Source organism: Mytilus edulis, chromosome 13 (assembly GCF_963676685.1).
Source record: "Mytilus edulis chromosome 13, xbMytEdul2.2, whole genome shotgun sequence".
Taxonomy (NCBI): domain Eukaryota; kingdom Metazoa; phylum Mollusca; class Bivalvia; order Mytilida; family Mytilidae; genus Mytilus; species Mytilus edulis.
In genome coordinates this window covers 53,398,952-53,515,636 of record NC_092356.1, presented here as the reverse complement: position 1 = coordinate 53,515,636, position 116,685 = coordinate 53,398,952, and the positions used below count along the sequence as shown (strand labels likewise).

Here is a 116,685-nt window from a genome sequence, read left to right as displayed (position 1 = left end):
GATATCACAAATAATCATTGATCATATTTTGGTATCTATCTTAAACTGAGAGCAGAATAAAAAAGGAAAAAACCAATTTTCCTCTTTTTTCACTCTTATTTCTGACAAGTGCAATTAGAGGCTAAATTTGGACCAGAACGTAATAAATTTATTCTATAACCCATGTATTTGAGGAAAAATCATGTAAAACAAAGACAATTCTGTTATATTAGTATTTATTTGTTACATTTCAAAATAAATTTATACTGAATTCTACACTGAGCATTCAATTTTCAGTCAACTCTCTGTAAAGGATGCAACATAGAATAAATGTATTCTAAGCGCATGGAGGTTTCTGTATGTGATCATTTATAAAATACATTTATTATATAGAGCCTTAATATCTATAATTCAAGAAAATCATAGAATAAATTTATTCTACATTCAATGTCATTTATGCTTATAATAATATTTAAAATAAATTTATTTTGAAAGTCCAGTAATCTGTATGGTGAGGCTGAGACACAGAATAAATTTATTTTACATTCAATGTCATTTATGATTATAATAATATTTAAAATAAATTTATTTTGAAAGTCCAGTAATCTGTATGGTGAGGCTGAGACACAGAATAAATTTATTTTACATTCAATGTCATTTATGATTATAATAATATTTAAAATAGATTTATTTTGAAAGTCCAGTAATCTGTATGGTGAGGCTAAGACACAGAATAAATTTATTTCACATTCAATGTGATTTATGATTATAATAATATATAGTCAGAATAAATTTATTTTGAAGTAAAGTTATGTGTATGGTGAGGCTGTGACACAGAATAAATTTATTCTAGATTCAATGCGATTTCGGATTATAATAATATATAAAATAAATTTATTTTGAAGTAAATTTATCTGAGTGTATGATGAGGCTGAGTCACAGAATAAATTTATTCTACATTCAATATGAATTTTGTTTTATATAAAAATATATAAAATAAATTTATTACGAAAGTACAGTAATTATGTTAAGGTTGATACACAGCATGTATGTTTTCTACATGGAAATTGCTTAATGATTATTAAATGATATACAATGTATATGAAAAAAACTTTATTTTGAAAATCCTTTGAAAATGTATATCTTTTTTTGCAACACTGGTTGTTTTGATAATTGTGAATTTTTATAATCTTAAAAATATTTCATGATAAAATTAAAACGATTTAAAAGAAAATTCCAACGGTATTATTTATTATAGAAAAAAAAATGATACAATAAATTGCTTCGCCAAGTGCAGCTGGATACGATGGCAGAGGTCAAACCCTAAACAGTTGGAGCAAAATTGGACACAATGTTCGTGCATGATACAGGTCTGAATTTGGATTGTAATTAGATGTTTGATGCAACATAGGTTTCTGACATAGAATAACGGTTGCCAAAGAACTTAGAATTGGTTATATCATTTGAATTTACATTCAATTTTTGACTTTTGTGCAATACACTATGCTGTTGCGAATTGCAACCCCCCCTTTCCCCCCCAAAAAAAAATGAAAAATAATTTACCTCTTTTTTATGCTTTTGTCGTTGCTATTTGATCCCTCAACCTAAAAAAATATATACCCCTCCCCCTTTTTTGGGCAAAATGATATTTGAAATTTTCTTTTCAAATTTCTGAAATCTGTAATGAAACAATATAAAAGTTTTAAAATAGAAAATGACATACCACATAATCATTGCTAACATTAATATTACTTAATCGGCATGTTTAAAATAGTAACTTCGAAATTCTAAAAATTAATTGTTACATACGATTATTAAAATAATTTCATTTTAAGAATATAAAATGGTATTTCTTCTATTTAGAATATCAAAGCAGGTTTCGGCAACCATATCATAACAGTTAATGTTTTTAAATAAATAAACAAATTTATCATCATCAGACAAATCATTAACCAGGAAACCTTTGTTTTTCCCCTTTTTTGCCCCTAATTTCTAAACGGTTTGAGCGATAAACCCCAAAAGCCAATCCAAACCATCCCATTGTGGTATGGAAATTTGTGGTATAATTTCATAATTTTTGGCCCCTTATTCATAGTCTGTTTTTGTGATTATAAACTTTGTGTGTTTAAATTTGATAGATTTCTGTTTACTTATACTAAAGTTATTGTCCGGAAACCAAATGTCTTCGGACGACGTTGAAATGTGTTTTGCAGTCATATGAAAAATACATGAATTATACCCTTTTTTCTCTGTCAGTTTCAATATTATTTAATATTCCATAAATATTGCAGTTATGATTACATTTTGTTTGTCCAGTTTTTCTTATCACATATATTCTAGTGGAACAGTTCAGAATGCATGTAAAACAATTGCTATATTGCCAAAAATCAATTTCCTTATCGTTTCGATTTATCATGTGATGGCATACAAACAGTTCAAAAATACATCCAAGTCTTTTTTGTTTGCTTATATAATCCTGAACATTTTGTTCAATGTTTTGTCACTGGTCATCTGTTAGAATGATTTTAGGGTTTTTTTTCACACAAGAGACAAGCTTCGTTATAATGCATCTGGTACTTATCGTTTAGTAATCTGGTCTTTTAGTGAAATACAGATCTGTTACAGTAGTTGGAATTTTTCATCTTCAAACTCTTATCTTTGTAAATGTCAACATTTTATCTTCTAATATTCCCAAATACATGTTTCCATTATTCCGTTCAACCAAAGCCATCTGAAAGATCAAATAAAAAAATCCAGTTCGTATTAAAAAAAAAAGGAAATATGTCTATGGCCTACAAATGCCCCCGCTCGGAAATATGCATGTGTCAACTTCCACATTCAGATACATGTACAAGATTCAAGTAATTAAGACTGTTTTGTGATTTTAACATTCGGCTGAGGCAAACTAAAGTTAGTGCCCGGAAACGAAAAAATCAGCATTTTTTATGTTTATAAATGGCCTTAACTCAAGAACGGTAGAAGTGAGGCCACTCAATTTAAACCTTGATCTGTGAATTATGGTAATATGCATTGTGTATACGATTTATTACATTTGCTTGAGGCAACTAAAGTTAGAGAACAGAAGCCAAAAATCCAGCAGTTTTTAAGTTTATAAATAGGCATAACTCAAGATGGTAAAAGTGGTGCCACCCATGCAACATCTTACACTAACCTTATCAAAAACTTTAACTTGTAAAGTAAGCAAATTTTTCAGAGAGAATATACAAGGACTGAAGGAGCATCCGGATCTTATCGCCGTATAAATAAGATATGCCAATGATTGTACAACTGCACATCACATATCAGGCCCTCGCTCTAAAATTCATAATATATTCCTATTTATAGATTAACCGATACATTGCACGCATTCTTAAAATAATGACTTTTAATTCACTAATAACAATTCCGGCCGAACTACAATTGTCAAAATATGAATTATATTAGCACTTTCAAAACCTTTTGCAATGCGATAAGAAAGTGCACTTTTTATAAAACAACAATTATGATTCTTAATTTCAGCATTCTAAGATACTTCTTTTAAGCCAGTTAAAATTTTAATCTTTTAAATTACCTCAGTAGATCTCCAAATGTATCCTTCACTAAAGTTCTCTGTGGTTGTAGTAATTTCTGCCATTTTGTCTGCCTTCTAAACTTTGGTGTTTCTTTTAAAATTCCTTTAGATAGAAGTGTCTGGTGACCTATAAAGAATAGTGTATTATATTTTGACTGAAATGGTCATATTATCCATGAAGATAAAGAAGTTTCGTCAGTTATTCTGTGTGCCAAATAGATTGCATAAGATTGTAAGTACAGTTCTTTAGGTACTTATGAAAATGTTCAAAACTAGTTTTTACATAAAATAGTCTCTTGGTCGTTTATTTGTTTTGGTGTGTTATTTTTTCATAGACATTATGAGTATAAATATCCTTTTGTATTCAGCGGCGGATCCAGTTATGGTTCTGTGGTTTGAACTCTTTTTTAACGATCAATGGTTTTGAATTGGAACAAATGACTTTGTTTAGAACCCTCATTTAGAAATGGCTGGTCCCGCCCCTGTGTATCTTTCACTTTTTGCTTAAATAATAGGTACATGTTCCATCTTTCTATGCAACAATTTCACAGCAAGTGTGCCATAACAACTGTCCTAAGACTAAGCGTAAAGAAAGTGAACTTTTTATTTTTTTTAAATGTTTAAAGATTACTTCAACTTTCACTCGTAGTAAATAATTATGAGATTACAAATTAGAAACATTAGAAGGGGGGGTAGTTAACGATAAAACTGAGTCTATAATGGCGATGATTTTTTAAAAATTTTTAAGCTAAATTTTATATATTCTCCAATCAAGAGGTGGGGGTCACTGCTCTATCATGGACTTCGTGTTTTATCAAAACGTCTTTGTAGTATAATATTCACAAATAATTAATATAAAATAACACAGAAGTTTACTCTCTAGCTCATCTAGTCCCAAGCACCATGTCAGGCATTGTCATTACTAATGTCTTCTAATCTGATTAAATTAATTACTAAAAACAAATAAATGTCTTCTAATCTGAGAAACAATTTCATCATTTAAACGAAATCTTTTACTTATGATAACGTTGATTCTCCACAAAGTAATATCAATAGAACCATACAAATAGTAAGCAAATACATGTTTTCAGATACCATCTTCAATATAAAAAAAAATCACTTCATGAAAAAAATAACTTGTTATGTGTTCCTCTCCTAGCTTCGAAGTGTATCCAAAATCAAAGATGTGGAACATATTTTATCTGACATAATCATTTGGTAATTGATGCAATTAGTGTCTCCAGCTCTTTTATGCCCGTCTTGAACATAAAATACTAAATATAAAATAAACAACTCTCCCAATGCTCAGGTTAGTTGTCATATTATGCAACATAGTTTATAATAGAGAACCCAATGGGTAAAACATAGAACTTCTTTTGTCACACAAAACACTGTCAAAAATCCAAACATACTATCCACACTGATCTGTGTCCACACTTGTAGTATATTAATTTATCTTAGTGATATAACAAATTGTCGGAGTAGTATAGTCAAATTTCGTTATAGTTCGTTATAGTATAACCTATAAACATTTCCTTCATGATATTTATAATACCTCTTTCCTTAATGATATGATTATCGTTATCATAGACAGTTGTGGCGTTCCATAAGTGTTATATTCCAAATTGTTCTCGTTTGTTATGCATTGATCGATATTATTCTTATGAGGTGCTATCGTAAAAAATTATGCAAATTGATATTCGCAGATTCGGATCGATCGAGGATTTGAGAAGGGGCATAAACAAAGGCTTGTTAAACGTCTAGTATGTATTGAGCATAAATGTCGGGGATCCCAGTATCCATGCCCCCCACCCTAAACCAACCTCTAATATACCGAGCAAAACTAACCTCCAATTTCTTGAACTGTGAGGAATGTTTCATAAACGAAACTGGAAGAGTAGACTATCTCGTCTATGTTCAACTTCCCTCCTTTTAATGTCCACGTGTCTGTCATCTTCGGTGCATGTACATGTACATAGAGAGAAATACCAAGTGATCATAATAATATACAAAATTACAGATCAGTGTCCTACGTCTTGTCATTAGTTATCTTGTGTTTCCATTTGAAGTCTTCTCGACATGTGGTAACACTAGGGGGCCTACAATCGACGTACGCGTACATTACATATAAAATTGATAAGGCTTTTAAGCCGCGTTTGTTGTAATTAGTACTAATTATTTTAACAGCTTCTGATAGATATGCGGCACTTGTTTGCTAACATGAATGAAACAAATCGAAGGTTGTAAATTATGTGAATATGTGTCATTTCATAGAGGTTATTAATGTGTGGTCATTTTATATCATTTAAATAAAATAATATGTTAAACAAAAAATGGACAACTACAAAAGTATATTGGTCTGGATGGATGGTCCATCGATTTTGTATTCTTTTAATTTAAAAAAAAAATTCTATGCTTTATAATTTTGCTCATTATTCTCTATCTGTCAACTCAAACAAGACCTCAAGTATTGTTACCGATAAACAGGCGTTTGGGAATGTGTACCATTTTGTCTTAACCTTTCTTTTATTTGTTTTCAAAGATTTATTTTTTTAATTTGCGACGTATTGACATTCAAATCTTTGATCCAACCGTGTTATCTGAATAGAACTCCGACTAGGTCACACTCACGACTTGAAAGTAGGTATGTGCTGCTGACTGGGGAATAGAATTGTCTTCATCTACCAAAATACATGTAGTAAATTGTAAAACCCGTATAAAAAGCTTACCACACTTCATCCCGGTCTACCCTTATTACAGGTATTCCCCATGGTATGTATTGTTTAAAAATAGCTTCTCGTTCCGTGCATGCATGCATGAACTATTTAACACTGCAATCTGTCGATCAATCGATTTTAAAGAAAAGATGTATGATCTTATATCAAAACAATGCATAACGCCACCCGTTCATCTTTTTCTACAAAATGATATATGTGCAGATCACACTGCTGACATTACTAGACTACATATATGACACTTCGTCTATAACTGAGGGTGTGGATGGGGGTTTACAGAATAGAGAATAATGAACAAAAAAATAGAAAGAACAGTAAGAGAAAAATGGTCTAAAATTTGACCCCATCCTGACCCTCGTACTTGTGAGAACGTATATATAGGTTGAGGCCTTGCCCTCCATGTATTCAAAGTAAAGTATTATATTATTTTGATTATGAAATATTGTGATAAGAAACGGTTGCTTTTTTCAATCGATCTTCAAACCCTTTGCCTTGAGTCTTGGTGCTAAAACCGAAATATTGATTTATTAGTGTTCAACGTAACTTTCAGCACTATTCAGGACTTGAACATAATAACAATAAATCCAGTAGATAGGTTCGTAATGAAATATCTTCATTGACTTTGTCTTGTGTAAAAAAAGTTCTCTTTAAATCCCCGCAGGTTTAATCAACTTTGTAGTAAGCGCTTCGGTACTTTCATAGTTTATAGAATTTTTTCGTTAATTCGCCATTTATCATTTTATAAGTTACATATGAAACAATTACCCGGATAAATCATTTCAGAAACATGATAGTGTTTGTATATTTTATAAGAGGATAACGAAATTTGAGAATTATATTTATTAAGATTGATAACCATGATGGAGCAAACCACTTTTTTATGTCCCTTTTTTCCCTTAAGGTGCTCGCGTCATTATTTATATAAAGAATGATAAGGATGACGATAATATCGATGTCTAATGTCCAGTGGTAACTATTACATACATACACCCAGAACGACAATTAACATGCTTATGTTATCAACACGTTTTGTACTAGACAAACTGAGTCAGATTTTTTGACGCGTTTTTCTGAAGATACAAATAACTCTGCAGGAAGACATGCCACTCTGCCAAGACACATTATTCTAACTTCAATCGTACTAAGTCTGAGTCTGATGTCAGATGATGTAACCAAAGAAAATAAACAAAATAACAATAATACCTAAATGACAACAGACTTTCTTGATCTTTATTATGTGTTTGGTAGGAGCAATGTAGCATATTATATCATGGAAAAGCCATTGTTTTTTTTACTGATATCAGGAACAATAAGCTAAGTCTACAGTGTAGTATTCTGGACGTCAACACAAAAACAGCATGCAGATATATATATGGGGGATAAGTATACCATTATTTACACATCAGAATGTTATACCATAACTTTGGATACACCAAACTAGGTACTTCATATCTGAGTAACAGGCAATGTAAGCCCTCAATTTTATAGAATTAATTTATAGCTATATTTGTATCATTTGTATTAATCTGTCAAATGTGTGTGTTCTACAAGGATCAGCAGTCTTTACCCTTCCATTTGATACATGTATCTATATAACTTACCAAAAATTATTCTGCATATAATATAGTTTGATTTTAACACGTAAGAACTACTTTGTTTTAAATAAGTACTTCTTTCTTTTTTGAACGTGCCCGAAATGGTGGTGTAACATCTTACGAAGTCTATTCAAAATTTTTTGCAAACTTATTTCGCTCTGGCTGGTGGTAGGGGCCGTCTTACACTTGCAGTGTGATGAGATCCTTTTTGTTCCATGTTGAAGGTTTAATGTGACTTTGAGTTTAAATACAGCAATTAAAGCGCTGTTCCTTTGCTTAATTTTTTATGTGTTTTTTTAATGTGCTTATATTCATTTTGTGTCACGGATCGATACCCCATATTCTTTTGTTTTTCTATGGAAAAAATGTTCCTATACAAAAAAAGAAATATTGGTATATTCTTTTTTCTTCGATTTTTTTAATAACGTAAATGATTTTTAATTTTAGAAATTAAACGAAAAAGAGAAGTGTAATATATTAAAATCTCTCGATTCTTTCTTAAAACACGATTTGTTATCATCTGCTAATTACCCATATCATATTTTAATGACCACATGCTGTGGCCATCATATAAACCTAATAAACATCCGAATGTAAAATTTCGCACGATAGATAATGACAAACAAACGACGGAAATTACATAATAAATCCACAGCGTGTGCATTTGACTCTATCTTAATATATTTGTCAGTACATGGAGGAAATGTCCGTGTCAAATGTATTTTTAAAGATTAGGAACGACGATTCAATTTCCATTTGTTTATTGTTTTAGTCGTGGTTGAAACGTCACCAGGAACATATCAGGATAGACAACAGAAGTCTGTAAGTTTCTATTTTATGTATTTATATATTAACATAGATATTAGGGAGCTACCATTTGATTTTTATGGGGGGGCTAGGATGAAATTTGAAAAAAATAGGCAGGACAGGAGTTTTGAGTAAAAAAAAAAGGCAGGATGAGACACTTTGCAAAAAAAAAGGCAGGATGTTAATTTAGGTAAAAAAAGTCAGGATAAACTAATAAAAAAAAAGGCAGGACCGAATAGAGTGAAAAATAAAAAGGCAGGACAGAGATTACAACTAAAAAAAAATGCAGGACAAAATTTTTCATCCTAGCCCCCCCATAAAAATCAAATGGTAGCTCCCTTATAAGCCTTTCATGTCTTCTGTTGACACATGTTCATAACTATATGCACCGTTTTAGTAGACCACAGACGTCCTTTTCAAACATAAAGAACCTCCCCGAAAAGACACACCTCAGCCGAATCTTTCTTCTCAAATGAATGCCTGAATGGTCAATTTTAATCAAATTAATACTTGTTATTGGCAGGCATTTTCGAATAATTCTAAAAACAGAATGTATCAATTCTGACTGCAATGAATTGAAATGGAAAATAATATACATTGTATCTCGAGGGAAATGTACACACTTTAACAACAGTGAATTTTTCATAAATATTATATAAAATAGTAAAAGTGTAGCATACATACTTATCATGTGTATTTTACGATTAAACTCTGGAAGAAATATAGTCCAGCATAAATACAAATATACAGGCTTCAGCACATTATTAGCACCTGTCATTGGCAAAATCCCTTTTTTCTTATAGTGCTATAATCTGGATAACACACAGCTAATGTGTGCATTAACTATACCTAAGATATACTGCATCATGTGCATGAAAGGGGGGAGGGTTAATGGAAAAATATAAATTTTCTCAGAAAGGTAACTGGTTTCTCTTTCTTCAGATGTTTATATGGAAAGTTGATGTCTAGATCTGTTGTGCAGTGTCATGTGGTTTTTTTTCGCCTGTATGCGAGACATAGGCATGATATAGGTATTGCAACCCAAAACTTGACGTCCATAACCCAGCGGCGGTGGCGACGATGGAGTACACTATTTGTTTGAAGCATTATATTTCATAAGTTAGACAACCTAAATGCTTCATACCTTATGTTACTAGATTTCCTTCTGTCATATGTCCATTGTCCCGGTAACCTAATTTTCGTGGTTCAATAACTGCTTGATATGTTTTGTTTTGTTAAATGAAAAACTTACTTATTATGAGTTAGGATAACTATGTTTGGTATATGGGTTCCTAGCAACATTTACATGTTCGTCAGCTAGGTACATGTAGGGTTATCCTGATCTCGACCTTATTCCATGGATCAGTTATCAAAGATAAAGTAACTTAAGCAAGACCGTATCTAGATACTATAACTAGTAACCTGATTGTGAGGTGCACATATCCACCTGACAGGTTCCGTCTGACCTTGGCCTCAATTTCATGGTGCATTGGCCAATGTATATAAACGAGTCTAAATTGAAAACTACGTTCAAACCTATGATTGCGTTGGATAAAAACCGCAATTTATATATATATAGTGTTTGTTGTTTGGTCTGTCTCTCAGATACTTTGAGCAGTAGGACCACTATATAGGGTGTATCATGCATTGAATAATTGTCAGCTGGAAATGTCCGTCTGACAGGTCTCAATTGACTTCGACTTAATTTTTATGGTTCATTGGACATTTTTTAGTTGTGTGGTTGGGTCAATTTTTCGGGCATTATAATCAATAGGTCAATAATATGTAGTGTATGGAACAACCCTGACAACTGTGAGGTGTCATGTTTATTTGTCGGGGTTAACATGACCTTGACTTGTTTGATGTTAAGATCCGATTCTCAGGTACTATTAGCAATATGACAACTATTATACATTGTAGTTGTGCATTGATAATGTTAAGTATACTGATAATTGTAGTAAAACCTCCATACTAAAGACTTTCAACATGATTTGAACGATAAGTAAAAAAAAAAAATGCGAGACATGTGCACTCATATTTTGGTAATTACATGTTTAAAGTGTTGACTAAATTACATACATACCTAAATTTCAATATATTTTTGTATCAGAGTGCTGAAGGAGCATCTTTAAAGTTTTGAGAGGGGAATGAACATTTTGTTGAAGGGGAGAATGTGTTGGGTACATTACTCACATTTTTGTCTAACGGAGCTGCTGTTCCTTTTGGAACATGTCTTACTTGTTTTCTGGTATGTTGAATGGGGTAGGTAAAAGTATTGTCAACACCACTGAGTCCTGTGTTTTGTTTAAGACTTAATGAAACATACATTTAGTTGTTATTTGTGTCTTCAGTTCGCTGTCTCCTAGGCATGAACCATTCATCTGTTTTAACATGTTTAATACTCTATGATTGATTGATTGATCATGACTGGCTGACTGTCCAATGGCAAATATTACATGCATATTCAGGAAGTTGGGAATGATACATGCCAATACTGATAAAAAATAAAGAAATATGCCTGAAGAAAAACAACAACAGAGTAAGTGTTCCTGCATTTTAAACTAAAATATTTCTTGTAGAGTGAGAAAACTGTTATGAAACACCAGCAACAAAGACTATATTGTTATTCAGTCCTGACTTATTCCGTGTCTCTGAAGATGAAGATCAGGTATGTAATAATGAGGTTTTAATTTGACTTTTATATTGTAAAAGTTTAATGAGTTACTGTAAGTTAATCCCTTTATTGTATAAAAATTCAACAATTACTGTCCAGGTGCATAATATAGCCTTCTTTATCTTGCTGTATCCAGAGGCAATATATATAAGAAAATGTGGTATGGGTGCCAACATGGCCAATGAGACAACTCTCCATCTAAGTCACAATTTATAAAAGTAAACCATAAAAGGTCAAAGTACGGACTTCAACACGGAGCAAGACTATTATTAACTGCAATAAAGAGAGTGAATAATATTATATAAGCAAAATAGACAACATAATTAAGATTAAAAGAAAGACAGACAATTTCTTCATCAAAGATTATTAATTTTGGTATGATAACTAAAAATTATATTATCGAAATGACTATTTTGATATAATTATTTCAATCGTATACCCAAACATGTCAAAGGGAAAACTTATTTTTTCATATTTGAAATTGTTTTGAATTTGTCGTTATTTCTTTCAGATCAGGCCTATCCAGAAACAAGAAACGGGACATTTTTTAGCACGTACATCTACAGAGAGAGACATGTTTAAAAACAGATTTATGTTCAATTTAAGAAAAACCTGTCGAACTTTTACTATTTCTTATCTGTTTATTTTATATTTATATGTTGATATTTTCAAATTGCTGCACAGTATTTCTATTCAGACCCACATAACAAAATCAGCTGAAGAAATTGATATTTTCATATTTCAAGGAAGTGTCCTTTTGCATTGTTGATAGCAGATATATGTATTGTCTTAAGTTGGGTTAAAGAACAGTCACATCGCAACTTAAAATAAAATACGTTTTTATGAATGTTACATGTAAATAGACATGAAAGATAGACATATATAAGAACACATTTTTTATGACCTAAATGTATTTTCAAGGTAAATTTTTTATGTAAACTTATTAAAATATTATCAAAAACACCTCTGGTTTAAAATAAACTCATTCTATGAAGACTAAACTAATCATACAGATCAGTGTATTTTTTCCTTAACAAATTTTCTATATTTTTATAACCAGAATAAATTGATTACTGTGCTTTCAAAAAAAATGATTTATATATCATAATACACAATGTACTTTTAACTCACATTGAATGTATAATAAATTTATTCTGTGTCTCCACCATATAATAACTACTTTCAGAATAAATTTATTTTACATATTATTATACAAGACAAAAATCACATTGAACATAGAATAAATTTATTCTGTGTCTCAACCTCACCATACAGATTACTTTACTTTCAAAATAAATTTATTTTATATATTATTATAATCATAAATGACATTAAATGTAGAATAAATTTATTCTGTGTCTCAGCCTCACCATACAGATTATTGGACTTTCAAAATAAATTTATTTTAAATATTATCATAATCATAAATGACATTGAATGTAGAATAAATTTATTCTATCATTTTCTTGAACTAATAATAGATATTAAGGCTCTATATAATAAATTTATTTTATAAATGATCATATACATAAAGCACCATGCATTTAGAATAAATTTATTCTATGTTTCATCATTTACAGAGAGTTGACTGAAAATGGAATGCTAAGTGTAGAATTCAGTATAAATTTATTTTGAAATGTAACAAATAAATACTAATATAACAGAATTGTCTTTGTTTTTCATGATTTTTCCTCAAATACATGGGTTATAGAATAAATTTATTACGTTCTGGTCCAAATTTGGCCTCTAATTGCACTTGTCAGAAATAAGAGTGAAAAAAGAGGAAAATTGGTTTTTTCCTTTTTTATTCTGCTCTCAGTTCTTAGTAAGTATTCTACATCGTTCTTGAAGTACATTTATGTATAGGTCATATAAAAGTTATACGATTTGGTTTATCATTTGACGCTTGAACATTCTTATCTTATGGAATTACAAAGTGTAAACTTTTATTACTGAAACCCTAGTTTCTGGTGTAAAAGGTAAAATAAATGCGAAAAACATTTAAGTCAGATGTAAATACAGATATTAAAAGAAAACAATTAAACTTTTCGGCATCAAGTTTCCCGCTAAGATGATAGCCTATAAGTATGTAAAGTGACATCAACTGCAAATTTAAGAATAAACACTATTTATATCAATTTATACGTAACAACGACTAAACGTGGGATTCTGATGGCCAATCAAACAACATAGATACAAAGGTAGAATAAAGATGTTTAGTCATTTGCCAAGCTTTGAAAACTCATCAAATATGTTGATTTAGTACGCCAGGCGTCCGTTTAGTCCACAACAAACTCACCAGGGGCGACCAAATCAAAACAGTCGGAAGACAAAACCAAAAGTTCCGAAGGGTTGCAAAAAATACAACAAAGGCAATCTAAAAAATATTGATAAACAGACGGTAAATAGTATGGACGTTAACAATCAGAATCGCATGCTTATGCACTTCAGAATAAAACAAATGCATTCATGGCACTATTGGAACTGCATAGAGGGCACGATATAAACTACACACATGGAACTATTAGACATGCCTGGACGTCATAATAAAAACTGCTCACATGGCACCATTAGAACTGCCTGGACGGCACTATCGGATCTGCATACATATCACCATCGAAACAGCAAATACGGCACTAATAGAACCGGCTGGACGGCACTATCGGAACTGCATACATATCATCATCGAAACAGCAAATACGGCACTAATAGAACCGGTTGGACGGTTGTACACATTGCACTGTCGGAACTGTGTACAACACACTGTCAGAATTGTATACATAACACAATCGGAACTGTGTACACCACACTTTCTGAACTGTACACATTGCACTATCGGAACTGTGTACACCACACTGTCTGAACTGCACACATTGCACTATCGGAACTGTGTACGCCACACTTTCTGAACTGTACACATTGCACTATCGGAACTGTGTACACCACACTTTCTGAACTGTACACATTGCACTTTCGGAACTGTGTAGACCACACTGTCGAAATTGTACACATTGCACTATCGGAACTGTGTACACCACACTTTCTGAACTGTACACATTGTACTATCGGAACTGTGTACACCACACTGTCGGAACTGTACACATTGCACTATCGGAACTGAATACACCACACTGTCGGAACTGTACACATTGCACTATCCGAACTGTGTACACCACACTTTCTGAACTGTTCACATTGCACTATCGGAACTGTGTACAGCACACTGTCGAAATTGTACACATTGCACTATCGGAACTGTGTACAACACACATTGTCGGAACTGTACACATAACGCTATTGGAACTGTATAAACCACACTTTCTGAACTGTTCACATTGCACTGTCGGAACTGTGTAAACCACACTTTCTGAACTGTACACATTGCACTATCGGAACTGTGTACACCACACCACTGTCGAAACTGTACACATTGCACTATCGGAACTGTGTACACCACATTGTCCGAACTGTACACATTGCACTATCGAAACTGTGTAAACCACACTTTCTCACAGGACAGTCGGTACTGCATGTAATGAAAGGTAATGTCAGTATCTCATGCACGGAGTCATGTAATTCAAATTGTTTACTAGTACCACTGGGTCGATTCCTCTGCTGGTGGACTACATGTATCAGTCCCCAGGTTATCATCAGCTTCGGTATTGACATGATTTAACAAACTTTACTAAAATTGTCCGTTTATAAATTTTGAAATTATAAAGAAACTTAGGTTACAACTCCCTCAGGCAAAGTTGGCTTTAGAAGAATTTGGCTATTTATTTTAGGTAATTTTGACATATAGCTCTCCAACGGTTTCGGTACTTATACATCTTCTGATTTCAAATGTTTGGCTTTGAGCGTTCCTGATGAAGGTAAATCCAGAAAAGCGATTGGGATGCAAACAAAAATTAAATGTGTTGTTTTCAATAATTCACACCCCTGGGTCGATACCTCTGCTGGTGGACTGTCAGTCCCCGAGGGTATCATCAGCTCAGTAGTCTCAAAAATACAACAAAGGCAATCTAAAAAATATTGATAAACAGACGGTAAATAGTATGGACGTTAACAATCAGAATCGCATGCTTATGCACTTCAGAATAAAACAAATGCATTCATGGCACTATTGGAACTGCATAGAGGGCACGATATAAACTACACACATGGAACTATTAGACATGCCTGGACGTCATAATAAAAACTGTTCACATGGCACCATTAGAACTGCCTGGACGGCACTATCGGATCTGCATACATATCACCATCGAAACAGCAAATACGGCACTAATAGAACCGGCTGGACGGCACTATCGGAACTGCATACATATCATCATCGAAACAGCAAATACGGCACTAATAGAACCGGCTGGACGGTTCTATCGAAACTGTACACATCGCACTATCGTAACTGCACAGTCAGTATTACATGCAAGGTACTATCGGAACAAAACACAACACACTATATAGCTATCAGAACTGTACACATTGCACTATCGGAACTGTGCAAACTACACTTTTTGAACTGTACACATTGCACTATCGGAACTGTGTACACCTCACTGTCGGAACTGTACATATTGCACTATCGGAACTTTGTACACAACACTGTCGGAACTGTACACATTGCACTATCGGAACTGTGTACACCATACTGTTGGAACTGTACACATTTCACTATCGGAACTGTGTACACCACACTGTCGGAACTGTACACATTGCACTATCGGAACTGTGTACACCACTCTTTCTGAACTGTACACATTGCACTATCAGAACTGTGTACACCACACTGTATAAACTGTTCACATTGCACTATCGGAACTGTGTACACCACACTTTTTGAACTGCACACATTGCACCATCGGAACTGTGTACACCAAACTTTCTGAACTGTACACATTGCACTATCAGAACTGTGTACACCACACTTTCTGAACTGTACAAATCGCACTATCGGTACTATGTACACCACACTGTCGGAACTGTACACATTGCCCTATCGGAACTGTGTTCACCACACTTTCTGAACTGTACACATTGCACTATCGGAACTGTGTACGCCACACTCTCTAAACTGTACACATTGCACTATTGGAACTGTGTACACCACACTGTTGGAACTGTACACATTGCACTATCGGAACTGTGTACACCACACTTTCTGAACTGTACACATTGCACTATCTGAACTGTGTATACCAAACTTTCTGAACTGTACACATTGCACTATCGGAACTGTGTAGACCACACTGTCGAAATTGTACACATTGCACTATCGGAACTGTGTACACCACACTTTCTGAACTGTACACATTGTACTATCGGAACTGTGTACACCACACTTTCTGAACTGTACACATTGCACTATCGGAACTGAATACACCGCACTGTCGGAACTGTACACATTGCACTATTCGAACTGTGTACACCACACTTTCTGAACTGTACACATTGCACTATCGGAACTATGTACATGTACACCACACTGTCGAAATTGTACACATTGCACTGTCGGAACTGTGTACAACACACTGTCAGAATTGTATACATAACACTATCGGAACTGTGTACACCACACTTTCTGAACTGTACACATTGCACTATCGGAACTGTGTACACCACACTGTCTGAACTGCACACATTGCACTATCGGAACTGTGTACGCCACACTTTCTAAACTGTACACATTGCACTATCGGAACTGTGTACACCACACTTTCTGAACTGTACACATTGCACTTTCGGAACTGTGTAGACCACACTGTCGAAATTGTACACATTGCACTATCGGAACTGTGTACACCACACTTTCTGAACTGTACACATTGTACTATCGGAACTGTGTACACCACACTGTCGGAACTGTACACATTGCACTATCGGAACTGAATACACCACACTGTCGGAACTGTACACATTGCACTATCGGAACTGAATACACCACACTGTCGGAACTGTACACATTGCACTATCCGAACTGTGTACACCACACTTTCTGAACTGTTCACATTGCACTATCGGAACTGTGTACAGCACACTGTCGAAATTGTACACATTGCACTATCGGAACTGTGTACAACACACATTGTCGGAACTGTACACATAACGCTATTGGAACTGTGTAAACCACACTTTCTGAACTGTTCACATTGCACTGTCGGAACTGTGTAAACCACACTTTCTGAACTTTACACATTGCACTATCGGAACTGTGTACACCACACCACTGTCGAAACTGTACACATTGCACTATCGGAACTGTGTACACCACATTGTCGGAACTGTACACATTGCACTATCGAAACTGTGTAAACCACACTTTCTCACAGGACAGTCGGTACTGCATGTAATGAAAGGTAATGTCAGTATCTCATGCACGGAGTCATGTAATTCAAATTGTTTACTAGTACCACTGGGTCGATTCCTCTGCTGGTGGACTATCAGTCCCCAGGTTATCATCAGCTTCGGTATTGACATGATTTAACAAACTTTACTAAAATTGTCCGTTTATAAATTTTGAAATTATAAAGAAACTTAGGTTACAACTCCCTCAGGCAAAGTTGGCTTTAGATGAATTTGGCTATTTATTTTAGGTAATTTTGACATATAGCTCTCCAACGGTTTCGGTACTTATACATCTTCTGATTTCAAATGTTTGGCTTTGAGCGTTCCTGATGAAGGTAAATCCAGGAAAGCGATAGGGACGCAAACAAAAATTAAATGTGTTGTTTTCAATAATTCACACCCCTGGGTCGATACCTCTGCTGGTGGACTGTCAGTCCCCGAGGGTATCATTAGCTCAGTAGTCTCAAAAATACAACAAAGGCAATCTAAAAAATATTGATAAACAGACGGTAAATAGTATGGACGTTAACAATCAGAATCGCATGCTTATGCACTTCAGAATAAAACAAATGCATTCATGGCACTATTGGAACTGCATAGAGGGCACGATATAAACTACACACATGGAACTATTAGACATGCCTGGACGTCATAATAAAAACTGTTCACATGGCACCATTAGAACTGCCTGGACGGCACTATCGGATCTGCATACATATCACCATCGAAACAGCAAATACGGCACTAATAGAACCGGCTGGACGGCACTATCGGAACTGCATACATATCATCATCGAAACAGCAAATACGGCACTAATAGAACCGGCTGGACGGTTCTATCGAAACTGGACACATCGCACTATCGTAACTGCACAGTCAGTATTACATGCAAGGTACTATCGGAACAAAACACAACACACTATATAGCTATCAGAACTGTACACATTGCACTATCGGAACTGTGTAAACTACACTTTTTGAACTGTACACATTGCACTATCGGAACTGTGTACACCTCACTGTCGGAACTGTACACATTGCACCATCGGAACTTTGTACACAACACTGTCGGAACTGTACACATTGCACTATCGGAACTGTGTACACCATACTGTTGGAACTGTACACATTTCACTATCGGAACTGTGTACACCACACTGTCGGAACTGTACACATTGCACTATCGGAACTGTGTACACCACTCTTTCTGAACTGTACACATTGCACTATCAGAACTGTGTACACCACACTGTATAAACTGTTCACATTGCACTATCGGAACTGTGTACACCACACTTTTTGAACTGCACACATTACACCATCGGAACTGTGTACACCAAACTTTCTGAACTGTACACATTGCACTATCAGAACTGTGTACACCACACTTTCTGAACTGTACAAATCGCACTATCGGTACTATGTACACCACACTGTCGGAATTGTACACATTGCACTATCGGAACTGTGTTCACCACACTTTCTGAACTGTACACATTGCACTATCGGAACTGTGTACGCCACACTCTCTAAACTGTACACATTGCACTATTGGAACTGTGTACACCACACTGTTGGAACTGTACACATTGCACTATCGGAACTGTGTACACCACACTTTCTGAACTGTACACATTGCACTATCTGAACTGTGTATACCACACTTTCTGAACTGTACACATTGCACTATCGGAACTGTGTAGACCACACTGTCGAAATTGTACACATTGCACTATCGGAACTGTGTACACCACACTTTCTGAACTGTACACATTGTACTATCGGAACTGTGTACACCACACTTTCTGAACTGTACACATTGCACTATCGGAACTGAATACACCGCACTGTCGGAACTGTACACATTGCACTATTCGAACTGTGTACACCACACTTTCTGAACTGTACACATTGCACTACCGGAACTATGTACATGTACACCACACTGTCGAAATTGTACACATTGCACTGTCGGAACTGTGTACAACACACTGTCAGAATTGTATACATAACACTATCGGAACTGTGTACACCACACTTTCTGAACTGTACACATTGCACTATCGGACCTGTGTACACCACACTGTCTGAACTGCACACATTGCACTATCGGAACTGTGTACGCCACACTTTCTGAACTGTACACATTGCACTATCGGAACTGTGTACACCACACTTTCTGAACTGTACACATTGCACTTTCGGAACTGTGTAGACCACACTGTAGAAATTGTACACATTGCACTATCGGAACTGTGTACACCACACTTTCTGAACTGTACACATTGTACTATCGGAACTGTGTACACCACACTGTCGGAACTGTACACATTGCACTATCGGAACTGAATACACCACACTGTCGGAACTGTACACATTGCACTATCGGAACTGAATACACCACACTGTCGGAACTGTACACATTGCACTATCCGAACTGTGTACACCACACTTTCTGAACTGTTCACATTGCACTATCGGAACTGTGTACAGCACACTGTCGAAATTGTACACATTGCACTATCGGAACTGTGTACAACACACATTGTCGGAACTGTACACATAACGCTATTGGAACTGTGTAAACCACACTTTCTGAACTGTTCACATTGCACTGTCGGAACTGTGTAAACCACACTTTCTGAAATGTACACATTGCACTATCGGAACTGTGTACACCACACCACTGTCGAAACTGTACACATTGCACTATCGGAACTGTGTACACCACATTATCGGAACTGTACACATTGCACTATCGAAACTGTGTAAACCACACTTTCTCACAGGACAGTCGGTACTGCATGTAATGAAAGGTAATGTCAGTATCTCATGCACGGAGTCATGTAATTCAAATTGTTTACTAGTACCACTGGGTCGATTCCTCTGCTGGTGGACTATCAGTCCCCAGGTTATCATCAGCTTCGGTATTGACATGATTTAACAAACTTTACTAAAATTGTCCGTTTATAAATTTTGAAATTATAAAGAAACTTAGGTTACAACTCCCTCAGGCAAAGTTGGCTTTAGATGAATTTGGCTATTTATTTTAGGTAATTTTGACATATAGCTCTCCAACGGTTTCGGTACTTATACATCTTCTGATTTCAAATGTTTGGCTTTGAGCGTTCCTGATGAAGGTAAATCCAGAAAAGCGATTGGGACGCAAACAAAAATTAAATGTGTTGTTTTCAATAATTCACACCCCTGGGTCGATACCTCTGCTGGTGGACTGTCAGTCCCCGAGGGTATCATCAGCTCAGTAGTCAGTACGTAGGTACTGACATGATTTAACAAACTTAACTTATAAAATAGTCCGTTTATAAATTTTGAAATTATAAAAGAAACTAAGGTTTCAACTCCCTCCGGCAAAGTTTGCTTTAGATGAATTTGGCTATTTCTTTTAGGTAATTTTGACATATAGGTCTCAAACGGTGTTGGTACTTATCCATCTACATCTTCGGATTTCACATGTTTGGCTTTGAGAGTTCCTGATGAAGGTAAATCCAGAAAAGCGATTTGGACGCAAGCAATTTTCTAAACGTGTTGTTTTCAATATTTTATATGTGATGTTAGACATAATACATTGACATCGGATATTTTTTTATTAGATATTCACATAAGTAAATAAAGGCAACAGTAGTATACCGCTGTCCAAACTCATAAATCCATGGACAAAAAACAAAATCGGGGAAACAAACTAAAACTGAGGGAAACGCATTAAATATAAGAGGAGAACAACGAAACAACACTACAATGTAACACACACAGAAACGGACCAAGCAACAGACAAAATCCCACGAGAATAACAAATATAACACCAAAACTAAATACATGAATTAGGGATAGACAAGTACCGTGACACGTCTTATCGCAATGTGAATTTACACTAAAAAAAATAAGAGAAAACAAACGACGCAACGTTAAAATGTAACACACACAGAAACGAACTATAAATAACAATGGCCATATTCCTGATTTGGTACAGGACATTTTTAAAGAAAAAATGGCGGATTGAACCAGGTTTTGTCATGCCAAACCTCCCCTTTTATAACCATGTGTAATATAACATTAAGATGACAACTCAACACCACAGGACTACAATATAAATAAATTGGAGAATACAATTGACAAAGAAACATACGAACAACAGCCAACAAAAGGCAACAAGTTGAAAATTTTAATACACCAGAAGTGCATTTTATCCACACTAGATGTACTAGTGATGCCCAGATACAAAAGTGTGGAAGCCGAAACAAGCACAAAGTCGAACAGCATCGAGGACCTAACTTTGACAACATTGACAATTATTTTATCACTAAGACATATTACATACGTGTAATAAGAGGAGATAACAGATCATCTGCAACCCAGTGTAAACAGCATAAGTATGATCTCTGTGTTGAAGTTACATGGATTACTTTTGTAGTCATGAGGGATTTCTTATTCATATTTATGTCTTGTACTGTACTAAATTTGTCTTCACTGTTATTCGCTCACGATATTAAGTTTATAAATAGGTCTACCAAACGTGCGTAGACTCTGCTTTAAATTCAACTCAGTTATGCCGCGCAAATGACAAAGTCCCAATCAAATATGAATTTAAAAGCATACAAAAACAAAAAAAAAACCATTTGATAACGAAAGGCGGAAAAATTACGAAGCCACAGTCAAATTCATATAAAGTCAAAAATAAGCTGACACCGCCATTGTCTTGTCTTGTCTTGTAAGAATATCCTGCCTTTGAAAGGCACACCATTGGTTTCAGAGTAGAATGAATAATGGTGTAAATAACACCCACAAATGTTTCTCAAACTTTTTTTACTTAAAAAGAAAAAAACACCAACAGACAAACAAAAATACACTAAACACAATGTAGAAACTAATTACTGAGCAAAAAAAATCCCTTCAGTAACTGGGGGGGGGGGTGATCTCAGATGCTTCTGACGGATACGCAGATCCTGCTCCACATATGGCACATGTCTAGTTGTTCATGTTAGTAAAAAAAACAATATTAAGTCTGAATCGGATCATATGTGAAAAGGATATTCCATAATGGTCAACACACTTGTAAAAGCGTCCGCAAAATTTACAAAGAGATGATCCCAACTGCACTACTTGGAACTCTTGATTTTATATTTATCTGGTGAGCAGCAACCATCTATCAGCTAAACAATTATAGGAAATACAAGCCATGGAATATCGTTTTTTGAACTGGAAGGTATATAATAATCCTTATGCAGGAGCTGCTGTAATGTTGCTACCAAGAAACGGGAAGTTAACAATTTGGAAGCTGAAATCATCTCTAGTCGAAAACTTTTTATTCTACCGACTATAATGGTAAAGTATTAGGTGTAAGTCAAGAGATGAGGCAGACATAACTGTATCTGTTGTACTCTTACTTTCAAGTTCGATAGAATAGGTGCGTTCTAAATAGTCACAAAGTTTAAAAATAATTAGTGATAGAACATCATCTAAATAGCGGACAGCACGTTAAAGGATACTGCAATATTGATACAGGAATTTAAAAAAAAAGAAGATTGACTCAGTTGATTCCAATCGGAATGCCAATTGTTAGTTGAAAGACTTGTCGGCAAATCGTAACAACTATATTGTCAATCAAAAAATCAAGTGATTCTTTTACAATAAAGGATTTATCCCTTTCTCAGATCAAATACTGCTGAGGCAATCTTTGCATGAAGTTGAAAACGTGAGACCACGAATTGGTCGAACGAAATGATTTGTCTGTGTACAGACTCACAAGCAACATAAATATATATATGCATGTTTTGCGATCTATAATCTAATGATATAAAGAAGGCATCAAATCTTTAAATTTACAGATAATAATAATACTTTATTCCAAAAGCAAGTACAGCTTATAGGATATACATTCATTTTTTGACAAATTAATTATACATGCACCATATTAAATAAACAGACATATAATAATCAAATGTTAACTACATTGAGATACATTAAATTACTTGTATACAATACAATTTCAAGTATAACGCATAGTATGAAATTCATAAAATTAATAAAAGTTAGCAGCGTAGTTTCTCCGCTAATTTTAAGTATTTACCAAGATTGTTCAGTTCTTTAATATTCTGTACAGATAACAATTGTATCAATTTATAAGTAGAGGGGTGTCTCCAATAATATTGTTTGATATATTTTTCTCTAATGTCAGCATATTTATTACATTCCAATAAAAAATGAAATTCGTCTTCAATGGAACTTGTATTACAAGAAATACATAATCTATCTTTCCTGTCAATATTATATTATCTTCCTGTCTCTATATTCAGATTATGTGCACAAATACGGTACTTACAAATATAAGGTTTATATATGTAATTCACTTGTTTGTCTAAGTAAAATTGTAAATTATGTGTACAAAAAATATATTTATATAATTGACATTTGTTTGAGACTTCAAAGAAAGCATTTGCTTCGCATATAAATGTATCAACCATTCTCTCTTTTAATTGTCTCAGAAAAAAATCTACATTATCTACCTTTTGACTTAACCAAATAAAGTTAAAGCCATATTTTCCTAAAATATCTTTAATTTTACAGCACCAGTTCTGTTTATCCTTTGGTTTTGTATTACAGCTACTAAACATTTCATCATAACAGTTTTTCAATATGCAATTATCAGTACATAATAATTTTATCCAATATTTTACCATTCTGTATTCTCTCTCTATACACATAGGTATTCTACCCAGTTCACAATAAACCATGTTATTAACAGTACTCTTTTTTACTTTCAGTATACGTTTCAAAAAATACAGATGAACCCTTTCAATATCTGGTGACTTATGAAACCCCCAAATTTCACAGCCATAGTTCAAAATACTTGCAACATAAGTTTCAAATAAAGTCATAATGCTTCATGGTTATAATAGCCATCCTGTATTTTATTAAACATACTATATACTGCTTTTTTTCCTTGTTCTGACAATCTTTTTTGTGTATTAACAAAATTACCAGTGTAATAAAAAAGTAAGCCTAAATACATAAACTCATTACAAATATCAATGGTATCACCATTTAAAAACCACTTTTCTTCCTGTTTAGGCTTACCCCTATTTCTGAAAATTACAATCTTTGTTTTTGTAAAGTTAATATATAAATTGTTTTCATTCGAGTAAGTGTTGACACTATCAATCATATGCTGTAAATCTTGTATATTTTCACTAAATAAAACCATATCATCTGCATACATCAGAAGATATAAATTTAACATTTTAAGCTCATAAGGTTTACAATTTTGATTTATTAACTCCATTTCCATGTCATTTACATATAAAGAATACAAAAGAGGAGATAAAGATTCCCCTTGCATAAGGCCAACAGTGCATTCAAAAAATTCAGATAATTTACCATTCATCTTAACACATGATTTCAAATTCATATACATTGATTTAATTACATTAAATAACTTCCCTGTAATACCATATCTTATCAATTTTAGCCACAATTTAAAATGTGTTACACTGTCGAAAGCTCGACTATAATCTATAAAACAACAATACAAACGTTTCCCTTTTCTTAAACTATTTGTTATGATGGAATGAAGGGCAAAGATAGCATCTGTAGTTCCAAGGCCAGGACGGAAACCGTATTGCGCATCTGTTAGTATGTTGTTTCTCTCACACCATTTCAACAGTCGAGTATTTATGATAGAAGTAAACAGCTTTCCAATGTGTGAAACCAACGAAATACCACGATAGTTTTTTGGATCATTTACATCCCCCTTCTTAAACACAGGAACCATTATGCTTTTAACCCACATCTGCGGGAAATTTCCAGTATTTAAAATGTTATTAAACAGTTTACACAGGACTTGTGCCAGTGCAGCTTTACCAGTAATAAGGTATTCGTTTAGTATGCTGTCAAATCCAGGAGTTTTATCTCGTTTTAGTTGTCGTATTCCATAACTAAGTTCATTCTCAGTGAATGGGGCGTCTAATTCTTCGAACACATTTTGTATAGACTCTTTTTGGTTTTCGTTTTCGTTATGCGTATTTCCCGACACTAATTTTTGAAAATGCACTTGAAATTGTTCCAGTGTTATAGAATTTAGATTATTGTTCCGTGTTCTTTTAAATTTCCGGAAAAACTTTTTCGGGTTATTTCGACGCAACCGATTCAACATATTCCCTTGTTGGTTTTTGTACTGTCTCTTGAGTCTCATCTCCGTTTGCTTGTATTTCTGTTTAGCAATGTTAAATTTAATTCTGTTTTCATTTATACGTTTTTCATTGAAAACTTTTAACGCTGATATATATTGTCTACGTAAAGTTTTACAGTTCTCTGTAATCCATGGCTTGTCAAGTTTAAATACTGGCTTTTTGGTACTAGCTATATTATTGTCAACACAGAAGCCGCATTTGTTTACTTTTTTTACTTCAACTCTAGTATACTGTTCACAAATTGTAATCAAAAGTTTATTTAATTCGTCGACACACTCATCAATTTTGTTCTCGTGTTCGGTCAGGTGTAACAAAAGATCATCAAACTTTTGAGAGTTTTCCAATAATTCGCTCATGATGTCATCCTTGACCCCTTCATCCCATCTAACAGTATTATATACAAATTTTGAACAGGTACATTTTTCATTCACAATTTTAAAACCCTTTATGTGAATTTCAATATTCAATGGAGCATGACAAGAGTAAGTATTAAAATCTTTTACACTTAATTGTTTAATCAAATAATCAATACTATCATGTGACATTAATAAATAGTCAATCAAACTTGAACCGTTTTTATTTTGGAATGTAATTTTACCACTATCAACACCATATCGTCCATTACATATTCTTAAACCAGATGATTTACATAGTTCTAATATTCGCCGCCCGAAACTATTAGGGGCCTTTACGTCTTCTGTAATTCTATCTCGGAGACAATTGTCACTTATATAATCAACAAACTGTATGTTATCTATTAATTGTTTATTCAGACTATCACCTTCAATAAAGTCTTTCTCTCTTCCAACTCTCCCGTTTAGGTCGCCTATCACTGCAACAGTCCCTAAGTTTGAGAAATGTTCGATCTGTTCTTGTAATACGTCAAAAACGTCTATATCATATTTTTTATAATACACATTCTTATCTGGAGGCATATAAATTGCACATATATATAAATTTTTGCTATTTGGCATAATACATTTATCAAATTTAAACCAAATCATACAATCTGCTTCACATTTTATTATATCAATATATTGATTCAGCCATTTTTTATAGAATAACACTATACCCCCACCATTACACTTCGCTCTAGACAGGTGCTTTTTACTATAACCATTTATTTCAAACTGCTCTGGGCACTTGACCCAACATTCATAAAAACACAACACATCATATTTAAGCACTATTTGTAGAAACTCTGGATCAGACAATTTTCGAACTAAACCTTTAGAAATATTCCAAGAACAGATACTAATAACATCTTTTCGTAAATCAGGCACATTTTCATCACACTCTGCTTTTTCCTATCCTTCCCACAATTCTCCGTTAACGTACAATTTGTCACCTACAATATATGCCGTTTTCTTCTTTTTCCGCTCTTTTAACATTATAGGGACAAGTTTTCTCCTTCGTTCGACTATTTCACGAGGGTATTGAGGGCTTATACCAAATTTCGAGTCCTTTAATCTTCTCGATGCATTTTTCACTTTTGACCTATCAGACAAGCTGCTAAATCTCACCACTATTGGCCTCGGTTTATCCGCCCCATCTTTACGTCTCCCGAGTCGGTACGCCTTTTCCAATTTAAAGCTTTTTGCATCTTCAAATTTCATTTCCTTCTCTAAAAATTTCAAAAAGTTTTCCATACAGTTTTCATTATCTCGTAGTGACCCCCCTATCACATGACCGGCCTCCTTACTATCTGTCTCTTCTGCAATGGGTTCTTCGTCAATTGAGAAAAATAACAAGTTATATTCTAAACTTTGCGTTTCAATGTCTAGGACCTTGTTTTTTAAGCTTTTTGTTGATTCAATACCACTTGTGAGGGTATCTATGCGTCCTTTTAATATTTCATATTCATCATGTACATTCGATAGGAATTGGGCGCTTTGTTCGAGCGTATCGAGTCTCTGTTTACAGGCACATACTTCAGAATCTACATACTTAAATTGTTTATCCATGGTTTCTAAACGCTCCTCAATTCGATCTAATTTTGTTAATTTCATTTCTACATTTGACATTTTCTGGCAAAGTTCTCTCAGGGACATTTCAATGCTAGGTGAAATCGGAGGTGGTATATAGGGGGGTATAGATTGTAGTGGGAAAGACGAAAAGTTTTGTGGATAGTTCATATTCGGCGTACTAGCCATAGGTGTGTATTGACTAGAATTATGCATGTCGTTATTTATGGTATTGCCTTTACTAGTACTTGTACTTGAATTGTGTTCACTATTATTTAAATGTACCTTGTCTTTTGCTTGTGTACACAATCTTTCATCACTAAAACTTCGTTGATCCGACGATGAAGAATCACTAAAATACTTTCGTGCTCTATTTCGAGTTTTCTTTTTACGGCGTGGCATCACTGATAACCATTATTAAAATCCAAAAATCACTATAAATTTTAACCTGAAAGTTTTCACTGCCATATCTTTTTGGCGCATGCGTATATCATGATAATGTCATGTTCCCTGCAAGAAGGAAGATGCTGGCATAGACAGGACATGCTCGCATTGTCAACGCCCCTGTAATCACTTCGTATAGAGTTCATGAAATTTCCTCAAGGGTTATTTTTCCCTCATTTGTACATTTTATTTGGATTTATGGGATTGAAACATCAGTTAACTATTGTTTCCTCTCTTGTAAAGTTGCTATGTACTATTAGTAATTGAATCGCAACATTGGTTGCTAATTGTCAATCAAACATGCATGCAGTATTGAGTAAAATCAAAGACTAATCTGTCCAGATTCCAAATATACTGTGATAACGGTTTCATTTCATTCTACAAACTTTTTTCTTGCAAAAACAGCAGTCTTGAAAAGATGACTCGTTGATTCAGTAATATACAAGGTATAAAATTGTAATATGTCAATAAATTGTGTATGGTGATGCTTATTTATTGTATTTGCGTTAGGCGTTAAACAACCACCAATCAATCAGTTATTTACGTAGACATTGAAAGAAAAGGTTTGTTTTGTGTTCATAACAGCTGAGTGTTATATATGTAAACGTGTTGTTATGTTAGACCTTAAGAATGATGATTATATATACAAGATAAAAGTAAAAATAGGAAACCGCACATACATGTAAACACACTTTGATTAACTGTGAGTGAAAATTTATTTTCTTTATTAGACATATTTATGTTTGTTCTTTCATTTAGCTTGATAAATGAACAATTATATACAGTTTATATCATTAAGCATTAAATAGATGCATTATTCTTATGCAATCATGATAAACTAGTACAAGTCAGTAAAGTTTATAATACTTATTAAATCAGCAATTAGGAGCTTGAAAGGAGTAGGTCCGGTAATGACTCATTTTGGCTTCAAATTTCAGTTTCATCTCACGAAAGATTTTGACCACTTTTTAAAGACTTAAGTGTCTATTTCACTTGATTTAATTAGTATAAGTAAAAGATTTTAACTGATTTAGTCATTAAAAACGATCCGATTCAAGCTCAAATATGAAAAATCTCTCAAATATGCCAAAAAACGTCACTTTTCAGATGGTTTTTGTCAAAAATGAAAGTGGCCGCATCCGTGTTCATCCACAACCTTTATATAATGTTATGTATTATCATAAAATACAACTTACATTTCAATATTAAGGATGAACACGAATGCGGCCACTTTCGTTTTACAAGGAAACCGTCTAAAATTTAACTAAAATGATAGAATTTTGAAGATTTCAGTAATTTAGCATGACTTAATGGTGCTACAACCCGATATATGTGCATTGTGTTGTCAAAAACAGCCCATATTTATGTAGCAGAAGAATTCAACTGTCCAATTAATAACTAAAAGTTTACATTTTAACAATTTTGTAAAACTTTTATATTTTGGGGCCAAAAAGGGGTCTTACCGGACCTACTCCTTTCTCCTTCTTTTTTCTTACTCATCGATAGTAAATAAAGGCAGCAGTAGTATATCGCTGTTCGAAAGTCATAAATCGATTGGAAGAAAAGAAATCCGGGTAACAAATTTAAAGTGAGGTAAACACATCAACTATAAGGTGAAAACAACGAAACAACAGAAACACGGAAGTGCAACAAAAAACCAAAACGACAATGCAACACACACAGAAACGAACTAAAAGATAACAACTGTCATTTTCAATGCTTATATTAACAAGAACTATCTTTAAAAAAGATATCCGACGTATTTAAATTTGAGTATATGTTTAAAACTATCATTTCGATAACCTTCAGAAGCACAAAGATACCATTTAAATAACGTTTTCTCTGTTTGTGTTCAGTATTCTCGGTCCTCGTATCTTTCTATTTACATTCACCAAAAACCCGCGGAAATCTCACATGCGTAGGTGCGTTCTAAAAGTCATGTAAGTTCGTACAACAAAGTTTACATTAAAAATTATATAATTATCCCGAATAAACAGCTGTCACGGATGCAAAGAGCTATTGGAGAAACAATTATTTTAATAAAAATATAAATCTTTGTAAGATCTAGTTCCAATATTTAAAGTTTTTCACTTGCTTCCATCACGACATAATTAACGAGACGTTTTTTCAAACACAACCAAATCACCCACCATGACAGCATTTTGTCCAATCACAGAAAGGATTTTCGAGCATGCGTATTTTGTTGCCATAGTTAAGCGTCCTTAAGTTCAAAGGGCACAAACCGAAACTATACCGACTACATCGGAAAAAGGGAGAGTTGGTACCCATCAAAACATTAAGATGGTACCAGCAGTCAAACATCAGATAGAAAATATACATAAATATAATCTAACGGCAATAAGGTGAACTATAGATAACCCATCTCTTTCTCCATCTGATTCGATTTCTGTATAAGGCTCGGTGGGGTGGTGGAGATTGCAAATCCGTCGTTAAATCTTGGGACCTTACCTGTAGACATTGTTCACTAATGATATGACACACTTTAAATATTTGTCTTTGTTAAATTTCATAATATTGTCCAGTGAAATATTGCTATTCGTTCTCGGTCCAAATAGAATTAAAATTTATGCTTTTAGAAAATGTACGTCTGCAAACGTTATGTTTGACTGCTATGTTCAGCGAAACTATAAACTTCAGTAAGAATTCTACACGACTGTCCTACAAATGAGAATGTTGAACAGGGTTTAATTCTCATTTTTCTTCATAAGAAAATGCCTGCACTTAGTCAAGAATGTGACAGTTGTTTTCCATCTGTTTGAGCTTTTGACCTTGTCATTTAATAGATGACTGTCTGTTCTGAATTTTTCTTTGAGTCTGTATATTTGCTATGCTAATAATGAGACAGACAGGGCGGCCTAAAATGTGGTTAAATTTATTTTATATAGGTCATCAAAGAACTATAAAGTTACCTAACATGTCAGGTTAAGTAGTTTACAACAAGGTTAATGACTATTATGTATCACTATGTTTGGAAAGTAAAATACCTGCAAATAATGAAAATTTATTCTTAAGTTGTTAATGAATAAACATATTTTAGGTGAGGTTCTTTTGAATTATCGCTTAGCTGTTTTGGCAAAACATTTTGCAGTTTTTAGCCCTTAATGCTCTCAAACTCCATACGTTATTTGGTCTTTTAACTTAGTAGTTCGAGCGCAACTGATGAGTATTTTGTGGACGAAACGCGCGTGTTGCACAAATTTTAAATTTCAATCCTGGTATCTATGAATACTTTTTTAATTGTATCGTGAAAAAAGTAAAATCACAAAAATATTGAACTCCGAGGAAAATTTTAAACCGAAAGTCTCTAACTAAATGGCAAAATCAAAAGCTCAAACTCATCAAACGAATGGATAACAACTGTCATATTCCTCACTTGGTATAGGCATTTTCATATAGAGAAAATTGTGGATTGAACCTGGTTTTATAACTATTTATATCTCATTTGTATGACAGTCGCATCAAATTCCATTATATTGATAACGATGCGGGAACAAACATGATAGGTGATAATGTCAAAATTAGGGACACAGCATTCAACATTGTGTGATCACCCCAAACACAATAAAAACAAACAAGTATTTATCAAAGAGGCAAATAAGCATATATCAAATTTAACAACCTCATTCATTACTTTTTTTTAAAGAATGACTGTAACATTTTTTCTGTCTATAAAGAAATAACATAAAAAATTTATGCGTAGCGGGTTATTTAACAGTGTGCCCCACATTTTAATTCTAAATTCCATTTTAAACCGTAGAAACCATGAAAAAACGTTGATGACGTCACGGTCACATGACTAAATTATGTCTACGGGCTCATAACAAAAATAACGTCAGCCAATCAGAAGACGCGTTACATCCGAAATTAAATTATATCGTTATATTTAGTTAATGTATGTTAAATGTATGCATAATGATTTAAATATTGTAAGTACAAGTACCGAATCCTTAACCGACATGCACATGGTTAGATTAACATAAACTCTGACATGGAATCACGCGTTTGACGTACATCAGTTGACCAGAATGTTAACGTCACACAGAAAAATTTGCAACGCTTCAAATAAAGGCAACAGTAGTATACCGCTGTTCCAAACTCGTAAATCCATGGACAAAAATCAAAATCGGGGTAACAAACTAAAACCGAGGGAAACGCATTAAATATAAGAGGAGAACAACGACACAACATAAAATTGTAACACACACAGAAACGGACTAAGCATAAGACAAAATACGATGAGAATAACAAATATAACATCAAAATCAAATACACGAATTTTGGATAGAAAAGTACCGTGACACGTTTTATAGTAATGTGAGTTCACACTCAAACACAAGAGAAAACAAACGACACAACGGAAACACAACGTTAAAATGTAACATACGCAAAAACGAACTATAATATAACAATGGCCATATTCCTGACATGATACAGGACATTTTTAAAGAAAAAAATGGTGGGTTGAACCTGGTTTTGTGGCATGCCAAAACCTCGCACTTTAATGACAAAGACAAAGAAATACATGTATAATAGCTAACAAAAGGCATCAGGTTTAAAATTCAATACGCCAGAAACGCGCCGTCCACATAATACTTACCAGTGACGCACAGATATAAAAGTTCGAAAGGTAAAACAAGTACAAAGCTGTACAGCACTGAGGATCAAAAGTTCAAAAAGGTTGTGCCAAATACGGCTAGGGTTTTCTGCTTGGGATAAGAACATCCTTATTATTTAGAACAATTTATGGTATTGCAAACAGTAAATTTTATCAAATGAATATAAAAGATGTACATGATAAAACTGTTGTATTAACTAATTACAGAAAACAAAACCCTGATACATACATAAACCAACACAAACAATAGATACATCCGACTTAGACAAACATGAAATGAATTTAACTGCTTATATATAGATATAGGAAGATGTGGTGTGAGTGCCAATGAGACAACTCTCCATACAAATAACAATTTAAAAAGTAAACCATTATAGGTTAAAGTACGGCCTTCAACACGGAGCCTTAGCTCAGACCGAACAACAAGCTATAAAGGGCCCCAAAATTACTAGTGTAAAACCATTCAAACGGGAAAACCAACGGTCTAATATAGACCATTATCATTCTAATAAAATATGCTTGTCCCAAGACAAGCCATTAGAGCTTTTCCTTTTAAGCGCCAAATTTGCATGCCAATGGTAGGATTTGAATCTTGAATATTAATAAAATGACGATGGCTAATTTCTACCGTACTTATTTTCGGCAAAATCACTACCTTCTTTTTCAACAATAATGTTTTTTTCACATTTTGTACTTATTGCAACTGATTGGACCACTCAAATATTAAACATTTTAAATAAAACAATAGACAGAATACGTAGGAAGAAATACCTTATATAATGACTAAAGACCACGACCAAAGAGAACTAATTGTGGTCTGGTGCCTTCTAACAAAAAATAAATTCACACAAATACTGAACTCCGAGGAAAATTCAAAACGGAAAGTCCCTAATCAAAATTAATGGCAAAATCAAACGAATGGATGACACCTGTCATATTCCAGACTTGCTACAGGCATTTTTAAATGTAATAAAATAGTAGATTTAACCTTGTCTAAACCGCTAAACCTCTCACTTGTATGACACTCTAGCGGAATTAGTAAGATCGCTTTAAGGTAGACGTAAGAATCGTTCTTAAATCATGCACTTTTTTAAAACATTAATGGCGGTCAATCATTCTAAGATAGGTCTGGGTTGCGTCTTGTTACACTCTTGAATCTAAAGACTCTCTTTAGACGTTCGTAAGATTTTAGAATGCTTCTTGTTACCGGTCCCAGGGGTTAGTTGCCGAATATCTGCGGTATTAATCGTAGATATTTGATAATTTATATTTGCGATTAATTCATTTCATTGTATTTTCTAGAGACACTCATCGTTGGGTACAGACGGAATATTGACCATCATATTCGTTTTGATTTTGAGTCTTATTTATGTAGATATTCCATTCCCCGTAAGTCGGATCTGAAGACAACTGATGACGATCCTGTTTTCTTCTTTGATTAATGATATTTGAACATCAGTAAATTAATGATGCCTCTTTTTGAGACAGACACGCAGCTTCTTAAGTATGATTCGCAATGTGAACTAGACTAGCTATATATTTACTAGTGAAATAACAATGGGTACCAAACGTACAACTTCGTCATAGCTAGATAACTCTCAATCAAGCAATATAGAACGCATGCACGATTGAAACAATTATAATATGTGAAACTGTTTCAAATAATAATCCCTTATACGAAAACATGACAAGACAAAATTGTATGATACATAATCATGCAGAATATGATCATTCAATACATTCTACAACAACTGACTAATGAAAACTTTATTTTGTGACATTGTGTTTTCCAAAACACAAGTTGAGGTATCCGTTTTTAGTTGGAACGAAATTACAACTTCAGTATGTAGGATACCTCGGAGCAATGTGACTCTTGTCTTAAACTTTGATGCTTTCACAGAAGGGATTAATAACTAGAACATGTTAAAGTGACAGATAAATGTAAAAATATGTCTTATCATAATTAAAACATATGTTTTACTACTCCACGTTCATTTTACATGTAGAAATACAAAATTACAGTAAAAGATGCCATATATAAAGAGATATTTTATTTTCGAGACTAATTTAGTAGAAATAGTTTCTAACCTTAAAAAAAACAACAAAAGATATAAAGTGTACTTAATTCTAAGATTTTGTCTCTCTTTATTAGCATTCCGGATTTGGTTCTTAATGTCCATTTTGTGTGTTGATTTTTATTTTTTATTGAAGGAATGACGGTTATATTTTTTTTCAATCTTTGAAAAATGACATCGACAATGTGTTGCACACTAGATAACACTCGTACTTCTAATCTAATTATGTCTATGACTTGATAACACACCACTTTTAGCCAATCAGAAGACGAGTAACATCAAAAGTTTTATAATTAAACGATAAATATTCTTGAAATATAGATGTATGCTGCTGGTGCTTCGAGAAATCAGGTTAATTTATGTTTAATTTGACTCGGTCATTGCATTTATATCCTAAAACATATCAATCTGTAAGGTACCGTATCATCGCTATTCAAGAAAAAAGTGTCACAATCGTACGTTTTGGTGAAGTTCGTGATGTTTATTCATTATTTTTCTATGTTGTGTCATGTGTACAATTGATTGTCTGTTTGTCTTTTTCTTTTTAGCCTTGGCGTTGTCAGTATATTTTCGATATATGAGTTAAACTGTCCCTCTGGTATTTTTTGTCCATCTTTTATATTGTATTACTGTGCCAAGTCAGAAATACAAGATGGGTTTAAAAACTTTCAAGTCGTTATAGTTACGTTGATTGATATAGTCGAGCTGTTGGTTCTATCAGGTTTTATGAGCCTTCCTCCTTTTATCTTACCAGGGTCTGTATATTCGTTAATTCGTATTTTTATAACAAAAGTAATTTGGTTGATTTATATTTGTGTACAGATAATTTTTATCACTCTTCTCGATAGATAAGTTTAAAATCCATTTGTGTCTCTTCTTTTGATATTTCCTCTAACAATTCGCAGATATAACCAACAGAAGAATATATATGTAGCGTTAGCCTCAAATAGGGTCTTCAAATGTGTATCGTCAGATTGAACAGTTCTTTCGGTGAGTTTGATATTCATATGGTTCGGTAGCTAATATAATATACATATATGTGAATTTTTTTCTAATCAGAATATTTTAAAATCCTTTACATAGCTTATAATATGCATATAAATATTTTCTATTATGTCAAACACACATTTAAATAGTTACGTGAAAGATGTTTTTATATTTGAATTTAGTAACAAGTAGCCGTCGCGTAGTTTGTAGTATGCATTTCACGATTATTTAATTATTTCCTTTGAACTAATGACAATGTTCCATATACACTAATGGCTTTTTCTAAATATTTACAATGTTGACACTATAAAAGATATGTTAAGTATGTATGCTTGGTATATCGGCCTGCTTTGTTGGAATAATATACATAAAACAGAAGTAACCATGTAGTGTAATGATAAGAATCATTCTACTTAAGATATGACTTTTGTTTAGCTTCAGATATTAGTGTTTAATTAAGGTGGTACCTAACACTTTAACTAAAACTAATTTGGCTCGTTTAATTTTCTTAAAATTTTGACAGAGTATTAACTTTGACCCTTTGACAAAAATATAAAAAATTCAAAAACTTTGAACCACCCGTTTAATCAGAAAAAATACACTGGTTATATAGCAGTTTGACAAACACTTATTTTGATCATTGAGATGCTGGATATTCCCATATGAACACAACGTCATTAAAACTTTCTGCTGATTTTACAGAGTTATCTCCCTGTAGTGTTAGGTACCCCCTTTATGTGCCGGGTTTTTGTTCTTGAGAGATCCTATGGATACCATAGATTGACATTTAAACCCCTATGTAAAAATGGGCGAACCATGATTAGTAGAATTTCATTTACAGTGTACACAAACCTCTAGCCTTGGCCTAACACTTGTATAACATGATCATGTAAAAATTTGCATTGCATCTGCAGAAAAAAGAAGAATATAACTTGATTTGTTGTCATCGTTTATCAAACCAAGGATTTTACAGACAACAATTGTCTTTTGCGGCTATAGCTTTAAGCAGTAAATAAACAGCTGTGAATAATTGTAGCTAGTGGTGACTTTACGCGACGATCCAGGTACAAGGACGTCTTCTTATATCAACAGACTATTGTAAACATTAATTTATCACATGTGTGCTTGTAAATAATATGAGACAAAAAGTACTAGAGACGACATAAATATGTCCAATGTCAAGGTCTTGTAATTGTGGGTAATGTATGATATAAACTTAAGCATATATTTGAAGTTTACCATATAACAGTTTATATAAATCATGCAAATAGAATGCTATTGTTTAGTTTCGACTTCACTGATGCTGAAAAATATCTGCAACCGATACAGTTATTAAGGATGATGGCTCCTTTGTCTCAAAATATCAGCTTTTTAAAACGCTATTTAAAATTGATAGTTTACAAAATATTTGTGAGATATGACCATTAAAAAATTGCGACAAACATTCTTTCTAGATTGTTCAGACATTAAGCATTTACTCCTCTCTTCTATAAAAAAAATTATTAAAAATATATGATAAGTAACAAGAATGTAATAACAAATTTACAAATTGCCTTTAAAACTGTATGTTATTCAATTATACTTCTAAAAATGCTTGTATGAAAAAAAGTATGAGTTAGCAGGCAAACGTTTCATTGACACTTCATTGATAAAACTACAGAATTCGGATTATTTGACAAAAAAGTCAAGAGGAAGAGCAACTACTATCCTTTCATTATTTTCCTCCCCGTCCTTGGTCTCCTGTTGATCGTTATCATACATGTAGGTAATCATGTCATTTCCTGGTTCTATATGCAGGACATTTTGGTTGTGGTTTTCAGCACACATGACGTAACACGAAGTCCATTTGTTTAATTTAAAACAAACATGTAATAAATTGCAAATTTTTATCATAAGATATGTCGCATGTCTTGTATCTCATTATGTTTTTGACTCCAGATTATCCATTACAAAATAAGAGACAAAGCACTGCCTTGATACAGATACCAGCTTGCTAGTTAAAGATGTCGGAAAATAATAAACCCATAAATCAGTTTTACATGAAGAATGGATGTTTATAAATAGATCATTAATTGTTTTGCTTGTGTTTTATTCCTGACTGACTTATACTTTCCCAGCTGTTGTTGATTACTTTGCATGATCATTATGTGGTCCGCTTGATTTCATATATCAGATCTTCATGTGAGAAATTCAATAAGTAGTACGTTAAGTATTTTTGCAAAAAGTCTGAAATAAATTATTTTGCTGACATCATATAGAACAAAATATATCTTTGAAAGAGACATAAACCGTTTATTACGACGTCTAAACATCATAGGAGAAACAACCACACGAGATATCTCGACTTTTATCTCAAGTCTCATCAAAGACATGAAAAGTGGTATTTCCTGCAGACGATAAAAGATGTCTCTAGGAGTAAGATTGTATGGCGATATATAGTTATCAAAAGTACAGGTATTATAATTTAATACGCCAGACACACGTTTCGTCTAGATAAGACTCATCAGTAACGCTCAGATAAAAAATAGTTATAAACCCTAATAAGTACAAAGTTGAAGAGCATTGAGGGCCTGAAATTCCAAATAGTTGTGCCAAATACGGCTAAGGTAATCTAGTCCTGAGATAAGAAAACCCTCAGTTTTTCATAAAAGTTTTGTCAACAGAAAATTTATTAAAATGACCACATAATTAATATTCATGTTACATGTAACATCGAAGTGCCGACTACTGGGTTGATGATACCCTCGGGGACGAAACGTCCACCCAACAGTTGCATCGCCCCAGTGGTGTAAATAGTTATCAAAGGTACCAGGATTATAATTTAATAGGCCAGAAGCGCGTTTCGTCTAAATAAGACTCATCAGTGACGCTCAGATCAAAATAATTATAAACCCTAACAAGTACAAAAACGAAGAGCATTGAGGGCCCGAAAGTCCAAAATACGGCTGAGGTAATTAATCTATTCCTGGATATGTGTTTTTTAAAGATACGAACCTTGTTAATTTATTTGTCATTTGAATAAACTTATTTTGAACGTTTATCAATTAAGCATAGTCTTTAACTACAGTGATTTTTTATCTTTGAATACGTTAAATTTTATCACTACTGATTTCATATCTTTCAATGAGTTAAGGCTTTTAGGTATCAACTTTATATATTCGAATACACCGTAGTCTTTATCGGTTCCGACTCTAGATCTATGAATACTTATATTTTTAATCGATATGGAAGTTCACTAGTTAGCTGATATTTTTTTGAAACTGTCTTGTAACACTAAACAGCTCTTAAAATACTGAACAATAGATTATTAAGTCATTTTCTGTCTTTTTGTTAATTTTGAAACTTTACCTCAGATCTGTTCAGACAAACAAACCGTCTGAACAGTACTGAATTTACCTCAGTTGATAAGTCTGAAATGGTCTGCTCAATCTTTTTCAATTGTTTTCAAGATAAAAAATTTACAGTTTGTTTTATTGGTGTAATATTTCACCACTTTCGCCAGTTAAAAAGAGGGTTAATTGACTCACATATATGTTTAACATAATCTAATATATTATTTGCCTGTCCCACATTGCTTTGTTGCCTGTCAAAGACGTTGTCATTTAATGTTATTATATGTTTTCTCTCTATTGAAATCTTGAACAATTTGTTATATATTCAATGCCTTTAATACTTTAAAAAGATAACAGTATTATATCGCTGGTCAAAAATCCTAAATTAACTGTGAGTAAAACAAATCCGGTTTACAAACTAAAACCGAGAGAAACACGTCAACTATAAGAGGAAAACAAAGGAACAACAGACATACTGGAGTGCAACAAATTATAACGGCCATGCAATATACATAAAAACCAACTATTTGAAATCAACTGCCATATTACTGACTTGCTTAATGAAATTTTGAGAAAATATAGTGGGGTAAACCTGTTTTTTTGTTATATAAGCCTTAAATGATGTGTTGGTTTTGTCTGATGTTGACTGATGTTCCTGTTTACATCCTTGTACTTTGCTTATTGGTTATTGGTGAATAGCTATGGCATAGTCAGTTATTCCATAATGTAATCGGTATGAATAAAAAATTAGATCAACTTAAAACTAGCTATAAGTGGATTAAAGGAACAACTTATGACAGAATGGGCAATTGTCACAGTGTATTATCTTTGTCAATTGTAAATGTACACCAAAACCATCACTATGATGTATTAAGATTCACACATGAGCATTATCTATTAGCTTTTGCAAATGCAAAGAAAGAGAGGGAAAATATCAAGTTAAACCCAATCTGATAGTGAATGCATGGCAAAGAAATGAAAAACTATCAAATCAAAACGCTTTATAGAAAACTGGATAACAACTGTCATATTTCTGATTTGGTACAGCATTTTCTTTTGTATAAAATGGTGGATTAAACCTGGTTTTAAATCTATCTAAACCTCTCACTTGTATAACAGTCGCATCAAATAATCACTATAAAAACAAAGAAATATATCACAAAGAAGCACAAAAAGGCATATCGACAAAACATATTAGCAAACATTACATACAGGAATACATAAATATACCATAAAGCACAAGAAATCAGAGCCCAAAAATGACTAGTGGAAATACATTGACACGGGAAAACCATCCGTCTAATCAATATAAAAACAAGAAGAGAGAAACATTTATGAACCACAACAACAAACGACAACCAATAAACATAAGGTTTCTGACTTAGGACAGGCACAACTAAATACAGCGGGTTTAAACAAGCCTTTATAAAATATTTTGAATATCTTTAACGGAAGGATAAGGCGTCGACGAATGGTAAGTGGTGTAACCGTAGAATTTCATTGCATTATATGTTAAGAAAGGTATCAAACTTTGAATGAGGATACCTCATCTGCACAGCGTAAGCGAAGTTAAAGAATACCTTTTTTTATTAACAGTTATGTTGTCGGAATTGGCCTTTTGTTTTTGCAGGAATTTGAGATTGACACTTTTGGGGTTCGGGAATTATATGTAGGAGGATGTGATATGTATGTCCACAACATAAGGCAGGCGGTTTAAGTAGATATGTTGACTTTATAAAGCAGGTGATTGTAGCCATAGTACATATGTCTACTACAGATAACATGAGGTTGTAGCAGGTATGTCAATTACATAAAACAGGAGGTTGTAAAAGGTATTCAACTACATACAACTGGCGGTTTTAGTTTGTATGCCCACTACATAAAGCAGGCGGTTGTAGTATTTATATCCACTACATGAAGCGGTTGTGGTATTTTTGTGCACTAAATAAAGGTGGCAGTTATACTATATATATCCACTAAATAAAGCTGGCGGTTGTAGTTTGTATGTCCACTTCATAAAGCAGCTGATAGTAGTAGGTCAGTCCACAATATAAAGCGGGTTATTGTAGTAGGTATGTTCACTAAATATAGCAGGCGGTTGTGGCATGTATAACCACTACATAAAGCAAGCCATTGTAGTTCGTATATCCACTACATCAAGCAGGTGACTGAAGAAAATTATAACCTGTAAAATGACAAAAAAACAAATTTAACAGTTATTACATGTTTTGATTCATTGATATATTGATCGATTGATTATTCGAGTGATTTTGGAAGTGATCGTCACCTAGTTTACTGTGGGGTTAAAAATACTTTCCTTTATATATGACAGGGGTGTAAAAGCATTATATAAGAAAAAATTTCAGATTCCGTTCAGTAGAGCTTGGACAATCAGATCAAACCGAGCACAACCAATAACTCACAAAACGACACACAGTATCGCGCTAAGGCCGTGTTCACACCAAACGCTATGTAAAGTAAACATGTTTACAATTAGTTTAATGTAATGTACACTGGTTTCACATTAAACTTGTTCACATCCAAACACCCTGTTTAATTACCTGTACATAAGATTTGTTTACACTTGTAAACTCAGTGTCATTTAAATGTTCATTACGTAGAACCGAATGCAATATTTTCGGATAACTTTTTCTAGCAATTAGGGAACGACAATTTGACTTCAAAAAGGGTATTCCAGTTTGATAAAAAAAAATCTGGTCATACAGATGATAAAAACAAATATTCTGAATCCAGAGTTTCCCCATACATTATAGTGTTAAATACAGTTAACTCTCGTTGTCTCGAACTCGGTTGACTCGAAATTTAAATTGATGGAAGAGTTAATCTGACAATACACGTGTAATTAAATTTCCGGTCACAGCTGACCACTGTATTGATTTATGACATGCTATTTCCGTGAGTGTATACCTAAGATTATCTGTTAATCTTTTTTTTTTTATATATAAATTTTTATAAATAATTAGTGATACATGAAAAAGTATTTAAATTGTTTACAAACTAATTAATTTGTGATTTACACTAATGAGCTTGGGTGTGTATAAAGTGAGGATTATGGCTTCCGTTGATGATCACCTAAAAACTACTCAAACGGCGTCTTTAATCTTGTTATATATTCTTTTGAAAAGAAAGACTGAGATAAAACAAAATGAATAGAAATCAAAATTTTCTTAAATCTCTTGTATCCAACAATACACAATTTTGTCAGCTATTAGCGACCTGAATTACGAAACTGTCGATTGGAAATTACTCTCTTGGAAAAGCCATAGGATTTTTTTTTTTAATTGAAACAATTGAATAAGTAAAAATAAAAGTCATTATAATAATTAAAGACTGTGACATACAAATACATCGATCTGATACGAGAATATCGACCCCCTTGCCATATTCACCCGTATTTATTTTAGCTTTACCAAGCTAAGCAACAGTTATGTCCCTTAGATTGTCGAACTTCCGGTGTTCGTTTGAGTCGAACTACGTGTATCTCGAAATATTTCTATGGTCCGGATGACTTCGACATAACGAGAGTCGACTGTATATATATTTATTAATAGTATCGGAAGCACATGTCTGTGTTTGTTTATGTTCAACACGTGTTGATGAACACATGGTTGCATACCTGGTTTGTTATTGTAAGAATTGATTGGCTATTATATGTCGCAATGCAGGTATCCTACCCGTTTGTATGAGGGTAGGATCGTGATTCTCGTGTAGACTCTTATTATAAATAAAAGATATGTTTATAACCAGTTATTCGACGTTCTGCCTTTCCGAGTAGCATACCTTCCGTTTCGTTATACATATCCCCAACCCTTACCCACCCATTTGATAAATTTGAGCTAGACAGTTTAATGATGTTACATGATAAATTGTAATAATAATGTTTTTATTGTGTTTTGTAGATTGTTGTTGATTTTGATTTTTAGTTGGATGGAGTTCCGATACGGACTTTGCTGTATTGAGGAAATTTGTGTGATTGTCTTGGATGAGTTATTAGATGCAGATGAACATTTGCATGAATATTGAAAAATTAATATATGAAATGGTTTTGATGCTTGAAGAAAAAATAAGTTATTAATGTGTGCTACTCACAAGGAGAGCTCATTCCTATAGTATACATTTGTTGAGTTTTATTGACTAAATAATTTATGTTCGGTTAAGCTTGGCGAATTAGGACATAATGAAAAACGATATTTGATTGCTAGCATCGCAAAAATCTGAATAAAAACGTTTGCGAGAAAAGAATCTGACTCAGAAAAAAAATACCCCCTTTGAAGTTCATTGGTTGCATTTATGAGTGAATCGTTGTTTGAGTAAAGACTAATGGCAAATATTTCGGTGTACGTCCAGTCGATTCGGGAAGACCTGTTCAAATGAATTATGTGTTCGGCAATGATGATGCTTTGAGTCTTGATAAGGGGTTAATAAAAACTACGTAAAGTTTTTTTGTATATAACAAATGAATATTTAAAGTTGAGACAAAATGTCTGTAAAGAAATATTATTAATAATTGTTATAAATAGTCAAAAGTCGTTTCTTCCTTAAATATACATGGTAAAAATAATGTTCTAAATGTCAAGTTTTGTGTACACTTAACCTACACAAGGTCTACATTGACTATCGACTGCATGTAGACAAAACATGATCTAAACTACATGTAAAAATTGATTTTATCAATGGGAACGTAATTGTCTTTAGTTTACGTGTGAGTTACACTAACACAACACCGAGTCAATGTGAACACGGCCTAAGATAACTTGCAGTTACTGATAGCTGGTTCAATGTTAATTTCAACTAATAGATATAAAATGTCTTCCCATAATAATATTCTAAACAGGATACATCAAACGCATTTACTGTAAAAACGTCATACACATGACATCTTTCAATGCAAAATATAGGTTCATACATATATGTATTCTTAATTATATATCAACTAATATAATGTTCTGTCTTGATACGTCAAAGTTCAAAAAGATGTTATGCTTTGTTGTACATATAATTAAATATATATAAAATAAATCAACGAATATAAACGATGCAGCGAACATATGTTTAATGTATTAAATTATAATCTTTGTACCTTTGATTATTTACACCATAGGGTCGTGCCACTGCTGGTGGACGTTTCGTCCCCGATGTTATCACCAGACCAGTAGTAAGCACTTCTGTCTAGACATGAATATCAGGTATATGGTAATTTTTATAAATTTCCTGTTTACAAAGCTGAAATTTTTTAAAAACTAAGGATTTTGTTATCCCAGGCATAGATCACCTGAGCCGTATTTTGGCACAACTTCTTGGAATTTGGAGTCCTCAATGCTCTTCAACTTTGTACTTGTTTGACTTTTTACTATTTTCATATGAGCTTCACTGATGAGTCTTATATAGACGAAACGCTCGTCTGGCGTATTATATTATAATCCTGGTACCTTTTTACCTATTTACCTTGAGAATAACTCAGTCGTCATCCTCTGTCGTAATATTAGGTCTAATCATTCCGCCGGCTGGAAATTGTGATGGCTCGCAGCAAGATGGATCCACACAATATTGCCGAGTTTTGACGCAGTCACATATCTGCTTATAATAACTGCACAAATTATCATATACTCCATCTACAAGTCTGTTTATTACTTGTTGTCTGACTATTAAAAATAAAACAAGCAAATTACTATTACTAGTAACTTATACTTACAAATTATAAAATTGTGAGATTATCAAAATCAAGAATCGATTCGAGATATTTGTAATATGTGCTATCAATTTACATATATAGTTATTAAAGGTACCAGGATTATATTCGTCAAATTTTTTTTTGAAAAGCTCAAACGCGGAAGTTTAAACTTTTATCTTTTTTGTTTGGTTGAATTTATTCTAATGCATATGAAAGATCCAGACATATTTGCAGACTGTATTGGACTATTTAGTGAACATTTATCTTTAGTCCAAAATTTTACAAATATCTCTAGGCTTCATACTATTATTTGGAAAAACAAGTGTATAATATGCAAACCTGCATTCTAAATTATGCAACTATATCAAGCTTTTAAAGGTCATAGAAACAGATGTATACAGACTTGACCATAGTTACCTTAATAAAACGTCTTCCATTTTGAATGTTTAATTTCATATTACATATATACGTATACATTTTATTAATTTGTAATACTGTTATGATGACGCGTGTGTAATCATATTTTTTTTCTGTTTTCTTGCGAAAATAAAACCATTAGTGACTACAAGTATATGGGTTGTTTATATTGATGCTTTGGCTACTGTTCAACTGTTACATACAGCTTGCTGGATTATGCAAATACTTATGCTATTCAATAATACAATAATATTTGTTAATTGGTTTCACAAACTGCAAGTTGAGCTATTTAAAAATGAAAAACAGGAAGTTTTGTCAAGATGCATGCAATAATTACATACTTACATTGAACTTGTATTCGGTTTAAAGCATACTCCTGAGAAATATTACAATAAATTCCAAGGATAAATAGAACTAAAACTTGTCTTGGTGACATCGTTAATCCAAAGTAAATGACCTAGAAACAATTAATTGTCTGTTGCTGCTGAAAGTAACCGCGGCAAAACTACAACTCTTGATAGTCTAGCTTTTTGCTTTGTATGAACATTCACGTTCTGGGACCTTTTCTTCTATACCATGCATGTCGTAAATTTGGTAGTTGGGTGGTTTTTCATAAAACAGAAGTAGACTCATAAATATGTAAAGTGTCAAGTTGTAGAGATTGTAGGTTAATAAGGTGCATGTATAATTATCTTAAGTAAAGATTATATAACAAGATTTAGATGCAAATGTACTGTATAACAATAAATGCAATCCATGTTTATAAGTCCTTTTAAATTGATGGTAACTATATATGCATTCATATACCGGTATGACGTTTGGTCTGAACGAAAAGGGTTACACATGTATGACTTCGAAAACGAGACTTCTAGCGCTTTAGATATATTCAACAGAATTCCAGTATAAATTTTGATTCACTCTATGTAACGATTGTCAGATATGTGTACGAATACGTAATATCTCAATTCCACATGTCTATTTTACTCCTATATTGAGGGAAAAACTAAAACGGTTCAAATCTTATGAACAGAACTTTAGAAAATAGATATATAGCCCTTCACTAAAACGACAGTTCAAAAGTCTGCATCGTGGAACTGATATGACGTATAACATAATTTGTATTGTATTGCCATTGATAGATTAAAATGGCATATTGAAACTGAGTTGCTAACTCCTGCGAGCTTAGTTTGGAAATATTTGGTTAATAATTTTACTTTACTTCAGAAAACTCCTACTAGATATAGGAAGATGTGGTATGAGTGCCAATAAGACAACTCTCCTTCCAAATAATAATTTATAAAAGTAAACCATTAGAGGTCAATGTACGGCCTTCAACACGAAGCCTTGGCTCACATTGAACAACAAGCTATAAAGAGCCCCAAAATTACTAGTGTAAAACCATTCAAACGGGAAAACCAATGGTCTAATCTATATTAAAAAAACGAGACACGAGAAACACGTATAAATTACATAACAAACGACAACAACCGTACATCTGATTCCTGACTTAGGACAGGTGCAAACATTTGCAGCGGGATTGAACGTTTTAATGGCATCAAACCTTTTACCTTTTAGTATGACATTACAACATAGAAAAACACACGATAAAATACCAATTGGAAGGCTTAGCTCATACAAAACGTAAATTTACACTCGGTACTGACATGATGTAACAAACTTTACTAAATTGTCCGTTTATAAATTTTGAAATTATTTTAAAGCTAAGGTTTCAACTCCCTCAGGCAATGTTTGCTTTTGATGAATTTGGCTATTTCTTTTAGGTATTTTTGACATATAGCTCTTTAACGATTTTCAGTACTTAATCATCTTCGAATTACAAATGTTTGGCTTTGAGCGTTCCTGATGAGGGTAAACGTGTTGTTTACCATTTTTTACACACTATGAACGAATTTTTTTTATCTGCGATACCTGAATGCAAATACATATTAGTTAATAAATTTATTAGGGACAAGACTTTCAAGACCAAAAGCAAATAAACAAGTCCAAATAAAGCCGTGGCAAGCTTAAGATACCACCGCGAAATATTTAACAACCCTTAGAAAATCATAACTTTTGAAAAAACGGTTTCATAATATATACAGATAAATGAAAAATAACTCGTTTAACGTATAATACTTATGTGTTTATAAAATCTTCCAATAAGGAATTCCAAGAAAGTTCTGTTAAATAAGTAAAAAGTAAAATCACAAAAATACTGAACTTAGAGGAAAATCAATTCGGAAAGTCCATAATCACATGGCAAAATTAAATAACAAAACGCATAAAAAAGAATGGACAAGAACTGTCATATTCCTGTCTTGGTACAGGCATTTTCAAATGTAAAACCTAATTTAACACTTGATACATATAGGATGAATATCAAAAATAAAACTATACAATTAGAACTAGATAAAACTTCCTGTACAGATTTATGGAGAATAATGTTGATGTTATTTCAGTATTTATGCATCCCTGGTTTACACATTTGTATGTTTGATCATGGAGATAAATTAAGAAACAGTGCTTCTTTTCCAAAAACGTTTCCAGAGGATATTTTAACAATGTCCCCTGTTTCCCTTGAAAACTAAATGAGTACCTTTCTGTTCGACCTTTTCTTATTTTCATATGACAGGGTACCCCTCCAAACAGTTGTATAAGAAGCTAAATCATTTAATTTCACATAGAAGTTTATCGTGATGTGCTGTCTGATGAGTCCACATATGATATAAATCTAAACAAGATACTTAAAACGACAGTCTCATGTTCCTCTGCATCATGTCTAGGCATTTACCTCCGATTTAACAAATGCAGTTATCTAAGTTCCAGAATATATGACAAACGAGTCGTTTGTAATCTTAAGATTAAAAATATTCGTCACCTTAGCAGCAACATACTTACATTCATGAATACGAATTAAGGTAATATTTTTATATCATCCAATATCCACGAAATGAAACTGCTACTCAGACTTTGTAAAACGGTATCGGAATCGGTATAAAACAGAAATTTGTCAGGATTTTTGGGAAGATTGTCTCGTCCTTTTTCCAAAACGTTCGTCAGAAAAAATCAAGACCTTTTAGATGATGATGACATTCAGTATCTATTTCCGACAAAATACAAGACTGTCTTGAGCTTTATATAATTCAAAGTATTGAAGCTGTGTATATTATTTCATTTTAATTTTCCCGTTATTTTGTTATGCTATTATGTTTCCATTGGTCTTGTGGATGTTGACGTGTCTCGATATTTATTCATCCCGCCTCCAGGTTTTGCTTATTTCGTTTATGGCGTTTTTGTTTCTGTTGGGTCCAGAGGTGCAGTACGTCATAGATGGTTTTATATCATTCTATCTAATTTGTTAACCCTTATTTTGGTAATCACTTAATTTTTACTTTATCGATAAAGTAAATACTATAATTATGAGGGATTTGCTATCAAAGACAAACATTTTTGTTGATATGTGGAGCAGGATCTGCCTAACGTCTCAGAGTACCTGGTTATAACAGGCTCGTGTATTCTATAGCTAGTCTTTAGATGTCTTTTGTTTTATTTTATCGTTTTTGTAATGCTTGCTATTTCTATTGCATGAAGCTCGACAAATTAATATTGAAGCGGTGGCGAGGGCGAGGGCGAGAATGGAGTTCAACATCTTCTGTAAACCTTATTATTTCAGAAGGTAGAATACATTGATATTTCATTATTTGCATAGCGATGTCTGGTGTTGATATGAGAAAGGTGTTTCCTGTGATAAAGGGAATGACGTTCGTATCAATTACTTTTTTTTTAATTCTAACAAATTTATATGTTAAAAAAGGAAAGGAAATACCGTAACATTTGCGATGTTGTTTCTGCTATGAGGGATTTAAGATGCGATTTATGCATAACGTCGTTTTCAATGTAAACAAAGAGACGCTACCATTAGGTAACTTTTTTTTCATATCAAAGAATAATTAAAATTAAATTGTTATTGCGCTCATTCCTATATATATGTACACTGATAAATATATATAATACTAGTACTCAAAGTCTCAAAACAAACGAGATCGGAAGAAAGAAACAGATTTCTGCGCAAATGCGGAAAAATAAAAAAATGAAGTTTTCGTTTCCGTCCGTTTATCCTGGTCTTTTTATACATGGTTCAGTGACTTCTTGCAAAATTGTTGAGACGTTTTTAAAGTAAATTTCACTCTTAATATGAATACCATGATATCTATATTTAGTTTATGCTAGTCAGACCGTTTGACATCGACCTGTTTTCATTGATCTATGTACATGGTAAAGTTTTTGGGGTCAAGCTCATGTATTATATACTACACTTAATAGGTATACTATTCTTTTTTATATGGAATGATATCAAGATGTACATATCAAACTTGCAAGTTTCACTTGACCTTAGCTCATTTTCATGGTCATGTTGATTGATAACATACTTTTAAAGTTTGAAGGACGTGATTTTCAACAAAAGACTTGTTCCATTATTCTTATGAGAATGGCATTATAGAGCAACTTCTTAGGTAGAAACAAAAGAGGTAGCAATCTCTTTTCCTTAACTTTCCGCTATTTTGATGATGATCTTTCCCTTAATAATTTAACATTTGGTGATTATGTTGAACGCATCTATCCCTTCGAACTAAATATAAATGATACAAAGAATACAGATAAGTCTGCCTAATATCTAGACTTAAATGTAGAAAATACCAATGAGGGTCGGTTGTAAACAAAACTTAACGACAAAAGAAATGATTTCAGCTTTCCAATTGTGAACTTTCCATGTCTATCTAGCAATATTAAAGCAGCCCATGCATATGGAGAAGATATCTCCAAATTGATACGATACTACCGGGCTGTTATTTCCTAACATGATTTACCTAATAGAGTTTTACTGCTTCAAAGAAAGTTATTCAAACCAGCGTTCCAAATGGTGAAGACGAACTCATCCCTTCGTTAATTTTACGGACGCCATCACACTTTGGTTCACCATTACTAATATCCGTTTCACAGATGATAGTGGATATGTTCTTTATGTCGTTACTACTATCCCATTACTTTTTCATGATTGTTATCTACCGAATTTTGACTACCAGGTCTGTTATAACACCAGCCACATGTGGAGCAAGATTTACTTGCCCTTTCGGACACCTGAGATCACTTCCAGTTTTTCATGGTGTTCGTGTTGTATAGTCTTTAGTTTTCTATGTTATGTTTTGTGAAATCTTGTTTGTCTGTTTTCTTTTTCTTTTGTAACTAGGGCGTGTCAGTATATTTTCGATCTATGAGTTTGAATGTCCCTGTGGTATCTTTTCCTTCAACCCTCTTTAGAAACGTTTCTAATAAAATGTAAACACAATTCCTCAGTACAATTGATAGGGTTAAGATTGTAAAGAACTTGTCATCACATTGACATCTGGTTGTAAAATCAATTCAGACAATATAACAAAAAAGAAAAAAATGCACCTTTCCCATCAAATATATCATGTATATAGTTATTGTATTTCATTATGACTATGACAGTTGCTAGTTTATTTATCTATATTTATAGCGAGTGTATTGTATGTGTTCACTGCATAACACAAGCGTTTGTGATGTATGTATGCACCACATAATGCATGTGATTGACAAATTAATGTTCAGTACATATAGAAGGTGGATGAAGCAGGTATTTCCACTGCATAAAGCAGGTATTGAAGTATGCATTTGATTGGTGTATGTATGTCCACTTCTTTAAGCAGATTTTCTTGAGAAAAGGATAACCTGTCAATAGAAAAAAACATGAACAAAACAAACCTTTCTTCACATAAAATTGAGAAAGGAAATGGTGAATATGTCAAAGCGACAACCACCCGACCATAGAGCAAACAACAATACTTACTAACTCATTGAATGATTGATAGATTTATTGTCACGTATTTCACAAATTTGTTAGTGCAAAACACTGTCTGCAAAATGTGACAGTGATGTTACAGCATAATGTAAGAACAGCTGGACAGTGCTTGAATCATCATACAAAAAATATCGATCTAATATTCGTGTTTGTCTGTTTGTCTTTTTCCGTTTTCGACATGGTGCTCTCAGTTTATAAGTTAGAAGTTTAGGTAGCACCAAATTTAATCAACCATTATCTACATAAAAAATGCCTATACCAATTCAGGTATTAGACAGTTGTTTTACATTCGTTTGATGTGTTGTGGTTTTACAATTTCATAACGGACTTTCCTTTTTGAATTTTCCTCGGGGATATATATTTTTGTAACTTTACTTTTATTCATGCATAATTCAAATTGAAATATTGCAGACAAGAACTGTTATATCTGATATGCATGCCTGCTATGTTAAAACAAATTCGTAAATAAAAGAAAACATCGTTTCCAATCAATGCAGCTTACAAGAGAGAACACCTTTTTACCTGAAGAGTATTTTAGTCGTCATCATCCTCTACAGCCATCATCTGGCCAATAATTGTGAAGAATTGTGATCGGTTACAGCAAGATGGATCAACACAAAATTGTCGAATCCTTTCACAGTTACACATCTGTCTGTAATAACTGCACAACGCGTCATATACTTCAGGGGGTAGAGGTTTGGTGGCTGTTAAAAAACAAGTTGATATTATCTAATACTTAAAAAAAATCGAGAATTCTGAGATCAATTGCCAAAAAAAGGAATCCATTCATCATTGCGGATCATTACAATTGGCGAAAATGGGAAAAAGATAATCTAGAAATGTGTTAAATACGCATTTCAAATTACATAGAAAGTCGGGATTCTATTTCGTGAAAACCTCCACTATTAATGGTGGTACGCTTCCAAATTCACTTTTGAAACCAGATAAAATCATTCACATGGTATTATCATGATATTTACATGACAGTTGCATTGTCAGGAATCATTTATGTTTAAGCTATAAAGCACCATTTAATGTACTTTGAGGGTTATGGCAACTCCAAACCATTGCCTAGTTTGTTTTTGGTAAAGGAGGGATTCTAATAAAAAATATATCGTGATAGGGCAGACTTTACTTACTCAGAGATTGACGGCTAACTCAACTTATAATTAAATTTCATTTTAAATCTACACACAAACAATCAAAACTATTGTTTTTGAGTTGTTATTTGTAGCAGAACGATTCATGAAACTTAACACGTTTTAAGCAAAAAACTGTCAATTCAAACACGTCTAATCGTGAAATAGTGTTGCCGATTATTACCTTCGATAAAATTGTTATCTTTTTTTAAAATTAGTTTTTTAAAGACTGTGGCAATGGTCACAGATAAAAGTATAACGCTTTTGAAAAATTGATCTTTAATCTTGAAATGGGTTTGTTTTCTGTAGAATGTATGCTTATGTACATCAAAGAGCACGATTATCTGCTCCTACCACAAATACATTTGAATCCACACTATAATTTGAGTACTAGAAAAACAAAAATCAAAACAAAAATCTTTATGCATATCCTTATTCTTTTCAAGCTCATAGAAACAGATGTAATTTGTTTGATTATGTAGATATAATGTTATGCAATAAAATATGGTAAATAAATTTCACTAACTGCAGCGTGAGTGTTTGATAGATTCGTTTAGTTTAATGAACGTTTTACATTGTATTTGTCCTTTTACAATAACCTTAGAAAACAACAATACGAACCATTACCGTTATAACATAGACAGAATGTATGCAATATTTACATACTTACTTTCAACTGGTTTACGCTTTAAAGCAAACTCCTCTGAAATATTGCAACAAATTCCAAGGATAACCAGAATAAAAAATTGTCTTGGTGACATTTCAATGCCAGAGAGAAGTCCTTACAAACAGTAAGTTGTCTTTTGCTGCTTTAGCAAAATGCAGCAAAACTACAACACTTGAATGTCTAGCTGTTGTTTCACATGAACATCCACGTCCTGAGACCGTCTCTTCTATAATAAAATAAAAGTTATATAATTGTCACATTGATGCTTTTCATAAAAGACAGGTATAGGCTAAAGGCGACAGTAAAATGTCAAATGTCAAGTTGTAGACATTATAGGCTAATTAGGCCCATGAACAGCTGACTTAAATAAAGCATATATTAGCATTTACCTGTAAAAATATAAGTAATACATGTATCTAACATCTTTAACTAAAGGAATTTTGTCAGTAATGACTTTCATGAATCTTAGACAACAGTGTCTTCTGGAGTTTTAGTTAATCTAACAGGATCCTAAAGTTAATATGGCTTCTGTCTATGGTTTGATTGCAGATCTAAGCTTAAGTAAGAATACATAACTATATACCACATTTCAGGTACGCGTATCTCTGATTTTGAGGGAACAACACAATAACACTTCAGATTATATGACAAAACCTTTAGAATTTTCTCACCTTTTACTGTGCATGCTACCGTTCAATAGTCTGTATTGTCGTGTTGGCATGATATAGAAAATACTTTTAAACCAAGGTGCAAAATCAATCAAACAAAATTGAAGAATCTGGCTATTTTTTCAATATTTCATTTGTTCATAAAACAACTACATCGACTAACAATGTGTCTACGTTTTTGTGCATCCCTGGCTTGCAAATCTTATAGTGTGCGCATTCTAAATCTATCAAAAAGGAGTCGAAATCGAAGAGCTTATTTTTACAGTGTCTCTTTTCCCTTGGTGACAAGCTGTGAACGTCTACTTGGCAACGTTTCTTATTTTCGCGAGTCGGAGTTCCTTCAGACATTTGTAAAAGGTATGAAAATCAAATAGGATACATTATTTAATTTAATAAACAGGTATATTGATGACGTTCTTTGCATTAACAGTCTATTTTTTTCTGAATAAGTCTAATTTATATATTCTCCTACATTTCCGTCTCAAGAAACCACAGATATATTTTTTGACATTGATCTCGAATTTAACACTGTTCATCACATTACTTAATTTAGGACAAATGAGACAATTTCAATTTTGAAATTATGAATTTTCGTCACCTTAGAAGCAATTTATAAACTTCACCTGCATATGAGATATACATTATCCAAGTCTTTCTCTATTCAAGAGCTTGCCGCTGCTTCTCCGACTAATTTTAAAATACGTCAACCGTGTCTAATCTGAACGTTGATGAACAAAGATGATGTCAAAAAAACATCTCGTCCTGTTTCCAAATACGAGAACACGTCGGGTGCTACATGTGGCGCAGGATCTGTTTATCATTCCACAGCATCCGTGATCATCTTAAGTTTTTTGGATCGTGTTGCTTAGTCTTTAGTTTTCTATGTTGTGTTTGGTGTACTTTTATTTGTCTGTTTGAGCCATGGGTTGTCAGTTTGTTTTCGATCTATGAGTTTGAATGTCCGTCTGGTTACTTTCGCCCCTTTTTTGTAATATACATTCCAAGGTCTAGTTAATAAATATAAGGAATCAACTTCACAAATAGTACAGAACCTGATGGTTCTGAGGTATAGATTCCAGGTGCTGGCGTTGTTTATCATCTTGATAATGTGTTAAAGTTCACCTTTTTGTCCTTGTATATAGTTTCACCTTTATTGTTTATAATATTTTGAGTATATACGTATGACGTCGACCGGTACTAATACATCACGCAATAGTGTTTTGTTTAAATTTGGTTCTTGACTCTCATTTTTGCTAAATTACTTTTTCTATTTGCCATTTCGTGTTTTTTTGTTGAAACAGTTTTTTTAATTTTATATTGATTAGGGTTACATTACAATATTTACTGATGTACCCTTATGTTTCATGTAAATAGTATATAGGCTACGCAAGAACTAAATAATGTCAACATTGAAAGTTAAACTAGATTTTACCATTTGTTTCACTGATTCCATCTAAAAAATCAGTTTATAAAAAAAAAAGAACGATGATGAACATAATTGTGTAAACTATAATATGAAATCAAGCAGACCTGAAAAAGGCAATTGCACGGATACGCAATATATTTATATCTTAATGTTTTATTATACCGGGGATAATGCCATTGGCAGCTTTTGGAGTTCATCTCGATTGTAAATCCGATCCCGTATAGACTCACATACCCATAGAATGTGGTTATATGTTATCAAGATCATTTTTATAGCCACGCAACAAAGTTGCCAAGGCCAAATAGTTTTACCCTTATTAGTCATTCCATCATACCATCATTCTGTCATTACGTCATTCCTTTATTCTGTCGTTCTGTCATTCAGTCATTTCGCAACAAATTATTATACAGGCTAATTTCTAAATGCCTTTAAATATTGGGCTGATTTTTTGTATGTGAGTTTACCATGATGAGTTACAGATCAAGTTTGAGCTTCGTACCGATCCGCTAATTTTTGTAAAAATTACTGGCTTTGGACTTCTATAATTTGTTGAAAATCACAGTTATACGGACCTTTGTCTACACGCCTTCAGATATTGGACTGCATTTTTGTATGTGAGTTGACCATGATGAGTTACAGATCAAGTTTGAGTTTCGTTCCGATCCGCTAATTTTTGCCGAAAATACCGGCTTTGGACTTCTATTAATTGTTGAAAATCACAGTTATACGGACCTTTTTCTAAACGCCTTTAGATATTGGGCAGATTTTTGGTATGTGAGTTAAACATGAAGAGTAACAGATCAAGTTTGAGTTTCGTTCCGCTCCGCTATTGTTTGTCGAAATTAAGGGCGTTATAAAATTGTTGAAAATCACAGTTATACGGACTTTTGTCAAAACTCCTTCGGATACAGGGCTGATTTTTGGTATGTGAGTTACCCATGATGATTTACAGATAAAGTTTATGTTAAATTCCTCTTCGATAATCTTTGCCTAAATAACGGGCTTAGGATTTTGATAAATTGTTTAAAATCACAGTTATATGGATTTTTTTACAGCCTTAAGATTTTGAGCAGATTTTTTTTAAATGTTAGACTACCATCATGTTTGTGTCCACATGTGTTGTTGAAATTGCAGATTTTAAAAAAAAATTTAGGACGGAGCCATACGTGTCGGTACGACACATCTAGTTATTATAGACTTCTACGTTTTGGTATGTTGTAAATCAAATATAAACATTTGAGTCAAATCGGTAAATATGTGTTAAACATAAAATACCATTTTGAAAGGTTATTTTTAATTAAAAAAAAAAAAAAGAGGGAAAAGAATTTTGGATCTCAATGCTCTCTAACTTTGTACTTTATTTGGCTTTTTTTTTTTACTTTTTGGGATTCGAGCGTCACTGATGAGTCTTTAGTAGACGAAACGCGCGTTTGACGTAAATATGCATTTTAGTCCTGGTATCTATGATGAGTTTATTTACAACCACTTGGTCGATGCCACTGCTGGTGGAGATTATTTCTCCGAGGGTATCACAAGCCCAGTAGTCAGCACTTTTTGTGCTGACATGAATTATCATTGATATTGTTATATTTATAAATTAACTGTTTACAACATTTTGATTTTTTTGAAATACTAAGGCTTTTCTACCTGTATTTGGCAACACTTTTAGGAATTTTGGATCTCAATGGTCTTAAACTTCGTACTTTATTTGGCTTTTTTTATACTTTTTGGGATTCGAGCGTCACTGATGAGTCTTTTGTAAACGAAACGCGCGTCTGGCGTATATATGAAATTTAGTCCTGGTATCTATGATGAGTGTATTCGCATAATAAATATATATATTTAATTTACGATTATAACACTTGGTGAATCATAAATATATGTATACTCGGTTGATTGTATATGTAAACTACATAAAGCAGGCAACTACATATGGTATGTCCACTACATAATTCAGGTGATTGACTAAAGTATATCCACTACGAAAAACAGGTTTTCTGGAGAAAATTATGACCTGTAAGAAGAAAAGGAAAAACAATATTGATCTCCTATAATTAGCGATAACGTTGACAATATGACAGTTGTTTTAGTTTCGTTTGAGGTATTTGAGCTTTTGATTTTGCTATTTGATTACGGACTTTTCGTTTTGCATTTTTCTGGAAGATCGATAATTTTGTTATCTTACTTTTGTTTATACATAATTAAAATTAAAATATGGCAAACAAGAACTTTTCTTGGTATGCATGCATTTTATGTTGAATCTTTATACATAAATAAAATGAAACATCGCATTCACGTTTTTACCTACATAGTATTTTAGTCGTCATCATCGTCGGTAGCCATCATCTGTCCAATCATTCTGAAAATAGCGAATGGTGATTGGTTGCAGCAAGATGGATCAACACAAAATTGTCGAACCTTTGCACAGTTACACTGCTGCCTGTAGTAACTGCACAACTGGTCATATATGTCAAAGGGTTGAAACGCAGGTGTGGTGACTGTTGATATAAAAAATTAAGTTGCAATTATCTAATACTAGAAAAAAATCGAGAATTCCTAGATCAATTTCAAAAATAAAGAATCCATTCAACTTTGCTGATCCTTACAAATGCAAAAAATGTAAAAAAAAAATATAATCTAGAAATATGTTAAATACGCATTTCAAATTACATATAAATTCAGTATTTCGTAAAATGCTTCCCATTATTAGTGATGATACGCTGTCAATTAAACTTCTGAAACCCGATAAATTCATTCAAATGGTATTATCAAGATATGTACATGACAGTTGCATTCTCAGGACTCATTTATGTTTTAGCTATAAAGCACCATTTAATGTACTTTGAGGGTTATGACAATTTCAAATCATTGCCTGGTTTGTTATCGGGGGAGGGGGGGGGGGGGGGGGGTGGATTTAAAATAAAAATAAAAATAATAAAAACATATCGTTATAGTGCAAACTTTACTTCTTCAATGTTTGAAGGCTATCTTCTCTAGATAAAACACACTAAGAATTAAATTGCATTGTAGGTCTACATACAAAAGATCAATAAATGTTGTTTTTGAGTTGAACATTTGAGGACGTTTGAGTGAAAAGTGTGTCCGACTGTTCTTTTTACGTGTATTTCATGAAACAGATATATATTTTAATATACACAAGTTGTAATTAAAAACACAATTGTATAAAATATGTCAGAAATAAAGTTTAATTTCCTGTAGGAGCACGAAGCTTCTTTAAAATCCATATACACCTAATATGTTAGTATGACTAAATAGAAATGTATTTCATTGTCCCATATATTTTATGTTTTTAAATTATGAATGTTTAATGTTATTATACCAGCATGTAGCTTTAGTATAGGAAAATAGTGTTATTTGTAGCGAGACCATTCATGAAACTTTACACGTTTTAAGAAAAATAGGATTTGAGTCTGTATACACTCTGTCAAATGTGTTTAGATATAGCAAAGTAATGATATTTCTAGATTCTTTCATGTAATTGAACAGGATAGAATCATATGGGTCGTGTTCCCTTGCTGCTATTGCTACTCCATATACTACTTCATACATTTTGTTGGATTATATAGATTTAATGTTATGCAATAAAATATGGTAAATAAATTTCACCAACTGCAAAATGAGTGTTTGATAGATTCGTTTAGTTTAATGAACGTATTAACATTCTATTTGTTCAATTAAAACTAACCTTAAAAAACCACAATACAAGCAAAAACCATTATAACATTGGCAGAATGTATGCAATATCTACATACTTACTTTCAACTGGTTTTCGCTGTAAAGCAAACTCCTGTGAAATGTTGCAACATATTCCAAGTATAACCAGAATTAAAACTTGTCTTGGTGACATTTTCAATCCCAACACGCAGTCCGTACAAACAGTTAGTTGTCTTTTGCTGCTTAAGCAATATGCAGCAAAACTACAACACTTGAATGTCTAGCTGTTGCTTCACAGGAACATCCACGTCCTGGGACCTTTTCCTCTATAATAAAATAAAAGTTGTCAAAGTGTCACATGGATGCTTTTCATAAAAGACAGTTATAGTCTTAAGGCGACAGTAAAATGTCAAATGTCAAGTTGTAGAAATTATAGGCTAATTAGGTCAATGAATAACTGACTTAAATATACATTGTGTAGCTTTCATAAAAGGATTTACTGTGGATTCATTTTAATTTTCGCTGGATACCAATTTTCGTGGGTTTCCTAATACAGGTGGACCACAAATTCAAAGGTTCATCGAATAACATATTTTCAATAGGATTTGTATACAGAGATTGTTCAAAACACGAAATTAAAAATCCACGAATATGCAAGTTTTCAGCAATCCCCGAAAATTGATACCCAGGAAAAGAAATGAACCCAAAGTACCTGAAGACTTTATTAGTAAGTTTCAATATATATGCAATCCGGGTATATGTTATAGTGAATTTGTACAATCAGTGATTATGTAGAATCCCTGAAATTTTTCAGGGATTATGTAGAATCACTGGCTAGTTGAGGGATTATATATAATCACTTTAATTTTCAGGGATTATGTATAATCACTTGAAAAAACGTCAGGGATTTTACATAATAACTGAAATGAAAAAATAGTTTTATTTATAAAGAAAATGAATAGAAGTCAAATAATTTATCCTTTAAAATCATATTAAAAAGTAAAATCACAAAAATACTGAACTCAGAGGAAAATCCAATCGGAAAGTCCATAATCACATGGCAAAATCAAGTAACAAAACACATAAAAAACGAATTGAAAAGGATTATCATATTCCTGACTTGGTACAGGCATTTTCAAATGTAGAAAATGATGGATTAAACCTGGTTGTATAGCGCGACCCCTCTCACTTTGATGACAGTCTCATCAAATTCCGTTATATTTACAATGATGCGTGAACTATTAAACAGACATTATAGATAAAATAGTCAACATATGGGTACAGCAGTCATCATCGTGTGCCAATTTTACAAGGAACAATTTAACAGAACACAAAAACATCTATTTACAAACACATTCATTGATTCGCGTGTCTGACGTCAGAAAATGTATATGTCACATATATTTGTCGTTCAAAATGTATATACAAACAATTTTAAAATTTCACATATGCAATGTTAGCATACAGGGTTAAAAAATCAAAAGTATGTAAGAATTAATTTTATAAATAGACCGAGATTTAAAATAGTCCAAAAGTTATGTAGAATTTATAAGAATCCACAAATAGTTCATTCCACTACGCGATTGAATAATTTTGACGTTTGTGGTTTAACGTATTTTGTAATTCATAAAAAAAATATCATAATGACATACAATAGACCAATATCATACTGATGGGATCTTTTAAAGTACAGAGTCACGTTATAAGAACCAAAGAAATTCAAAAAGTCGCATGTACAAACCAACCAGCAAAAAATGAAAGACAATACAAACACATTGACGGGATGTTTAAGTACCGAGCAACGTTAAATGGATATCAAATAAAACAATCTAACAGTTAAAGTATTATTAATAATAGAACAACGACAAATGAAAGAACAAAAAACACGTTGTAAAGATGATAAACAACATCAGTACGCAGCATCTATACATCAAGACCATCAGGTATTATTTGTGAAGTTGATACGGAATATTTATCAACAAAGTCTTGGTACCTTCCGATGATTTTTTTTAGAAAAAGGACGAGACGTTCTTTGACATACCTTTGGTTCATCAACTTTCTACTCAGAAACTAATGACGTTTTACAAAGTCTGAGTAGGAGCTGCAAGCTCTTGAATATCGAATTAGTTGGGAAATATATATTCCATATGCAGGTGAAGTTGGTATATTGCTACTAAGGTGGGGGAAATTATAATTTCAAAATTTAAAAAGTCTAAAAATGAGGCGGGGGAAGCCGTGTCTGTTGTTTCTTTAATTTCTAGTTCTGGGGGATATATTAATGGAAGCCAATCAGAAAGTTCGGATTGTTTATGGAAAGAACATCATCAATATATCTGAAAGTGAAACTAAATAATCTGGCTTCTTTGATCCTCTTGTTTTTGACAAGTGTCTGAAGGAACTCCGATTCATATGAAAATCAGAAGAGGTCGACAAGAAGAGGCGCACAGTTTGTTCCCATAGGAATGCCGACAATTTGTTGGAAAAGTCTACCTCCTAACTCAACAAATATGTTGTCGATAAGAAACTCCAGCATACTGACCACTTCTTTTTCTGTGTAGCATGTTTTACCTTTTTGTTTGTCACTATTAACGAAATATGCCTTATGAAATCTCAAAGTAGTAAATCTATAGAGTATGCTACTATTTTTATGTTGAAAGGCATTGGGGATTATTTCTTTTAGGCGATTTTTCAATTTCACAAGGGGAATGGTGGTACACAGGGTTGAAAAATCAAAAGTTTTGATAGACTAATTTCAGAAAAAGACACAGATTTAAAATTGTCTAGAAGTTCTTCAGAATTTTTAAGAATCCACATATGGTTAATACCACTACTCGAGTAAACAGTTTCACAGTATTTCTGAAGACTCTCTTTCACTGCGGACAGAATTTTAGCCAATCTAATGGACAATTATTTAGTGGAAAATGAAGATGAGCCTGCAATATACCGTTGTTTGTACGGAATTTTATGAAGCTTTGGTATTCCATGCAAACAAGGTAAGTCCTCCGATTCGCTGTTCAATGTAATGTTTATTGAAGCCATGAAGGACTTATGAAACATAATTATAAACATAAATTGTAAAATATTAACCACAATTTATCAAAATGATAACCCCATTTTTTTAAATGTTAGGCACAATTTATTAAAATGTTAAACACAATAAATTAAAATAATATGCGTCACATCTGTTTTCACCACAATATCCATATTTATATCGAATCAGATTTTATGACACGCCTAAGAGAAATGAAGTGTTCAGTAAATCATCTCAAGGTACCCAAAAAAAAGGGAATAAGCAACCCAGAACTGCATGGTTCGAACAAGATACCATGTGGTGTGCCTAGGCGATATCCTATTCAGACCTTTTGTGAACAATTTCCATTATGTTTTTCTGGTTTCCCTTTCCTTTTTAACTCACCTGGCTCGGAGGGCCACGTGAGCTTTTCTCATCACTTTGCGTCCGTCGTCCGTCGTCCGGCGTCGTCTGTTAACTTTTACAAAAATCGTCTCCTCTGAAACTACTGGCCAATATTTAACCAAACTTGGCCACAATTATTATTGGGGTATCTAGTTTAAAAATGTATCCGGTGACCCGGCCAACCAACCAAGATGGCCGCTATGGCTAAAAATAGAACATAGGGGGGAAATGCAGTTTTTGGCTTATAACTCAACAACCAAAGCATTTAGAGCAAATCTGACTGGGGTCAAATTGTTTTTTAGGTCAAGATCTATCTGCCCTGATATTTTCAGATAAATCAGAGAACCTGTTGTTGGGTTGCTGCCCCTGAATTGGTAATTTTAAGGAAATTTTGCTGTTTTTGGTTATTATCTTGAATATTATTATAGATAGAGATAAACTGTAAACTGAAATATTGTTCAGCAAAGTAAGATTTACAAACAAGTCAACATGACCAAAATGGTCAATTGACCCCTCTAGGAGTGATTGCCCTTTATAGTCATTTTTTAACAATTTTCATAAAATTTGTAAATTTGTACAAACATTTTCCATTGAAACTACTGGGCCAAGTTCATTATAGATAGAGATAATTGTAAGCAGCAAGAATGTTCAGTAAAGTAAGATGTACAAACACATCACCTTCACCAAAACACAATTTTGTCATGAATCCATCTGCTTCCTTTGTTTAATATTCACATAGACCAAGGTGAGCGACACAGGCTCTTTAGAGCATCTAGTTCACTCTGCTATGAGAATATTACACTCAATGCCAGCTTCCTCTAAAATTGTGTTCTATTTGTCAATCCTTAGTTCTGCCCGTTTTTCTTTTTATATCTATAATACTAAAATTACGAGGTCCAATTTATCAGCCGTCATCACGTAAAAACGATGAATCAAAGAATTCAACTTTATATCTAACTAATATAGTACAATGCTGTTGATTAAAAATTACACCACTCCAGACCCCTTTGTTTCCCACATAATTAATATTGCCAATAAATAAGAAGTTCCGGGTCGAATCCGATACCGATACCAATAGTATATTCACCTGTTACCTATTACCTTATCTGTACGTTCCGCATCTGACAGGCGCACCTCCAAACGCTGTATTTAGAATTTTGCTATATACACGGGTCGTAATCACAGGGTTGACACTTCTAAATTCAATCATTGTCACATTGTTCCCGATTGTAGTATTTTAATCAGTATGACTTTTTAAGATGACAATACGAATAATATAATTCTGGACTTAAAATAAGGCGTATAGGTACAGCACGTACAGTTTTCAATTTGTAAGCCGGAATGACGTAAAACAGCGAATCAAAGAATTCAACTTTAATTATAACTCATTAACGCTGTTGATTAAAAAATACTCCTTTCCAGGGACTTTTGTTTTCCAAATAAAATTAATAATACCAATAATTGATAAGTTCCAGGTCGACGGGTTCAAACAGAAAGATGTTGAAAGCAGAGAAAACTGTGCATCTTATAATCGGCATGACTTTATCAGATGACAATACCAATACTAAAATAAGGCTTACGCATAGTTATATTCTTTAATTCAGCCACAGACCCGCGATATCACGGGTGTGTTCTAGTATATATATATATATATATACATTTAGATACGTAAGTTATCTCAGTTTGACTTTCTAATTCATTTGATAAAAAAAAACACCACAAAACAAATGTTCCCTAATCTTCTTCACATTTTGTTTTAATGTACAAAATAACCAATGACATGCTCTACATGGATTTGAATATCCATTTGAAACTGGCATTTTTATTGACAAAAATACATGTAAAGTTATCCCTATCAAGGGAATGTTGATATTATTATCTCGAAAACCTGTGTTGGTTATATCTTTAAGATCATCCTCTGTGTTTAAAAGCAAAATTAGTTCATCTGGCAAGGAATATGAAACAAAAATATGATAATTTTACTATTATACTTTTTTTTTTATCTAACAAAGGACCCTTAAATTATTGGCAATCCCTGAAATCATACTAGGGAATTTGTAGAATAATTATTAAAATGTTCAGTGATTATGTAAAATCAGGGATTCTATATTGTCCCAAGTAGAATTTTCTATATTGTCCGGAATGGAATTTTATATTGCACGAGCTTGCGAGTGCAATATATGTTCTACGAGGGACGATATTCCTCAATATTCATGCAATAACCCTTTTATTGTATAGCAATATAATAATTGAAAGTAAAAACTGGTTTAAACTAAGATTTTGTCGTTGATGATGTCATGAATTTTGAAGATTTAGTGCACTAGTGCAATATTAGAATTTATTGCACGCTAACTTTTGGTTACTTTCTGTGGGAAATATTATATTGCTATGTAATAATATAATTCATTATACATGAAACAAATCAGCAACATTTAATGTTTTGATTAACACAATTTTGTATTAAGAACTTATATTTTGTAATTGGTTTTTATTGATCTGTATGTGACATTTTTTGTATTCGTCTTGTATAAAGTAATTGAAACAATAATAATTAATCCGTTAAAGAGGGGCAAAAGATACCACAGAGGGACATTCAAACTCATAAATCAAAAACAAACTGACAACGGAACAGTTAGAAATAAAATGACAAACGGACAATAGTACACAAAACGCAACATAGAAAACAGAATATCAGTACATAACGTTTACTGACTACGCTGAAATAACTCGAAAACATTGTACTCGTATGGTTAAAACTTTTGCAGCTTTCCAGATGATGACTAGTAACGGGTTTTCTACTTTCCTCTTTTACAGCGTTGAGTCTGAACCTCTGCTGGTGGACTATCAGTCCCCGAAGATATCGTCAGCTCAAATTTAAAAAAGAAGATGTGGCATGATTGCCAATGAGACAACTATCCACAAGAGATCAACAATGAGCAAAACCAATATCACATAATCAGCTATGAAAGCCCCGGCATGACATATGCAAAACAATTCACACGAAAATAACGGCATTATTTATGTACCAAAAATGAAGTTCCTTTACAAACAATTTTAAATAGATCTGTTCAACAACGTAAGTATCCTTCTAGTAGGGAGATAGCAAATGTTATTGCTATTTTTTAAACAGGTTATTCGTCATTACTTTCAAACTATAGGCCAATCCCTTTAATAAGCTGTGTAGGTAAAATCTTGCAACGAATTGTTTTTAAACATGTTTATGATCATCTACATATGAATCAGCTAATTTATGAATATCAGTCTGGATTTTTGCCAAAATACTTATCTATACAGTAGCTACTAGAAATGATAAATTATATTCTTAACTCACTAGAAATGAAGGAAATAAATGGATTGTCTTTTCCGATTTTTTCTAGAGCTATTGACAATGTTTGGCATAGAGGGCGCGTACATATGAAATGAAATCTTATGGAATACATGGTAATTTATTTAACTGGTTTGACAGTTAGCTTTGTGATAGGAAACAAAAAGTTGTGATTTATAAATCATCATTCTCATTTTTGCAGTCAACATCTACGGGTGATTGTTAATATTTCCTATATTTAAGTCAGTAAAATAGAGACGAACGATATCAAAGGGACAGTCAAACTCATAGATTGGAAATAACTTGACAACACCATGGCTAAAAGTAAAAAGACAAACAGACAAATTATAGTACAAAATACACAACACAGAAGGAAAAAGACTAAGCAACACGAACCCCAGCAAAATCTGGGGTGATCTCAGATGCTCCGGAAGGATAAGCAGATCCTTGCCTCACATGTGACACCCTTCGTGTTGCTTATGTTATTACAAATCCGGTAAATAATCTAATTCGGTAGGTCACATTCGTGAAAAAGGAAGGGTATTGTAGTTACGACATATGGAACATATCCGATATCATCTGTAAAACGGTTATTCCGTAACGGTCAACCAACTCGTGATGTATTCTGTAAAATTTACGAAGGGATGATTTCAACTTCACCATTTGTAACTTTTGGTTCAATAGCTTCCTTGTGAGCAGCAATCCTCTGTCAAGGAAATAATGATAGGAAATACAAGCCCGGGAATATCGTATCAATTGGGAGATATATACTCCGTATGCAGGCGCTGCTGGAATGTTGCTACAAAGAAATTGAAAGTTCACCTATCTCTAATATTGAGGGAACAACACAAAAACACTGCAGATGATATGCCAAAAGCTTAAAACATTGCTCTACTTTACAGTAGCAGCCGTTCAATAGTTGGAATTGCAGTGTTGACATGATTTAGAACATACTTTTAAACCAAGCTGAAAACTACCTCAAGACTCATACTGTTTAAAAAGGTCCCAGGACGTGGATGTTCCTGTGAAGCGACAGCTAGACACTCAATGTTGTAATGGAACAAATACGTTGCAAATTTAAAGCTATCAACAAAAAAAGGACATAAAAATAGCCAGTTCCATCAAATTCCAACTTTGCCTGCGGTTTCTTTATGATTTCAAAAGGAATAAACGGGCAATTTTAGATACTGTGGATTTATTATTATTTGTTGGATACCAATTTTCGTGGGTTTCGTCGGAACAGGGGAACCAAAAATTCAAATGTTCAACGAATAACATATGTTCTAAAGGCTTTGTATACATAGTTTGGCAAAACCACGAAATAAAAAATCGCCGGATATGTAAGTTTTTAACAATCCACAAAAATTGATACCCACGAAAATAAATTAATCCACAGTAGTTATATATCATGTTAAAACCAACAACAATGTGTCCAAAGTACATAGATGGCCCAGTTTAACGTGAAATTTGGTTAAAAACTCTGGCATTAAAATTAGAAAGATCATATCTTAGGTAACATGTGTACTAAGTTTCAAGTGGATTGTACTTCAACTTCATCAAAAACTTCCTTGACCAAAAACGTTAACCTGAAGCGGGACAGACGGACGGACTGACTGACGAACGGATGCACAGATCAAGAAACATAATGCCCCTCTTCTAACGGGTAGGGGGATATAAACAAATACACAATATGATTTTTTTCGAAAGTTCTTAACACAAAATTGTGCTAATCAAAACAATAAAAGTTGCTGATTTGTTTGCTATGTTTAATAGATTATAGTACGATATATTATACATGCGACAAAGTACTAATTTGTCTCTTTTATTTTAAAGTTATCTCAAGATGAATGAGCTAACACGCAATGAATAACATGCAAGCTATGCAAAATAATTTGAGTTGTTCTGCAATGTCTTTAATATATATATCATAAATAATAATGTACCAAATATTGAGCCTTGATGTACTCCAGATGAAAGACTGCAAAATTTAGACGTTGCATTTAAAAATATATGCAACCCACGTATCTATCATCTGTAACTGAATGGAATTTTGTCAGCGATGACATGTCATGTATTTTTGAAAGCAGTGACTTCAGGTGCTTCTATTCTAACAGGATCATCAAGTTAATGTTGCTTCAGTCTATTGATAATTGGTAGCAGATCTGAGTAAGAATACATAACTTAATGACATTTTTCACCTATCTCTAATATTGACGGAACAACACAAAAACACTTCAGACAAAAATCTGTATACATCTATCCACTTACTGTAGCAGCCGTTCAATGATATGTATTGTAGTTGTTGATATGATTTAGAACATACTTTTAAACCAAGCTGCAAACTTTCTCGAATAAAGTTGAAAATAATCTGGCTATTTTTTCATTTTTCATATGTCGGAGTTCCTTCAGACACTTGTAAAAAGTATAAAGATCAAAGAAGCTAGATTATTTTAATTCACATACAGGTATATTAATGATTTTTTTCCATTAACAGTCTAAACTTTTATGATTGAGTCTAATATTATATATTCTTCTAAATTGCCGACTCTAGAAACCACAGATATAGTTTTCTCTGCAATATTTATTGACGTTTACCTCGAATTTAACACGGGTCATCACATTACTGAACCTTTTTTTTGTCACCTTAGCAGCAATTTACAAACTTTTCCTGCATATGAGATATACATGTCCCAACTCATTCCGTATTCAAAAGCTTGCCGCTGCTACTTCGACTAATGAATACGTCAACCGTGTCTGATCAGAACGTTGATGAACAAAGAAATGCCAAACAAACACCTCGTTCTGTTTCCAAACACTTTAACACGACGGGTACTATATGTGGTGCAGGATCTGCTTATCCTTCCAGAGCACCCGAGACCACCCCTAGCTTGTGGTGGGTTTCGTGTTGCTTAGTCTTTATTTAAATTTCTATGTATTGTTTTGTGTACTATTATTTGTCTGTTTTAATCATGGAGTTATCAGTTTATTTTCGATCTATGAGTTTGAATGTCCTTCTAGTAACTTTCGTCCCTCTCTTGTTATAGAAAGATGACAAGGTCTTGTTGATAAATATTAGGTATCAACTTCGAAAATAAGACAGAACAAGGTGGTCTTGAAGTAAATATTTCAGGTGCTGACCTTTTTTTTTCTTGTATATATTTTCAACTTTATTGTTTATCAATTTGTGAGAATATACTATTGACGTCGACCGGTACTTATACATACTGCAGTAGTGCTTTGTGTAATTTTGAGTTTTTGACTCTCATTTATGCTAAGGTACTTTCTCAATATGCCATTTCGTGTTTCTTTCTTGAAAAAGTTATTTGTTTTATAGTGATTAAGGTTATATTACAATATTGACTGGTGTACCCCTATGTTTGACGTAAATATAATATAGGTTAGGCAAGAACTAAGCTTGATCAGCTATTAAAGGGAAAATAATGCCAATACTGAAAGTTAAATAATTGCGTAACCTAAAATTTGAAATCGAACAGACCTAAAAAGGAAAAAAAAACAATTGCAGAGGTTCGCGATCTCTTTATATCTCAATATTATTCATATGGCTGTCGGTAGTATTTGGAGGTTATCTCGATGGTATATCAGGTCCTATTTACACTCAAATACCCATAGAGTGCTGTTATATGTTATCGAGATCATTTTTATTTCTGACTTTTAATAATGGATATATGTTTTGCTATATTGTAAATCAAATACGAGAATTTGAGTCAAATCGGTAAATATTTATTTTACATATAATGCCTTTTTAAAAGGTTATTTTTAAAATGAAGTAAACATAGTTATATTATTTACGACTTTACCATTTGCTGGTTTATTACTATATGTATAGTCAGTGTATTGTATATGACAACTTCATAAAGCAGGCCACTAAATAATGTATGTCCACTACATAAAACAGGTGATTGACGAACGTACGTCCAGTAAATACAACAGGTTTTCTGGAGATTAATTTAACCTGTAAAAGAAAAATAGAAAACGAAAAAAAGAAATTATGTCCTATTTACCGCTTTTGTCTGGGTTGGTTTTTTTTAATGAATTTTGAGAGCGGTGAAGTAGTGTAATATAAGAACACACACACAAATCAATTGAATAGTGCTTCAAAAATGAAATCCACACAAATCACAAAAATCAAGTATCGACCTATAAAAATACTCGTAGTCAATAAAAGTTAGTTTAATATCAATTAAAACAAATTAATACTAGTAGTCCATGTCTTCCCATACTAATAAATAACACAATTTTGATGTAAAGATGTCATTAACATAAGCTCTCGCAAAAGAAAAGAAACTATAAATATGTAGGACCATAAGTTGTCATAGTTCGGATGGAACTAGAGTTCTGACTAGAGTTCCATATGAACGGTAAATAATTTTGAAGAGTAATGTCTCTAGATTACCGGAAGTACAAGGCCCCTACTCTGAATATGTTTACATTCAAATTTGATTGGATTGACGTCATAACATCCGGGATATCGAGTAGATCTCTAGGAACCCTGTCACAACCAGGGTTCCTCGAGTGTTAATGGCGGAAAAGCTTTATCCAATCATAACAGGTGTTATATATGACCATGTCAATTCAATCTACTCTAGATATCCATCCGAACTTGGCCTTATGAAACATTACATTCCAACGATGCAACTTATTTGAAAGAAATGTTTCTTTACCTAATTCAGTCGTCATCATCCTCTATATTTCTCATCTGACCAATCATTCTCATGACAGCAAATTGTAATTGGTTGCAGCAAGATGTATCAACACAAAATTGTCGAATCCTTGCGCAGTTACACGTCTGCCTGTAGAAACTGCACAACTGGTCATATACTCCTGAGCGGTTTTCTACAGGTGTAGGTGTAGCGACTGTTAAACAAAACAATTAAATTATCATTATCCTATACTTACAAGAAATTTGTGATAATCAAAATCAAGATCCTTTTAACATTGTTGACTCGTATTTCTGTCAACGCATTAAATACTTTTAAAGGATAATTATTGAGCACGCATTTCAATTTCCAAATTCATTCAGGATTCTATTTCGTCAAAAACTTCCAATTTCCACCTCATTTTTGTAATCGGGAATACGGTAGCCGTATGTATTGTAGGGATAAAACCCTGTCAAGTTAATTTTAGAAACGGGATGAATGCATTTACATAGCAAGTAACTTTCTTTTCGTGATGGTTGTTGTTGAGACATATTTCAATTTACTAGTTAAAATCACCTTGTCATATACTTGTTCGCTTTGGCTGAAAAGTTGAAACTTCTTTACATACTCAGAGGTTAAAGACTAACTACCCTATCAAATTGTGTCCATATGATGCATGCAAAATATATAACAAAGTAGTCTGTAGTCAAGAGCTTTGAATTCTTTAATTACGGAAATCTAAGTAATCGTTTTCGTTTTAGTATATCTAATTAATAAAATATAGATTTCTTAAATATTCCTTAAATGTAATTTAAAAATAAGTAAACAAAATTGAATAGTCTATATAAGTCAGATATACACCTCAAGTTTAATCATTTGTAGTATCACAAGCTTTTTTTTTATAAATAAATGCACATACGCTGTTATTATGACTCAATGTAGTTCATTTGACCCATATTTAAATGTCCAGGACTATGAATTTTACTGTTATTATATCAACATTTAGCTTTAATATATGATAATAGAGGAATGCAAAGCTAGACGATATTTGGAATATTTTGGTTTACACGTTTTTATTACCAAACAACAGTCAATGGAAGCATACATGATCATAAAGCAGTGTAACCGATTTTGTCTGATCGATACAATTTTCGTACATGTTTTAGATTTCTGACAATCTTGTATCTTCTTTAGAATTTTATTCCGGTGCATTTATGCTTGTGCATAGTAAATATTATTAGTTACATAGTGTGCTAGTGACCTAATACGGTATATATGGGGTCAGTAAATTCCATATGGGGTGAGAGCGAAGCTCGAATCCCCATATGGAATTTACTGACTCCATATATACCGTATTACGTCACTAGCACACTATGTAACGAATTTATCTTACCGACTATCTTAACGTGTGAAATTAAGACTAGTGTATGAGATAAGCCCCGCCTCCCTACTAACCTAATATCAAATATACACGGTTTGCACGCGGACGCTTTTAACCAATCATATTCCTGGAAATGTATAGGAGGTAAGATAACAAGATTACTTCAACTTATCACAATTGACTCTTTTGTCAAAATTTGTGATTACATTTTAGGTTAACAAATATCTGTTGGTCCATACTATAGTTTGAGCAAAACACGTACATAGTATAAAAGGAAATCTCAAAATTAGCACTGCTTTAAAAATTTAAAGCAATAGAAACAGACGTAAACAATTCTTTTCAAATTGATATCAGTCGGTATAGACTCTGTAACATTTCTGATTATGTTTCGATGAAATAGCGACAAAAGAAACCATTGAATTTGGCTTCTAACTGAACTGAGCATAATCTCATGGGTTGTTTCACTTGTAGCTATAGCTACTGCTAATAATGTTCATACATTTTGTTGATTTATGCAAATAAAAGATACTGATGTAATTCAATACATAGTGGTAACTACGTTTCATCAACATCAATTTGTCCAAAGTTATTAGTAACTTCTTGCAGTTTTATGAACCTATAATCAGCGTATCCGTTCAATTAAATTTTACCTTAAATAATACAAAACAAACGGTAACATTGTCAAAATGTATGAAATATTTACAAACTTACATTTAACTTGTTTCCTCTTTAAAGCATACTCCTGTGAAATATTGCAATAAATTCCCAGGATAAAAAAATAAAAACTTGTCTTGGTGACATGGTAAATAAAGAAATGACCTAGTTGTCTTTTGCAGCTCTAGCAATATGCAGCAAAACTACAACACTTGATTGACTAGCTATTGCTTTACGAGATTATCAAAGCATGTGGACTTTTTCTTCTTAAACAACGTAGATGGTGTAAATATATATCACTTGGAAGACAGAAATAAGCTAAAGGCGACATACATATTTTGAATGTCAATTTGTAGAAATTTAAGGCTAATTAGATACATGTATAAATGACTTATATATATCCACATGCATGCATAAATGACTTAGATATGTAGACGTTATCTGTAACAATATATGCGATCCATGTGGGTTATTCCCCCTAAACATTACTACTGATGCTGATTGTATCTGCAGCCAACATGGCATTTAGTCTCAACAAATATAGGACTTAGAATACAGTGACTTCTATTGGTTCAAATATTCCAATAGGATTCTTGAGTAAATGTTGCGTTATCCTATGGATCCATTGCCATATATAAATATGAATATGTACCCTAATGACATAAGGCTACCTAACTCTAATATTGAGGGGAGTACACAATACCTGTATATTCTGCTAATCATATTAAACTTTCTAAACTTCCCTATCAATATATTATGAAATTATATAGACTATAAGGTTAAACAAGCTTGAATAAAGTTGGAAAGCATAGGCTTTCAGTACATTCCCTTTGGTCATAAGACTTTTAACAAAGAGGTAGGGCCAATATGCCGAGGATTTTTTTCACAGAAGGGCCAATTTCAAAAAGTGCCAACAGAGTAAAATTTCCTATAAAAACCAAAAATAAAAATGCTTTTTGATCAATATCTCGATTTACATATAGTATGATATGTGTGATCAATAGTTAATTTAACCCTAAAAAAGGATGAAAGTCCAATATCCGGATTTTCGGGTGTTTTTATGTGGAAAAAACAGGGAATCCCCAAAGAAGGACATTTCAAACCAAAGAAAAGTTATGCTTTTTATGACTGTTGTTATTCATACTACTTTTTACTTCAAAAATGAAATTGGTTTAGTGTGTCCTTATTACATAAAAAAACAACTTTTTAAAGAAAAAATTGTAACATCGATAAATTGTACCAATATTGTTTCTAAATAAGAGTCATAATGATACGAATCGCCGTAGCTCCACCAGTAGAGCACAGAACTACTAATAAATGACGGTTTTGAAGAAAGGGTTCGAACCTCGCTCAGAACTATTGCATTTTTTTGTGTTGTTATATTAAATTTTAAAGTTTCTATCATATTTTTTCGGTTGTTTGCTTGATTCATAGAGTCATTTTGGTTCATTTTGACTATTCAGTTAGTGTACTAGTAAATAATTTTACGTGTATCAAAGAAAAACAATGTATCGCTTATTGTGTGCAATCCTATGACTGTCCATACTCTTGAATTACTTTCTATTCATGTGTTTACGTTATTACATATATCCAAGGGATAACTGCCGTCAAACTGATGTAGGTGCATGTACATAACCAATAACACGAGAATTAATTCTATAGAAATTTAGCCTACATGTTGCGGGTGTAATATACACATAACTTAAAATAAGGCCATTGTATACAATTTTCATAACAACAAAACACATTTCGTCGAAACCTTTTTTGAACATGGTATTATATGTAACAAATGCAGTCAACGACAATTTTGTCGCCAAATCACAAACTGTAAAGATACTAGTACTGAAATGTTTACCACCGTCTATACACGGGTACATAACTCATCAGAAAAATAAAACAACATAACAGAACAAATCAATTACACTACAAATCGTGATTGTAGGTAAAACATCAAGAAGCTGTTGCATCTATATCACAACGAAGGGCCGATTTGTTAAAATTACAGAAAAGGCAATACAACATGAAGTAGTAACACAGGGTGATCTATGACCAACTGATGTAAGATGTTCTGCGGTTAAAATATATACATGCACATGTATTTTCTTGTCTAATCTTATAGACGATAAAACCTTAAAAGACCAGGACAAATACTGTGTAACAGATATACATATTCAGAATGAGAAAATCACGATTTGAATTAGTTCGATATCATTTGGCTCCTTGAGAAGTTACATGGTATGGCACCTTGCATAAAGGATGTTAATAATAAAATAAAATCAATATTAAAAAATCAATAGTCATGGCCTTGTTTTTGTAGGAATACCTATTCAAGGTATGAAAATAAATGATGTGACGTATTTTTATGTACTATAAATAGCCTCTATCGGGCTACTTAAAACATTATTTACCTATCTTATCGAATGAAACAAATTGCCGACAAATTGTCCCTAGGCTAACTCTTTTCTACTAGTCCGGCCGATCTGTGAAAAAATTGCTCAAATAATGAGGAAAGCACCAAATTCTGCATGATGTTACATTTTGGTGTTCTGAGCAATATTAGCTATGAACCCACCCTCAAAATTCAAAATGGCCGCCATATATTCTAAAATATTTTCCAGTGTTGAACAAACCACAGTGGATTTGATGCTGGAAGCTCAAAATTCTACAAATTTTAAAGATTCAGCGTACTGATCAATGTAAGCTATGGACCCTACTTCAAATTTCAATATGGCGGTTAATTTCAAGCTGGCCGCCATATATTCTAAAATATTTTCCAGTGTTGCATAAACCACAGTGAATTTGATACTGGAAGCACAAAATTCAACATATTTTAATGATTTTGTGTACTTAGCAAGATTTTATTTTAATCTATGTTTGAAATTTAAAATGACGGCTATTTTCAAAATGGCCGCCTTGAAAAAATGCAAATATTCATTATTGAGAATTGACCTGAATTTAATCATTTCATTAAAGTATAGTGTCATTCAATCTCTGTTCCAGTTCTGTCCTTTTGATTTTCCCTGGCTGGTCATTTTCTATATAAAGTAGTAGTTTTCATAACCAGCAGCAATAGCTGCATTAAAAGCTACATGTTTGTTTTGTCTTAGGTCATACTTAAAAGCTGTGATTTGAGATCTATCTGCCGTAAGACATTATTCATTGCCTATCTTATTACTTAGTTTGTAATATTTTGCAATTTGAAATATTTTATTGTGATTTGGGAATTGTATAACAACAAATCTGTGAAATGGCAGGAATACGGACACTTACAACCTACTATAAATCAATCATAATTATGTGGAGAGCTGAAAACCATTACAGAAACAATTGGCTGCAAGTTGATCTATCAAGTTTCTTCCATGCTGACTGCAGTGCCTACTAACGGTACGATCCCTGTCGAGTCAATGACAAATCCTCCTCCTCTCACATTTATTACTCCAATTATGACAACATCATTAGCTTCTGGAGCTCTAACAGGCTTTCTTTTATGATATTAGTATTATATGTTAATACGTATAAGGTGAGACATTTATTGCAATAAAATGTTTAATTGATTGATTTATTGGTAACAAAAAAGATTGAATATAAATATAGTATTTGGGGTCATTTTGTTAAACTTAAAGGTTACTTCAGTATTGTCCAAAGAGTGAGGAGTTCTTTGGAAAAGTGAATCAAAATGTACACGTTCGAAAATAATCGATACTGCTGTTATAAGGTCATGAGAGATCACTCTTTCTTTTTATACATATTTGTGCATATAATAACGATATTTCCTAATGACAGATAAGCAAAGATATCAAATAGACCATCAAACATCAGAAGTTGAAAATCAGTTAACATCTAGACAAAAAAAAACAGACAAGCAAATAACAGTACGCAGAACATAGAAATTTATAGACTGAGCAACACAAACCTAACCAAAATTTGGAGGTGATAATAAATTAAAAAACAATTTTCATTAAAGACAATAATACATGAGTAAAGTAGATAAACGTAATTTTTATTTTTCAAAGTAACGTTTATATACATATAATCACTATACCAATGTTTTTAAACTTTTAAACTCTTCTTAAATAAATCTATGGATTTTATTTCCTTGTACGTCAAGAAACATGGACACTACGACTAAAATAGAACATATGGCATGTATGGGTAAAATGCATTTATTTGCTTTTTTTAAGCCACTCATAAATATATCTAGAGAAAAGCAAAAATTATCATTAATGAAAATTTAAGCAAAAAAATAACACGTGAGCGATATAGATTCAGGTTCTTAAGAGCCTTTTGTATAATCTTGTTGGGGTACATAAAAGTTGACCAAATATTTTCTACGCTTAATTTTGAAAATGCGTGCATGATCAGTGCTTTTTATTCCTTCAAAACATTATAAAAAGAAGCATTCAGTTGATACAACCAATGTAATTCAAGACTGAAATGAACCTGTGATTTGATAACATTCCGATTATCAGAGGCGGATTTAGGGGGGGCAGGGGGCCCGGACCCCCCCTTTTTGGGAAAAAATTTGGTTGCTTATATAGGGAATCACTGAAGCGTGACTGGAGCGGGCCCCCACGTATGAAAATTTCTGGATCCGCCACTGATTATAACCCATGCAATCGTTACTACATATTTTCATGGGGTATTTTGAGTTAATACTAAAATTAAATGATTGCAGTAAAGTTTGGCATATTTAAGTTTTAATGACAAATATAGATGCAAATAAATGTATTGGAACAGAGGCAAAGGTGAACTAAACGGGTGTGGGTGCCCCCCCCCCCCCCCACCCCACCCCTTCCCCCTTACGGAGGTTTATGTATGGCTAACCCATGTTTTCTTCATATTCCACTCAATACTCTGTCTAGTATTGGGATCCCTTCTTTACATATTAAGGATCCGCATCTGAGAGACTTGTTGCATGTCAAAATGCAAAAATAAGATCATATTAAAGCAGAGTACATCTCCTACCGACTTGAAAACTGAAAGTGAAAATAATGAACTGAATATTAACAACATACTGTACAAAAAAGTTCACATGTAATCTTCAACAAATAACCAGATCACGCAAATCGTACAAAGTCATACAACTTGCAAACAAATTAATACCATACATAACTAAACATTACCAAAGGTATGTAAATGTCCTTTTGATCATATAATTCTTATATATGTACTTGTTCTTCAAATGTCTTGATTAATGTAAATCTAGTGGCGTATTTTGTGTTTTTGCATTATTTTTTTACATATTCCAGTCCTCATGGTGGCCCCTTTACATATTCCACTCCTTATGTTGCCCCCTTTTCAAATACTTGCATTTAATTTCTTTTTTATAGTAATTGTATTGATCAAGGCCAATATCTTTATATGTTAAATGTAGGACAGAAGTTCGGGTGTTGCAAAGGCTATGATTTTAAAAACAAGCAGTTGACTCACATTCGACCTTTAAGTTATGCCTTTTTGCAGATTGCATTTCTGGTTGTTAAGGTTGATCATCGGTATATATTTTCTCAGATATAATTGTTTTATACTTTACAAATGTACCTTTTACCATGCATTGTTCACAAATATAATGAAAGTACTGGCCACGGTTCTATTTTTCGAGCTACAAGTTGTGCAAAATTGCCCACATTTGCATAGATTATTCATGAAAATAAAACTTTTGTGTAAAAAAAGGCGATGAGATAGATTTGTTTTAGAAATAAAATAACTTGATTTTCTTTCAAAAAGTAAACACGCTAAAATGTCTCCCTTTCTTAACTAACCATTGATAGTCCTAAATATAAACAAAAGCTTTAACTACAACTATCACATAATTAACATGATCTAAGAAAATGACGTCAAGGTCATATCAACCATACGAGAAATACATATACACCTTACAATCATTCAATACACTAAATATAGTTGACCTATTGCTTATAGTTTCTAAGAAACCGACTTAACCAAGTTAAGACAAGAGCGCACACGCTGAAATGTCTCGCCTTCTTTACTAATCATTGATATTATGTTGATAGTCCTAAATATAAACCTTTACTACAACTATCACATAAACTTAACATAAACCAAGAAAATGGGGTCAATGCCATTATCAACCAAACAAGAGATACATGTACACCTTACAAATATTCAATACACTACATTTAGTTGCCATATTGCTTACAGTTTCTAAGAAACAGACCTAACCAATAAAACTAAACATTGACCAATGAACCATGAAAATGTCTCAGGTCAAAGTCAGATAAACCATGCGCCAGGGACACATGTACTTACAATTCTTCCATACAACAAATATAGTTAACCTATGGCTTATAGTTAAAGAAAAATAGTTCAAAACACAAAAACTTAACACTCAGCAATGAACATTGAAAATGATGTCAAGGTCAAATAGAATCTGAGAGACTGACATGTACATCTTAAAATATTTCCATGCACCAAATATAGTTCACCTATTGAATACAGTAATTGACACAAAAAAAAACAATACTTAAATACTTGACTTTGACCACTGAACCATGAAAATGAGGTCAAGGTCAGACGACACCTGTCAGTTGGACATGTACACCTTACAGTCATTCGATACACCAAATATAGTAGACATTTTGCATACAGTATACGAAAAACAGACACAAAAAAACAACTTAACTTTAATTACTGATCCCATGAAAATGAGGTCAAGGCCAGATGACACCTGCCAGATGGACATGTACACCTTACAATCGTTCGTGTTTTCATGATTTACACTTACAAATTTAATATGAAATTAAATTTAAAGTATAAATGTTTTTTTTTCTTCTTTCTATTCAAAATGACTTGAAAATGTGGTTCATCCTTTTAAATTTGCCGATTTAAGCAAGAACTAGACCGATATGAGTTTACTGCTATATTACAATCGAAATGGCGGTAAATGTAACATTCGATCTTCCTTCAATCTAATATGAGCTTGACGTTTACACAGTCTATCAATAATTTGAACGCCCTCTTTACAGTCGTCATTGTAAATAAAAAAAAAATGCGTTCATTGTCGGAATAACTAACATTTATTTGTACAAGCTTTTAATCAAACGCGAGAAAAATGTGATGTTTGTAAGGAGTATGGCTACATGTTATATTTCCCTACAGTGTACAAACTATGTTTAAGCAAATTTATAATTTACGCTTAAAAAAATGTACTTTTATGTTTTCAATGAAGTCGACAATGTCTTAACGGCGGCCACAAAGTATACTTCAACGAAATCAAGATTTAAATGTATCCGTTTGCTTCTAATAGAAGCAGGATATATGATATCTATACGTATCTATTTATAGTACACTGATCTGCTGCATGACACAAGTCTTCTTCCAGCATCGAAATAAAACAAATTTGCTTCTGCCGACAAAGCACGGTTAAGGTCCGGCATATTCATTTTTGGTTTGAATAAACGACTGTTAACGTTATAACCCAACCCACTGTTTCGAATGTCTTAACTTTCGAGGACCATCGGACTTTAACAGTTTAAACAGTATTTATCAATTGAAAAAAATTAAAAGATATATATTACAGTGTTCAAGGATTTGTATAAATCCTTGCAATGTTACATAACGTTCAAATATGGGATTCTGAAACAAGTTTTGAAAAACTTTTATAAATCCGTCTCATCAAACTTTAGCGTATGGAGGCATCGCACTTAGCGCAGACCATCGTACTTTTTCGTGACCATCGTGTGTTTGCGACTCCATCGCACTTTAGAGTCCTAGATATATATACAGTATAACTCTTCATCTTAGAAAGTCCCATGTGGTATCATTCTCACCATCCTAGGAAGAATAAGACTAAGAGAAGCTTATTTTGCTGACCAATTTTGCTGTTTACAGTTTATCTTTATCTATTTCAATATTGAAGATAACCACAAACTGCAATATTTCCTTAAAATTATCAATTCCAGGGCAGCAACAAACCAACAAAGCAACAAAAGCAATTCCAAAGGGGTTCCATGGAACACCGTGGAACACCGTGGAACACCGTGTCTCCCTTACGATTACTACTATCAGTGTTATGTCTGAGTGTAAATAAGTCCATTAAAATACAGAATAAAAAAATAATGCTTTTCCTTTAAATTCTTTCTCTTGGTCTTGGAGCTTTTCCTTTAAATTCTTTCTCTTGGTGAGATTAGCGTCTGTCCAAGTTTCATAACAATCCATGAAACTAACCATGTCCCCCCACAAACGTTAACTGTTAAACACTTGTATAAGTCAATCTGTCAGAAAAATACTGAAAATGAAAAAAACAGTTTAAAAACTTTGCACCAGAAATTATCTTCTTTAGCTTTTGCTTATTAAGTTTCATAAAATCCTACGAGGGTTTGACAATTAAAGTATGTGATGTGAAACAAATGTTTAACCCCAGACTGTATCTACTTGTTAATTTTGAAACTCAGTTCATTTATTATGAAATGGAATATTGATCTTGAAACTGTATGTTGGACATTATCAAGTTAGTGTCCAAATTTCATAAAATTCCAATAACGTCATGGGTGTCTGAAAAGGCATTAACCACAGAAACGAATATTGACGCTAAATATCCCTTTCGCATTTTTTTTGTTTTGAGTTTTTGAGATGAAACCCCAAAAAATCATTTGAACCCTGTGTTCAATTTTTTTAGAAACGGCCTCCATGTTTTAGATGGATCAAATCCCCGAATACAATCTATAAATTAGATATCCTAGGGAACATTCGAATGAAGTTTTAAAGTATTTGGCCAAGTTGTTTCAGAGAAGAAGGTTTTTGAAAAACTAATAAGACTTTCAGATTGAAGTAAACTGTGTATGTATGTGCCTCACGGTGATGTGCCTGTCCAAAGTCAGGAGCCTGTAATTCAGTGGTTGTCGTTTGTTACATATTTGTTTTCGTTCATTTTTTTTTCTTCATATAAATGAGGCCGTTATTTTTCTCGTTTGAATTGTTTTTCATTGTCATTTCGGGGCCTTTTATGGCGGACTATGCGGTATGGACTTTGCTCATCATTGTTGACGGCTGAACGGTGACCTATAGTTGTTAATTTCTGTGTCATTTTGGTATCTTGTGGACAGTTGTCTCATTGGCAATCAAACCACATCTTCTTTTTTATGTTAACAAAGAGATATGTCTCGCCTTTATGTAATTTCAATAATGCAACTGATATTGAAATTTAAAAATAGCAACACTTTAACATGCAAGTTTTGCAAAAACTCAGTCAATGAATCATGACTGAAGGCACATGGATTGGCTAAACAATCTCAGTACGTGGAAATGAAATGTGCCAAAGCTAATACAACTGCATACCAAATACAATTGACATATCATAAGCAGTTCACTTTAAACATACCTAAACACAAAATAATACATGTAAACTACCCAAATTTCAAAGTCAATAAACCATATTTGAGGGGGCGGGGCCAAATAATCTCAATGATAATGATATTTGCCAAAGCTAATACTTGTAAAACTGCATACCAAATATAATTTACCTACCACTAGTGGTTCCCAATAAACTGACCTAATCACAAACTAATACGCGAAATATATAGACCTTTGGCTTTCCGTTTGAAAGGTTTTACACTATATATATAGCTAGTATTTTTTGGGGCAGTTTATAGCTTGATTGGTGCAAGTCAAGGCTCCGTGTTGACCCTGCCTTGACCTATAATGGTTTAATTTATAATTTGTGACTTGTCTCATTGGCACTCATATGAAATCTTCGTATATCTATATATAAGCAAACGTTTCAAAGTCAATAGACCATAACTGAGGGGACAGGCCAAATAGTCTCCATGGTAATGAGATGTGCCAATGCTTAAATACAACTGCATACCAAACCACCATTGACTCACCACTAGTTGTTCACCATAAACTAAACCTAATCAAAAACTAAAACATTGCAGCCGCCGCCAGAAACAGCATACATATGTCTTTCTTTTTGTCTCTGTTAAGGTTAGACATAAAAGTGAAAATAGCATTTTAAGTGCATTAAATCCTTATGGAGTCAATAGACTATTTTGATCATGCTGGCTTATTTAATTTGTAAACCTTACTTGGCCGAACATTTATCGCCATTCATACTTAACTTCTATCTACGATTTTAATATTAAAGATAACCAAAAACAGTAAAACTATCTTGGAAAGAGACCCTACAACTAGTGGTTCTATTTGTCTGACAATTTCATAACAAATACTAGAAGATCATGACCAATTTATAACTTTAACTCCCTTTCACTTTTGCTCTTATTGCTTTTTTTTTTTAGACATACGCCAAAAACTCCGTTTCACTTTTGCTCTAATGCTTTTTTTTTTTTGGACATACGCCAAAACCTGCTGTTGTCCCCTGTGTTCCATTTTTAGCAATGGCACCCTTGTTTGTTGTTGGATCAAAACTTGATACAATTTCAAACAAGGTATTCTAAGGAACATTCAGTTAAAGTTTGAAGGTATTTGCCAGAGTTGTATCAGAGAAGAATCTTGAAAAAGTTTACCATGACGACGACAGATGTACGCTCTTTGGGCTTGGTGAATGGTGAGCTAAAGCATACCATTAAGTGTGTATTTGAAACATATATCAATGATGATAATAACAATTAAAATCAGTTACTATAATATATCTTTAATACAAAATATAACATATTTTCATATCATTGTATAATATATAATGTATTTGTTGCTTAAAATGTTATTTTGACATATTTTCCTTTCAATTTTGTTTATCATTTTCTATCACAAGCTACTAGATTGAGAAGGTTTTTTTTCTCAGTTGAGTAGATTGAGAATGAGAAGATGTGATGTGTAATTAACATTGCTTTTGAAAAAGCTATAAACACATCTATAATGATCTTTTTGAAAAGTTCTGTGAATTTGATATATTATTACTAATAATGATAGATTATCTACTGAGTGAGCTTCAGAAAGGATAATGATTTTCTAGGCTGCTATTCATTTCAGGGGTTGGTCCCAAACGCTATTCGATAAGATTGCATCCAAGAATTTCCCCAATGTTTAAATAACCATAGATAATCTATGATCATTAGGCTGGTCCTCTCCCTTGCATTATACGGGTATTTCAGAGCCAAACAGATGAAGGATAGAGAACCAGTCTAATGATCATTAGGCTTTATACCAAATAAACAAAATAAATTTAAAATGGTTTGAATTGGTGATAATCTGTTTGATTTGATATTTCGTCAATACCTTACATTTTAAACTGAACACTTGCAGATAATTCAATTACAAACAGTGAAAAGAATAAACAAAACTATTTACAGTATTGAGCAACAATTTGCTATACATAAAAGAAATCTTAAGGTATATTTTTTATAAAATGTGGAATATTTCTACATATCTTTTTTATAATTAAAGTCTATTATGTTCTAGCTTATATCGGTAAAGTTTTTTGTTGAACTCGACAGAAATGGAATAGGTTGGCTTTAAAAAAGTTCATGGAGACAAATTTTGGTGAAAAAAAAAATCTTTAACACTCTATACAGGTTATGAATGATTCTGACTGACTTATTTTTGAAGTTTAAAACCACTTTCAACATGCATTTTCTTTTCATAGCAGTCTAGTTTTTATACGAGGAGGAATCAAGGCTGAGGTGCTTTGAGATGATGACAAACCTAAAGCTTCATTAGGAAAACTGACTCCAAGACAATTATGATAGAGTAGGCCATGTTCAGGTTTTGATTTCACAACCTCAGTGTTAACAGTATACAGAAGTTAAATTTTTTTAAATGATCTCACATGATACTTCATGGAAAGGTTGATTTTTTAGCAGGAAAAAAAATAGACGTGGAATTTATACTGAAAATAAACGGAACAAGATGAAAAAGAGAATTCTGTCAGGAATTATTGAGTACAAAACTCATAAGTTAATAGTCATGCCACAAATCTTCAAACTTTATATTATTTTTGAAAATCTATAAATTTAGTTTTTGTCATGCATTTTCACACTATTTTTAAATTTCAAATTCTTATCTGATTTTAGTAATAAATTCACATGGCTTAAAATTGGACTTTACTAAGAGGACTTGTGAACTGTAAAATACAGTAATTTGTATTATCGCCATTTGTGCATTTTTCCTTTGATCTTTTTTTGTGATAATTTTCATATCATGGTACTCACTTGAGATGGAAAATTCTCGCTAGAAACTATAAGGAGCCATGTGGTTTTGCTTATGAAATTGACATGAAAATGACAACGTCTTTTTAGGGTGAATAGCTATAAACAGATTATCATTGATCATCTCAACTCAATTGCTTTTTTCGCCAGAAAATCAGCTTGTTGAGATAATCAATAATAATCTATAATTATCATTTGCTAAACAAAGTACTACAACAGTACATTTATGATGTATTTGTATACCTGCTGTCTGTACAACAGTTGCAAGATATAAGAAAAATATTACAATTTAGTTTGATAAACAAACAATTAAATACAAACAAAAAATTATACAAATTATACCAAAATTCACAATGTAATACAAACATATTATATACAATTCATAACAAAAATCACAATGTAATACAACAATATTATGTACAATTCAAAACAAAAATCACAATGTAAAATTGTATAAACTGTTAATTCATATATTATTGCGAAAAAATGCAGGAGTTGTAAACGCAAAAATTTAAACTCGAATTTTTAAATTTCTTATATAAATCAAACAGGATTTTTCTCAAAATCGTAAAAAAATGAAATCCCATTTAAGTCTAAAATGACAAAATTTCAATAATAAATACACACAATAATTTCTAAATTAATAGAATATAAAGCCATCTGCGGTTTGAAGTGAACTTTTTCGCAGGCATTAAAAAAAAGAAAAATAACCTATATCATTATCATGATTATTGGTTGTCTATGTTTTAGAGGGACAAGCACTGTTTTGCAGAATTTAAAAGGATGTATGGCATCAAGTTTTTTAATGCAACAATTTTAAATAAAGAATGCACCACCATCCCATCCTTCTGATAAATATTGAACAGTCCCTTATCCACTGCATGTGCGTTTTAAATTTGGAGAAAGGTTTCATTGTTATAAATCATATCAATACTGCTGATGATACCCTTGGGGACTGTTTAATATCAGATTAGTCTATTGCACAACAATCAAACATGGAAAGCATACCAGACTCTGCCAGACCTATATCTCCTCTACTCCAACACGAGAACTACCAGACCTATATTAAGAAAATGAAACAGTCACCTATCCTATCTGATGGAGACAGCAGGTACAGAAGATACACAAACCTGAGCAACACATTTCATTGAGCTTGCAGACTGGCCAAATCAAGTCTCTCACCAAAGTTAAAGACACATGTTCTGTTGTATAGCAATTAAGACCACTCACACATATATGACAAAAGCTGATCAGTACAGGTAACCAACAGAAAACACAGGGGATGGCCACACTGTACAAAAAAGACATGACTAAACATTAACTAATAAGAAGTCATTAACATAATGCATCAAAATGACAATTGTCTTTTGTTATTAATTTGGTGTTATTTATTCTCTTTTGTATTACAGTTTTTTTTAGCCACTCGCTTCTAGAGTAAAACTTGTAAAGTTGTTTCCTTTGTTAAAAAGTGTTGCTGTCAATCAAAGTAAGTAAGTTTTACTTTTTATTTTCAACATATAATTCTTATCATTGCACAATATGAGTGCAAAACAGATTCACCTCATTTGAGGTGTAATACCACCATTGATTTTCCCCTATTAGTCTGTTAAATTTGCACTTTTCAAAAAAATGTGCAGAATTTATCCTCGTTTTAAATAATGAAATACTTTGCATGAGTAAAGTTTTATCCTGTCCAGTTGTATAGAAAAAAAATCACATAACATTTCATTGCATATAAGAAAATAACCATCATTGGAAGTTAACCAATCAAATTTCTCCCCTTATTTTATCTGTGTACAAGGTTTAGTCACCAAGTAACCTCAAGATTACAAAATTTTCTATATAAATCCCAAATAAAAAATGATGGTGTATAGTAATACCCAAGACATATGTTTATGACACAGAAATGGTTTTTCTGCAATAAAATGTAGGATTAATTACCTACAACTGTCAAATTCAAGGAAATATTTGTTTCGACCTACTTTCGTATACAACCGGATGTGACGTACCATGATTTGGTGGTATTAAACCTTGAAGAGATCTTTTATTGATGATTTATATTTCACAGTCACTGCAATACTGATCAATCAAGCCACTTGCTGTACAAAGAAGACACATACATGAAACTCACAGTAAGAATACAGAAAGAGGAAATCCATTGAACAAAGGGAAAATGTTGTATGATTATTATACTTTATAATTTATTTCATTTTAAATATATGTCAATTGTTATAATGGACATACTATACCATACATTTTCTTTTCCACCCATTTTTTTTTTATTATTTTATAAATATTACCAATTGGTTTTAAATCATCATTTAATAAAAACTATTAGTATTTTTTTTTTTATTTCAGACACCCAGGACACCTGGGCAGCAACAATACTAGAATAAGCAATGCCTTCAGACAGAAAGACAGATGCATGGAAGTGTTGAAGACGACCAAGGAACAGCTGAAGACAGAAAAAAAATAACCAATAAGAAGTCATCAACATAATGTGTTAAAAATTAAATTGTCTTTTGTTATTTATTTTGTCGTAATTAATTCTGTTTTTTAGACAGATTTTTTTAGTCACAACTCCCAGTGAGTGGAAAAATTGTCCCATTCTACCCCCTATTAAAAGATTTTGTCAATCAAAGTAATTTAGTATTACTTTTACTTTTTATTTTTGAAATAAAGTTCTTATTATTGCACAATATGAGTGCAAAACAGATTCACCTCATTTCATGAGATCTTTTATTGATGCTCTATATTTCACAGTCACTGCATTACTAATCAATCAATTAGCCACCTGCTGTACAAAGAAGACACATACATGAAACTCACAGTAAGAATACAGAAAGAGGAAATCCATTGAACAAAAGGAAAATGTTATATAATTATTATACTTTATAATTTATTTCATTTTAGATATGTCAATCGTTATTATGGACAAATTATATCATACATTTCCTTTTCCATCCATTTTTTTTTTATTATTACCAATTGGTTTTAAATCATTATTTAATAAAAACTAATAGTATTTTTTTTTTTCAGACACCCAGGACACCTGGGCAGCAACAATACTAGAATAAGCAATGCCTTCAGACAGAAAGACAGATGCATGGAAGTGTTGAAGACGACCAAGGAACAGCTGAAGACAGAAAAAAATAACAGATCAGAAGTCATCAACATAATGCATCAGCATACAGACATGGACAATTGGCCAGATGAGAATGGTACCCAGCTGCAGAATATGAATGTTTCTGATTTATTATTGTTTGTTAGTTTAAGTTATTGTTTGTTAGTTTAGTTGGATATTAAATGAGCATTTACCATCAGATGTTTAAGCTTTAATTGAAACTGACCAAAGCAAACATTAAGTCTCAAGAGGGATTAATATGACTAGCTTAATAAGAAATAGATTATGAACAAGATTAGCCATTGGAAAGTTCCATTTAAATTAAAAGTGATAGAAGGTCACATTAAATGTCAACATTCTCCCTTATCATTTATTATTTCAGGTTGAGCTTTTATCTAAGGGGAATGATTATTTAAAAGAAAAAGTTCATCATTGCGTGACAACATCAAGAGATATCAATTTTATAATGAGGCTTGGTAACTAATTGGTTAATATAAATTTTCATACTATGTTTCACTTATCATTGATATATTTCAGTTTGAGCGATTGAGTTAGAGATTTAGAAAGAACAGGTGAAAAAAAGGAAGGAGAAAGATTATTTTAGTCAAATACTTCAACTTACCAGAAGATTAAGTGACAACAAAGAGAGATGTTATAATGAGTCTTGGGAACTAAGGGGCAATATAAATTTTCATACTATTTTTCACTTTATTTATTATTTCAGGTTGAACAATTGAGGAGGTTAGAGGAAGAAAAGGGCAATTTTTATTTTCACATTAAACATTACCCAAGTTTTGCCAATGCAAAGTTCCTTTTCAAATCAAAGTGAAAAGAAAAAGGTGGAATATTTGAGCAGAGAATGGAACGAGGTTGATGATGAAAAAGGGTAATATAAATTACAATAAATAAAAAGCAATGTAAAAAAAAATAACAAAATATATAAGAGAGCCCTAAAGACCACTCATATCTTTACCAAAATGACACGGCTCATGACGAAAAGGGTAATATAAAAAAAAATATATGAAATATTTAAAGACAGCTCTAGTCCTACTAAAATACTAGACATTGTCACCTCCCTTTAATCTTCCTTCAGGAAAATGAGAAAAGATGACCAGAGTTGAAATTGCAGAACAGAGATTCCATGAAACAATTATTGCTGAAAGGGGAGATAAACAATTTAAACATTTTAGCTTTTATACTTATTCACAATTTTATAACACTATTTTTTTTTTATTTTTAAAGAGATTGAAAGTGACTTTCTTCAGATAGATTTTAAATGACAACATAATCAACATGATCTGCTTCAACATGGTGTATGACTGACCAAAAGGTAAAAAGAATTGTTTTGAATTACAGAACAAACAAATTGGTTCAGTTATTAATGTAGCTCCAAAAAGTCTATATGAACATGATCTAGGATCAGTTGTCAATTCACTTAGATAAGACATTAATTTCCCTGGTTATTGATTGTTTCAGGTTGAATCATGGACATTGTATTGCCAAAAATTAAACGAAGAGGCTAAGGAGGAAATAGGTAATGTATAAATGTTCATACTAGAAAATAATAGAAAACATTTCTGTATAAGAATCATGTATTAAGACATTAATTTTCCTGGTTATTAATTGTTTCAGGTTGCATCATGGACACTGTATTGTAACAATTTAAATGAATTTAAACAAACAAATTGGGTTGAAAAGTTATATTGTTTGAACTTTTTTTTTCTTTTTTTTCATTTCATTAACATGGTCTGTAGTTCACTAATGGCAGTATAAACATATTCATAGACCAATTGTATGAACCTAATCAATGTATACTTTCTTGCTCTAATATTTATACATAACACTACTTGTTTAATTTCAGAGAGAATAAAAAGCTATTTATAGGGGATGGAACAAGAACAAGCCAGCTGCAACACATTGTCATAATGAGCAGAAGATGAGAAAATGTTTTAAATTACAGTAAAAACAATTGGTTCAGTTTAAATTAGCCATACATGTACTGGCTGCACATGGTTCAAATAGTCCAACTTATGATACAAACACAAATGTGATAGGATTATAAATATCAGGTTCATGAAGTTTACTTTGTTTAAACTTTTTTCTTTCCTCACAAAATACTGATATGGCCTGCAGTTTACCAATGACTGAATAAACATGATCTTGAATCAACAGTATAAACCTAATCAATGTATACTTTCTTCCTCTTCTATTTCTAAATAACACTACATGTTTTACAGAGAGAAGGGAAAGAGGACTAATAAAGGCCAACGAAAGATTCAATGAAATGAACAGAAGGTGTTTAAAATTCAAAGTACATTTTGTAAAAAAAAATTAGTCAGTAACTAAATATACATACATGTACTGCCATAACATGCTGAAGATTGCCTGGCTAATAATACAGGCATGAATGTGGTGGTGGTGGTGGGGTTATATATCACTTTGAAGAGTTATACTTCTTTTTCAGAAAAAAATGAAAGACTTCAACATATCATTAATGAGCAGAAGGTAAGCAGGTGTTTTGAATTACAGTACAATTAAGGGGAGATAACACTTCCAAGTCAACAACACATATACAGTTGAGGGAAACAGCTCTTGGGAGCCTCTAGTTATATCTATACATAACGCTACATGTTTAATTTTCAGAGAGAGATAGCATAAAAATGAAAACCTTGATGGAAAAAAATTCAAGGCTACAACAGCTCATGACTGAGCAGAAGGTGAGCAGGTGTTTTGAATTACAGTACAAACAATTGGTTCAGTTGAAACAAGACATACAAGTACTGGTAACACATGGTTCAGATAGGCTGACTAATGATACAGGCACAAATGTTTTTGGGTTATATATCAATTTGCATTTAAAGAGTTATACTTTGTCTATATTTTTTTTTTCATTTCATCAATATGCTTATTGGGCCTGTTGTTCACAAAAGGTTGCATGAACATGATCTTGGATCAAATCTATTAACCTAATCAATGTATACTTTCTTGCTCTTCTATTTATACATAACACTACATGTTTAATTTACAGAGAGAATTGAAAGAGGAGTGATTATAGCCAATGAAAGCATCCTTAAATGAGCAGAAGGTGAAAAGGTGTTTTAAATTCACAGTACATTTTGTAAAAACAAAATGGTTCAGTAACTAATTAGACATACATGTACTGGCTGCACATGCTCAAGATAGCCTGATACAGGCACAAATGTGGTGGTGGTGGGGTTATATATCAGTTTGAAGAGTTACTTTTTTTTCCATTTCATTAACATGCTTATATGACCTGCAGTTCACCAATGGCTGCATGTATGAACATGATCTTAGAACAAAATGTATGAACCTAATCAATGTATACGTTCTTGTTCTGATATTTCTACATAACACTACTTGAATTTATCTAGAGAATGGAAAGAGGAGTGATTTTGGCCAATGAATAAATGATAGATGAAATCCTTAATGAGCAGAAGGTAAGAAGTCATTTTGAATAACAGTACATGTTGTAAAAACAAAATAGTTCAGTAACTAATTAGACATACATGTACTGGCTGTACATGCTCAAGATAGCCTGATACAGGCACAAATGTGATGGGGTTAATATATATCAGTTTGAAGTGTTACTTTTTTTTTCATTTGATCAACATGATTATACAAACTGTACTTCACAAATGGCTGTATGAACAAGATCTTAGATCAATTATAAACCTAATCAAGTTTAATTTTCAGAGAGAGATAGCAGAAAAATTACGTATTTTTCAGAAAAAAATGAAAGACTTCCACTTATCATTAATGAGCAGAAGGAAAGCTAGGTGTTTTGAATTACAGTACATTTAAAGGGAGATAACACTTTATGTAAACAGCACATACACAGTTGAGCAAAACAGACTCTTGAGAGCCTTTTAGTATAGGTATAACTATACATAATGTTAACTGTCAAAGAGATAGCAGAAAAATTCATCATTTGTAATGAAGACAAAATTGAAAGACTGGCTATCAAATAATAAATGGCATAATAAATTAGACATACATGTTTTGGCAGCACATAGTTCAGATAGCCCGACTAATGATACAGGCACAAATGTGCTGGGGTAATATAACAAATTGATTTTCATGAGTTATACTTTAATTTTGTTTAATTTTTTTTTTTCCATTTCATCAATCATGTCAATATGCATATAAAAAATTTCACCAATGACGACATGTACATGGTCTTAGATCAACTCCAAACAAATTATCAATATATACTTTCTTGCTCTTCTATAATTTATACATTTACATTTATTTAGAGCAGAATTACAGAATGAAAGACAGAAGGTGAGAAGGTGTTTTAGAATTACAGTACAAACAAAGTGGTTTAATTTAAATTAGACATACATGTACTGGCAGCACATACACAACAAAAACTGCCATGGTACATGTATACAGTCAGACATGAGGTAGTGGTTGGGGATTAAAATGAGTTTGAAGAGTTATATTGTTTAATCTGTTTTTTCTTTCATTTCATAAACATGCATTTACGACCTGTAGTTCACCATTGGTTTGAACATGATTTTAAATCAATTGTATAAACCTGAACAAACAGAAAATGTTTGAGAAAGAAGAAAAAAATCTTAGATTACAAACAATATCTATGATTAGATAAGAAGGTGAGTAATTTCAATCTGTGCACTGAAGAACCAACTAAAGCCCCTGAAGCAGTGCCTGAAGAACCAGCTGAAGCACCTGAAGCAGTGCCTGAAGATCCAACTGAAGCACCTGAAGCAGTGCCTGAAGAACTAACTGAAGCACCTGGAGCAGTGGCTGGAATAACCAGCTGAAGCACCTGAAGCAGTGCTTGAAGAACCAACTGAAGCACCTGAAGCAGTGCCTGAAGATCCAACTGAAGCACCTGAAGCAGTGCCTGAAGAACTAACTGAAGCACCTGGAGCAGTGGCTGGAATAACCAACTAAAGCCCCTGAAGCAGTGCCTGAAGAACCAGCTGAAGCACCTGAAGCAGTGCCTGAAGATCCAACTGAAGCACCTGAAGCAGTGCCTGAAGAACTAACTGAAGCACCTGGAGCAGTAGCTGGAATAACCAGCTGAAGCACCTGAAGCAGTGCTTGAAGAACCAACTGAAGCACCTGAAGCAGTGCCTGAAGAACCAGCTGAAACACCTGAAGCAGTGCCTGAAGAACCAACTGAAGCATCTGAAGCAATGCCTGAAGAAGCAGTTCCTAAAGAAGCAGTACCTGAAGAAGCAGTGCCTGAAGAAGCAGTGCCTGAAGAAGCAGTGCCTGAAGAACCAACTGAAGCACCTGAAGCAGTGCCAGAAGAACCAACTGAAGCACCTGAAGCAGTGCCTGAAGAACCAACTGAAGCATCTAAAGCAGTGCCTGAAGAACCAACTGAAGCACCTAAAGCAGTGCCTGAAGAACCAACTGAAGCACCTAAAGCAGTGCCTGATTTACTAACTGAAGCACCTAAAGCAGTGCCTTAAGAAGCAGTGCCTGAAGAAGCAGTACCTGAAGAAGCAAAGCCTGAAGAAGCAGTGCCTGAAGAACCAACTGAAGCACATAAATTAAATGCCATTCTTGAAAACTGAAAAGAGGCTGAGTTAAAAAGTGTTTTTTTTGTATGGCTTTGTCAGTTTGTTTTCCAATAGTATTTTGAAAAATATCTTATCAAGGAGTACATTATACAAATGGCAGAAAAAACGAAGGGCCCTGTCAGGAAAATATGAAACAATTCAATTGGAAAAACTAATGGCCTAATTTATAACAAAACAAATATGCATGACAACCACTAAAAAATAATTGGTGAAGAAATTCATATGGTGGTGCTGCTGGTGCACTTCATTTTTTTGCTACAGCCCTCATTTTGAAAGTACCCAATTTTGATGATTTTCCCATTTTTCATCAGTTTTTGCGCATTTTTGGGCTATTATCATGGAAAAAATTACAGTTCTACAATTAAACTTTTTTTCATACGTTCAATAAAGATTAAGTGGACCAATCTGAATAAGTTTCGCTTAAATAAAACTATAGGTAGGTGTTAATATAGAAAGTTTTTTCCTATTTTGATGCTTTTTCGTGTTAAATTAACCATACTGTCAATTTTGTAAATTTGTGATTATTCTCTGTTTTTAGAACAAAATGCATATTATCTCAAGTTCTTTTGTTATTAATGATTGAAAAAAATACATATCTAAGAAATTATTTTCCACTTGTATCACATATTTTGGAAAAAATTTCAGAACAAGATTTCTATGAGACTGAAACATCAGAAGAATACATCCTTAAGTAGATTGAGTGACATCATCAAGAGATATTAATTTTATAATGATGCTTGGGAACTAATGGTTAATATAAATTTTCATACTATTTTTCACTTTTCATTGATTAATTTCAGGTGGAGCAATTGAGAAGAGATGTAAGATGAACTTCTGAAGAAAATGGTTACAATTTTCATACTTAAACATAACCAAAGTTTGGCCAATGCATAACATTCCTTTAAAGTTTATAGAAGTGTCATAGAAGCTAAGTATATATTTTTTCGCATTAATTTTCTGGAAAAAATATATCCACGAAATAAAAAAAAAACATGAAAATTTAACTTTCATATAACATCACTTCCAATTAATAAAAATCAATTAGTTAAATCCTCATGAAATCTTATAAAGACAAAACCATGAAATTTTAACCCCACCAAAAATTATGTTTCTACAGTACACAAATTGAAAAAAGCATATATTTTCATGGACTGCAGTCAAACTGTTTTTACTGATTTTGTGGTTTTTGACCAAATCTGCATATTTAGTATTTTCTTAAATCCTTTAAATTGTCATTTATATATAAGAAATCAAAATGATTCCAGAGTAATGAAATGATGATTGCACACCATCTTCGGATTTGTGCATTACTAAGACATACCAAATCAGTACGCATTGATTTAAGACATCTATAACATTTTTTCACATAATTGTTAGGTCCACACGGACCACATAACTGTACACTGTCATTCTTTTTACCAGGATCAGTGTAATCTGCACTTGATAAAATTCGTCTGTGATATCTAGATGTTATCTACCCTGTCTCCAAAAATTGTTTTATGGAATCTCAGCTCAATAAGTAAATCTCTGGTATTCTTGTTTTCCTGAAGAAAAAAAGGGGTAAATGAAAATAAAATGGCAAAACTACAACACAAAAAACAATTTCAACTTAAAAACAGGATAAATGATTTCTCCTGCCCCCTGTCAAACAAGAGTGCTCACGCTTAATGTCTTGCCATCTTTACCAACCATTAATATTATGTTGATAGTCCTAAATAGAAAGCTTTACTACAGCTATTACATCAACTTAACATGATTTAAGAAAATGACATTAAGGTCAGATAAACCAAACAAATAAATTCATGTACATCTAACAATCATTTAAAACACTAAATAAAGTTTACATATTGCTTATAGTTTCTAACAGACTTAACCAAGAAAACTAAACATTGATCAATGATCCATGAAAATGAGGTCAAGGTCAGATAAACCATGCCAGGCAAACATGTACTGCTAACGATCCTTCCATACAACACATATAGTTGACCTTATGCTTATATAGTTCAGGAAAAACAGACTTCTGCACATAAACTTAACACTGAGCAATGAACAGGGGTCAAAATTAGAGCTGGTCTGGTGGTCCGGGACCAGTAGAATTTGGTTCGGACCAGTATATTTTGTCACCTGGTCACAGGTCCAGCGGACCAGTAAAAAATTGTCGATAAAATCCCTGATTGAATCGCTTATTTCGGTTTTCTACAAAACAGTTTACCTGCTAAATCAATTACACAGTACTGGCAGTACTAAGTATTACAATTGATTAAATTTTTATTAATATCGAGGTTGAGCGTCCTTCAAAACAACACAAAATATGGAAATCGACGGACAAAAAATAAATAAAAATAAGTGACACTCAAATCATGCAAATGGAAGATCTGAAGAAAGTTTATGAAATTGACAAAAAGATACGTAATATAAAAAATCATAGGTAAAAAAATGCGAATGGCACTGAATGGTTTAATTATATATATATATATAGTTGATTGCAATGTAATGGATTGTATTATGTATATCATGCGAACAATTTGCAGTGACAGACCTAGATAAGAAACGTATTTTTGTAACGAGATCTTTAAATTTCAAGTTAGATACTGTACTTGCTCAAAGAACAATCAGAACAGCACTAAAAAACTACTAGAATAAAGGAGAGGAAACAAAGGAAGGGAAAAATATGAAAATAAACATAAACATCTCTCATTTATATTAGTGTTTGTCAAATGAATTTCATTTGTGCAGGACCAGTAGATTTGAAGGCCGGACCAGTAGATTTTCAGTCCACTGGTCCGGCTGGCCAGTACACAAAAAAGCTTAAATTCGACCCCTGGCAATGAACCATGTGAATGAGGTCAAGGTCAAATAAAAACTGATAGACTGATATGTACATCATAAAATATTTCCATTCACCAAATATAGTTCACCTATTGCATATAGTTTAAAAGAAAAGACTTGAACCCAAAAACTTAACTTTGACCAATTGCAATGAAAATTAGGTCAAGGTCAGATGACACCTGCCAGTTGGACATGTACACATTACAATCCTTCCATACATCAAATATACTAGAGATAATGCTTATAGTATCAGAGATATGGACTTGAACACCAAAACTTAACCTTTTTCACTGATCAATGAAATGAGGTTGCAGTCAATTGAAAACTGTCTGACAGGCATGAGGACCTTACAAGGTACTTACACACAACAACAAAAAAATATAAAAACAATAATGTGTCCAAAGTACACGGATGCCCCACTAACACTATTATTTTCAATTTTCAATGGACTGTAAAATTGGGTAAAAAAACTAATTTTCTAAAATTAGAAAGATCATACCATAGAGAACATGTGTACTATGTTTCAAGTTGATTGGACTTCAACTTCATCAAAAACTACCTTTACCATAAACATTAACCTGAAACTCGCACTTTCATTTTCTATGTTCAGTGGACCGTGAAATTTGGGTCAAAAGTCTAATTAAGTTTCAAGTTGATTGGAACTCAGCTTCATCAAAACTACCTTGACCAAAAACTTTAACCTGAAGCGTGACGAACGGCCAAATGGATGCACAGACAAACGAAAGAACAGCTCCGCCGAACGCACAGACAAGAAAACATAATGCCCCTCTTCAGTCGTAGGTGGGGCATAAAAATTGATAAAATGTTATAAAAAAAACATGATGGCATAATCAGTTTTCAATCATTTATAAATAAATTTGGTGTATTTACTGTCTTCTGATTGGTTAAAAGAATTAGCTTTATTTTCAATGTTATCAATTTTTATGGCGACACGCCCACTCTGCCATTGTGTATTCATACGCAAACATCTGTGTACGTTGTTATTCGTATTAATATATATTTGAGTCTTATTTTTGATAGAAATTTATTTATAATGAATAGCAATAATTTATTTTGAATTTATTGAACCATAAAATTAATTTTTGACTCTTCACATTTAACATAATCCGCGAAGCGGATTATTCAATGTGAAGAGTCAAAAATTAATTTTATGGTTCAATAAATTCAAAATAAATAACAGCCATTCATTAAATAAATAAATTTGGTGTATTTACTGTCTTCTGATTGGTTAAAAGAATTAGCTTTATTTTCAATGTTATCAATTTTTATGGCGACACGCCCACTCTGCCATTGTGTATTCATACGCAAACATCTGTGTACGTTGTTATTCGTATTAATATATATTTGAGTCTTATTTTTGATAGAAATTTATTTATAATGAATAGCAATAATTTATTTTGAATTTATTGAACCATAAAATTAATTTTTGACTCTTCACATTTAACATAATCCGCGAAGCGGATTATTCAATGTGAAGAGTCAAAAATTAATTTTATGGTTCAATAAATTCAAAATAAATAACAGCCATTCATTAAATAAATAAATTTGGTGTATTTACTGTCTTCTGATTGGTTAAAAGAATTAGCTTTATTTTCAATGTTATCAATTTTTATGGCGACACGCCCACTCTGCCATTGTGTATTCATACGCAAACATCTGTGTACGTTGTTATTCGTATTAATATATATTTGAGTCTTATTTTTGATAGAAATTTATTTATAATGAATAGCAATAATTTATTTTGAATTTATTGAACCATAAAATTAATTTTTGACTCTTCACATTTAACATAATCCGCGAAGCGGATTATTCAATGTGAAGAGTCAAAAATTAATTTTATGGTTCAATAAATTCAAAATAAATAACAGCCATTCATTAAATACAGCTAGGTTGATTTCAATAAATGATCTGTTATTTTGTATTTGAAAGAATTAACATTTTAAATATTTCTTAATGGTATTAGCAAATTATTCCACAAGAATGGTCCGGAATACACAAACTTGTAATATTTTATTCTCTGTTCAACTGTCATCCAGTGTAAGTGTTAGAATACCAAATATGTTTATCATATTGCTCAAAATAAGAGGGAAATTCACATTACAAACATTTTTGAACTTTTTTAAAGTAGTCACTGAACCATGAAAATAAGGTCATGGACAATGAACATGTGACAGACGGAAACTGTAACATGAGGCATCTATATATACAAAGTATGAAGTATCCAGGTCTTTCACCTTCTAAAATATAAAACTTAAGAAGTAAGCTAACGCCTCCACCAGATCCTTATTTCTATGTCAAGCTTTCTGCAACAAAAGTAGCAGGCTCTACAAAAATTTCTTAACCTACATAAATTAGGCAGTTAGTTTTCTCTTTCGAAATGTTTTTTGTCATCTAGGGGCCTTTTATAGCGGACTTATATATAATGCAGTATGGGCTTTGCAGTGAACTATAGTTGTAAATTTATGTGTCCTTTGTTCTTTTGTGGAGAGTAGATGTCTCATTGGCAGTCATACCACATCTTTTTATGGCTCCACAACAAAGTTGTCAGTGCCATTTAGTTTTACCCTTGTCTGTCATTCTGTTATTACATCACTTTGCAACAAACCATCAGTTTTTTTCTAAACACCTTCAGATATTGGGCTGATTTTTGGTACATGTATATGAGTTAACCATGATGAGTTACAGATCAAGTCTAAGTTATGTTATGCTCTGCTAATTTTTTTCTGAAATTACTGGCTTTGATAAATTGTCGAAAAACAGTAATATGGACTTTTTTTCTATACGCTCTCAGATATTGAGCTGATTTTTTATATGTGAGACTACCACCATGTTTGTGTCCACATGTGTTATTGAAATTGCAGATTTTCCAACTTTTTGAAACAAGGCCATTATATAATGTGTCGTTTTGACAAATCTAGCTTTATATAAAAATGGAACATCAGAAGATTCAAGAACAGACTGAGCCTAGAGACATTGTCATCCTTACCTAACCAGCAGACACATTGTTTACCCCCTCTCTCCCACTCTGCCTGCTCCCTCATTTCCATGTCCCCCTACCCTTGTCAACCTCCTCAACCTTGCAACAGAGAAATTTGTTATTTGATTATAAGTTACCTGATAAGCTGCATAAGTATTTTCACTTGGAGCTACATGTTCATTTATTTTTTCCATCTTTTCAGCAAATATTTTCCTATGTTCTGTCCATTTTATTGATGCCATCCGCTGTGTTCTAAAATTCTTCACATATTACTTCTCAAATATGCCTTGTTTGGTCAAATATATCCCACAATTCAAAGCTGTTTGACCCCTAAAGGTCAACAAAATACCATCAGGTTGTTTGATTTTTACAATCTAAACAGAAAAAATATTGAATTATAAATATCCTCCAAACTTTTATTCTCATTAAATGAAAAGAAACACAAAAGTTGGTTAAACACATACATAGATAGAACATATATATAGATACAGGAAGATGTGGTATGAGTGCAAATGAGAAACTCTACATCCAAGTAATAATTTATAAAAGTAAACCATTATAGGTCAAGCCTTCAACATGGAACCTTGACTCACACTGAACAGAAAGCTATAAAGAGCCCCAAACATTACTAGTGTAACACCTACGGTTTATTATCAATATAAAAACAGAATGTGTCCACTTAGTACAAGGATGCCCCACTCGCACTTTCATTTTATATGTTAATGGACTGTGAAATTGGTATTAAAACTCCTATTTGGCATGAAAATTAGAAAGATCATATCATAAAGTCCAGTCAATCTAGCATAAATTTGACCCTAACCTTGAAGTAATTGCAACAGAAGATTTTTAAGTTTTAATCTAAAGCATTATACAATCCATTTATACAAAAAAGAGTCCCATAAAATCCAACTTGAAGAAAACTAAAAAATCATGGTTTTAACATTCCTATGGAGATTTGCATTGATATGGGAGATAACTCTGCAAAAAAAGCAAAAATATAATAAAAATTGATACAAAATTATAACTTTACTGCTTCTATTCAACATGTACAGAATGCATTGATTCTTAATATTTTAGCCAACTTAAAAGAGTATAATAAACAACTCTTCAGGCCTTTTCATATCGTTTATCAGGCTGCAACCTAGATTTCATAATTCATTAGTTGACCATTTATTAGATTTTTCAGCCTGTCAAGGTAAAGAATCTCAAATTGAACATGTTGAATAAAACTTATTAAGCATATATTTTTTTGTGGTTTAAAGTTTCTTTAAACAAGGTACATGTAGATCAAGACAAATATAATTTACATATATAAACAATACCAATTATTCATATTATTTTTTCAAAATGGTCAGAAAGCCATCGATCAATAGGCAATTTCTTGAATGAAAAATGTGCAAAAAAAAATAATACCCATAACACTTCGTTTTTGTACCTTTCATGAGCAGAAGATTATATTGTATAGTCAAATACAACTGATACCCCCATCAAAGGAATCATATTTTACATGAATTTAAAAAATATTAAAATACTGACAAAACAAACCCTCATTTCTGCACAGTTAATTTAAGGTAATGTTATAAATTACATATTCTGGTGGGATAAGTACTAAATGGTAAATGTTTGCCAGGTGGATGTTACCTGTGTTTACATCAATGACATACCTGTATGACATAGGCAAGAAGTATATTTTATCTGCCAGTCCTTTTGATGTCTACACTGTTGCAATGTTTGAATTTATCAACACTGTCTGCATGCTTTCTTTTTCAAAGCTTTCATTTACCTGAAACAAAATATATAAATAGATTACATAATTGTTAAAATTACAAATCGTATTTAGCTTGAATATACAGAATATATTTAGTAAAATAAAGACATCTATATAGCATGCTGTTAATTTCCATGGTTTATACATATATATCCTATTTTAAATTCTTTTCTCCATTTAAAGTTGATATACATGAAAACACATAAGCTAGGACATAAAATTCTTGACTGAATTTGAAATCAAAGCATCATACAACGTACCTTTGATCTATCAAATCTTACATACACACAACAAGCAGAGTACGAGATATTAGGCATACTTGGAAATAAGTACATTAGATTATTTTTTTTACCGTGTTTCAATTTCTCTTTGCAAGTCTTGATATATATATTTTTGCAATTGTAACTAGATACCACAATGATGATTGTGGCCAAGTTTGGATTAATTTGGCACAGTCGTTTCAGAGGAGAAGATTTTTGTAAAAGATTACTAAGATTTACGAAAAATGGTTAAAAATTGACTATAAAGGGAAATAACTCCTAAAGGGGTCAATTGACCATTTCGATCTTGTTGACTTATTTGTAAATCTTACTTTGTTGAACATTATTGCTGTTTACAGTTTATCTCTATCTATAATAATATTCAAGATAATAACCAAAAACAGTAAAATTTCCTTAAAATTATCATTTTAGGGGCAGCAACCCAACAACGGGTTGTCCGATTCATCGGAAAATTTCAGGGCAGATAGAACTTGACCTGATGAACAATTTTATCCCATTTCAGATTTGCTCTAAATGCTTTGGTTTTTTGTGTTATAAGCCAAAAACTGCATTTTACCCCATTGTTCTATTTTTAGCCATGGCGACCATCTTGGTTGGTTGGCCGGGTCACCGGACACATTTTTTAAAACTAGATACCCAAATGATGATTGTGGCCAAGTTTGGTTTAATTTGGCCCAGTAGTTTCAGGAGAAGATTTTTGTAAAAGTTAATGACGACGACGGACGACGGACGCAAAGTGATGGGAAAAGCTCACTTGGCCCTGTGGGTCAGGTGAGCTAAAAACAATATTTTTTTTGGTATATCAATTTTTTTTTAAAGTTCTAAGATGTCTGCTTGAGAGTCCTAACAATGCAATTTTACATATATTTTCTGTTTCCAAAAATTGTGTTGCGTAGGGGAAAATAACTAGAGGCTCTCAAGAGCCTGTATCGCTCACCTGATTCTACTTGAGTTTTTGAAATCATATAAAAAAAATATAAAATTTGGCTAAAAGTGACAACACAACCTCATTTATAAGGAAAGGAACATGTTTAATTTCATTCAAAAGTCCCCCACTGGCGGCCATCTTGGATGACGGATCGGCTACAAAGTAACAACACTTGGTCAGCACCTCATAAGGAACATTCATGCCATGTTTGGTTTTATTCCATTCAGTGGTTCTCTAAAAGAAGTCATTTGTATGCATTTCCCATAGGGTCCTATGTTAAACTAAGTCCCCTGCTGGCGGCCATCTTGGATGATTGATCGGCTACAAAGTAACAACACTTGGTCAGCACCTCATAAGGAACATTCATGCAATGTTTGGTTTTATTCCATTCAGTGGTTCTCTAAAAGAAGTCATTTGTATGCATTTCCCATAGGGTCCTATGTTAAACTAAGTCCCCCACTGGCGGCCATCTTGGATGACGGATCGGCTACAAAGTAACAACACTTGGTCAGCACCTCATAAGGAACATTCATGCTTTGTTTGGTTTTATTCCATTCAGTGGTTTTCTAAAAGAAGTCATTTGTATGCATTTCCCATAGGGTCCTATGTAAAACTAAGTCCCTTGCTGGCGGCCATCTTGGATAATGGATCGGCTACAAAGTAACAACACTTGGTCAGCACCACATTAGGAACATTCATGCCATGTTTGATTTCATTCCATTCAGTGGTTCTCTAAAAGAAGTCATTTGTATGCATTTCCCATAGGGTCCTATGTTAAACTAAGTCCCACGCTGGCGGCCATCTTGGATGATGGATCAGCTACAAAGTAACAACACTTGGTCAGCACCACATAAAGAACATTCATGCCATGTTTGGTTAAATTCCATTCAGTGGTTCACTAGAAGAAGTCATTTGTATGCATTTCCAATAGGGTCCTATGTTAAACTAAGTCCCCGCTGGTGGCCATCTTGGATAATGGATCGGCTACAAAGTAACAACACTTGGTCAGCACTCCATAAGGAACATTCATGCTATGTTTGGTTTCATTCCATTTAGTGGTTCTCTAGAAGAAGTCATTTGTATGCATTTCCCATAGGGTCCTATGTTAAACTAAGTCCCCGGCTGGCGGCCATCTTGGATGATGGAATCGGCAACAAAGTAACAACACTTGGTCAGCGCCTCATAAGGAACATTCATGCCATGTTTGGTTTCATTCCATTCAATGATTCTCTAAAAGAAGTCATTTGTATGCATTTCCCATAGCGTCCTATGTTAAACCAAGTCCCCCGCTGGCGGCCATCTTGGATGATGGATCGGCTACAAAGTAACAACACTTGGTCAGCACCTCATAAGGAACATTCATGCCATGTTTGGTTCCATTCCATTCAGTGGTTCTCTAGAAGAAGTTCAAAATGTAAATTGTTAACGACGACGACGACGGACGACGACGACGACGGACGCCAAGTGGTGAGAAAAGCTCACTTGGCCCTATGGGCCAGGTGAGCTAAAAAGCACATAATTTAAAAAAATTGTACCTTGTCCAATCAGCCCATGTTATTTTATCTACAATCTCAGGTTTTTCTACTCTAGATCCACTTGGGACAGCAAACACTCTGTGTGTGTAATCTCCTGACAAGAAAAAACATATATATTAATGAGGTGTAGATTCTGATTGTTTAAATAAATGACATTTCTTATTTGAAATTTGCAGTGATATTTGGTGTGTTGTCTCCCTTTAGGAAGCGTTCACATAAGGTGTTTCATCATATTTAAACTTATTAAAATTAATTTTAGACAGGCACTAAAATCTAGCTTACATTACTATACTTTCTTTATTTGGTTTTAACATATACAAGAGCAGGATTTAACAAGCTATTTTCGCCTTTCAGAATTTTTATCACCATAGGAAATGTAGTTTATTCGAGGGGATGGGTGGTTGTACACTTTCAAGATATACATTGTAGATTAATGGGGCTTACAAAAAGTGCCTCAGAATGCAGTACACCCTTCTTAAACATATTATTCTGAAACAAAGCATGGGTATTGAAAGCTGACACTTTGCATTATGGGAGGAAAAATTGCCTAGATGACAAGGGAGATAAGTTGACCAACTTAATGTTAAAAACTTACCCTAATGTATTTACTATCTGCTGAGTAATCCATCTGGATAACAAAACTTGGTATTCCTTTACAATAGCCAGCTCTATTAAGTGTTGGTCCTTGGGACAGATCATAGAAATCTACTGTATTCTCTTCTGAACCAACAGCTAAATATTTACCATCTGAACTAAATCTAAAAATATAGAAGTGAAGAATTTGTAAAAATAATTATCATTATGAACATTAAACAGTTGATTTTACTCTTGACTTTAAATCAGTGCAGTTTGCCTTGGGTACTAGTCCCCTTTTTCATTGTTTTTCCTAATTAAATCCTTGTTTTCAAAATTCCAATTGGGAACATACTTTATACTAGATATCATTGAGATGGGAGCCATCTCTGTGGGCCCCCCTGTGAATAATGTGCATTAAAAAATTGTATCTTTACCGTAGGACATGGGTTTGGCAACTGAAACCAAAGTTTTTGACCTTGACCTTTGACCTAGGAAGTTGTACACAAATTATGACACATCCTTTGGTGTTGGTTTATAAACATGTCAAGTATAAACTTTGAAATGATAATGGTTCTCAAGATATAGAGCGGACACGATCTTTACCATAGGACATGGGTCAACTGAAACCAGTTTTTGACCTTGACCTTTGACCTAGGAAATTGCACATAAATTATGACACAGCCTTTGGTGTTGGTTTATATACATGTCAAGTATAAACTTTGAAATGATAACGGTTCTGAAGATATAGAGCGGACACGATCTTTACCACAGGACATGGGGTTGTCAACTGAAACCAAAGTTTTTGACCTTGACCTTCGACCTAGGAAGTTGTACATACATCATGACACGCCCTCTGGTGGTGGTCAATAAACATGTAAAATATAAAGTATGAAATCATAATGGTTCTCTAGATATGGAGCGGACACAAAATTAAAGTGTTACGGACGGACGGACTGACGGACAGACTGATCACTATGGTCGGATGGACGGACGGACTGATCACTATAGGGCGACCCACCTTGACCTTTTACCTAGGAAGTTGTACATACATCATGACACGCCCTCTGGTGGTGGTTAATAAACATGTAAAGTATAAAGTATGAAATCATAATGGTTCTCTAGATATGGAGCGGACACAAAGTTAAAGTGTTACGGACGGACGAACAGACTGATCACTATGGACGGACGGACGGACTGATCACTACAAAGGGCCCTAATTAACATTGACATCTTTAATCAGTGGATAGGTGGGACTTCAACTTAAAAAGATATTGAAAATGTTATTGGATGTAATTATATATATATAATGTAAACAAACAAGCTGAAGTCCTGTCTATCTATATTGATGGCAGATGCCAATCTTAATAAAGATGCTTGAACATTGGTTGATATAGATACAAACAAACAGCCAAAAATAGATATTGGACACACAATAAGTTGGATCAAAGGAAATAAATATTTAGCTAAAAAGAAAATAAAGGTAAGCAGGTCAATGAGTCATCCTGCATCAGCAGCAAATATGAAAGTATTAAACTTAAGGCAGCTGACACCAGGAGGATACCTTCTGACCTTATGGCCCATAGGCAATTGTAACATGTCTAAATGTCATGTTCCTACCTGTACCAAAAGCAAAGTATCCATGTATTATAGAGAGAGGCAGTACAGTTGTATGTAACATACAAAATTCATCATTTTGGAAATTTTAATACATAAAATGAACAAACATATTTAAAATGTACTTAAAGATTCTTTTACAACAATCTGAAGCATTTCTTGTCATCTAGAGGACAACTCGTGCACAGCATCTAACAAAACATCTGTAAATTAAAAAAAACATCTCTTTTTTCAAACTCATGAAACTTTATATTATATATCATATGAATATTTCTCCAAAAAACTTTTATAAACAATAATCAAATGAGGATTTAACCTTCATTTTAGAATTGAAAAAAAAACAGTCGTAACATTTTTAGCAGGATTCCCACTGGACTAATTAGTAGGAGTCCATCTCAAAGAAACACAAAATCTGATATTCCACAAAATTTCCAATGCAGATGCGGATTTAGGGGATGGCTTCAGCGGGCCCCTCTTTTCTTGGAAAAATTTAGTTGATTATTTTACATGGGGCATCACAGAAACTTGGCCGGAGCGGGCCTCAACGGCCCCTACTTGTGAAAAAATCTGGTTCCGTCACTGCAATCATACAAGAAGAACTACAGTGAAACCGGGGTATTAACCGAACCCTGATAAAACCGAATTTCAGTTTAAACCGAACAATTTTCAAAGTCCCACAAAATTTCCCTATCAATTAACGTCAATCTAACCCCAAAAAAAAACAAACCCTGTCAACACTGAATTCCGAACACTTTTTGAAGGCTCGTTAGTAAATATGTATCTAAAAATTACCTGTCAAAACGAAAATGTATTTATAATTATTTGCATGATTTAATTAAACAAACATAGGATGACAGAGTATCCCCGAGGGTATTTGAGGTTTAATGAACTGGTGAGTTGTTATTACAAACTAATTAGCATGTTTGTGTCTTTGTATCCAGTGATCAAATGATTTCTTTGTAAAGAAACGTTAAACTGGTCAGCTTCCCTATCGCCTAAAAGGAAAAGAATGGAACTTTTCCTTAGATAAAAAAATGCTCATTACTCAAATATTTATGGTCACAAATTCGTAACTGCCATTAAGTAGCTAACCTGTTTAACTAAATAATAGTTTTAAAGCGTTTCACTGGATTTAGAAGTCGTGCAAGACACAAGGTCAATGACTTTGAATTATATTTATGGGATGCTGGATTCTCTTTAGAGGCCCTATATTTATAATTCAGATGTCCCTCCTCTGTTATCTATTTGTCAACGATAAAGTCCGAAAATAAACTGGACCCCTGCTGTTGTTTTGCTCTTATCTTGTGGTAAAGTATCGATCAGCGGGTAACCAGTTTAGTCCGAGAACTCATGTGAACAGATAATTGAAAATGAAGATATCGATTCAACTACAGAATCGTCTTTTGACAGTGACTGAGAATCTAAATTGGTCACTGAAGTAACGGATTAGAAAATAATTATAAAACGCAAAATCGCCATATCCAGAAATCAACGCCACTTTGCTTATTTGAATATTATATTAAAGAAATCGGATACAGGTCACGCAAATTACATTAAAATGATAGGGAATTTTGAAATTTTAATTTAAGTGATAGACAGGTTGCGGGGGCAGAAAATGAATATACACAACAATATACACCATTTAAACGAAACATAATGACTGTTGTTGCAAAAATACAGGTTCCTGGGCTATTTTAAAAATCGAAGCGAGAGGCTTTTAACATTGCAGTGTAAAATATTGGCTAAAATGGCTGAAACGTCAAATTTGCAAACTTCGTGTTGAAAATTGGCTTACAAGGTCATTACAAAAACAGGTTGCCGGGGTGAAATATGAAACTTGAATTTCCAAAGAATAAGTTTCCAAAGAATAAGCAAGTCCAAACCTTGTATGTGTAGTCGTTGAACTCTAGGTTCCCACGGAAAATTAAAATGTCACTATTTCAAGAAGAATAAACTCGCGAAAGCACGAAAAATTCACTAAATTTGCGTTCATTGTTTTGATTTTGACCGCCTGACAACTTTACGGAAATATCAAAGTGATTGTAAATAAGGACTCTGTGACGGGCAATTTATAATATCCGTGTTTTAAAGATTTTAATGATATCAAGCCTATCAAGCCAGTCCAGTTCAAAGTACTATCACGTGGTACAATTCTCATTTACATATTATGAATATTAATTAGCAAAACCACTACTAATTTCTGGCTATGCTCCATGTCGGACATCATTGAACGCTTAACACCTTTAAACAACGAGGATTGTGATTGATGGAGTGGCATTTGATTTAATCAAAATAGGAAAAATACGTACGCCTATCTTCATCTACCTCGATTTTTACATTTACACCTAAATCATCATGAAAATAAATGTCGTCTGTTGTGTCACCTTTCCTGCCTTGTCAGTAAGTGCCAAAATTAATGTGGTGTCGACTTCCGTTTACCTCTTCAATTCAAACACCTGTGAAAACCGAACAAAACACAAAGTCCTGTTGGTGTTACAGGTTTCACTGTATAATTAATTCATTCTACACATAATAGTGATAGTCATTTCGTCCATTCCTTATGAACTACATTAGGTTGTACATGTATATTGTTTGCGTCTATTTTCATATAGCTGTAAAAATAATCTATGAAAAATTTCTACCAGGAACATTCTGAATTTCAAATTAACAGGAATAATTTGGCAGCTGGTCCTGTTTTCCTGTTAATTATTTTTGTTATTTATTTGAATGTTCCCGGTAAAAACAATTTAAAAATTATGCTAATATTTTATAACATTATTCAACCTTTTTCAAGGTCCTGCCACAGGGGCTTGTTACAATTGCCGGGTTTACTATCCATACGAGCCCCTAAAAAACACGTGTTAGTATGGATAGTAAACCGTGCAATTGTAACAAGCCCCTGCGGTCCTGTGACTGGATTATGTGTACTTACTTACACAAGATTTAATTTGAGATAATTCTTTATAATTGAAACATGATCAATGCGTTTAATTATCAGATTCCTAAAATGGTTTACTTCCAGTTTCCATAAACTATTAAAAAAATAAGTATAAATCTACAGGGGTACATACACAACCATTACCTTTAATTCTCATCTGAGACATGCATGCTTTTCTCACAATGTGAGGTAGGTTTACTCGAATAATTAGTGCGCCCTCTATCGGCCAATGATAAATCGGTTGTGACGCATAATATGAGGGTCAGGATGGGTCTGTTATGATATTAGATATATTTCAGGTTTAGGTCTAAATATACAACACAATCAGTTCGCTCTTTAATAAGGGCTTTTGACCGAATAAAAAAAAGATATAAGGTGGACATAAATTAATTTGTAATGAAGATGAAAAACGGTATGCATATACAAAGTGGATAATATCTGAGACTACTACATTGTATAACACAGTCTGTTATAGTAGTCTCAGATACGAGTTTTCCGTGGTACGAGTTAACTTGCTTCCTCTCAGATAATATACAATTTCAATCAGTAAGACTCGCGAAAATATTTTTGATAATTATTTATAAAACTGATTGGACATATTGATGTAGAACTGAGGCTTGATATTTATGGTCAAGACAATAAGGTTGTAAAACGGCAACCACTGATTAAGACTGAATGGAAACTTTTTTTTATTCTGTTAAATCTCGGGTTACAAAGAAATTTTTGGTATTATCTATATGCATCATCTGACCTGAATGTAGTTACAGAGACATACAGTCATTTGTATTAGGCCATTCCAGTTAATTTTTGCCAGGTGGGGACGGATTGGTAGATTTTTTTATACTTGTATCATGAAAAACTAACTATCAGATCTAAAAATTAAGACCTATCAGATGTAAAGTTTCTGTTCAAATTGGGTGGATGGGCTTTCATGGGAAAAAAATGACCTATCAGAATTTTTTAATGTAGAATTTTGCTGACACTTAAATACAATACAAGATAATGTATGAAACGAAACTGTCTAGATACCAAAGCACCACAAAGATCTGAATGATAGGCATTTTTGTAACCCCCTAAGATGTAACTATTTAGTGCTGCAAGACCCTCAGACGTTTTTTTTGCATATACAATGTAATTGTACATGTCATATGGAAAAAAAAAACAGAATTACACTCCCTAAGATGTAAACATTTTACACCCCTCAGAAAGCACCATCCATCGCCTTTAGCAGACATTAACTGGAATGATCCATTGATTGTCCGCTCTGTAAAAATGATAAAAGGAGTAAGTTCAGTAAGACCTCTTTTTGGCCTCAAAATATAGCAGTTTTAGAAAATTGTGAAAATGTAATCGTTTAGATATTTATTGCAAAGTAAAATGCTTCTGCTACATAAATATGGGCTGTTTTTGACAAAACAATGCACATATATCGGGTACTAGCATCATTAAGTTATGCTAAATTACTGAAATCTTCTTAATTATAGCATTTTGCGTTGATATTGAAACAAAATTAGATACATAAAACCATTCCATTTTTTTTTAAATAGTCATTAAAAAATTCGAGCATGATGGTCGTAAATAAAACAACAAAAATGTCAAGTTGAGGATGGTCGTAATGTAAATTATGATGGTTCATTTGGGCCAAACGGCTTCTCTCATATATACGCTTATCGTGAGTGCGATGATATTGAAAACAAATTCGATACATACAATCATACCAATTTTCGTAAAAAAGTCATTAAAAAGTTCGAGCATGATGGTCGTAATTTTAAATGTGTGGTGGTCTTAACGTCAACTATATTATTTTGGAATTAATTTAAAGAATTATTAAACAAACACAGTTCTGTTGTATTCCGACCATCATGTAGGAGTAACAGTGAAAAATAATCAACTCGCATTGAGCCAAATAGTATGTTAGGGTTGAGTATTAATATGTGTTTACTGTACGTTTAAAAATCAAATTGTTGAATACACGTGTATTCTCCTAATTTATTTTTCATTTTTTTTTTCGACTTTTGATTACCTGCAATCATGTCGGTAAAAATATTTAACTTTTAATCAGCTATTGCTGTTTTAACCATTGGCCTTCAAATATTTGGCTTTTGATCGTTCATGATGAAGGTAAATCCACAAATGCGCTTCTGAGTCCTTATGTTTTTCACGTGTTGTCTTTATCTTTTAACGATTGCATGACGATCATATATTGCGGTATATCATTGAAAATAGTTCTAAAATTAGCAAAAACCCATCAAAACAACATTTGATACAAAAATTTAACAATACTTTTAGATATTTGGATGATATATTGGCTCTAAATAATGACGACTTCAGTATGTATACTAAAGAAATTTATCCTGTAGAACTTACTTTAAATAAAGCTAACGATAGCAATGACCACTGCCCTTTCCTCGATCTTGATATCTATATCATAAACGGGAAGCTTAATACAAAAATTTATGATAAAAGAGATGATTTTTCATTTCCTATTGTTAATTATCCATTTTTAGATGGTGACGTTCCCTTGTCACCATCTTATGGTGTTTATATATCTCAACTTGTACGATTCGCTCGTGTATGTAACAATGTATTAGATTTTAGCGAGAGAAATTTATGTATTACTGAAAAATTTTTACACTAGCACGGCTGGTAATCTACACACGCAGAACATTTGGTTCTGCAATGAAAACCGTGAGAGGATTTTCCGGTTGTGCTTGAGTGGAACAATTGTCACCGCTTCGAAAGGTATATACATTTCTAAATCGCAATTTTCTTATTCGACTGATCAAAATATTGAAAATCGGAGAATGCTATGCTGTGGTGAATACTTGAACGAAGAGATACATGCACCATTTACTGGTGTACGTGGAGTTAAACTCCTACAAAATCAGTTGTCGCACGACAATTTGCCTAAAAAAGTTACTTTTAAATTCTAAAATGGTTCTAATTACACACCCTCAAGTTCAAATTTACTTTTTTTTTCGGTCAATGGGTATGAATGTCGTTTTGGGCGGTGTGTACGCTGTCCGGTGTTGATCGACATCTTAATAAAAATAAAAACCTCATATTTTCATTCTGACATGCGTGAGGGGATCGGTTCTGATTGAGGACATCGTGAATGCGTGAGGGGACGTGAAATCATAATATAATATCCAAACTATGAGTCTTTGAAAGTTGCCTAAATGTGGTCAGATTGTTCATGAGAAAACACATTTGTGTGCATGAACAAAATTAATGAGATAGAATTTTGAAATACATTATGGGAAGATAGGTTTTACGAACAGTAAAAGGAAAACAATTGTCAACGATTTGTTTCTAGCTACAAAAATAAAAGTGACGCTCAGATGAAAAAAGTTCGAAAGCCAAGACAAGTACATTGAGGACCAAAAGTTCTAAAAAGTTGTGCCTAATACGGCTAGGGTTTCTGCCTGGAATAAGAACATCCTGGTTATTTAGAATAATTCATAATTTTGCAACCAGTGATGTTTTATAAAATGACTATATAATAGATATACATGATAAAATCGAAGTGGTGACTAACTACACAATAAAAACGGTTACATAAAACTATCTAAACCAGCACATAAAAATTCACAGCCGAGTTAGCCAAAACCATAAACGCACAAAGTGACGTAATATATGAATTTCTTAAACAATATCCCAAAAATAGGATAGACAGAATTCAGGATTAGATTTGCAATACTGATATAACATTTATCAATAACAATGAAAATTATAATATTAATTATTATCACATTGTGGACTGGTAGTAAACTATTCCGATTATTTGCCCAAATCCACGAATTTGGACACATATTTGAAATTTATTGGGTAGACTTTTATTCATAAAAAGAAACATGGTCATTTATGGTTATTTCAAAATTATATCTCATAATTTTTATTTATGCACACAAATGTTTTTTTTCATAAACAATCTAACCATATTGAGGCAACATTCAACGACTGATAGCTTGTATATAAAGATATTATTTCAAGTCCCCTCACGCATTCACGATGTCCTCAATCAGAACCAATCCCCTCACGAATGACAAATTGAAAATATGAGGTTTTTAGATTTATTAAGATGTCTATCAACACCGGACAGCGTCCACGACGCCTAAAACGATATTCATACCCATTTACCGAAAAAAAAGTAAATTTGAACTTGTAGGTCTGTTGATAGAACCATTTCAAAATCAAAATGTCACTTTTTAGGCAAATTATCGTGGGACAACTGATTTTGTAGGAGTTCAACTCCACGTACAACAGTAAATGATACATGTATCTCTTCGTTCAAGTGTTCACCACAGCATAGCATTCTCCGATTTTCAATATTTTTATCAGTCGAATAAGAAAATTGCGATTTAGAAATGTATATACCTTTCGAAGCGGTGACAATTGCTCCACTCAAGCACAACCGGAAAATCCTCTCACGGTTTTCATTGCAGAACCAAATGTTCTGCGTGTGTAGATTACCAGCCGTGACTAGGGTTTTCGATATCACAAACTGGTCAAAACATTTACTAAATTTTATCACCGGTATAAGGAAATAATTCGTAAATACAACTCAACATGCAGACATCTTATACGTTCAGGTATTTCACAACCAAAATTTTATGGAAATATTCTTTATAAAGCACAAAAATGTCAGTATTCTCCTCAGAAACTAACAAAACCTTTAAATAGACTTATTAAAAGGGGATATAGTTACGATACTGTTGTCAGGTCATTAAAGATTGCATATTTTGGCTTTAACATTGATTCACTGATAGGGTCTTTGCATCGGAACTAAACACATTTATTTCTAAAAAAAAACAGTTGTTGGCATGACACGGGTTATGTTCGTCTCATATATTTTATGATAGTATGATACTAAACCCCTAACGGGAGGGATTGTACCTGATATTCATATGATGAAGACATAATCTTTCAATCAGTTTAATTGAGGTCTGGAGCTGGCATTTCAGTTAACTGCTAGTAGTCTGTTGTTATTTATGTATTATTGTCATTTTATTTATTTTCTTTTGTTACATCTTTTGACATCGGACTCGGACTTCTCTTGAACTGAATTTTAATGTGCGTATTGTTATTCTTTTACTTTTCTACATTGGCTAGAGGTATAGGGGGAGGGTTGAGATCTCATAAACATGTTTAACCCCGCCGCAATTTTGCGCCTGTCCCAAGTCAGGAGCCTCTGGCCTTTGTTAGTCTTGTATGATTTTAAATTTTAGTTTCTTGTGTATATTTCGGAGTTTAGTATGACGTCCATTATCACTGTACTATTATGCATATTTTAGGGGCCAGCTGAAGGACACCTACGGGTGCGGGAATTCTCGCTACATTGAAGACCCATTGGTTGCCTTCGGCTGTTGTTTGCTCTATGGTCGGGTGGTTGTCGCTTTGACATATTCACCATTTCCTTTCTCAATTTTACTAAGTATTAGTACGGAATGAAAACTGAATCCATGTTGCGTCAATGAACATTTTGTTAACCTCGAAAGTAGGAATATTGTTGATATATGTTTTACACTGCTACACGCGCTGAATTTAAGAGTAAGATCAAATATTAGTAGTTTGTAGCCAGGGTAATATTACACGGTAGAACTAAATCTGCTGCGGCAACTATCTCGTGCATATGCAGGTTGAAAATAATGTTTATGTTAGATGTTTATATTGTACGAATGTATTCAGCTTTCAAAGACCAGCACTCTGAGTTGAAGCATAAAGTTCTAACTTTTAAATATTATCCTGGCTACAAGCTACTCATACATGTAGTTGATTTCATTCTGAAGTTCAGTGTATATAGCGGATAACAGTGTAAAATAAATATCAACAACCTCCTACGTTCGAATCTAACACAAGGTTCATTGCGATCCCATCCATGGTTTCAGTAATCCAACCAATGCCAAGAAATCTTCGCTCAAAACTTCTGTGGACCTTCTTCGGAACCCATCAGACGATCAGTAGTTACCGATTTGATTTCATTTAACAAATAAATTCATAACCTGCATGTACGTGTCACTGAGAACACGACTATAATCATCCGTGTTATTTGCCCATCGGATGATTGCATAATTTCATCGGAGGTAATTTGGCATGGTACTAAAAGTCGTATTCAGGATTTTGCTTCTTGAAGTCTGAAAAGTTTATCTTTTCAATAGATGCAAAATATAAAGAAGAAAAAAACATAATTTCATGAGATGTCCAATTTGTATTTTAAAATCATTTCTTAAAATCATTTATCTTGTTATGAAAAATGATTTGATACATTTTTAATGACTATTTCACGAAAATTGGTATTATTGTATGTATCGAATTTGTTTTCAATTTCAACGCAATCACGATGAGCGTATAGGAGAGAAACCGTTTGGCTCAAATGAACCATCATAATTTACATTACGACCATCCTCAACATTATTGTTTTTTTATTTACGACCATCATGCTCGAATTTTTTAATGACTATTTTACAAAAATTGGAACGTTTTTATGTATCAAATTTTGTTTCAATATCAACGCACTAACGATTAGTATGTATGAGACAAGCGGTTTGGCTCAAATAAACCTTTTACTGCACGAAAATCGGAAAAGAAAAACTTATCCCTAGAGTTGTCTCCCATTTTCGGATTTTCGTAACTTTACGCTACGACCATCCGCTTACAACTGTGACCATGGGCCATAGATGCCTCATCTTGTAAATATGCATGAGTCAACTTACACATGCATAATCAGGATTTACGTAGTAAAAAACGTTTTGTGATTATAGTGAAATTGAGAAAGGAAATGGGGAATGTGTCAAAGCGACAACAACCCGACCATAGAGCAGACAACTGCCAAAGGCCACCAATGGGTCTTCAATGTAGCGAGAATTCCCGCACCCGTAGGTGTCCTCCAGCTGGTCCCTAAAATATGTAGCATTTTGTATTAGTTTCATAACGTTTGGTTGAGGCAAACTAAAGTTAGAGAAAGGAATCGACATACTTAGCGATTTTTCTATTTGTAAACGGGCATAACAGTAAACTCAAGAACGGTAAAAGTCGGTGACGCCAACTCATTTCGAACTTGATCTGTGTTATGTAATAATAAGCATTGTGTATAAGTTGTATAACATTTGAATGAGGCAAACTAAAGTTAGTGAACGGAAACGAAAACTTCAGCAATTGTTATGCTTATAAAGGGGCATTACTCATGAACGGGAAAAGTGACACTACACAATTTCAATGTTGCCCATGATCAGTGTTTTATGGTAATTATGTGGTTGAAGCAAACTGAAGTTACAGAACGGAAACCAATTTTGGGAGGCAAGGACAAGTGGGACGGTTAAGGATGTACTTGGGTGAGGTTTTGGAATCTGTGTCAAAAATTTTTAATGTTCGGACTCCATGGTGTATTTCCATACATTACAATGTAAAATATTTACCAAAATTTTAGAAGATTCTTGATTTTCTTTTTTTTTTTTTGAGACCCAAATAATACCAATGCAAATATAAGGTAAAAGTCCGAGTCAGCCTTTTCCCGACATATTTTAAATCCCAAATATCTCGAAAATGACCTATCAATATTTTTAGCTTATCTTTATCCTTAATTGATACTCTACCAGCTTATAGTATCAATTTTAATTTCTTAATTTCTTAACTTTTACCTCAACCTCACCTTAGTACATCCTTATGGGTCACACTTAAAGCTACAACGTGGGCATTAAAAATCCTGAATTGTGAAGACCTCCCCAAATATGTAGTCGGACATATATGGTAATGATTGAAGGAAGACCAAAAGTAGACTATTTAAGAAACGTAATAAAAAAAAAGCATTGAAAAGGTTACATGTAATTTTTTTTACCATACACTACAACTATTTGGCCTCAGATATTATTAAGGACAATTTGACGTTACTCAGAATTCTGATCAATCATTCCATATCGTCATTTGTGATTAGGAATTTGGGATAATATATATAATCCCTTTTAATATATTTTTAAAGAAAGATTGTGTTCGTTTGACAGATTTTGGACATGACATATTGCTAAATGCTTTGCAAGGTGCACTAGGAATGTTTATGTGT

At 33.0% G+C, this 116,685-nt stretch overlaps 1 protein-coding gene and 5 long non-coding RNA genes across 7 annotated transcripts; 2 read left to right on the top strand and 4 right to left on the bottom strand.

The window, feature by feature from the left end:
* Window positions 1-8,531: 8,531 nt before the first annotated feature.
* On the top strand, window positions 8,532-13,094 carry LOC139501493 (uncharacterized). Its single transcript, XR_011658584.1, has 3 exons — window positions 8,532-8,702; window positions 11,267-11,355; window positions 11,873-13,094. It is a non-coding gene; the product is annotated as an uncharacterized lncRNA (long non-coding RNA).
* A 27,963-nt stretch (window positions 13,095-41,057) lies between these two features.
* Window positions 41,058-46,078, bottom strand: LOC139502260 (uncharacterized). The gene is made up of 3 exons (XR_011658764.1): window positions 45,800-46,078; window positions 44,812-45,008; window positions 41,058-41,530 (listed from the first exon to the last, which is right to left on the bottom strand). It is a non-coding gene; the product is annotated as an uncharacterized lncRNA (long non-coding RNA).
* Window positions 46,079-50,909: 4,831 nt separating this feature from the next.
* Window positions 50,910-59,234, bottom strand: LOC139500751 (uncharacterized). 2 transcript variants are annotated; one of them, XR_011658353.1, is made up of 4 exons: window positions 59,183-59,234; window positions 53,145-53,312; window positions 51,858-52,039; window positions 50,910-51,205 (listed from the first exon to the last, which is right to left on the bottom strand). It is a non-coding gene; the product is annotated as an uncharacterized lncRNA (long non-coding RNA). The 2 variants fall into 2 exon arrangements; XR_011658352.1 differs by lacking the exon at window positions 59,183-59,234 and having other exon boundaries at window positions 53,145-53,375.
* LOC139500752 (uncharacterized) lies at window positions 57,041-59,176 on the bottom strand. Its single transcript, XR_011658354.1, has 3 exons — window positions 59,013-59,176; window positions 57,544-57,733; window positions 57,041-57,249 (listed from the first exon to the last, which is right to left on the bottom strand). It is a non-coding gene; the product is annotated as an uncharacterized lncRNA (long non-coding RNA).
* A 10,155-nt stretch (window positions 59,235-69,389) lies between the features above and the next one.
* On the bottom strand, window positions 69,390-72,655 carry LOC139500750 (uncharacterized). Its single transcript, XR_011658351.1, has 3 exons — window positions 72,401-72,655; window positions 70,333-70,525; window positions 69,390-69,623 (listed from the first exon to the last, which is right to left on the bottom strand). It is a non-coding gene; the product is annotated as an uncharacterized lncRNA (long non-coding RNA).
* Window positions 72,656-92,769: 20,114 nt separating this feature from the next.
* Window positions 92,770-93,051, top strand: LOC139500397 (uncharacterized). The gene has a single exon (XM_071289138.1). The coding sequence runs from the start codon at window positions 92,770-92,772 to the stop codon at window positions 93,049-93,051; it is 282 nt and encodes a 93-aa protein (XP_071145239.1).
* Window positions 93,052-116,685: the final 23,634 nt, after the last annotated feature.

Excerpts from the sequence above, each read along its gene's own strand:
- LOC139500397 (XM_071289138.1), top strand. The coding sequence starts at position 92,770 with ATGCCTGAAGAAGCAGTTCCTAAAGAAGCAGTACCTGAAGAAGCAGTG.